The sequence below is a fragment of the Canis lupus genome, chromosome 8 (genome assembly GCF_003254725.2).
Source record: "Canis lupus dingo isolate Sandy chromosome 8, ASM325472v2, whole genome shotgun sequence".
Lineage (NCBI taxonomy): Eukaryota > Metazoa > Chordata > Mammalia > Carnivora > Canidae > Canis > Canis lupus.
In genome coordinates, this window is record NC_064250.1 from 29,690,508 (window position 1) to 29,834,686 (window position 144,179).

The following is a 144,179-nucleotide window of genomic DNA, read 5'->3' on the forward strand; positions in this document are numbered from 1 at the left end:
AGGGGGGTGCTCTCAGAAAATTCCTGGGGAGACTTGTTGACCTAATACTCATAAATACATTTGAGAAACTGCGTTTCATCAGCCACACTCTGAGCACCCGGGGACAAACTATGGATAGATGTTGTGCAAATGTTTGGCAGAACTATGGACTTTCCTTACTTTTAGGCGTATCTGTGGCTTTTTGATGCTGTAAACAACTGACACAGCCACGGAGGAGTAGTGTATCTGAAATTGTTTATACAAAAGAATTCCATCTGTCAGTCTGTTTACAGTTTACATGTGAATGGGCAAAACCTTCATAATGAGGGACCCAGCAAAAAAACAAAACAAAACAAAACACAAAAAACCCCCCAAAAACCCAAATCTGGGATATGCTGCAAATGTTTCAATAGAGTATATTGAAAGTTTTCCTCCTCCACTAAGAGTCATTTGCTTAGAAATTATGCTCCTTGATGATTCTGTGGTAATTCAATGTTCCTGAAAGTCAAAGATGGGACAATCTGGGCTTGCCTTTCGTGTCTTCTATGTCAAGGTTGTGCAGAGCTCCCCAAAGCTGGGCAAGAGAATTGGACCAGAAAAGTGTTTCCTGAGAGGCAAGGTCAGATGCTGACCCCGGCACCCAGAGGATGCCCTTTTTCAGAACATCAAAATATCTTCACCATGAAAGATACTATGAATCTCTCTGTAAGGGAGTCCTGCTTAACTTGTTCTTTTCTCCTTCTTATTCCTGTTTGAGTAACATTTGGCTAAAATTTGCAGGCCTTACCATCTGCCATCTAAGCACTTCATTTGGTAGACAGCGCCAAGGACATAGACGCAGAAGAAAACACTAACAGAATAGCAGGAGTGCTTGTGCCCTGACTTAGCAACGTTGTCCAAGTTTTCCTTTTGAAGAACACATCCTTTTAAGCTGTTTTATAGTTGCTAAATGTGGACTATCATGATCTCAAACTTCATTTGGTAGTGATTTTTTTTTTTTTAAATTAAGGCTTTCGGTGAATGATATTTACAGGCTTTCAATTTTTCAAATTTGTTTAATCTCATAGTTCCTAATCGTAATCATTTGAGCTCAGGAAAAAAAGGTCATCAAAGAAGTAATCTTTCCTGAGAAATGAAACTCAGGGGCCAGCCCGCCTTTAAGTCACCTCTAGAATGATTTATCTCTACATATCATATCATATCATATCATATCATATCATATCATCATCATATAATATCATATGTATCTGTTTCTTTTTTTTTCTTTTGGCCTTTCTGTAGATCCTTTACATATAGTTGAAAACCTTCCTTAGTGATATTTTCCAGCATGTTAATGTCTCTACCAGCAGGGCATCTTTCCTAGTACCTAATCTAATACCCATGTATTGCATATTCAGTCTATATTCTTTTACTTCTTTTTTAACAATATGAAACTTTTTAAAGGTAATTTAATTCACATTATTTCAGATCTTCCTTTTTCATCAAATCACAGTCTTATGATCTACCGATCATTAGTCCTTAACTTCACAGCATCACTGACGTAGGAGATTTAGGCAGATAAATCTTATTCATGTCAATGAGTATTTTTTTCCCCAGAAATATTCCTTGAACTGATTGGGCTGTTAGATAAAATATTTTTATCTTCCTCTACTCCCCCTTTCTGTCTTCTCTCTTCTTTCCCTTACCTTCTCTTTCTTCTCCTTTTATTTCCTTTCTCTCCACGACTTCTTCCCACTCTTCTTTCATTTCTCCCCTTTTCAATTATATATTGAGTCTCTATCATGTGCTTGTTGTCCATGAGAAATTCAGAGACAAACCCAACCAAGGCTACAGTCAAGAGATTCCCTGTCTGACAAATTAGACGTTCAAGAACATCAATGATTAGAACAGCGTAAGTGCATCCATAAGTTCTATCCATGGAAGGGGCACTTAATTCAACCAAGGTTAGGTGAGACTTCTAAGAGGTGGTGACCTTTCAAGGGATAGTTGTAGGAAGAATAGAAATTGGCCAGGCAGATGAGGTTGGGAACAGAGTCCTTTTCAAAAAGCACAGCACAAACACACACACACACACACACACACACACACACACACACACACAAAAACCAAAAAGCACAGCACTTTCCAAAACCCTAAAGCAAGAAACATAATTTTCCTCTTTCTTCTGATTGCCATTAAGGCAGTGTTTACTGAGAACAATCTTTAGCCTTTATATTATATAAAATATACCTTACTTCTATCCACAATCTAGAGCCTTTCAAGGTATATTCTGAGTTATTGTAGGTCACTAGCCTCAGAATAAAGGAAAAGAGGCGAAGTGGGGAGAAGAAAGGAAAGGAGAGCAAGGAAAAGGAAACACATGCTTAACAAGGAATTTTTAAAAATCTGGCATCCTTGATTGGTTAAAACTGAGCTCATTAAATTCTCTCCTAATGGAGAGATCTGATCTCTTGCTACTTAAGTGGGTGGCATCATCATCCCTATTGGGCCAACTAGTAATTGGGAGCCATCTATGACTTCTTTCTCACTGACGAGTTCTACCCTATTGCTCCATCACAAATCCTACCAATTTTGCCTCCTATATTTATTTCAAATCTCTCTTCTCAGGCCAATCCTGTTACCACTTCTTCACCCCCTCACATGGATTCCTCTGAGAACCTCCCGACTGTTCTTTTTGTTTCAATCTTTGCTCTCTTTTAGACCATCCTTCCGTCCTTTGCATAAAACCCCTCATTGCTTACAGCAGGGTTTCCTAATCCTTTCTGATTTATTTCTCCTTTTAAAACTATAGAAGCTCTTGATCTTCCTTGGATTTTATTATTATGATTTTGTACTGTGTGCAGTATATAATGAAAGCTATTTTATGTAGATCAAAATTATTTTAGATTATTTTCTTATTAATTTTATTTTGAATCCAGTGTCAATAAGACTCGTTAACAGATAGACCCATTTTGCCTGTTCCTCATTTCACAAGTGATGCATATTTCATTTTCTTTCAATAAATTATGTAGTAAAAGGATGATATAAGATAAATACACTGAAAATATCATTGTATTTGGGTATGAGGACACATGCAGGAAAATGTATGTTGACATTTATTTAATGGCATAAAAATAGACAAAAATTCTTTTACTATCTGATGTTTGTAATTCTTGCCTTTGGTGCTTTAAGAGCTTAACTGCTTTTATTTTATGTATTTCCTGTTTTCTTTCTAAATCGAAGTCCAGGAGGCTGCTATATGCAACTTGCTTCGGCACAAATAATACATTTCAAATATGGATGGTCTTTATTGCTAATAAATGAAAGCTAAATCAGTTAATAATTTTTTAAAAGACTTTATTTATTTATTCATTCATGAGAGACAAAGAGAGAGAGGTAGAGACACAGACAGAGGGAGAAGCAGGCTCCCCACAGGGAGCCTGATGCGGGACTCAATCCTGGGACTCCAGGATCACACCCTGAGCCAAAGGCATCAACCGCTGAGCCACCCAGGCATCCCTAAATCAGTTAATAATTGTCACTATTTTTTTTTTTGTACTCTTGGTTGTTGAAGTACCAGGGATTTCTTCATATATACCATAAAGATCATGATGAAATGAATGGACTTTGTGATTAAGATAATATTGAGATGAATTTTCAAAGTTATTATTTTTATGCTCCTTATTACTATTATACTTCCAACATCAGCATTCCTTATGCTTTTGAACTTTAACTAGAGATCAATTATGAGCATATGGATTATCCATATAAAGTACAAATATATGATTTTTAAAAATTAGAAATTCTAAGAGGCTAAGATTCATGCTGCCCCTCATCCTTGCAGTGTCAGAGCTATAAGAATAATAATGGCTAACATTTTTTAGTGCTTTCATGGATTAGTTCAATTATTGCTCATAGTTACCTCAAAAAGAAGTATAATGGTTATTGGCATTTTGCAAACAAAAAAGAGAGATTCAGAGAAGTTATCTGAAATTACACAGCTAGTAAGCTGTGTTAGATAGTAGCTGTGTTCACACAGCTGTGTGATAGAGCTGTGTTCCTAGTTTGATTCTAGAGCTCCCACTCTTAACCATTTTATTTTATTGCCACCTGCTGAGTAAATTTTAAGCAGGTTTACTTGATATATACTTGGATTCTCTATTTTTAAAAAAGATTTTCTTTATTTTTTTGAGAGAGGGAAAACATTCGTGCATGTGGGAGGGAGAGGGAGAGAGAATCTCAAGCATACTCCATGCTTGAGCATGGAGCTGACACTGGGCTCGATCTCATGACCCTGAGATCATGACCTGAGTGGAAACCGAGTCAGTCCCTTAACCGACTGAGTCACTCAGGTGCCCCAGTATACTTGGCATCTCTTGATGAGCTCTGCTTAAAAGAAAAAAAAGAATCAGTTTATTTTCTGATTCAAAATAAAAAGCTGGAGGAGAAAATTGCCACCATTAACATTAACTCTTTCTTTTTACATCTTTGCTTAGCTCCCCCCTCTGGTTTTGCTCATACTATACTTTCTGCCTGGCATGCCCTTGTTTCCTGCCTTGGCTTGGCTGGCTCATTCTTTAAGATCCAACCTTTCAGCCTCCTTCCTCATCCACTCTCACCTGGGTTAGGTGGCCTTTCTCCCATAGCACCCTTTCCCTGCTTGTGGTAGATTTTCTCTAGTCAACTGGGCACCACCACCACCACCACTACCACCGCCACTCTTGTCTAAGGCTGGGAATTATATTTACTAGAACCACTTCCCCATATAGCTCTAGATTTACTTTTGCCACTGAGAGGATGTTCTGTGAGATTTAGGAGTGGAAGTGAAGTGGAGATCACTGTTCTCAGTGGGTGTGGGTCAGGCATGGCAGTTTCCTAGACCTCTCCTTGAGCTCATACTTTATGGCTGCATGGGCTTCACATGCTTTCCTGTAAGCTCCCCCTCTGCAGACTTCCAGAGAGCTCTGGTTTCTCCATCACATTCCTGTGCCCAGCTTGGTCTTCACCACCAATCTTTGACCTTTAGGAGCAGCTTTCCTGGTGTCTGCTCTCCCAGCTCTTCCAGCCGGCCTGTGGTTCCCTGATTTTACATGACATCTTTTATATAGAGAGAGTGGCTTCTGTTTCCCGTCCAAACTTTGGCTGATGAGCCATTCTTGCCATTTTTCCTCTCCCATTGAATTTAATAACCTTTAATCACATGTGACTGTCTCCCCAGCCAGACCTAGGTGCTCTAAAGGTTGGATCATATTTCAGTACCAAATACCTGGCATGGTATATAGTAGACCCTCAATAAATATTTGACTGATAAAAAGACTTAGCTTTGGGAGACCTCAGTTACTTTAAGGAGCAGAAGGTACATATTTGGGGGTCACCAATGGAGTAAGTATTCCCAATGGGTGACATATGCAGACATAAGGGACAGAAGGAGAGAAAGAAAATAAGGCAAAGGGAACAGAGAAAGCTCAGGAGAGTGACGTCAGAGCAAGGGAGTGAGGGCAGTGAAGAGAGAGGGAACAGAATAGGAAGAGGAAAGGCATGGGTGGCCAGGTATACTGTTATTGGCTCTGGGCTGGGCACTTGGTCACCCTGGAATTGAAGTATCTCACCTGGAGTGGCTGCCGTTTCCTTCACAATCCGGTCCTGGAGAAGAATTTGACTTTTCATCTTTCAGATTCTGCCAAGGGCAAGAGCCAAGCTGTATGGAAGCATCCAAATATCGAAGCTAGCCAAACCCTGGGGTACCACAGTGATCTTTCTGTTCTTGGGAATAGTCAGAGGCAGAGCCCTGCAGGGCAAGCCATCAGCTTAGAAGATACACATTCAGGTGTCCCCAAAGGGGTAGGAGGAGGCAAGATCCTAAGGCAAAACTTTATAAAGAATAGGTTCCATTTCTAAATTTTCTTTAATCTTAGACCAATAAGTTCAAGTAAGTTTTTTTTTTCTTCAGTTGTTTAGTAATAAGGAACATTTTAATACTGGGAGCTGGTGAGATTAGAATGTTTTCAGCCAAAAATACTACAGGATTTTTTTCAAGGGACATTTTGTTAAGCTATTTATTCATTATCAAGATTTAGGTTTCCATAACCTGAGTTCTCACTACTGAAAAAAAATAGATCAACTGTGTTCTTTTACAATTTTAATCATTTGTGCAGACTTCTTGATGCCTCACTAACACGAGCTCCCCTCATGATAAAAGAGAACCAGAAAATGGGTTTTTCTTTGCTTGTTTTGCACAATATACATAGCTAATGTCTTCCTTTCCCCATTCTTTGCTCCATTTTCTAAGGGGAATATAAAAAAATCAACTATCAAACAGATAGCAAGTTGAAATTTTTAAATAGATCAGGATACATTTAAATTTAAATAAATGGTTTGCAGCAATGTAGTTTACTTAATTTTTTTAAATTTAGATTCAATTTGCCAATATATAGTATAGCACTCAGTGTTCATCTCATCGTGCACCCTCCTTAATGCCCGTCACTCAGTTACTTCTATCCCCCTTAATTATCTTTACAGTCAAGAATTGTGTGTCCCTCAATCCCCTAGGAATATGTCATCTGCAGTAATGGTTTCTCACTAACGTTGCTTTTACATGAAAGACAATAAAATTACTTTAAAACTAACTTTGTTTATAATTTTTATGAGGTATCCTGGAGAGTTTAAGAGATTGGATGCAAAATGTTTATGTGTACATGTCACTGCTATGTTAAAAAACACTGTGTATTTAATTTTAGAAATGAAAATAATTCTCAAATAGCACGGAAGAGTGAAAACCAATAGGAAAAGTAAAGGTGTTAGATAGTGAATAGGGAGTAAGAAGAATGGGGTAGGAGGACATGGCTGGGGTGGGATGCTGGTGGGGGAGTTGAATAAATGGAATGCTTATATTTCTATTTTATTAAAATTTGCTCTGGGTCCTGGTCTTCCTAACATGTCCACAAATGCTAATTCAACATTAAAAGTAAATCAATTCGTTTCTAAAACGTCCTTCCGGGGCAAGACAGCAGGTTTGCTCACTCGGAAGCCCAGAAGAAGATCCTGTGTGCGTCCAGCCCTGGGGTTGCTGCTCCTTCCTTCGGGGGAGAAGCTGGGCTCTGGGAGCCTGCAGACACCCTTAGGCTGGACACTTGCAGTCAGTGCTGCGCAGGAAGGGAGGTGCGGCTGCAGGAACCAGAGCTCTCTGGTGTGAGTTATGAGCTTTCAGGGATGGATGGATGGTCTTGGGGGGAGGGGGGCAGGGTGTAGTCGCTGGGAGCAAAGAGGAGGAGGGACAAGGTAAACTTTCCTATACTCAGCATGAGCTGAGAATCTTCCACTGCAAACATCTGTGCTCTTGGGCCTCCTCTCTCCCTGCCATTCCAGGAGTGCTGGGCCACAGCTTTGCCTCCTCCTGGCCACGACCCTCCAAAGCACACTCATCAGAAAAACACAGCCGGGGTGCATTACATCAGCACAGGGTGGGGCCCGGAGAACAAAACAGCCCCTCACTGCTTCGAGTGGGAATGATTCAATTCCATTCAGGAATGGGTCAAGGGGGAAAATCCACAGTTCAAACCTAATAATTTTTGCCTCTTGTTTACGAAAGAGTTTGAAATGTGAGTGAGGTAGAGAGCCAGAGCTGTTACAGTCTTCTGCTTTAAAGGTGCCTTTTCTGAGGATCCCTTTGATATTCCTTTGGACTGCTTTTGCTTTTCTATATTCATCTTAAAAAAAAAAAAACCAACAAAAAACTGCTTTAGTTTTTAATAGTCCTTGTCATGATGCAAAGGGCCAGACTCCAGCTGTTCTTCCCAAACCTCTGGGAGAGGCCTGGTTACATCTCGTTCTCGTAAATCTTGAATCCAGTTCTAGCAAGTCTTTAAGCCTGACCCTGACATGCCCAGGCAATGGATGATTAGAAACAGGAGAGGCGGAAAAGTCCAGTGCCAAGTTGTGTCCACTTAAAAAACACATCATCTGGCAACGACCATGTCAGCATGTGGAGGGAAGTGGCACATGTCTGTACGAAGCACAGCAAGGTGATACATTTACAGTTTTACTTTTATATTTTTATACGACTTTACCAAGAAGACCAGAGTCAGGACAAGGCTGCTGATTTGCTGACAATATCTGGGCCCACTGAGAGAGGCTTTTGTTATTGATAAAAGTATATTTACCTATGTTTTGTGACAGAGGTAGAATTTAATAGATATGAAAGAAATTACTTATCAATATTTATTTCTCTATCTACATCAATATATATCATCTATTAATATCAATTGTTATAATTTATTAATATAAAATGTCCATTGATATTAGTTATTCAGTATTTAGTGAAGTTAAAATTTAATTAATAATTGAATGGTCACCCAAATCCTTGGGTGGAGCTACATGACTCATTCTGGTCAATGCACTTTGAGTGAAATGATGTATGTCAGTTCCTGGCTGAGGGAGTTACAAGTTCTTACTTAACCCTTGCACTCCCTTTTATTCCCTTACTTCAGCCAAGGAGACTGCATGTGGATCTAGTGGAGCTGCCTGATAGAAGCAGGTGACCCTGAACCACCATGGGAAGAAAATTTCCTATGGAACATCATCAAAACCTAAATGGACTGTATGAGCAAGAAATACATTTTCATATGTAAGCCGTTAAGATTTTTAGTTTTGTTTGTTACTGCAGCATAACCTAGTCTATTCTAGCAAATACATCCTTCACCAGCATCTCTCTGATGCAGGAGAAAAGCTGTGCCAAGTGGGGAAATTAAGTAAAATACACAGTTATATAGGTCACATCTTCAGATCATCAAATATCTGATGGGGTAGTTAGTAAAGGGACACTGGGGAAAAGCCCATGAGAAGAAGATGGCACCAGCCCAATAGGTCTGATGTAGTGGAAAAGTGGAATATTAAGACATTTTGCTATGCAGTGTTTAAAGGATCAGTCATAAATTGTCAAGAGGTAAATTGATACAACATTTTCAGAAGGTACATTGACAACATATATGAACAATTAAATTGTGCAGATACTTGGGCTCATGAATTTCATTCATTCTAGAGAATGAATCTTCAGAAATAGAGAAGTGTGAAAATGTATGTGTTCAAGGATGTTTATTGTAAAACTGGTGGGAAATTATAAACTTCCTAAATATCCAACAATAGGGAATTGTTCAAATAGCCAATTGTTTCATTTCTGCCTTAGAATATTATGTAGGTGTAACAACAAAGAGATAGAGTTTTACATATCGACATGGAGTAGTCACTCACAGCAGTAAGCAGCTTTTGAGATGATCCCCAGTGATCCCTGCCTCCTGGTATTTATGCCTTGGTTTAATCCTTTTCCTTTGGGTGTGGGTTGGGTCTAGTGATTTGCCTCTCATGAATAGATATGACAAAAGTAATGGGGTGACACTTTTGAGATTAGGTTAAAAAGAGAGTAGCTTCTGCCTTATTGTCTTTTGCTCTCTTGCTTGCATGCTCTTAGGGAAGTCAGCTGCCATTTTTGCAAGCTGACTTCTTGTAATATTGTGATTTAGAATAAGAAATATATGTTTGGGCTTCATCCCCATTCTTCACACAGAGCTCTTAAAACCATTGGAATTTCCTAAATGATTAGAGTGACAAAGGTGTCCTAGGTAACACAAGGATGGGGCCTGGTTGTCAGGGGACCAAACTATATGATTAGAGGCTTGGGACTTCCAGGGAGGGAAAAGGGGCTGGAAGTTGACTCAATTGTCAATGGCCAATGATTTAATCAATCGCAACTATGTAATGAAGCCTCCATGAAACCCCAAAAGGATGGGTTTGGAGAGCTTCCAGATTGGCAAACATGTGGAAATTCAGGGAGTATGGTCCTCACCCTTTCCCACATATCTTGCCCTGTGCATCTCTTCCATCTGGCTATTCCTGAATTCTATCTTTTTATAATAAACCAGTAATCTAGTAAGTAAAGTGTTTCTCTGAATTCTGTGAGTGGCTCTAGCAAATTAATTAAACCCAAAGAGGGGGTTATTTGAACCTACAACCTAGGGACACCTGAGTGGCTCAGTGGTTAAGCACTTACCTTTGGTTCAGGGTGTGATCCTGGAGTCCCGGAATCGAGTCCCACATCAGGCTCCCTGCATGGAGCCTGCTTCTCCCCCTGCCTGTGTCTCTGCCTCTCCCTTTCTGTATCTCTCATGAATAAGTAAATAAAATCTTAAAAAAAAAAAGAACCTACAATCTATGGCCAGTGGGTCAGGGAAACAGGTGACAAACCTGGACTTGTGATTGGCATCTGAAGTGGGAGCCTTCCTTGGGACTGAGCCCTTAACCTATGCACTCTGATGCTATCTCTGGGTAGATAGTGTCAGAATTGAGTTAAATTGGATTTGGTTTCAGTGCAAGATAGTGACCTATGAAGACACCAAACTCAAACTCCTCCATGGAACACATCAAATTATACCTACTGATAGAACAATTCCTTTTGAAGAATTAAGCTGAATGGTAGGACACACTCAGCTGGTGTCAGAGAATTGCTTGGTGTTGGGGGATAACCTCACTTACTGGAACTGGATGTACAGTCTTACCTGAAGATATCTACACATGTATCTCCATGTTTGGCACATAATAGACCTTCAAAAGATACATGTTGAATGTTTGTATTTACGTATTCATCAAATATTTACCAAACACTTATAAGCCAGCTAGCATTTTGCTGGCTCTGTGGGTACAGTGTTGAGCTGTTGAACACTCATAAAGGACACAGTCTAGGGCGGAAGGCCAACATCGAGACAACAAAGAGAGCAACCTGTGGGGAATTCTGAGGTAGAGATAGTCTTGGAGTATTTGGGGAAATGAATAATGGTGGCTGAAGCCAAGTGAGGGAGAAGAAGATGGTGAGAGGTGAGGCTGCAGCAATGGGCAGAGGCCACACGAGGATTCTCAATTTTATCCTAAGGGCCATGTGATGCACAGGAAGGATTTCGAGTAGGTATGAGCTACTTTATTTTGAAAAGATTATTGTGACTGCTTTGTGGAGAATAGGTTGGCATTGGGTAAGAATTGAAGCCGGAAGTCTAGTTATGAGGTGATGGTGTTGGTCCATGTGAGAGAGCTGGCCATGGAAAGGGGGCGGGGGATGTGGCAGGTTTGGTATACATCATGGAGACAATTGTATTGACAAGGTTGGTGATGGACTGAGTATAAAAGTTGAGGGATAGAAAGTGTCAGAATAACCCTTATATTCTGGTTGTTATAGTGCCATTTACTGAGCTGGGGGAACATTGTAGAGGTACTGCTATATGAGGAGAGATGAAAAGTTCATGTTGAGATGCCTGAGAAATATTCAAGAAGAGTTACCAACTAGGCAGTTAGAGAGTGGGTCTTGAATGTAAATAGAAGTCTAGGCTAGAGATAGCAACTTGGGAATGATTAGCTCACAGATGTTTTCTAAGTCCATTGGGGAAATGAGGAGGGAGAAGAATGTGAGAAGTCAGGGCTTAGGACTTGAGGTAACACATAGGAATATGCTCAGTGCTATGTTTGGTACAGAGGAAGCACTCAACACATATAAGTTATTGTTATAATTTATAACAGCTTTTGCTGTTGCTGTTTCTGCTGTTGTCACTAGCAGGGACACAGATAAAAAGCAGGAGAGTGTAGGAGAGTGTGATGTCACAGAAACTGAAAGGAAGGCATGTAGAGGAGGAGGTGGCCAAATGCTGCAAGAAACAAGAGCTAGACACATTGCACTGGAAACATTTAACTATTCATAGAGTGATGTACCTATACCTATGGGGTTCCAATTTGGGACCTGGCTTCAAAAAGCACAACAGTATTCCCGATTCCCTTCCTGTCATTGAGCCATCAATAGTTCTTTGCCACTTAAACTGGGTTTAGGAGACCCTCAGGACCCTCCAACCATATTGGCCTATTTTCATCTTTAACTAAAACAACAGTGATGAATCTAAGTGGCACTGAGGTAGGTTTGTTCCCATTTTGTTCTGAATTGGGTAGGATCAAGACATAGGTGGATTAAGACTACTTATATGATGATATCAGAGAGAATTCTCATCTTGTCCCCAATTCTCCCCTGATTGGGGGAGGGAGGGAAGGAGGAAGAATGATGTCCACGAGCATCTGGAAAATGGTGTGGTGATGCTGAACTTCTTCAGGGAGGCCTTGTTGTGGAAGACTATGATAACTAGAGAGTATACCCCCAAGACACAGAAAATTGTATGAGTATGTAGAGCGTGTGTGTCCAGCTAATGTGTGAACAAAGGACAATTATGGCATGGGAAGCTGTTGGATGGAGGAGGAGGAGTAGCTGCTCAATCCTAGACAACTGCTTTTGCAAATTAGATGGCCCAAAGTATCTAAATTTCAGGACTGTCCCAGCTATGAGAAAGGATCATTATCTGACTACAGGGCCTCATCACAGGCTGCTTCCCTGGCATAAGGTGAGATTGAAACTTCTTAGATGCTGTCTATTGCACAGGTGGCCTCATTTTAAATAAATTCAATAAATAAAAATCCAAATTCTTGAAACAATTCCTTGAGTTGGAGTTTGATTGAGGGCAAAGATTATGTCTTGTATTTCTTTCATATCCTTCACCCATTAGGCCCTGCATAAATACACATTATTTCTCTACTAAATAATTCATCTCAGGGCTCTTGGAAATAATGAGCTCCCCCAGTACTAAAAAAGATACATTTCTATTTTCAAAGATTTCCTGGCAACTCTTTAGGGGTATATCTATTCTACAGTCAAAAGTACATCTGTAGACAATTTTAGTTCAAGTGTACATATAACCAAACAGAATCAAATTCATGCATTTATAATGACTTATCATGATATTACTCAGCTTGGCAGTTTTGTTTTAATAGGCAAATATGTACTTTACAATCAATGATGATTATATTCCTAGATACACAGGAGGAAAAAGGAGCATAAGACATACTGTTATAGGAAACTGGGTACTTCGAATTGAAGTTAACTTTTCCAGGAAAATAGTTATAACTTTTTAAGGGTCCTCTTGGCTTTTAGAAGAATAAGTTTCTCAGGGCCCAGATTTGTTTAAAAGAGAAAAATTAATTTCCTGAATTTGAAGAACCTGCACTAATTCCACAGGCCAAATTCCTCTTCATCCTTTTTCTCTGTTATAATAGGGCAGAGGTGACTCATCTGGTGGTCGTGGCCCTCAATATCTGGGTGAAGCTGGGGGCTTACTATGGGCTGTGCTGACTTGCTGTCCTTCAGGCTCAGATTCTGAGGGATACACACCACTGCTACAACCACACATAGTCAATGGGAGCCTTCATTCTCCAAGTCTCAAAAGGATGAGACTTTTTACCTCCAAGGAATTTTTGTTGGTGCAAGGAATCAAAAGTTAAGAGCCTCTTTAAAAAAACAAAACAAAACAAAACAACAACAAAAAAACACCTTTGTAACTTTACTTTTTTATTCTTTCTAAAAGTCCAGATTTTAACTTCTGCTACAGTTGGGCTTATGGTTGGGTTCATAGACACAACCTTCCTTTTGGCATTTCTGTTGAATTCCAAGGAACTAAAATGTTTCGAAGGAGGATGGTAGGGAGGGGAGCAAAAGGATCCTATCTTATAAAGAGCTGGATTTATTTTCTCTTTGTTTTTTTTTTAACTTCTCCTGGTGTGTGTCTCCTTGTACCATTGCTGTAGTACATTATGACCACAAATATTCCTCTCCCTGATGGAGTGCTGTGTAGCATGCTCCCAGAGAGACAAGTTGTTTGAAGTGAATACTTTCACTCCTTGAGCCATGCTAAGAACAGACTTTTATGCACTTATACCTGTGTGGCCACCCAGACCGTAAGCATCTTGGAACTGTGGGGCTCATAATTCAAGGAAACCACTTTTATGCACAAATGAGAAATACATCCCTGGTTCGTGCATCACTGAGGGCTGGGCCATGAGGAAATGGCAGCCACAGCTCACAGAAGGAACAAGAAAACCACAGCTTTGCCTGCAAAATTGGCTGCTTGAAGCAAAGTGTGCTAGCACTTTGGACAGGTTATATGCTCAAATTTGCTAAATCATTTATAAGAATCTCTTTTAAAAACAGAAATGTTTCCTTAAGCATCTGTGTTCTGAATTAGGCACATCTCTATTTAAACTTCTTTAGGCTTTACTATTATGGTGAAGTGCAGGTGCAAGTGTGGAAAAGCAAACATTTGAGAAAAGCTATGGTCTTTATAGAGCAGCAGGGCTCAGTTTTCAATCATCTGATGCTTTCCAACAGGTCAGCAAAGACCCTAAAGATTGTATTCTCTGTAGGATGATGAGATTGTGATATAGTCTATTATTTTGACTTGTTAAGACAAGTAATAGAAAACTATTTCACGAATTCTCTTTAGGCACAAGGGTATCATGGAAATCTTTTCTAACAGGCTATTATTTTGGAGTATGAGTGGGAGCTGGCTACAGCTGGCTGGGAAGAAGGTCTTGAAATCCAGCTAAAAACGAAGACTTAATTGATTCTCCAGGTCTGGGCAGGTAAAGAATCAAGTCCTTTTGTCTAGGCAAAAGGTGCAGGTAGATTACAATAAGTAGGAATAGAGGCATTAGAGTTGAGCACTGATCCTTGGGTACAAGTCAAGTTTTCTTTGCTTGCTTCTGTGCTTCCTGTTGGGTATGGCTAGACCTGAGTTAATAGGTTCTGATTCCTGACTGAAAGAAGATGAGGTCTGTGGGTGATGACAATGATGATGATAGCAAGCATTTACCTCATGATTACTCTGCTTACTATTCTAGACATTTTATATAAGCCATTAATTCTCACAATAACTGCTAGCTCATAGATGCTAACATTATTTCCATCTTATAGATGTAGGAGATGAGATAAGAGTTTACATAACTTGCCTAAGCACAGTAAATGATGGAGCTAGGATTTGAACCCAGGCTGTCTGTCCCCAGAGTTTGAGTACATACTCATAATTCTGCTTCTTAGCTTATATTGTCCAACATAATAGAGCTTGCCAATTAAATGCTTTTTGTGAGTTAACTTGGAAGCATAATACTTTAAAATACCAATGTTCTTTCAGCAAATACCTCTGGCAGCTGGGGAAATATGAAAATAGCCTCTATGATTTGAAGTTTAAATTGGTCCCATTCTTATTTGCCTCAAGAATGTCCCTTAAACACTTCTTTTGCACTGTGGCATGATTAAGAGTGCCACGAGGTAGGAGATCTCTGAGAATCTCTTCAGGCATTTGATTCTAATGTAGTTGGCTCTGAAGAGCCAATGGTGAATGGCCAATAAAGTAACAGTTACCACTTACTAAGCACTGCCTACATTATAGGCACCATTCTGGCGTTTCATGTGCATCACCTCTCTTAATCTTTGATCAGACTTGACAAGGCAGGTATTCTAATCCAAATTTTACAGATGAGAAAACTGAGGCACCGAGAGACAAATAAATTGCTTGCTTAACATCCCAAAACAAGAAAATGGTAAACCTTGGATTTGAACTTGGGTCAAGGATGACTCTCAAGTTCTTGTTCTTAGCTACTGCAGTACTAGGGCTTTAGAAAGTAGTGACATTTGTATGGTTAAGAGTGTAAAAATTGCTATGTCAAGTTCCCAATCATAATCAAGGAATTTGTGATGTTTTTTAGGGTCTCAACTTGGCTAGGCTGAACTACATTTCCAAGAATTAACTTTCTTGTATGTTTCTGGTCACAAAGGAACCACAAGGAAAATTCTTGGGAGATTTGGAGGATGGCCAAGAAGCAGCAGCCATCTTGTAACTCACGTACGTTGTTGCTCATCTGCTGAGTCACTTGATGATTGGTGTTGAACAGCAACGGGGCCTGGCCTGCAACTGCTCTACTTCCCCTGCTTCAGTTTCTCTTACTCCTGGGCCAAGAGTTTGTTTGATTAGCTCTCAGAAGTGTCCAGCTTCTGTCCATCACCAAGATCAGACGCAGGATTTATCTACCCTTGAGGGATTTCAGCATGTGCCTCTGGCTTCTAGCCTGTCCTTGATATCCTATACTTTATAGCCATCTTCTCTTCCTGACTGCCTGTCCTGTGGATGTCAAACTCCACATCACATGTGTAAACAACTGCCTTACAGACACTGTTTATTCAGCTCCTACAATTGTACAAGGTCAATCTCTTAGAACAAATTCCTGCTGGTTCTGCTTCTTAGGGTGAATCCTGACTGATACAGTTCTCTGTAGGTCAGCTCTACAGCATGGTCCATGCCTTAGCATCAACACCATTATTTAGGATCTACATTCTAGAATGCTGTTTTATTTGATTCTTACCTATAAAGTAAACAAGATAGGAACTCTTGTCCCAATTTACAAAAGGGAAGCTAAGGTCCTATGAGGTTTGAAGACTTGCCCACAGATTGCACAGGATTAGAACCCAGACCATTGGACTTTAGTTAAATGTCCTAGTCCTACTCTTAGCTTCAATGTTAGATTTTTTGGTGTTAGATCTTTTGTACAAGATCAGCCTTCTCCATGTATAGTTTGAGCTGAGATTTCTCAGTGGGAGTCAAATTAATGGAGCTTGATTTGGTCTTTCTTTCTTTCTTTCTTTCTTTCTTTCTTTCTTTCTTTCTCTTTCTTTCTTTTGCTCTTTCTTTTTTTTTTTCTTTTTATACCTGTTGTTAAGACTGTTTGTTTTCCCTCCTCCCCAAATTCACATTTCATACCTTAGTCCCCAACATGACAGTATTAGGAAGTGGGCTTTTTTTTTTTTTTTTAAAGATTTTATTTATTTATTCATGAGAGACACAGAGAGAGGGAGGCAGAGACATAGGCAGAGGAAGAAGCAGGCTCCATACAGGGAGCCTGACATGGAACTCCATCCGGGGTCTCCAGGATCAGGCCCTGTGAAGGCAGGTGCTAAACTGCTGAGCTACCCTGGCTGCCCGGAGGTGGGGCTTCTTGAGGTGGGACTTTTTGGAGGTGATTAGATTGAGAGGGAGGAGCTCTCATGAATGAGATTAGTGCCCTTATAAAAAAGACCAGAGAGAAGTCCCAGGAGTCTTTTGTTAAGTGAGGACACAGTGAAAAGACAGTTGTCTATAAACCAGTGTATGGGTCCTCACCAAACACCACATTTGATGGTGCCTTGATATTGTATTTCTCAGCTTCCAGAACACTGAGAAGTAAATTTCTGTTGTTTGTAAGTCACCGAGTCTATGGTATTCTATTATAGCAGCCTGAAGGGACTAAAGAAGTTGCTGAGGAATTTTTTCAAGGCTCACATGCACACTGTTCACATTTTCTTATCTTGCATAGTCAAAGATATTACTGTCTAAGGTGAAGGAGTCTAATACTGCTTTCTCCTGATCAAGCACCTTGTGAAGAAAGCAGAACAATTTGAGGAAATCAATAATATAAAGTCTTCTAGGAGCTTATAAAACAGATGTGATGTATTTATATAGGAATGACATGATCAGGACAAAATTCTAGAAGGCATTAACACACAAGAGATTATCTTGTCTATGGACAGAGAAAACTTTTTGTTTCCTTCATTAAAACTGAATCTTACATGAAACTTCTTTACCATGGTTCTTGGCATATATGAACCACACATAGTGCCCAGCCCACTAGAATGTAAACAACATGAAACTGGAGACTTTCTCTGTCTTGCTTATGATGGTCTCTAACCCCTGGCATGTAAACCAGTATTACTAGTGTAAACCAGTGCTTAGTACATAGCAAGCATTCAAAACACATTGACAAAATAAATGGCTTTTAAGTGAATTGATTGGAGAGAAATATAGGAGGATGAGTATTTCTCTCATAACAAGAGCAAATACTCAGATACGATTTTATGCTTATTTCTTGATTTTGGAAAGTTATAAACTTAATGACAGTGACAACCATGATGACAATGACAGCAAACACTTACATAGCAATTAGCTCATTTCATCTTTATGAAAAACATAAGTAATATTGTCACCTCAAATGCTAAAATTGTGGCACAGTTTAAGTAGCTTACTCAAGGTCACACAGCTGGTTAGTAGTAAAGTGAGGTCCAATTCTAGACTATGGTCTTCACCAGTATAGTATATTACTACTCTGTGATTATTGTTCATAATTGAATTGGATGATTAATCCAGTTTAAGCAATGGATATGTTGATACCCATTGCCAGTTTGTGGTTATTTCAGCCCAACTCTTGTTTAAGAACATATGTGCATAAGACGTGTCTACACATACATACACACAGGCATGTGAATATGCACACAGATGTTTACTCTTATGACAAATCTCTTTCCCAAACACTGCATAATAATCATGTAGGGATTAGCCATAAAAAAGTTGACGATCCTTAAGTGCAGAAGTTTTCCTCTCATGTGACCATACTACCATCTTTATATTGACTAGCATTCTCCACTGTTTTTTGGAATAAAGTGCGAAATGTGAACTAGAAGAGAGTGGGTGGGGCCACCTTGAAGTTTCCTAACCACAGGGTAGAAAGGAAGAGAAGGAAAGGAGGGGTATTTGGAATAGCTTCCAAGCTGAACCGATGCAATAGACACTAAATGGTAACAGTCCTCCTTAAAGGAGGGAGGGAATCTTTTTTTTTTTAAAGATAGATTTATTTATTTATTTATTTATTTATTTATTTATTTATTTATTTATGACAGGCAGAGAGAGAGAGAGAGAGAGAGGCAGAGACACAGGAGGAGGGAGAAGCAGGCTCCATGCCCGGAGCCCGATGCGGGACTCAATCCCGGGACTCCAGGATCATGCCCAGGCCAAAGGCAGGCACTAAACTGCTGAGCTACCCAGGGATCCCCAGAGGGAGGGAATCTTTAAGACACAGGGGTCAGGACCACTCTGGGTGTGATGCATGTAAGCAAAGTCTTCAGGAAAAGCAACTCTCCTCAGTTATCTGTCACACTGAAATGAACTGAAGAACATAGTAAAGCAGTAATTTTGAAAATTTGGGAGCTGGCTAGTCTCTTTATCTCATTGGTTCCAATCCCCCCACTCCCACTGCCTTTCTCCACTGTTTGTCTCAACTACTCTGCTTTCTTGCTCAGCTCTCTCTAGTGATTCAGGTTATGCCACATTACCTTGGTCATCACATACACTGACCATGAGGTAGAGCTCAGCTCATTGAGTCTAGCGGTTCTCATTTGCTAGAAATAACAGGGATTTCTAGTGCTGTTATAAAGCTTATCTGCTCATGTTATTTCTCAGTATCAAATCACAGTAGAAAAACAGAATTCCCCCTGCTTAACACAGGTAGGATTACACTTGGGAGTGTTGATGACTTAAGCAAAGATTTTCCACCTACAGCCAAGTGATTGATGGCTTATCCATCTGCATATAAAACCATTGTTTAAGTCTTGGTTCTATTTAAAAAAAAAAAAAGGAAAGAAGGAAATAATAGGCCCAAAATGGAGTCACTCGTGCTTAGCCCATGTCACCAAACCGAGACTTAATACTTAAACTAATTGCAGTTTCAGCTTTTCCCAGGAATGTAATCTTAACTAGTCAGTCTGGAATTTCCTGGTCAGCAATAGTGAGGTAATCCACCTGATAGACCCCTGCCATCACCTAACGGAAGGTGATTTTGCCTGAAACAATCCACTCTTTGCTAGTAACTTCCTTGTTCCTGCCCTCTTCTGCCTATAAAAGTCTTCCATTTTGTACAGCTCCACGGAGTTCTTTTCTATTTGCTTAGATGGGAAGCTGCCCAACTCACGAATCAGCCAATTAAATCTTTAAATTTACTCAGTAGAATTTTGTTTAACAGTTTGAATGGGTCACATCACCTGCAGTTTCCAAACAACTGCATATTCCCAAAGTAAAATACAAAACAATGAGAACGAAGATTTGCAAGTTAGCTTCTTATTTTTCCCAAATTCGACAAACCTGGAGGAGCCTGTCATTTGTTATGTTAATTGCTCTGTGGCTAGATTTAGTCCGTGGTTTGTTCCCAAGTTGTCTTCTCACAGCTAGAAGAGAAAGTCATCCCAACAGGTGTCATAAACACAATTTAATTACTATTTAGATCTTATTATATGACTAGACACAATGGGTTTTTTACTTTCCCTAGAAAACTGTGAGAGTGTTTTGGAGGGGAATAAAATGAAAAATTTGCATGTTTTTCTGTTTCTGTTGTTGATGTTAAACTCTCCAACAATTTTCTCCCTATTTGGGTATCAGAAATTGCTTTCTATTCAACTTCTGTTCCCAATTTTAAAAATACTATGTGTATACTCCTCAAGGTATTATATATATATATATATGTAAGATATATATATCTTCCTCCAGATATATATATACACACACAGGCACAGTATTAAGCCACTTCTATTTTGAACAGCATTCAGATTGGTGGGATGTCTAAACATCTAAAGAATAGCCAACATGCTATTTGAATTATGCTACTCCTTGAGCCTTCATTAGTTCTCACTGTTCTAGATTCCTAATTAGACCTCCTGGTTTCACCCTTGACTCTTAACTGCTGTTTTCTACACAATAGTCAGCATAATTTTAAATAGTAAATCAGACCATATCACTTCCCTGCTTATAGTTTTCTGGTAGCTTTCCCTTGCAACGGGAGGAGAATCCAAATGTCTTCCCATGGTCTGCATAGTCCTACATCATCTGGATCCTGCTTTTCTCTTTGAGCTGATCTCAAAAGGACACCTGGACTTCACTCTATTTCAGGATATAGATATCTGCCTTAGGAATCCTTCTACTTCCCCTTTCCCCTGCCTAAACCTTTCTTCCTCCAGATCTTAACATGACAGTTCTTTTTTTGAAATTCATTCAGGTCTTAACCTCAAATGACATTTCCAACAGAGGACCTCCCTACTCACCCTGGCTAAAGGGAGCTGGAGGGGCATGCTTCTCTATTACTCTACTTTTATATTCCTTACAGAATTTGTCACTGCCAAAAGTTATCTTACATATTATTTGTAAAGATGTCTATTCTGTGGTACCCCATAAGATTTCAAGTGCCATGAAGGCAGTGCCCTTATCTGCTTTTCCGTTACTTTACTATGGTGTTTAAAATCATACGGGCATATTTTAGGGCTCAAAGAATTATTTGATGAATGGATGAACCAATAAATAATATTGGCAGCTAAATATAATATAAATAATATTGGCAGTTAAATATAAACTAAATAAATACAAATATAAATAAATAATATTGGCAGTTAAATATAAACTTTAAAGGCAGTTTTGTGTAAATTTGTGGATTTGGTGCCAGCTTCTTTACTTGAAAAACTTTAATCATAATTACCAGTGCTGATTGGTAATTAGGGAATATTTTAGTTGGAAATACTGTACAATCATTTTTCCAAGGAGGCATTCCCTTAGCAACATCCCTGTCAAGGGTCATCTAGTTTCTATTAAAATATTTCCAGTGTTGAAAAGCTCACTCCTTATTTATGCAGCATGTTCAGATGTTAGACAACTCATTTTTTCTCTTAAAATAAACTAAATTCTTCTTCCCATTATGCTGAATCTTAGCCCTAATTCTGTCTTGAGGGGTTACATAAGATGTCTTTTTTCTCTTCCACACAGAATCACTATCTCATGTAGTCTTTTCTCAGCTAAGCTTTTTTTATAACCCAACAATTTCTTATATGATACTTTTAACAGGACCTTCATTTTTATAATATTTTTCAAAAAATGTTTGCTTCCTTCTCCTTTATCCTGAATCCATCCTTCATTGTTAACATTCTTGTTAAATTCTGCCACCCAAAGTGGAGTATATAAAGCCATTTGAGTATGGAAAAAAAATCAGGGATCAAAAAAATCATGAAGAGGTTGAGCACCATGAGAGTTCCCTAGTGAAGAAAAGTCATTTTTACCAAAAGACTTCTTTTTTCATTTTATCCTTTTTTTAAACCATATTGGTGTTTCCTTAATTATAGACTTGAGGGAAAGGAATCATGAGAGGTCATTAGATCTCTCCCTTTATACCACCATGCAGATGGATGGACTTTGCAGGGATAACTCTTTCCCCCTTGACCCTCAGTAAGGACAGCATTCTTTCTGGGAGAAAAGGAGCTCTTGACTCCTTGACTTTAAGGTCCTGTTCCATCTTCAGTCCAAAATCTCAATGAATATAGATTATTTTTCCAACACTTAGTATTGCCTAAAGGTAATATTCCTTTATTTCTTTCTTACCCTCTCTCAACTTCAATAACAGCCACAGTACAAAAGCTAGATTCATAGTAGAAACTAAGTGGTGACTCTCTTTCAAACAGAAAAGTGATCAAATGGATAATCTCTCCTCTTTCAACTTCTCTAGAAATACATTGGTCTGTATACTTTGAATGGCATGTGAATTGCATGGCCATGTTGAAGTGGCTTGAATGAATTCCAAGAAACCACTGAAGTCAAAGTAAGAATAAACAAACAAATAAAAGACACTTAAAAATTTTTTTAAAGTGGGCCAAGAAATGTTTATTTTTTTCTGTTCCAGATGACTAACTTTCTTAAAATCTATTTCTGAATAATCATGTACTTTTCTGAAAATCAAAATCCATTTGATTCTATTGTCTTGAGTGGTAGTGATTATTTTCATGAGAAAAAAGAAAACTTCGATTGACAAGTGGTTCTCTATAAACACTGTTGTCCCAATCATGAGGTAATTGATCTTATTCAAGCCTCATGGCTTGGGGACCCCTCTGCTATAAAACTATGGGCAGAGAAAGAGAAGATGGCTTCACAAGCCTAAAAGGGACATCATACTTTTAGACCTATTTTCAGTCATTGAAGTATTCACTGCCAGCATCTTGCTCAAGGCCCAGAGTTGGATGACACTTCCTACGTCCATACCCACCTCTTGGCTGGCTTCTTGGACTTGGACAAGTGACTTCTTTTCCTCTCCAAATCCACCCTTAATCTCTATTTCAACCACATAAAATTTTACAGCAATAGCGATGGCAGATAGAAGCTATGAAATTTACCCTAGTGATGTCTGTGGGCACCTCATTTAACTAGTTTTATGAATAGACCACCTCCAGCTCTCCTAGCCCTTCCTTAAAGATCTGATGGTCAGCTGATGTGGAACCCAGACATCACTAAGCTGGAAATTCCAATTGAATTCAGTTTAAGATTTTTTACCTTCCAGGTGATTCATTTGTGCACATTTGAAGGAAAAGAAAGATTTCAATATCAGGCTTATTATTGATTCTGGATATTTGTGGTTAAGGGTAACAGAAGGGATAGTTTAAATATTTTTAGTTTTCTCTAATGGTCATGGTGGCTTTATGTGAACAAGCGCCATGATCTTTGCTAATGAATTGTCCTTGATGAAATGAAGGAAAAAGGAGAAGGGTGTATGGAAGAGGATAAATGAAATAACAATGATGTTGTAGAGGCTGGAGTGAGAATTCAAGGACATGAGCTAGGAGGATTGGTAGAGTCCAAGGAAATTATTGTAGCATCTGTTTAATAGTACTCCTGGGAGAAGATGCACCAGTTTGCGAAGAGAAGCCAGAGCAGATTTATTTCGTAATGTGTGGCCCATCTTCCACAACAGAGAAAATTAGATCTAAATCCATTAAGTAGAGCTGGAAAATATAGGTTAGAGATCTTTTCTTTGTTACTGGAGTGTCACCATTCTATGTAAAAACCAAAAGTTCCTAAAGACAGTGCAAGAAATCAAAGATACACAAATCTCAAAAATTATACCTCTGAGATAGATGATGATATTTTACAGGAGAGTGTTCTATTGTTATTACTCATGTAGATATTTAACTTAAATGTTCTTGAAGAATCTCTGTAGAATGAGAATAACATTAATAAACAAATGCAAAAATTGTATGGTAATTGGTGTTTTGTGATCAAGATCCTTAAATTGCAGTCTTTATCATAAAATCAGAGCTAGTGTAAACAGAGTCTCTTGTGAGGTAGCCAATGTTTTGTACCCATTTTGGAGGTAGTGCACTAAAAGGAACTTAGAGTAAATTATACCTAAAGACAAATTTTGGTTATCTTCATTGGATAATTTCTTCTTCTAGGATAAATCAAGACCACCAATAATTTGCAAGACAGTGTGTAGGGATGAAAAGATGAAAAGCAGAAGACCTGGTAGCTGTAATTTCCTCTGAATGCAGACAGCTAAAATTACAGAATATAGCACTTGTTCTACTGGATTTGCTCTATTTATTTCTTGTTTAGGAATTCAGACAGGCCTATCACTGGTTTTTTTTTTTTTTTTTTTTTTTTTTTTTTTCCATTAGGGTTTGATCTCTTCTTTGTCTTTACCTGGGGTCTCTGTTCATCTATAGTTGAAGTTGGTTTGGGTTCAAATCCCAGTATTGTGCAGCATTAAAAATGTCATTACCTTAGCCCACTTAGCCTAGAAAACAAAGCCTGAGGCAAAGTTGTTGATGTTGTCACTTTGGTGGGAAGCATCATCTGAGAGAAACACAGTGGTAGAAAAAGGGAGGGAGGCAGCCCAGGACGAAGAACAAATGCAAAGGAGTACATTCTCAAAGTGGCCAGAATTTGTAACCAGAATTGGTGATTGCTCAATCTTTCAGGACAGCTTCAGAGAGTCTGCGTGAGTCATTATATCTCAGAACAGTTCACCTGTGTGAAGAAAAAGAAGGAATTATCCATCATTTTTCATTTCCCTTTGGTCATACTTTGACCCATGATCCCTCTGCACTTTTGGGTTGTACCAGCCGGTACTCCTAACAGCCGCTGTGACAGTAAAGGTCCAAGATGGCAGCTGCCTCTTCCATGTGAGTCACAGTCCAGAGAGCACACTGTAGGTAGCAGCAAGCCAGGGGCCTTCTGGCTAGCCTTTCTCTACACTACATTAAGGGGTGAACTAGTGCCTATACATGAACACCAAAAGGGGCATATGGTGCCTCACACCACAGTGAATAAAACATAGTCTTTGGCAAGAGGCAGAAGGTTCCAGGAGTGAGGTGAAAGAAAAGATGGCTTTCAGTTCTGCCCACAGTAGCATCAGATTCCAGAAACAGCTGTAGCGGCAGTTTCAGCTGGCTTAGCACACAGACCACCATGAAGACAAAGATGAACTTTCCTCTCAGACTGTGCTTGGTCCTAGGAAAGCTTTCTGAAGGGTCATGAGCAATAGGAAATAATTTCTGAGTGAATGTTGGGTGAGGAAGTATATAACCTGGGTCTAGGACATTATCCATCTTTTCTAAACCTTGGTTTCTTTATGGGTAAAGAGTAGTAGCTACTATTATTTCCTCTTTTCCCCCCCTTCCATGTTTCCTTCCATAGCATCCTCTCCCCCTAGTCACATGCCCTGCTCAAATCTAAGTCTGATGGCTTGTGGTCTCTTGCCTTTAGAATCCTTTGCCAGGCTTTCTAAATGGCCTCACTACTAGTTTTCAATGATCCTAACAACCCATTTTCTTGTATGATGCCTTCTCTGACTGAATAGGAGCGCCTCTTGTATATTTCTCAACTTCCAAGCAAAATACATGAGTGTGTTATTTAGGCTTTTTATTTTTTTTATTTTATTTTTTATTTTTTTTTATTTAGGCTTTCCTAATGCTTTGTTTGTGGCCTTAACAATGACTGTATTTGGAGCCTCTCTAAAAATATTGTGGGTATTGATATTTCCCATATTATTCTATGAACACCAGAGACTGTTTAATGTATCTTTTATAAGTAGCAGCAGAGTTCTCTTCTTAGGAGCAAACTTATTGTAGCTTTTGGCTGTTTACAATGAGAAGGTAGGAATGTTCTTTGCTGCAACTGTTTTTTTTTTAATAATTTCACTAATACTCGTGAACATCCCCTTATTTCACTCTGATCCTCTCACCTGAAGAGGGTAATCTTTTTGTGTATTTCCATGGCATGAGATTCCCTAATAAGGTAACAAGCTGCCTTGCAAGAGAACAATGGATGATATGCCCGAACACCACCCCTAACTCCACTGGGATTGGAGTTCGACGGGTCAGGATTGCAGTTTGAGTTCCAGGGACCAGAGCTGGGCAGGGGAAAGAAGAAGTTACCATCTGTGTGTCCAAGAGTGGAACAAGTCAATGGATGATTCTGATTCACTGTCCTTAGGGAGCATGGAGGATTAACACTAGCACACACAAGTGCTGCCATTAAATACAAGGAGCTGCTTTCAGGTTGGCCGATGGGAGGCAAAGTCAAGAGTTAGTTGCTGGGTGGAACCAGAATGATGCAAGATCAGGAGCAATAGAGGAAAGTTTTGGATGGTTGCAAGACAGAAGCTGGAGCACAGCAGCCTGCCTTTCATGGCATTGGCTGGACAGAAATCAGCATGTGAGAATGCTGAAATAGATGAAAAGTACAGCATCAGGGTAGGGCTGATGCTGGGAGTGCCTGCGTGGCAAGGGACATCTTAACAAGGGGCATATCTGCCCTCATATATCTAGTTGCACATAGGCACTGAGCTGTACATTCATGGAAGATTAATATATGTGTAAATAATTCAAATTTGGCCAAGGAAATGATGTAGCAGCAGGTAGAATTTGCCTACTTGCATTGACTTTCCCCTGGCTGGGCGATGAACATATTTCATAATTGGTAAATGCAGAGTGGCATTTGCCACCCCTCCCACACGTACGCCTTGGCTTGTTCTTGTCATAGGTTAAAAAGCCAAAGACCCCTTGTTTCACACTGTTTCAGTGTTTCATGTTCCTTTATGTAGGAAACCTCCCTTTCTTGTTTTTAGTATGGAGACTTCTTAGCTCACAGCCTGAGCAGGGAAGTAATATTTGGTTAATGTCAAATTTACTCTGAACTTCGCTGGCCTCAAAGTTCATGTCTTGGAAACTGTAGCTCTTCCCATGGTTTGGATATTTTACATCTACACATTACATTCAGAAAGCCAGAGTTTAGACTAATGGAAAAAAATAGCTAAATTGATGACTAATTTTACATCAGAAGCTTTTCAACCAGAGAAATAGTGTGCTACAGAGTAAGCAGAGCCACCCCACCCCTGGCCCCCTGCCTTCTGCTTGAAGTGAGATTTTCAAGTGTCTCTTTGAGAGAGGGTGGAGGAACTACAGAGTGGAGGCACAGCTGCACAGACCCACACAGCAGATGGTCCAACTGAAACACAGGCGGCCTGAAGTTACTCTCCACTGGGTACTACTGACCAAGCTATTGAGTCATGCAGCCACTTGTTATGCTGAAGAGGATTGTTTAGGAAGAAAAAGGGGGTGGTTTTCTTTGCTTAATATATCCCTATTGAAGGTCATGACCCATCTTTCTTATTGCCCACTTTTATTTATACACCATAAGGAATAATTTTCAGCTCACCTTCCCCACTCCACTCCTTTGCCAGAACATATAGAAATGTTCATGTTTAAAATGAAAAGCTCTTGTTTTCTTGGCTGAATATCAAGATTTTTCCAGATTGTCAACTCCTTAAGAGGGGAGAAGCATAAAATCCAGCTGTAGAAACCCAAAAGTGACCTAACATAATCCAGGTGTTTCTAGTTTTCTTAGGAAAGAAGGTGAATGTATATACAATGCCTGACTGACCGTACCTAGAGGATACTGCCCGGTAACAACTAGGTTGTTCTGACAGGGGGTTGTGAGCGAGTCCATAGGGTGTGACAATGATATCTGATTTATCAAGACCGGTTTTGTAGTGGTGTTCTGAAAGTTTGTGACCTTGTATATATATCTTCCTCCTTATGATGTAATGCTCATAAAAATGAATTTGAAAGCTGTAAAGTTGTAAAGACAACATGGTCATATAGAAAATGCAAGGAGTGGGAAAAAATGAGTTTTAGCTTCAGTTCTGCCACTTGTCAGCCATATGTCCACGGACAAGTCTTTAATTTCTCTGATCATCATTTTAAAATCCATAAACAAATAAAATAATATTTTCCTTTACTGCTCTACTATAAAATGAAAGTGTTGTGTTGGGACTGATTTATATGAATAACTTTGACAAAGCTATGAATTAATGTGCATTTAGTAGTCTGCAGGCTTATCTGTTTAGTCTGTAGAAACATTCTGACCCACCATTCACTGACCAGATATAGTCTACGATATTTTTTGATTATATTTTTTATTGGTTAAAATGGAATAAGTTGGGCAGAATGAACTAATTCTCCAGAACAAATACCAAGCCACCTGCCAAAATCTTCCTCAATGCCACCTACTTCACAAAGCACTCTGAAGGTGTGTTAACCTGGAAGGACTCCCTCTTAACAACTGTTCCTTCCCAGCATGGGCTATCTCTATGGCAGCTCTTCTGCAATACTGATAGTGGCTAATGATCAACCAGGAAAGTGTCTTCCTCCCAGGATAGGAAACTAGACTTAGTCAGCTTTATATGTATCCACCTTACCATCTGCCATGTGTGTAGGTACACAATGAATACTTTCTGACTTAAATTACTACATTTCTTCAGTAGAATTTGCATGAAATGGCAGCTGCTGAGAAGCCTCCATCTGATATTGGTGGAGGATAGTGTAGGTGAAAAAAATCAGAATAAGAGTCAGGGAACTGGATTGTAGTTCCAGCTTTGCCACTGCATTGTAGTATGTGGCTTTGGATGAGACACCAAACTCTCAACCTTTGTTCCCTTCTCTTTATAATGAGAGAATGGGATGAGTTGGCGTTTAAGCTCTTCACAACATGTCTACATTTCCTGTTCATGCTACCTTCATCTTTAAGCAAATCAGGAGAGGCTTTAAAATGAAATTATCCAATAGGGTGATTCGAAGGCAATAGGAATCTATTTTATTTTGAGTGGTAAGGATTATTTTATATAAATATGAGATTCAGTGTAAGGAGTTGATATCAAGTCTATCTGTGGACAGTTTATTTTTTAAAATTTTATTTATTCATTCATGAGAGACAGAGAGAGAGAGAGACAGGCAGAGACACAGGCAGAGGGAGAAGCAGGCTCCATGCAGGGAGCCTGACGTGGGACTCGATCCCCGGTCTCCAGGACCAGGTCCTGGGCTGAAGGCGGCGCTAAAACGCTGAGCCACCCAGGCTGCCCCTGTGGACAGTTTAATATTAAAAAACTATCATCAGAGGAGTAACCCAAGATTACTACATTTGGACTATTATACATATTGTGAAACACGTCGTACATATTAAAGATAAACATAGATTATAATTTTAATAAAGTCCATGAATGTTGGCAGTATTTATTATTTAAAAAATTTGATCACCCTTTTTTTCTCCATTTTTTCATATTAGAATAACTTGGAGTTACCCTGAAACTTGAAGTATCCTTTACAATAGCATTCTGTGAGATGTATCTTTAGTAGTGGAGAAACATAGAACTCTTTTGCATGTTTTGGGTTAATTTCAATTCCAAACTGTAGAATATTTTCTTGTGGAGTCAAATCAAAGTTGGTGGGTTCTTAATTGTAGTCTTTGAGCAGCATGCTCTATGCCATATTATTTTATTGCTAGGTCCTTTGTAATTTATTGAGACCACTGTAATATGATTTTATTGGATTATATATATTTATATATATGAATATATGAATATTTCACTTCTCTCTGTATCAGTTGTATTGAATCTACAGTATAAATTTGGCAATATAGTCAACTTTGTAGAACTTTTATCAAGTTTGACTTTCTTTCAATCTATCTTCTTGAGGACCAAGAAAGAAACTCAATAAATATCAAGCTTTTTTTTTTTCTTCTTCTTCTTCTTTTAAATGCAGTGGAATCTTCACTAGATGAAGTCAACCTTTAAATGAGTGAACTATTTCCATTGTTCAGTTGTCCAAGTAAATTTAAAGCAGAAGGTGTTTTTGACAGCTTTGTTAATGCAGCTTTTTTTTCTCTCTGGTAATTCAAGCATTATTGACATCTCGTGTTGAACTTTAATTATGTGCTTGAGACTTGAAAAGGAAGCTTGATGAGGCATGTACTGCAGCATAACCTCTCAATTATTCACACATTTATATGACTATACTTACCAAGGCCTCTCATTGTAAATATTATGAGCGCTTTTATAAGACATTGATATGAGCTAATAGATAGTGAATTACAACTCAAATGGTGAAACTACAAATAGTAATCAGAATATGGTCAGGGTCATCAATCATAATTAAAACCATCATTGTTCATTTCTAAAATCTCTGATGCTGTATCAAGTCACATTTGAGTCTTAACTGAGTCATTTCCAATACTTAAACTCAAAAAGTTGGGTGTGTTTGACAATGACTGTAGACCTTAAACATAACACTCACTGGCTTAGCTGAGGACAAGGAAGATGGCCATTTTTGTGTCTTGCTCTTTTAGATTCAAGTAACTTAGCAGATCTCTATCATTCAGCATGATCTAACAGCTGTATTAAATAAAGTGTCTAAATTTGGATTCAGTTAGTAAAATAATATCTAATAAGATGGGAGGGAAAACCTACAAAACATGTTATTAGTGATTCTTACCTCAATCTGTCCCTTTCTCCTTTCCTGCTTACATCAATTAATTAATTTAATCATTCGAGAAATACTAATTGAATCATTGTCTTGGGTCAAATATATACTAGGCACCAGGGGAACAATCCAGGTAGACTTTCTCACTGTCCTTCAAGTGCTTATATTCCAGAGCCATAAAGGAAGATTTGGAGTTTCTTGAATCAGTTTATCCTGGACACATCTCTAAGTCATTAAAAAAAAAAAAAAAGGAATCAGTTGAGATATATTGTTAGAATAAGTCTGGGTAACCCACTTCCTTTTCCTTGCATGGTGGATTGAGAGTGCAATTATAAGTAGAAGATTGCTGGCCATTTTTTGTTTCTTTCCTTGAAACAGTTGGGGAGATGACTGAGAAGATGATAAATTATCAGTTCCTTAAAACATTTTGAAAGAAAAAGCTCCATACTCCTTTGCGGTAGTTTTTCCATTTCTTGAATGCTCTTGGGATGAGCAGCAACAGAAGTATCCATTTCCAGGTTAAATGAACAAGAAAGATGTGTGTTTAAGTTCCACTGTGATTAAAAATCATATACAGCTTATTACATCCAGTTAATGTAAGTGTAATTATGGGTAACAAATGATCATTAAGAACACAAGAAGGTTTAGACATTCTTTCCTAAGTCCCTCCTCTCTAAGGATTGTTGAAAACCCAGACCAAGGTAACTAATAAGAGACATTAATGCGGAGACTCGGGATGCCTGGGTGGCTTAGCAGTTGAGCGCCTGCCTTCAGCTCAGGGCATGATCCTGGTGTCTCAGGATTGAGTCCCACATCAGGCTTCCTGCATGGAGCCTGCTTCTCCCTCTATGTCTCTGCCTTTCTCTTTCTGTCTCTCATGAATAAGTAAATAAATAAAAATCTTTAAAAAAAATACAGAGACTGAAAATAACTACTGACCCTAACAGTAGCAGCATCTTCTTAATTTTATTTCTCCTCTTGGGTCCTCTTGGGTCCCTCTTGGGACCTTCTCTTGGGTCCACAACAGTGGCTGTTGTTCCTCTTCGAATGTCACCCTCACTCTTCTGCAGACTGTTCTGGCATGAGCCTTTTCATGTACCAGAGTCCTGAGAGAATTTGCTCCAAGTTTTTTCCAAGTACAGTTTTGTTCTTGTTATTGTACTTTGGTTTTAACAAATTTTATTTCCAAGAATACCTTGCTCCACCCACCGTCGTAGTCTGAAAAAATGTTTACCTCTCATCACTCAGTAGCAGGGAATGCCTTCCTTATTTCTATGTACTTGTATAGGTTGAGATTTTTTTTTTTAACCAAAATATACAGAGGAGAATACTTATTTTCAAATTGTTCACAGATCAAAATGAAAACAGAGTTCCCCATTCACTGGAAGCAAAGCTGCCATAGCATTCATGATCTGTGTCTTCTCTTAAGTGCCCTCCTTGACAGCAACTGCTCAGTGCTATAGTGTTCTGCTATGTTCATGTCCTCAGTATGGTGAGCTCTGCTTGGGTATCCCTTTACAGTTTCTGCCCTGATGAATCAATGACTCCATGGGATGATTCGACAAGACCAGATTCAATTGTTGGGGCACATACGGTCCAAGAATGACCTCCAGCAGGGTGTCTGGGTAGAAAAGAGAAGACATCTTCTCTTTGCTCTCTTGTTGGAATTTAGAATTGAGGAAATTCAGAACCTGAGCATGTTAGGTTTAGGAAACTGATTTGGAAGCCCACCAGATTGACCTAGGCAGTAATTACAAATTATAAGGATGAGGACCAAAAGAATGGGGACAACACAGCAGAGATGCACTGAGAAGGTGTGGGTGAGGGTGCCTGCAGTCCCTGAAAGAAAGGGAGGAAGACAGATTGACACAGAAGTTTGTATACAGGCACCTAGCAAAAGCTACTTAACTCCTGATTGCTTTTTGTTTCCAATTTAAGGTCCCCCATGCTTTTATTTTGGGACACCTTGACTAAGCCAACTTTGCCTCTTATGACCAGATGAGTCTTGACAACATTAGTAAAATTTGTTGAGTTTTTGTTAAATATTATAACACTGTAACTAATGGTATTATAGCAACCAAGATAAGTTAACCAAAAGATACATAATGTAATTGTTGTCCTCCTGCTACCACTTGTCAACTGCGAATTTTTTTTTCTAAATGCCTTGACATTAGAGAGTAATTGGAAAACTCCTAGAAATTGTCTCTTGCCAATGTTCATTAAAAAATAAAATAGCATCAATATCAGAACTCAGAAGTCCATAGCATATAGTTCTTTATTACTTCATTTTAATGAATATTTTATGAAACTAGTAAGTTGTTATATAGGACATTAAAAAAGGCTACGACAAAGATTTGTGCTGAATATATGATCTGGAAATCACAATACGTTTGTGTTTCATTCTCATGGTGTGATAGTTGACATCAAATTACTCTTAGTAAGGAATGCCATGTTCTTTTTTTTTTTTTTTTGAGATTTTATTTATACATGAGAGACACACAGAGAGAGGCAGAGACATAGGCAGAGGCTCCCCAGGATCATGCCCTGAGCCGAAGGCAGACATGCAACCACTGAACCACCCAGGCGTCCCGGGAATACTATGTTCTGATGGCAGCTGAATGCAGAACTCAATGCTCTTTGGGGTAAAGTGAAAGAAGAGTATTTGGGAGCACTTACATATATAGATATCTTAAATATCTTACTGTTCATTTGTGTGAATATGGCTTGGCAATGGGGTATAATAAAGCTGTTATTTTGGCAGGTGGAGGATATCACTCACTGAGTAGGTCTTTCCAAACGAGTTGTATAGAATTTACAGCATCTGTGCTCACTTACATATTTCTCTTATGCAGTGTGTGTATCTTCTTTTATCAGCTTTCTGTGACTTTGTCATTGTTTTTGCCTTCTGTCAGCCCTCAGCTGTCATGGAAAGAGTAGATGACTTAGAGTGGAGTGGAACATAATGCCATCTGTAAGTGTAAGCAGGTAAATACAGACTTAACTCATTGGTCAAGTGAATAACAGGCATTCATGTGTGTTAATATCTATCTGTTTGATCATCTTTGGTTTATATTCCCTACCCAGCCTTTCTAACTACACACATGCACACACACAGACACACACACACACACAGGAAAAAAAAAAAACAAGAGAACATTAATTGACTTAGAAACTATGTTTTTGCTCAGACAATGAAAAGGAAAATTTTCCTCGGGTAGGATAATTCTAATGGTAATTTCTTTTCCTTTAGAATTTTTAACTACAGAAGGCACACTGAATTCAGTGCTGGAGGCAGCCATCATCCCATGAAGAGATATTATTTGTCTCATTAGCACTGTGGGAGTGCCATGAAAGGGTCCATGACCTAGAGCCCATCTTGCTTTAATAATGGCTTAACACTCATAAAAGATTTTAAATGGCTACATGAGACATATTTAAATATTAAACGCCATTCCTCTTTGTTGATTCACAAACCCCAATGAATAGGACTCCTTTGTCGCTTCCAAGATTGAAGAAATGTGCCTGGCTTCTCACGCCAAGGAGTGAACAAAACAAACCCAGGAATGGAAACACCTCACCTCTGCCCTGCTAACCCACTTGCTAACCTGAAAACCGTGCATCTCCAGGACTCACCAGCTGCCTTGAGTTCTCAGAAACAATTTTCATCTGTTTGATACCCATTTCTAATCCTTTCATAGGAGAATTAGGAAGATGGGCATATATATATGTATGGAGACTTTTTTCCCTAAATGCAACTTTTTGGCTTTCATCATAATGCAATCCATTTGCTATGGTTCCCTAGTGTTGCCTCAGATGAGATGGATCATACTTCTACTTGGTAAAACACTTTTTGTGATATCTAAATTTGAACAGAATGACGTTCATTGATTCTTCCGTGTATTTAAGTTTCAGTAAGGACTCACAAGCCTGGTAACAATGGGACTATTTTTCCAAAGCCTCGGGATGGAGTGTGACATTACATGAGAATCAGTGCTGTTTGTTTAAACAGAATGAGTCCTCCAAAATCAGCACCTGTCATCTAATTCCTAAGTGTGTGACGATCCTGTGAGGATGACAAGACCCAAAAAGGTTGTATTTGCCTTTCTTTCTTGCCTTCTGGTGTGGATGTCAGACCTATACTTTTAGAAATGCTTTTATTTACAGAAGAAAAAATTGAATCACAGACCCCTGTTCTGAGTAGAGCTGCCTGGAGAAAATGAGGTGGAAAGGTATTCTCAAGTACAGAGCAAGGCTATATGGGCCCAGAAACACTTGGGGTTTGGCAAGCTTTGTAGTATTCTTTAAATATTTGGGGTACAGTGGAACCAAACAGGTATTTTGCTCTAAATACCATTTCTCTTTCTTTTTTTCCCCAAACTGTATATGTTCTAGGGAAGGTTAATCTGTATATTTTGGAACCATTTGACCAGCATTCATCAAAATATTGCAAAGTAAATACTAGATCTGGGTTCAGGGCATCTCTTGAGCTCTCCAATAAGCAGTTTTTTCCTTGGAATGCAAAAGTAAAATTTTGCTTCTTAAATTATGTCCCAGCCAGTGTGCAGAGCTTTATATGCATCTTGTATAAAACAGTGATGGGGACAATGCTTTTCCAGGGGCAAGGCCTTCAAAAATGGAACTTGCACATCTACGGGCTTTTCCACTGGAGCCTCCCTGCTTGGCTCTGCTGGCATTAGATCTCTCCTGGTGCAGCCACTGCCCCAAGTTTTTCCCAGCTACTCCTATGCCTGGTGTTTCTGAACCCCAACATTCCATGTTTATTTAAAGTTATATTTTGTTCATCATGGAGTTTGATGCATTAATTTTATTCTTAAGACAGAAATATTATTTACCTTGATGGCTAAGTTTTTTGACGTCTTCTTACATTTTGTGCCTGAGGCATGTACCCTACTTGTTTCACCCTCATCCCCATCTCACCTCCTTCCTGGAGCTTCCTTGTCCCTTTCATTCTGTGGCTCACATCTAACTGCACATGGCATCTGGATAAGTCTTACAGGAAGGGTGGTGTGGAGACCTTGGGAAGAGGTTAGTTAATCTCAAAGTGGGTCTCTGGGCCCATAACCCAGTGGAGGCTCCCCAGGACATTGTGTGAGGTGGGAAACAGTGGTAGAGCTTTGGTACTAGCCCATTCTTGACGTTTGGGTACTGGATGGTCTGTATCCAGTGCCAGTCATGTGCCCCCTTCTCACATTGATTTGAGTTAGTGCTTAGGCCATGGGATTTGTAAATTTCCTCTTGTCGGGAATTATCTGCGAGTGCAGAGTAAGCATGGAATAAATATACTTGCTCCTAGGACATGATCTTCTCCCCTCAATATGATGATTTCATTTTAATCTAATACAGATTGAAAACAAGCAACATTTCATTCCCTCAATTATCATTCCAGTGATACCTACGGGTAGATCCAGAGCCAGAGAAAAGGGAAGAAATTTGAGTTCACAGAGAATGTTGTTGTCAAGATTGGCTTTTAATTCAAGATCTTTCTTTTTTTTTTTTTTTAAAGATTTTATTTATTTATTCATGAAAGACACAGAGAGAGAGAGGCAGAGACACAGGCAGAGGGTGAAGCAGGCTCCATGCAGGAAGCCGGATGTGGGACTCGATCCTGGGACTCCAGAATCACCCCCTGGGCCAAAGGCAGATGCTCCACCACTGAGCCACCCAGGCATCCCAGTTCAAGATCTTTCTATTCATGATGGCTTATTGGAAATGGTTATTGCCAATAATGAGTGAGCAGGGCCAGACCCTGTGTCAAGTATCTTCTTAGGTTCATGTGTCATTTAAACAATACAACAGTCTGGAGGTGGGACTATTATTGTTTCCATTTCACATTAGAGAACTGAGCCTTAGAGAAGTTACCCAGATAGGTAATAGTAGGATCCAGAACTTCCTAACTCAAAGCTTCAGTTCTTATTCTTGTTCCACACACTTCCGCTCCACATAGGAGAAGAGCCGTTTCCCCTCTTTTATGGGCATGCTAATAGCAGTGTCTTTCATATTAAGACACTGAAAGAATAAAATGCTATAATTCTTTTATTACAATTTCTGTTTCAATGTTTTTTTCAGTCTATTTTTTTTTTTTTTTTTTTTTTTTTATTTATTTATGATAGTCACAGAGAGAGAGAGAGAGAGAGGCAGAGACACAGGCAGAGGGAGAAGCAGGCTCCATGCACCGGGAGCCTGACGTGGGATTCGATCCTGGGTCTCCAGGATCGCGCCCTGGGCCAAAGGCAGGCGCTAAACCACTGCGCCACCCAGGGATCCCCAGTCTATTTTTTTAATATTTTATTTATTTATTCATGAGAGACACAGAAAGAGAGAGGCAGAGACACAGGCAGAGGGAGAAGCAGGCTCCATGCAGGAAGCCCGAAGTGGGACTCAATCCCAGAATCTCGGGATCACACCCTAAGCCAAAGGCAGACGCTCAACTGCTGAGCCACCCAGGCGTTCCTTTTTTCAGACTATAATGAAAAAAATTTTCAGTATCTAAATCATAGCAAAGCCAAGTCTTTTTTTTTTTTTTTGCCATGTTATAGCCCTCACGATACTTTTCTTCTAGAGTTCCAGAGCCTAGGTTCATGCAAGCAGGTGCCCTTGATCCAGTTTCTGCAAGCCTAGATGGAATCAGACAGATAGCATTTTACTGTAAGCATTTTGGGGATGAGCTGAGGGATAGGAAACTCTCAAGAATTCACATTCATCTGGCAGCCAAGTATGCCTGTCTGCTAACCTTAAAATCCTGGATCTAGACCTATTATGTATTCTTTACTGGCTCCTACTCTAAGCACACTACAGATTCTGTGAGGAATTCCCAGCAGATTGCTTTGGTCATTCTCTTCTGGGAAGGCTTTGCACCTGGCCTCCAAAACACCATTGAGAGCATCCCCTTGACTATTTCTTCAACCAAATCCCCAGTCTATAGACTTGGCTTATTTCTTGGGCATCTGATTTAAAGAATGTGGTGCCTTGGGTCCCTCCTTCATGTGGGACACTGTCCCCTCACTCCCACCCCTAAACTTGTGAAGTTCAAATGAGGAGGTTTTAAAGGAGGAGCTCTTTAGCTTAACAAGGCAATTTAAGGGTCTGGGATTGAGAGCACAACAGCCTGTGTCCAGGACTGGTTATGTAAGAGAGTCTCCAAGAGAGGACAGACATGGTTTTTTACAAATAAATAAGGCAAAAAAAGCCTACACTCACGAGTGCCACAGCTGGGAAGCAACTATGAGCAATGAATTTCTCATGCTAACAAATCCAAGCTCTTTGGAAAACAGATGTTGAGCCCTGGGACTGGCACTGGATCTCCGCTGGCAATAACTGCAAGGTTCAGAGATGGAAGGGTATCTAGAGACCATTTGTTCATAAACACAGCTGAGGGCCAGTAACCTGCTTTAATGCCCTGTCTGGGCTGCACTGGTGGACTCCTTCCATCCAGCATTTCCACAAGAAGACAGGCATGCAAGGCTTCTGCAGCCCACACTCTAGAGAAATAATTAAACAGTTTTTCTTAACCTCTTGAACTTTTCATTTATTATTGCCATCCATTATGTCTACCTTCTCAAATCGCAGAATCCCGAAACTGAGCTCTGGGGTCAAGGGTTTATTGTTTAATGGAGATAGAACATTTTGTAAATTGCACGAAGTCACAATGTTTATAATAGAAGCTTCTGGTGTACTGAATCTTTTCCATTTAACAAACAGTGAGCTTTGACATGTGTTCTTCTTACATAGCAAGAAATTTGGGGTAAGTGCAGTACTGGCATGAACACGTTACCAAATCTTTCCTGTAAACCAAGTGACATCCACAGTCAAATAAAAACATTCTTTCCACCAAATACCAGGAAATGCTAAAAGTATCACTATTCTTCTAAGGTCATGCTAAAATGAAGTTTTGGCTTTTAGAACACAAAGTAAGGATGAAGAAGGCCAACATTTTTGTCCAATACACATTTGCTGCTACAAGTCCTCAGGGACAACCTTCTGGTTCAAATATGAACATGTGTATGGAGGATTTTTCCTGGGACTTAACCTTCAAATGAAAAGTGTAAATATTTTAAGAAAATGTATGAATGTTAAAAAATATTCCTGTTTTCTTTGTTTTTACTAGAATTTGTACTTTCAAGTCAGAAACGGATTTACTTAAAACAAAGCAAACATCCTCAAAAATGTACCCAGCCAAAATAACCAATGTATAAATTCCTAAGATTAACAAAATATGAATATTCTTCAGTAAAGAATTCAAGAATTGGAAGTTCTTGAGAAGAGACAGAAAAGAATGTCTTCAACCTATAGTTTTAACCCTTTGTGTTGGAGCTCTAATCCTTTCCTTCCTCTTTTGAAGGAAAAAAATGTGCATGTATTTCTTTTGGGAATTTTTAAAGTTAATGCTACATAAAACATTTTGGACCATCAGTGTAGCTGATAAAAACCTATGTAGGGCAACCCGGGTGGCTCAGCGGTTTAGCGCTGCCTTCAGCCCAAGGCGTGATCCTGGAGACCCGGGATGGAGTCCTGTGTCAGGCTCCCTGGATGGTGCCTGCTTCTCCCTCTGCCTGTGTCTCTGCCTCTCTCTCTCTCTCTCTTTGTGTGTGTGTGTGTCTCTCGTGAATAAATAAATAGATAGATAGATAGATAGATAGATAAACAAACCTACGTAAAAAATCACTTTTCAAGAGTAACTAGCACAACAATGTTCTTAACGCTGAATAATTGGTTCTAGGTGCAGGATGTATTTAGGGCTCATTTTCATGAGGTCAAAACATATAAAATCCTTAAAATTTATATTTATAATGGTTCAGGCTGATTTCCCTGCAAAGCTACCCCCTCCCAAGCTGCTCACGGAAAGACAATGCTCACTCAATTTTTTCTCGCTAAGTTTCTAAAATAATATTATAGTACTTAATATTTGTTTCAATAGACTTATTTGTTTATGCCACTGGACTCAGAGGCCTTTGCCGAGACTGTATTGCCATTCCTGCTTGGCCAGCAGGTGTCACTGTGGGTTTGGGTGGTAACCCAATTGACCATAGAAAAGAGTGACTCATGGGGGGTGGGAGGTGGATAATGACAGAAAGGGAAATATAAAAGCAGGTTCTTAGAGGAAGAAGTTAGTAAAATTCCCTTATGTTTCCATAGCCCTTTTTTTAGAAGCTTGGAATTCTTTGTACTACCATCTTAGCTCCTGTAGACTCTGAAATGAATTCACTTGTGTGACATCTAATGATGCTCAATTAGTCACTGAAGATTAACTTCATTGGATAAAGTAGCAATAAAGATGAGCAAAATTGAGAAGTGGATTCTTGTAGTCCTTGTCTAATCTCATGTCTTACCTGTGTGTTTCATGGCTGTACATCTTTTTGAGCCATAGGCCCCTTTTCGTAACCTCAGAAATGTTACAAAGTCTTCCAGCTCTTTGATAGGTCATAGACACATAGCTTAAAATAAGATCTGGGCTATCACTAACCCCAGTGGTAAAATAAATTCAGTTTCATTAGTTGAAGGGGCATCTTGTCTGGAAAGTTGGTTCTTACAGTTCCTCCAAATCTGGATTGCTCATTTTCAAAAAAGCTAGCCTACCCAAGTCATATATCTTTCTGAATACATGGAATTTCTTAATAAATAAAATTTCAATTGGTAAAATTAACACATATTTCTTGAACAACTGTCAACTTTTCAAGAATGGATGACCATAAAACCTCCCTGCACAGAGAGGAATTCACAGCTGGCCTCATTTGAATAACAGGCTGTAAATTGATTTCTTTTTTGGCTTGGTACTTGGAAAGGACATCCATGTGCTGGTGCAGAAAGAAGACAGTTTGTTAAGAAAAGATACATGGTTTGACTTCTCCAAATAAGACTTAACGCATGTGTGAAACATCCCAATTTTAGTTGAGGTCTGAGGAAAACAATGCAGAAAAGGGTTTTGAAGGAAAATAGAATTCTTTTCTACATTCGGAAGAGCTTCTTGATTATGTTAACTCTAATATCTACTCTGAACTCTACCCATCTCAGATGATACGCCATTATCTCATGATGGAGTTGTAGTACCTCATTGGTTGAGGTTCTAAAACCCCGGGGTGGGGTGGGGGGCGTTGAAAACAAAAGCAATGTGCACTCTGTTATGAAGGTCCTGTGGTTTCTATCTGGTTTTGATTTCCTCACCTTTATGTGCAAGTCAAGTTCTTAATCATATAATACAGTCTTCTAGTGTTGGTTCTAATTAATAATTAAAATAATAAAGCTCAGGAAAAAAATTGATTAAATATGCCAGTTCAGAAATACTCGGAAAACTTAACTACAAAGTATGAATAATTGGTTTCCATCTAGCTTAGTCATCCATTCACAAAGATAAGTCACTCTGAAGTAAGATGATTTGTGTTCAGGAAAGAAAAATACAAAGGATAGCTTATAAGTAACTCCAAGTAAAATTTCCTCAGAATATCCATGCATATATATATGTCCCTTTCCTGACTCTGAGAAGGCTGTTTCCTTTGTACAGAACAATGTGTCATTAACGTAACATCATTTTCTCTGGTGCTCAGAGATTAAGAATCACTTTTGCTTAAGGATTTCTGGCAGGATACATAGGAATCATAGCAACAGCCACTATAAGCACAAGCAGCTGATGGGTGTGGGGTGGGGAGAAGAGAGAGAAAAAAGAGGGATGTTAAGGTATAAAAATATTTATCCAGGGTAACAGAGCATCAACAGAATTTTCTTTTCAATGGCATGTATACATCTATGAAGAATGGAGTCCTTGACATTGGTTTATCCTTTGGAAAAATGCCCACTATTTCCATGACAACTTTTGAGACTGTTAGAAATAATGATGATCCTTATTTCCTCTGAACCACCATGCCCATTGTGTATTGTAACTGCTATTGAACCCTTAATCCCATATGGCTGGGTATTTTGTGTATGTGTAAGCATGTGTGTACACATACTTGTGTGCTTTCCCCAATAGGAGTCTAGTTTCTAGGACAGGAATTGCATGTTATGTATCTCATGTCCCTTAAAACTTGTGCCTTGATACAAAGCACGTGGTAGGACTTAAAATGAATCTTTGTGGAGCGAATGAAAATTATAAAGGATACTTTTGTTTGGCAAGCATTAGTATTGCTAGATTACTTTTATGTAGTCCATATAAATAATTCACTTCTTGTGGCTCCATATCCTGATTTGAAAATTATGCATTTACTGTGTTTTCATAGATATTAATGGGAGCTATTAAAATGAGAAGTTGTTTCTAGGTTGGTGGTCTTAGGCCTGGTATTGAATGAAAAAGATGAGGTAGATTTTAATTGTGGAGGGACGCCTGGGTGGCTCAGTGGTTGAGTGTCTGCCTTCACTCAGGGCGTGATCCCGGAGTCTGGGATCGAGTCCGGCATCGGGCTCCTTGCATGGAGCCTGCTTCTCCTTCTGCCTGTGTTTCTGCCTCTCTCTCTGTGTCTCTCACGAGTAAATAAATAAAATCTTTAAAACAATTTTTTTATTGCAGAAAAAATAAAACTCCACTCATTGCTTTGCTAAAGTTTGACAGTGTGCACGATTTTTCCTGTTTATTTCAGAAAGAACAACAGTAAGACATCAATTTTCTTTAACTTCAGCATGTAATGTAAAAAGGAAAGAGAATGGAAAAAAGCGGGTAGAAGTAACCAATCTGACATTGTGATATTTCTTGTCCTTAATGTCAAATATTTTGTTTAAAAAGCATAGTTTAAAAGTAAAACTATAAATATAATAACCTAATTGAAAATCTAAAGAAAAATGATTATATTTATGCTTTGGTACATGAGGTTTAGCTATTATGAACCAGATGGTATTATGTTTCTGTTGGAAAAATATTTTTAGAAGTTATTTAAAGAATTATAAAATGAAACAAATCAAATCATTACTTATACTTTTTTTGGGTGGAGAGGACAGTGTGAGGAAAATGTGCAGAAAAGACTAATGTTTGTATCTAATGATTTCATTATCATGTTTCTACTTTCTTTGTCATCCAGGGTAAACTCTAAGGATATGTCATGAATTCCTGAGCCACAATAAATCTGTGAATGTCAGACTCTGTGTGTGGGTAAAATGGATAATTTTCTGACCTTTAGTAAGCTTTCACTAAAGCAAAGGAAGTCCCTCCACATAATGTTTCCCCACTACAAAATACTGGCAAGAAGCCAAAGTATGCCCTTTGGCAAATCTCCAGTCTGGATGGCTTTCCTGGAGCTAGAAGACATTCATGAATCTACCCAGCCCTGCACTTTTTTTTTTTTTCTTTTTTCAGAAAGGCCTTGGAAAGACCTTTCCAATGTGTAACCTGCTGAGGGAGATGTGAGAACACATTAATCATGGATTTCTTCAAAAGAAACTTGGGGCTGTACTGCTCTAATGCAACAGGTCCACCTTCCTGCCCAGTGTGAGCCGCAAGGCTATCGCAAAAATACTGCAGATAATCTAGAATGGATCCAGCTGAAAACTAAGGGTATGATAAAAATGAATTAGAACTTATTGACTCTTGGAGCTGAGGTTCAGCCACGGTTGGCTTTACTTCTGAAGGACAAAACTGATAGTAAGTAAAATATTTTAGTAAAGATATTGTTTATTCTTGTTATTCCTAAGTTTTATTCCAAATCTCAAATCATTCCCATCAAACAACAAACAACAAAATGGGTTGTTTATAATTCAACCCATTTTCATTTTTAGTCATCACAAGTTAGAATACTACAGTTTTTTTCTCTTAAGACTCAGGTGTCTGGTATTTAAAACTTGCTTGGACATTTCCAGAGCCTGACTAAGGTGAACCTATATTCCAGTGTTATCTCTTGCCATTCCACAAATTTACACCATCATCCAGCTAATTCACATGACTTTCTCTTCCTCTGTCCATGACTTTATTTCAGCTTGGAACATCTCACAAGCTTCATTTAAGCCCAACTCATCTTCTATAGCCCAGGTAAAGTGTACTGCCTCCCCAAAGCATTCCACCCCACCCCTTATCTAATAGAGACTCAAGCCTCCCAATTCTTGGGGTATTTGAGGTGATTCTACATTAGTGACACAACCTGAATTGCATCAGAATTATTTGTTTGTGTGACCTACAACTAGAAGGCAAATTTCTTGACACTAAGTGTGATTTTTCATTTGCATACCTATAATGTTTAGTATAAACTACCTCTTCAACATTTGTTGAAAGATTAAAATGTGAAAAATGTGAAACTATCTTAAATATTGGCAATGAAATGTTCAAATTCCTTCTTTAAACATAAATGGTTCTGTAGAGAATATGAATTATAGACTTGTTTCATTTCCTTTAATCATGAATTACTCACTTTTTAATTCATGCTTTCGATAAGGCTTTGATTGGCTTTTAAGGACAATACATACTTACGGACCAAGAGGGCTTGACAATAAATGGAAAAGATTGTAGTTAAAATTTAGGTGATAAAACATACTTTAAACAATGTGAATATTGCTGATATATATTAGCACCAAGGTAACAGGTATCTTGAGCTACCATGCTCTGAATATTAAGGCCTTACTCTTTCACCTCAATTCAAAACAAGTCTTAAGGGTCATCCTATCTTCAGAACACCCTGCAGGCTTCTTACAGCTTCCATTAGGACTGCACTGTAGCTCAAATTCTCCCTCTACCTAGTCCTGCTTCCTTTCTGTCTCTTCTCTTCTTCTCTATTGATGTTGTCCTCCAGAACCCAATAAGCTCCATCCTATCTCTGTCTCAGAGTCCACATCCTCAGGCCACCCAGCTTGTCTCTCTGCCCCACCCCACCACTACTCCGATTTTACTGTCACTCCAAATATAAATAGATTTCCTGCCAGATTCAGTCCTGTTAAGCCCCCTACCAGCTAGGCAAGATGTAACCCTCTCCCAAACTACAGATGATGGGGATGGCCAGGTGTTCTAGGTTAGGAAGGAAAGGAATGAACAACTGAACAGGAATCAAGAATTCAGACTAAAAACAGGTAGAGAAAGTACCAAGTGATATCAATTATAAAGGGGCCATGTTGGAGAAGCCATGAATAGACATTTTTCCAAAGGAGATTTACAGATGGCTAACAGACACATGGATCAACATTATTCATCATCAGGGAAATACAAATCAAAACTAAAATGAGATATCACCTCACACCTGTCAGAATGGCTAAAATTAATAACTCAGGAAACAACAGATGTTGGCAAAGATTTGGAGTAAGGGAAACCCCCTTACACTGTTGGTGGAAATGCAACCTGGTGCAGCCACTCTGGAAAACAGTATGGAGGTTCCTCAAAAAGTTAAAAATAGTACTACCCTATGATCCAGCAATTGCATTACTAGGTATTTATCCAAAAGATAAAATAATACTGATTCGAAGGGGCACGTGTGCCTTGATTTTTATAGCAGCATTATCAAAAATAGACAGATTATGGAAAGAGTCCAAATGTCCCCCGACTGATGAATGGATAAAGAAGTTGTGGTATTTACATACAATGGGATATTGCCCAACCATAAAAAAGAATCAAGTCTTGTCATTTGCAACAATGTGGATGGAGCTAGAATGTATTATGCTAAATGAAGTAAGTCAGTCAGATAAAGACAATACTATCTGATTTCACTCATATGTGGCATTTAAGAAACAAAACAGGTGAACATAGGGGAAAAAAAAGGGAGAGAGGCAAGCCATAAATCAGACTCCTTCAATAATAGAGAAGAAACTGAATGTTCCTGGAGAAGAAGTGGTTTGGGGATGTGCTAAATGGGTGATGGGTATTAAGGAGTTCACTTGTGATGAGCACTAGGTGTTATATGTAAGTGATGAATTACTAAATTCTACTCTGGAAACTAATATTATACTATATGTTAACTAGAATTTAAATAAAAACTTGAATAAATAAATAAATGAGCAATTTTGGGATCAAGTAGGTAAAGAAGTTAGGAGAAGTAGGTAGTGAGCTAGGCTGTCACTGACAACCTATGAAGGATAATATGGCCCCAGGATTGGTTAGCCATGTGGATTTAAAGGTGTAAGGGATCTAAGTGATTCTAAGGTGGTTGTATCTCTTTGCCATGATGAAACAAAGTTTATAATATTACCCAGAGTTAATTCATGATAGAGGAAATGAGGGCAGGAAGAGTGAGGATCTGTGGAAGGAAGAGGTAAAACTAGAAACCTCATGATTTGATTAGAAACCAGCAACAGGGTTTACCTCAGAACATAGAACTTTTTATGATAAACATTACCTGTATATGACATTTAGGTATTAGGCTGAACCATGTGCAATTGTCAATATTTCATGTATTTGACCTACAAAAATGACCTACAATTTCATGTAGTTCAGTCTCAAAATTTTATTTCTTGACTGTCTTCCCATGCTGGAATGAAAATATTAGTTTGTTCAATACTGTATCACAGTACCCAGCACAGTGTCTAACACAAAGTAGGTACTCAATGCAAATCTTGGATGAATTAATTAAGAAATGAATTACTTAGCTCCAAATTTTTTAAACCACAATTTACTATATTACTTAACCCTTCCTCCATTATAAATAACAGAATTCCAATTTACATTAGATAAGCAAAGAAGAGAATTTATTGGTTCACACAATTAGGAGTTCTACGGAGATCAGGTTACTAGTTTCAGGTACAGTTAGATCCAGAGGCTTTAATAATGTTATAAATATTTGATCTCTTGCTGGCATTCACCTCTGGGTTTTTTTGTTTTTGTTTTTGTTTTCCATTTTGGCTTAATCCTCAGGCAAGACCTTTCAATTTGATGATTCCTAGTGGCTCCAGGCTTATTATCTATCATTAGCTTAGCAAATGCCGGTGAAAACAAAATGCCTCTTCAAATCAAAAGGCCCTGACCTTGACTCTCAAAGAAATTACTCTGGCAATATCTGAGAAGCTAAAGTAGGGAATCAGTCCACCTCAGTTAACTGGACTAAGAATGAAATGGTGGTTCCCTGAAGGAAAATCATGGTGCTGTTACCAAAATAATAATAGCCAACAAACTGAACCCTTATCTCCCAGGCACCAATCCCCTCAACAGCCCTGTGAGGAAAGCACTATTATTATCTCTACTATATACATGAGTAAATCAAAGTGTAGAGAAGTTGAGTAACTTGTTCAATATTGTAGCTGGGGAAATAACCCAGGATTAAAACATCAATAGTCCAATCTATGGCCCATTCCTTTAACCACCTCACTCTGCCATCTGAAAAATGTTTAGGGATAAGGGAAAACATGACCGTCTACTTAGCTTATTAATTTATAGAGCCAATGATTTGGAAGCATCTAATTCACAGTGGTAAATGGAGAGTTACTGGTTCACTTGTCAAAATGTTGCTGAGGAGATAAGGCCATCCCAGAAGTTTTCTGGTTGCTAAGAAAGTAATTCCCTACAACTACAGGTCTTTCATTTTTTATTTCCTCCTACACCCTTCTCCACAGCTTGAATAATTTCCACCAAGTCAATTGATTCTGTTCAAAAATAATATTTGGAGCATCTTCCATGTGGAAGAACACTATTTGGTTGTTAAAAACATATTATTAAATATATGAGTTATATTATGTTTAGGTCCCTTTTAGCTTGGACATTCCAGTAGGTTCCGGATTTTTTTTTTAAGATTTTATTCCTAAGCAATCTCTACACCCAATATGGGGGCTCACACCTATAGCCCCAAGATCAAGAGGTACATGCTTCACTGACTGAGCCTGCCAGGCACTCCTGTTCAGGATGTATTTGAATCATCCATACTCTGGTTGACTCTTTAGAAGCTGGCGTTGCTCCCTGTAAAGATCATATGCAGCTCTCTTTTGTCTCTCTTTTCCCTAACCATTTCCTTGAGACTAACTTATCAAAGCTTACTTCTAACAAGTGGGGCATAGTGGAGGCTCAGATGTTCCATTTTCCCTCAAACATGGTGGATGGTGCCTGGTTGGAGGGAGTTCTGGAGAAATGAAGAGAACAGAGTCCTGAAAGTCAGTCCCCTTGCCTGAGATTGATGCATCTTGTCTTTGAAGTAGAATATCTAATTGGCCTTATTTCTTATAGAGTGGCAGTTAGGTGAAGGAGTTCTTCCCAATAAGGTTCCTTCCCAGCTGATTCATGTACTCACAGCTGAGTGGTAATCTGTACTCCTTCCTGCAAATCAGAAACCTCTGCAATTTTTTAATTTCTGCCCTCTCATGACATCAGGTCTGTCTTGCCCAGGTGCTAATTCTGGCACTCACTGTGTCTAATTGGCTCCAACTCAGTTCAAGGTCATAAGTTTCCTGCTGGTTTAATCCAAATTATCAGTGAGTTTGATGTTAGATCAATGAATTTCTCTCATCCTATAAAATGTGGCCAGGGACCAGGATCATGTGGTATTAACATGGCCTTAGGACCACTCCTTCAGGATGGACCATGGTTGGAGAGCAATTTCCAGAGGAGTGTGCAGGAGTGGGGGTGGGATGACATGGAAATCATAAATATGTCCGCTGAATCTTCCAAAATTGTTTCCTATTGTAAAACAAAGTGATTTCTTTGCTGATATATCTTCAGTGAGGGCTAATTTTCATGATGATAGTCTATAGATAATACTTAATCCTGAAGTGACTTCTGAATTCCTATGAGAACTAACTATGCTCACAAAGGTTTTTTTTTTTTCTTTTATTCTTTTTAACAATTACAGGTTGTTCACTTTCTTTGGAAATGGTAACCTGGGTATGCCCTACAGATAGCTCTCCATTAATCAGGACATTGGGTTATTCCCAATACCCATTTAAGCTGCACATGAAATTTTCCTGTATTTGGTCATTAAGTATAATTTCATGAAATAGAAAATACAGCATAAAATAATGATTTAAATTACCATATCAAAAGTCTTATAATTAATGAAGAGGGAAGACTGGCTGGCAATAATTAGAAAGTCATGCAATACCAGATGCTAATAGGGATGGGAGAATTCTATATTACAGGTAGGACAGACATTCTGGAGATTAGCACGCAAATACGAAGTGAAAATAAATATACATCTTTCCCATGACCCAGTAGTCTTACTCAGATATATCCCGCAAAAGAAATGCTTTCATTGTCTGAAGAGGTACAAAGGAGAATATTCAAAGCAGTATTACTATGGTATCTGGGACTGGTGGCAGCCTAAGTATCCATTCCTGGAAATAGTGGATAAGAAAAGTGTTGGGATGCATTCTATGTGAGAATATACAGCAGTTTGAAGTAATAAACCAGAGCTACATACAGGAGCATTGATGGGTCTTAATAAAAGAACTTTGAGTGAAAAAGTGACAGAAGGAGAGCTTCATGCAATATTACTTATGTAAATTAAAACAGGTACTGCACAAAACAATGCTAAATTATCCAAGGACATGTGGATATCCAAGGACATAGAGTAAACACCCTAGAAGGACTGCCTATGGGACGAAGGACAATGGAGTGGGGAATGAAAGATAAAGAGGGAAGATAACAAAACTTAAAAAGAGAGAGAGGGCTTTACATAAACAGATGCTAGTGAGCCACAAACTGAGGAATATGATAATTCTCAATATTATATACCCAAGTCCAAAGAAGAAAATAAGACAAGTCGAAGGGTGCAACATTTAGCTAGCCTAGGAGGGAAACCCACTTATAAGTGGGGAGAAAGCTCGAAGCCAGTGCCTCCTGGCTCTAGTTTCCTGCCTTCTTCTGGTCCCCAGCACTAACTGGAGCTGAGGTTATCTAGTCCTTGCTGCCCCAGAAGGTAGGAGAGGTTGGAGGCCACTGGTGAGGTTGAGTGCCCACTGGAACACTGACTATGAGATATGGGGGAAATGCAGGTAAGTCCTGAGCTGCAACCAGGGATCTCGATGAATACCAGCAGGAAGTGGCACCACTGCCACCTATGACTCTTTCAGACCTTGGTTTCTTCCCTGAAAAAGTGAAATGGTCTTATCTCAGACCTTTGTCCCAAAGTCCCGATGGTTTATGATTCTCCCTCACACAAGCTCATCACTGATGAAAACATGTGGACAAACGATGCCCAGAAAGTACAAGCCCTCTCTTCTCTGTGGCCCAACTAAGGAAACAGCCTGCTGCCCTCCACTTCCCAATGGCCAAGTGCACACGGGATCTCGTCCCAGTTGCCTTCCTTTTAGATAGAGGAGTCAGGCAAACACGTTTGCTCTGATCCTTTAAAAAATTCTTCCTTGGAATTCTTCTAAGGAAATGTGATATGCAGAGATAACTGATAAAACTGGCACATTTAAAGTTGCCATTTTAGGGGCTGTTTTATATTAATTATCCCTTTGGGTGATAAATTATCCAGGATCATCTGAAGAATAGGAAATAAGGTAGCATTACACTTTGTATAGAAACCATGTGAAAGTAAGCTCTTTTTTTAAAAAAAGCTGAAACTACAAATAGCGAGGACATTCTAAAATAAAGTGCTCTTTTCATCAAAGACTTCTTTTATTAGGAAAATACTGAAACTTCCCTGCTTCTTTATTTCTTCTGAGTATTTTCATTTTCTCCCTAAGACTTTAACATCTCTTGCCTCAATAGAAATGGACATTTATTCTGTAAGACAAAGCTCCAAGATTATTAAAATGAATATGAACACACAGCACCTCTTTTTCTGATAGTCAGCTCTCAGCTGCTCTCTAAAGATGTCAGTGTCCACCTTACCATTCAGAGTGATGAGCTTCATTAGAGGAAAGCTGCCAAGGGGTTATGCTCACTATGTAGCATGATCATGTTGCCTGAGCAGGGAAAAAAGTGTCTTTTAAGTGCCAGTGTTGAGTTGCACATTTACATTTCTCCTGATGAAGAAAGGCCCCTGCCAGATTTTCTGGTTTGGGAATACGTTCCACAGATTGACAGAGATGTTCTCCCCTGTAGAATCTGCACATTGCGGCACATTGTTGGGTCGGTGGTCAGATGGGCTGCTCTTTCCCCAAGGAAGATCCACCTCTCTATTGGTGATTACTGCAAAGGACCAGATGTTTTTCTTTAACCTCCTATTGGTTCTAATCTCCCTCAATCTTTGATCCCAGCCTCACTTGAAAGTAACCCCTCATTTAGCTCCTCTTGGGTGGTCCTCGTGGAGATTTAGTTAATTCTAACTTCTTGTACAGTCTTCCCCCATGTGCTTCCATGGTAAAATTCTACCTTTCTAATTGCTAAGAGGAAAATTGTTAATCCTTTTGATTCAGGGAGCAGTGTAATAGCCTGAAAATTGGCAACTTAATTGAAAAACTCAGAAATTGCTGACTCCTCGTGGTAGCCCTGTAATAGCATTTCCTTCCCCATTCTTTGTTTTTTTTTTCTCCCAAAGTAAAATAAAATAAAATATGAAATGAAATGTTATTTTATACGTACTTATAAAAGATTCTCCTCTTATTATCTCTCTATTCCAAGATTCTGTTTGGATTTCTATGCATGCTCTCAGGTATTTTATAGGTCGTTATAGATCAGCTTAATGGGTTATTACAGAAAATACTCACCAGAATACAGAAAGGACATGTGACGCTGACAAATGGGAAATATAAATTCTTCCCCTCCCTCCTTTTCCATTATGTAAGAATAAACAACTTAAATTGCTACTCTTCAATTCCCAGGGTTGTCTAGGCTACATATGTCAAATGTCAGTGTGTGTTTTGGAGATTAGGTTATTCTGCAAAGCGACTGGTATATATTAGTATTCTCTTGACTTCATTATCAAAAGTGAACTAAGCAAGCTAGTTTTTTGAAAGAGATTTCCAATTTTGCTTTGGGTTCATAAAAGTAAATTCTCTAAAAATTCTGGGAATAAAAAGGTTTCTGGGTTCTTGGCATAGACCATTGATCTAACTTATGAATAGAGAAAAGGTCAAGGATTTTGCTTATTTGTTTTCCATAGGCACTTTAAATTTTAAAAGATTTGGAGACTTTTAAGGGACTTTTAAGAGACACTTAATTTGTTACAGATGCATTAACATATTGAATTTATGTGAAAGAGTGAAGGCCAGGCAAAGGATATTGGGTTCATTATTTATTAGTGGAGCTAGTGAAAACTTCCCTGTTTTAACCAAGTGGTGGTTTGGCCCCTATTCAAGAAGCCATCTCTTAATATTGCTGTCCCCAGCAATTATTGTACACTAAGAGGGTGGTTGTGCCTTTACTATACCCAACCATATTGGATTCTAGACTCTGCAAGTCTATCTTGCCTCTGTCTGGACTGGATATGATGCTTCTGGGTAATCATTTCAAAGTATGAAATGCTACTCTTGCTTTCTGCTCAAAATGAAACTCATGAATGAGGCCTACAATTGTGCAGAGTTGGAGTTCTCCCCATCATATCTCATTTCCTGTCATATCCCCCATACTTTCTCCATGCCCGATACACTGGCTTTTTCTCAGTGTCTCTTACCATGCTCTCTCCTCCTGAATGGAAAACTATTCTCTGATAGTCACACAGTTTATTCCTGTTCAGTGTCTGTCTCCTCATGAAAGTCATCCCTTCTTGACTGTGTCATGTTGATTATGGCTAGCTCTCATATTATCATGTTCTTCACATCACAGTTTTAATTTTGCATTTGTGTCTTATTTAATTGTCTTTCTACTCCACTATTTTGAGAGTTCCACAAGGGCAGAGGCAGGGTTAAGTATTCTTCGCTCTTCTGTCTCTAGTGCTTAGGAAGCTGTAGTAAGTATTTGCTAAATGTCTGTGGAATGAAAGAAAGAATAAGTGAATTAATAAGGAATGATTGAATGTATAACATTAAGATTCCCTTGAGCTATATCTGACAATTTCATGTATGAATTTCAACATATTTTTTTTTTCTGAAGTCTTTACGTTTGGATGTATCTGCATCTCCTCTCTTATATTATTAAATTTCTAGAGGGTAAAGACTGGCTTTCAGTCTTCTGAGATGTTTCTCTTGTCCAGTTCTTGGTGCAGTCTCAGACAGTGGTAGGGGCCAGGACCACTCCTATGAGGTTATAGAAGAAACAACACAATAACATGCACTCTGCTTTTTCCTGCACAGAGAATTGCATTAAAATTTAAAAAGAGGAGAAGAAGTAGAGACAACAAAAACGACAAAGGCAGCCTGAAAGGTATGTGGGGAGGTATGTGGGTATGTGGACCTTGGTTAATGCCTCATCAGAATTTCAAGGCTGATTTAGTGTGTAAAAAGTCTGGAGTTTCTCTGAGCACCAGCCTGCAGTGGCCACTTTTGTATTTTACCCCTCCTGGGGAAATATGCCTTGACTCCACTGGAATCATAACTGTCAAAGTCAGGGCACCTGGATGGCTCAGTCGGTTAAGGATCTGCCTTCAGCTCAGGTCATGATCTCAGGGTCCTGGGATTGAGTCCTGCATTAGGCTCCCTGCTGAGCAGGGAGCCTGATTCTCCTTCTCTCTGCCCCTCCCCCTGCTCATGCTCTCTCTCTTTCTCTCAAATAAATAAAAATCTTAAAAAAAAGTAACTGCCAACGTCATATGGCATTAGCTATGCAAATTGCTAACCATAAACAATTCTGTCCTGTAATAATATAACTCAAAATGGAAAAATACAATTGACCATGCTGTGTTCCAGTTGCCTATCATTCTCTTTATCCTCTCATTTAGTCTTATGAAGCTTCTCTCCCTTTACAACTTTTTTCAGTTACAACAGAGTTCGAAGACCCTCAGTGTGACCCCTCAGGGACCCTGACCACACTGGTTGATAACTGAAGGACAGCTATCAACAAGTGACTTCCGGGATCCCTGGGTGGCGCAGCGGTTTGGCGCCTGCCTTTGGCCCAGGGCGCGATCCTGGAGACCCGGGATCGAATCCCACGTCGGGCTCCTGGTGCGTGGAGCCTGCTTCTCCCTCTGCCTGTGTCTCTGCCTCTCTCTCTTTCTCTCTGTGTGACTATCATAAATAAATAAAAATTAAAAAAAAAAAAAAAAAAAAAAAAAAAACAAGTGACTTCCCTTAAATAATTGCTCATAACTGTAAAGTTTTATCAGATTATCTCAAGCAGAATCCAAAGTTTCTCTTACAAATTAGCCTTCACTGTAGGAACAGAAGCTAGAATCCAGTATTAAAATCAGTTTTATGAAGTTTTCCTACTTACTTTTGCTATTATTTCACATTTTAATTAATATTTTTCTTTAAAATTATATTATTGGGGAGCCTGGGTGGCTCAGTTTGTTAAGCGTCTGACTCTTCGTTTGAGCTCACGTCTTGATCTCAGGGTTATGAGATCAAGCCCCATGTCAGGCTCTGTGCTCAGGACAGAGCCTGCTTGGGATTTTCTTTCTCCCCCTCTATCCCATCACCACCAGCCTGCAGTGGCCACTTTTGTATTTTATCCCTCCTGGGGAAATAAGTAGTATTAAAATAAATAAGTAAATCTTTTTAAAAAGCTTAAAAAATTAAATTGTGTTCTTGAGAGATTTAAAGCAAGAATCCATTTTTTTCCTCCTACCCACATTTGTCTATGTAGAATTTATACTGTTGCATTGAATGAGACAAACTTTACCTTTTTTTTAATAAGAAAAGTTTATCTTTCTTTTGGTTACTACCAAAGGGACAACATAATTTTATCAAGTTATTTCTTCTCTACTCTATCCAGTACTTGTCAAATTTAGAAACAAAAATTAGAAAATCTCACACTTCCCAAACAAGTCCCTGTGGTAAATAGAACCTTAGACCTATCTTACCACACTGCTTATGATAGTGCTTCTAAAAAAGCATTTAAACATAGGTAACCATGTGTCCTAAGAACTGGAACTATTGATTTATAAAGTTAAGTGTGAATAAAATCTAAAGATAAATAGCGTATCATTAAAAAGTGAAATAATATTATTTTGATTCATACTTGACAATTTTTGAAAGAATGTTAAGCTCTTACATAAATACATGGCTTCCCCAGCTGTTCAAATAGTATGATTAATTAAATGGATTCTGTCTGAAAACCAACACTGGCTCTTGTTCTCAAGTTGCAAATATGTCCAATGTAAAGGGAAATGAAAAAGTATTTCTGTAGTATCTACTGCATTTGAGGTAAAGAATTAGTATTGTTAAAATACCAAATACCAAAGTTCCTTAGTATGTGTTTGTGGGGTGTGTGTGTGCGTGTGATACTTTTTTTAATGGCAGGTAATTTTACCTATAATGAGCTTAGCGATTTGACAATCTCATCAATCTAGAATAAAACCAAGAATCTGTTAAAAGCCAACAAAGAAGACTGCTTAGAAGCCCAGATAGAGGTGATCAAAGTCCACTCACTACATTTCTTGCATTTAAATATAGAAAGAAAAAAGTCATAGATCTTCAATTAGAAAACTATTTTTATTTTATTGTGATTTAAATAATTTGCCTAGAGAGTACAAAGCATGAAGAAGTTGCTGAAGCAGATTGCAGTGGTTAACTGGGTTTGGAGAGGAGAGCAGACAGGCTTAATCCAGAATACACTGGGGAGTCAATAAAAGCTTTGAGTAGGAGAGAGACATTATCAGACATGTTCTTTGGGAAAATTAATCTAAGTGCAAGAACATATTGCACAGGCTAGAAATCAAATGCAGTTATCAGACTATTTCATTAGTCCAGAGACTATGGCATTAATCCAGATGAGTAGTAACAAGATTCCAAACAAGGGTACAGGGAAGAAAGTAAAGTCTTAAGAAATTTCATGAAAAATGGGCAGCCTGGGTAGCTCATGGTTAAGCGCTGCCTTCAGCCCAGTGCGTGATCCTGGACACCTGGGATCGAATCCCACGTCGAACTCCCCGCATGGAGCCTGCTTCTCCTTCTGCCTGTGTCTGTCTGTCTGTCTCTCTGTCTTTCTCTCTCTCTGTCTCTAATAAATAAATAAAATCTAAAAAAAAAAAAGAAAAGACATTTCATGAAATAGAATAGAAAGGACTTGGAATTGTTCAGGTTGGGAGACAAAGAAAAGAGAAAAATCAAAGGTATCTTTAAAAATTCAAGTCTATGATAGTGAAATGGTGCTCCAGGCAGAATTTAAAAACACAGGAAGAAGAATGAGTTTGGTGGGAGATAGAGGACAATGGTGAACTCAAGTGCAATTTGAGGCACCAGCAGAATATCCAGGAAGGGATGTCTAACAGCAGCTACAAATGCAGCATCATACCATCTCTAGGACCAGCCAGAACAAAAGCTGTATGAGCTAATGTTTCCTGAGCACTTCCTAGGTGTGCAGTCCTCTCCTACAGATATTTCATGTATTTAATATTCATAGCTCTCCCATGACATAAGTACTATTTTAAAATTCATTTACAATTTTTATTTTTGATTAATTTTTAACATGTAAAAATAATTGCATAACCATTGCAAAAATTCAAACCATAGATAAGCATGAAAAGTCAGAAGAAAGAATTAGAGGTGTTAAGTGAATCACAGGTGTCCTAAAGAGACACTTCCTTCAAGAGGAAATTAAAAGCTGCATAGAAAAGGAGAAAACATCAAAACTACAATAAGTAGAAAAAAATAAGTCAAACATATGAATACACCACCCCCACTAATAAAACAGAAAAACTACTGCAATCTTGGCCTCTTTAGGAGAGAAATGGTCTTTCCCCCCTTATTAAGATCTCGAGTTCTCACTCTACAATAGCCCAGTGGATAACTGATGTTAAAATGATACCAAGAAAAAAGTTAAATGATATTTAAGTAATCCTTTAGAAAGGCAGGAAAATTAAGTTCCAATAATAGATAAAATAAAAGATCTTTTGCACAATGGATTAAATTGTAATGTAATCAACAAAGTCAGCACCACATGAATTATTCCATGATGGTTCCACACTGTTGAGTTTCATGTTATGTTCCGAACAAGCGAGGTGTCAGACCTTTCTTCCCAGGCAAGCAGGGACTGGGTCCAGGTTGAAATTCTACTAGCAGGGACTGGTATTGGAGTGGGTGTGGTTTTTCTGCACTTTGAGGGCTCTAATTAAAGGGGAATTAGAATCAAAGTCTAAGATGAGCGCTGGGGTGGGCCCAGGATGTAAGGGAAGTTCCAAACATCTAGTCCAAAGGTAATGAATGAAAAAACAAAAACTAGATTTAAAGCAATGAATCACATCAGAGAACTGCAGACAAAATGGAGTTTAACAGGGTTTGGGAGTAGGGACCAGAAGGATTTCCCAGAAAGAATGGCATAGAAGGTATAAGACTTTTTCTAGGGTAGCCAGGGTCAAGCATAAGGATGAGGAACTTGTGAGGGGGCCTTAATTCTTTAAGCAAAGAAGTGAAAGTCTCATGAATATAAGAAAATGAAAGAATTCAAAGAATTTGTAAAGAATGTGGAGAAACATCTGGAAGGCAGGAAGCAGAATGATAAATATTTAACTAGCTAGCTCACATATATATCTCATATATGTATATGAGTTTATATATGAGAGTATATCACTAATGATCAAACAGGAGAGAAAGGAACTTAACTTCAAGTGAGAAAAATTTTGTTAGTTTTTAAGTTGCCTTTTAAATTGCTTACCAAGGGGCACCTGGGTGGCTCAGTTGGTTAAGCATCTGACTTTGACTCAGGTCATGATCTTGGGGTCCTGGTATAGAGCAGCGTGTCAGGCTCCCAGCTTAGGGGAGAACCTGCTTCTCTCCTTCTGCCTGTCACACCCTCTGATTGTGCTCTCTATCTCCATCAAAATAAATAAATAAATAAATAAATAAATAAATAAATAAATAAATAAATAAATAAAATGTATTCTGCCCTTTGCATACAAAGAATGTAAAGAATTCACAAAACTCACAAGAAAGCAAACAATTCAATAAAAGTGTAGGCAAATGGTTTCAGCTAATTTGCAGATACACAGATGGCACATAAGTGCATGAAAGATGCTCAACATTATTAGTCATTAGGGAAATGCAAATTAAAACAACAATGAGCTAAACTATTAGAATGACCAAAATAAAAATACTGAAAATAGCAAGTGCTGGCAAGGAATTTGAGCAACTGAAAGTCTTATATATTGCTGGTGGGAATACAAAATGATGTAATCACTCTGGTGGTTTCTTACAAGTTAAAACATACATTTAGCATATGACCCAGAAATCCCACTTCTAGCTATTTATCCCAAAGACATTAAAATTTGTTTTCAAACAGAAACTTCCACCTGAGTGCCTAAAATAGTGTTACTCAAAATCACCCCAAACTGGAAACAATCCCAAAATACTTCAGTGGGTGCTAAATTCACACAGTGGGATACTACTCAGCAACAATAAGTAACATACTACTGATACAACATGAATGAATCTTAAATGTGTTATGCTAATTGAAAGAAACCAGTATTAAAATATCGAATTCTATATGACTTCATTTATGTGACAGTCTGATAAAAGCAAAACGATAGGTTTAGAGAACAGATCAGTAATCCTTAGGGCTTGGGGGGAATGGAATTATGACTACTGAGGGACAGTACTAGGAAATACTTTGGGATGTTAGAATTATGCTGAGTTCATTTGTATGCTGGTTTCAAAAATCTATGCATGTGTTAAAGTCCACAGAACTTTTTTTTTTTAGGATTTTATTTATTCATGAGAGACAGAGAGAGAGAGAGAGAGGCAGAGACATAGGCAGAGGGAGAAGCAGGCTCCATGCAGGGAGCCCAATGTGGGACGTGATCCCAGGACTCTGGGATCACGTACTAAGCTGAAGGCAGACGCTCAACCATTGAGCCACCCAGGCATCTCAAAGTCCATAGAACTTTAAACAAAGAAACAAAAAAAGAATTTTACTGTGTATAAAACTTTTTAAATAAAATAAATTTAAAATGGCAATAACCTTTCAATGCTTCCAATTTTGTGAGTCAGGAATTTGGCAGGATCATACTTTTGCTCCATATGGTACCAACCATGGGGCTGAAGAGCCCAAAATAGTCTGAGTCTTGTTGCCATCTATCAACTAAGATACCTCGGTTTTTCTTTACATGGTGTCTCTTTCTACATATTCTTCAGGAGAATCTCTCTCTTCATGTGCCTTCTCTCTTCAGCAGGATAGCTTGAACTTTATATAGCAACATGAGTCTAAAAACAAAAATGGAAGCTATAAGGCCACTTAAGACCTGGTTTCAGAAGTTCCAGAACGCTATGTCCATTGCATTGTATTAGTCAGAAGTCGAGCCCAGATTAAAAGGAGAGAAAATGGCTTCCACCACTTGATGGGAGGAGCAGCAAAGTCTGATTGCAGAAGGGCATGGACACAAGAAGGTATGATTTGTGGGAGAGGGAAGGGGGGGGGGAGTGCAATGAATATTCTAAGCAGAGGGAGCAGCATATCAAAGGCTCTGAAAAAGCCGAAGTCAGAGGAAACTAAAAGAAGGTCACTGGCTGATGATGAATGAAAAGAAGTTTCAAGAGGGATGAGGTTAGAGGAAAAAGTAGAACAAGATCATTCAGGGCCTGAAGGCTACTGTTAAGAGTTTGATTTTATTCTAAGTACAATGGGAAGCCAATGAATAATTTCAAGTAGGAAAGATCTGATATGATTTTTCTTTTCAAATGACTGTTGGCTCCTGTGTGAATTCCAATGTTCATTAATTAGCCACCAGAAGAGAAACACTATTCTAAGGTACTTCGAATATGGAATATGGATCTAAAAACACATTGCATTACAATTTAATGTGAAAATTTCAAATCACATGTCTTATTTACATTTATTTAATGCACATTTTAGGGACCAATGTATGTCGGCCACTTTGGTTTAAAAGGCAAATGAACATAGTAATTGCTAGATGTAATCTTTTGGAAACCAGTGAAACCAAGGGAAAAAATTAAATGTCCTGAGGTAATGTGAGCCTTTCCCCTGCCCAAAAGTCAAGTTTCCAAACCAATTACAACACTACTGATTGCTTTGAAAACTGGAATCAGAACAAGTCTACCTTTGGAGACAGGGTAGTGATAAGCCATAAAAGGTATGCTGCGTGAAGCTGTACTTTTACCTTTAAGAATACATAGGGAAGAGATTGAAGAAGGATGACAGGCTAAATACAGACACACTGGGTTCTCAGCAGGTTGGTTCTGTGTGAATGGCCATGTGTAACCTGTGTGGGGGCAAAACTAGTACTAAATATATGAGAGGGAAGTATGTAATTAATCAGAATCATGCTTGAGAATGTGTTAGACAAATCCTCTTTAAGAATTCAAAATCTACATAATTTACTAAGCATTTATTGTGTGCTGGGCATTGTTATAAACTCTGAGGCATAGAAAATAAATATTAGTATAATACGATATAGGAGAAATATAGGGTGGGGAGTCAGGAGATGGGATTTTGGTCCCATCTCTGTTGTTAACTTGGTATGGAAAGTTGAGCAAGTTATTTGTCCTCAGTGGCTGTCTGCTTTCTATTCTATAGATTGCTTCCAGCTATGATATTCCATAACCCTTTCATTCCTAAGACATACTTTCTACCATTGAGTTTACAACTTGCAATTGCTGAGAAGCAAGACTAAGACCAATGAAAACAAGGAAACAAGTTTTCAATTCAACTCAATTCTACTAATGTTTATTGTAAGAAAGTGGATTAAAATATTTAGAGGCTTACTTTCAATCTTTCTCTTATTGACTGAACTAGGAGGATGGTTGTACTTTTCATTAGAAATTAAAATGGCAAATTCCATTTCTAAAAGATCTTTTTTGGAGGGGGGTTGTGGCTAGGGAAAAGGATCTTTGTGTGGCCATTACAATAGAATTCCACCTGCAAATTCCATTACCACATATTTTAGGGGAAAATAAGCTTGAAATAGTTTGCTTATTTAGAAGATGATTGCTTTCTAAAAGTGACTAATGTTGAGTAAAGAAGAAAATCAATTAACATCTCTCTTCCCCTACAAGCACCATCAGCAACTTTAGGATAAAAAAAATAGAGAAATTCTCTTATTTTTGTGCTTCTTGTCTCACATTTTCCCAGGCTTCTCTTATATAGTCACAATAGAATATGAAGTGGTGTATGTTTCAAATCTACTTTGAATGGTTTTTCAATGACTGGTGGATTCTCTTGGTTATCCTATTGTGCAATTGTACCTGCTCCTACTGCAGAGGAGCTGGTGCTAACTTCATGTCTGCTAATGTTCTTTCCATACTTGTGAATAAAGACATGGAGATGGAATTCACCTACCAACCAATATTTAAGTATATTAACTACATCTCTGTACCAGTGTAAGGAATTAGCTAAGTGTAATGAATAAGACAGACCTTATCTTTGCCCTTACAGATCTTACAGTCTAATGAGGAAGACAAAGAAAAAGTAATTATGAGTATGATGAGTGTAATAAAAACAAAAGCTAAGTGCGTTCAACAGAAGGAACTGACCTAGAATTAACTGATCACGGTCTGAGGACAATGAGAAAACCAGTCATATAGGAGTAGAGGCCTGTCATCCAATACAAAATTTGGCTGGACTTTCATCCCTGGAAGGTAATCTCTAAATCCTTGGAATTTCCTGAGGGATGAGTGTCTTTGTTACTCATGGTGGAATCCAACTCTATGCCTGAGCTTATGCTAAGGAGATGACTCAGGATGGGGCTAGCTAATCTGGAAGAACCAACCATGTGATTCCAGAGCCTTGGGGCTTAACACACATGACTTTCAGGGAGGAGAGGAGTGCTGGAAATTGAATCCAATGTTACTTATACAATTAAACCCCAACAAAAGCCATGGACACCCTTGGCTCAAGTAAGCTTCCTAGTTGGTGATACACATTGATGTGCTAGGAGGGTGACAGATCCTGAGGAAATGGAAGCTTTGTATTTGGAATCCTCTTAGACCTCAGCTATGGGTCTTTTAATTGTTGGTACTAATTTGCATCTTATAGGTGAAACTGTAATGATAAGTATAGTTCTTTCCTGAGTCCTGTGAGTCATATTAGTGAGTTATTGAACCTGAGATGGTAGTGGGAACCTCCAAGCTTGTAGTCAGTTGGTCAAAAGTGCAGGTGGTCTGAGAACTTCAGAGTTCATGACTGGAGTCTAAAGTGGGAGGAGTCTTATGGAGGACTGTGTCCTTGACCTGTGAAATTTGACCTAACTCTGATAGTTAGTATCAGAATTGCATGCAGGAGTGTCAGGAGTGTCAGAACTGCATGCTGCAGTTAGTGCAGAAGGCCAATAATGGGAAATGCAATTGGATTGACAAAACTGAGGGAGGTTATGGAAGATTTGTATATGAGGCATAGATATTAGATTTGGAAAGGGAAGATGATATGATAAAATAACAAAAGCTTAAATTATTAAGTGTTTGTAATGCATCATGAACACATGTAAGCATTTTTAGGTTTCTTCTCATTACCTTTTACCTCCTTCTATCCTATGGTGTGGGAAGCATCTTTATTTCAAAGATGAGTACTAAAAAACAAAACAGAACCATGAAAATAACAAAAAACACTGGACTCTGCTAATCTGAGAGTTGCCATGCATGTGCTGTTGACCTTGGAAAAACCATAGCATTATATGACCTCAGTATGTTCATCAGCCCTTGCATCTCTAGAATTTGAATATTCCAGATGGTGCTGTCTGAAAAGTCACAGGTTATTTAAGTAGTCTGTAGGAAAAATGTAATTTTGGACATTCATTTGTATTTTCAGTAAGTGCTTACTGAACATTGCCATGTGCCATATGCTGGGCTCTGCGTAGGAAATGCAGAGATAAGCACAATGGATATGGTTCCTTCCCTCTAAGAGCTAATAGATATTCCCTCAATATCTATAGTATTGTGTAAATTCCCCTTTTATTTCAAATGAGATTACTTTTAAACAGTCAGTATGAAGGAAAGCTGGTGTATTAAAAGAAAAGCAGCCTATTGCATGGGGGTGCAAGAGATTGGGAAAGAGCTTTGCCTTGCTATTAGGAAAATGGAAGTTTGAATGGAAATGGAACATTATGGACAGACTGTGAGCATGTGAGAGGTCACCTTTAACATTAGATAGTGATCTTGGGGAGCAAACCCCAACAGTAGTGTGTGTGTGTGTCCATTTTGTTATGAGTGACAAAGAAGGCAAGGCATTACTCTCTCTACATATTTACTCTCACCTTACTATACGAGGAACAATACACTAGTTTCACAGCCTAGATTAAGAAGAGACTTTCAGACTTGGAGTAGAGAATTCAAGCAGAGGAATACATGAGACTGGATGAGCAGAGTGACATTAAACATGCATAAAGACTTTACCCATATTTCAAAGCCTCCAGAACCATTTGGAGGCACTTTGTGAACACACAGATTCTACTGCGGATTTTTAAAATCAGAATTTTTAGTGGAGGAGATTTAGGAATAAGGCTTTTGAGATGATTCTGATGCTTGTTAGATTTGAGAACCACTGGTTTATTTGACTAGCACACAACGATGGCTCTCAAAGACTCAAAGAGCCCTGTCATCAATAATGACCACTTTGTTTTGCTCTCCTGACATTATTCTTCTGAATGGGCCAGTTTGGTTTCTAAAGCTATTGATTTATGGATACTGCTTTCTCCCTTCTTCCATCTGTAGATTTTTATTCTCAGTTTCTTTTGTTGGCATCTAAAGTTAAGGAGATGTTTTTTGCATTTTTTTGTGATGGAGTCATTTCTGCCTTGTATAGTAGACACAGATTGGGTACTTTTGGTGAGAATCTCAAGGATGGGGCAGAAGGTAGATCTAAGCCATCAAAATCATTTGAACTAACCAAATCAACAATAAATCACAAACTCCAGATTTTTGTTTAAAGGGGAGGAGACCAAGGCAGTGGATGTGCAAATTAGCCAGGCCACGACTTGCTGGCTCTGGTTCATTTTGTAAACAAAAGCAGGCCTGAATTCAATCAAACATTACTTGTTAAAGTAAACTAGCAAAAAGCTGGTGAAAATTAAAGTAGAACAGAAGATGGTTTCAATAATTTCATTCTCCGGCTTTTAGCTTAAAAAAATCTACCCACCATTCCATTCTATGCGGCTTGTCCTTTCTTTCAAGATACTTTCATGAAAATTAAAGAGCATTTTAGTTATGCATATACTGAGAAATGCTACCTGTAGTATTGCGTAAATTGCCTTGGGAACACATGTCTGAATACTATCATTTGTTGTTTTGACGGTATTTTTGTAGGCTTTTAGAGATTTTTTAAGTGACAGAAATGGGACCCAATAGGTTGGCTAGCTGAGAGACTAAATTGTTTGATAAATACCATGTGTCTGGTATGCTATACTTGTTTGAAGTGACACTGAGAGATTAGTTGTTTCTAGACATTTTTTGGTTAAATCTTTAATGTATACATTTTTTGGTTACATCTTTGAGTTTCTCCTCAGAACTGAATAAGCCTAAGGGGTTTTGCTCAGTGGGCCATGGTTTTTGCCTGAGGTTAAGTTTGTCACTGAGGTGACGTGTTTTACTCAAAGAGGGACAGTCAGAATGCCATCAGAATCCCTGCATGAAGAAGTTCTAATTATTAAGCCTGAACTTACAAGTTTTGGTAGGAATTTTCTTTGCATGGAGAACTGTCATTTGGGGGGTTGTGTTGGGGCAGGGATCCAGAAGATCATTTCTAAGAGTTTTGGGACTAGTTGTAGCTGTCTAGCTGTCCACCTAGGCCAAAAGTAATCCCGAGTCATTGCCTGAAATTCTCTCCACCTGTGAGCTTGTGCTATGTTCCAGCAACTGAAAGAGGTGTTGATTCATTTCAGGCCTAGTTTGTCTATGATGAAGTTCAACCCACCACAGAAGGACTCAGGGGAACTGCACTGTGGGCTCTAGGTCTGTGATTTATGTTTTCCCTGTGCCTTTCTCTGTTACTCTGCATTGCTGACAGTGAGGCAGACATCATATGTGTTTAGCCCAAAAGATAATGCTCAGTACCTTATAAGAATGTAGAACAGAGGTAGGTAAGAATATCTGATAGGCGCAAATCAACCGTTGGTGATAAAACAACCACCAAGGTCAAACAGTAACAATACTCCCCTGCTCTGGAATCAGATCCAGGAGGCAAACATTGGTGATGGCCTCCCCCAGGGCTACTTGCTATCATCAAAACATGGTGAAGAACTTGGACTTCCTCCTACTCAGGTCTATCAGTTGAGTGTAGAATATTCAACTTGGGGTGGATACAGAAAAATATGCTCCCTGCCCTGCCCACTCAGAGCTCTTAAGTATTAGAAGAGGATTCATTTAATACTTAATGATGATTTGGATCTAAAATAATTACCAATTAATCTTCTTTAAATGCTTTTATTGCAGGTCCTCTTAGAGACAGTACACTGGATGAAATGACCTCTTACAATTCCTTCTTATTCTTTGGTCTCATGATGATTTGTTTCAATGACATCACAGGGTGGAAACCGCTTTCTCCTGAAAACTTTAAATATCAGCTATGGGAGGAGCTTTTTCTATTTCAGGGTTATGTCATTGCTCTGGTAGTTGACGGTTCTATTTTGAGAAATACCAAATTCTTATCTTCCATCCTGGTACCTATCTATGGCATTGGCCCAACAACTAGTTACAAGAGCAGTTGAGCTTGCAGAAGGTCCTTGGGAGAAAAGTCCCTGGCTCATATTCTAATAGTCCAAGGAAATAAGAACCAATTTCCTGACACCCCTACGTCGGTGCCTGCCCTCCTGGAGTGATTGAGAATGATGTTTGTACTCTCTTGTATCTCAGCTTTTACTCCTTTGTGTTTATTCCATTGCTGAAAGACTCAGAACATCACTTTTCTAGTACACATTGTTTGTCTGAAAATACACCTGGAGACTTGCCCAATTTGGAAATGACTTAAATTACAAAAAAAGCACAGCTGTCTTTAACAGCTCTAGGAGTTCATGCAACGAGCCTACAATTTATTGAGTAGGATTAGATGCTTATTGCCTATGACACTTTAAATACCATTACATTGAAGTTTATACAAGAAAGTCCAAGTTTAAAACTGGAATCTTAGCAATAACAGCTGGGCCATTTGTTTATGTGATAGGCAGGAAAGAATGACTTCTGTAATCTTCGTATTTGGCTTCAGGATTCTGCTCAGGAGAAAAAAAAGATGGGGAGGGGGGAGAGAGAGAAGCTAATTTCAGATTGTCAAGCTGAGCTGAACACTGCTGGCTAATTTGTCCCTCATGTTAAGACCTCTGCCAAGGTTCCTCTTGTATCCTCTTGCTCTCTCACACCTGACAAACCAGCGCTTGAAATACTGTAGCCCACCTCTCTGACAGCAAGGGGTATGTCGCTAGCTCGCTTGCAGCTCTCTCCCCCAGGCGGCTCACATTCCGCATTTTGTTTCTAGCATGAAAGACTTTGTTTTAAATCATAATAGCAACCAGGCTGTAATCACATTAGAGCGCACATGGAGAACTTGCAAACAGTCATGTGTTTTGGATTTGACATTCTGATTTATGGTTGTGTGCTCCAGTTACACAGCTGCAATCTCATTTTCCGACAAAGATGTTTTCTATTTTTCTATTACTTTGCTTCACCCTGTCTTTATGTTGGGGAAAATGAAAGCCACCAGGTGAAGTCATAACATAAGTACAAATGTTTTCGTGTTTGGGTTGGAGAGCGTAATAAATGGTGTATACCAGCATTTCAAACACAGCTTGTTATTTTTGAATAAAAGTGTAAAGGGAATTGCTTACTTAAGGTAATCGCAAATTAAAGAGGTACGTGGAAATTTGTTTGTAAAACCCAGAATTGTCCTACAAACTTTCTATGTCTATCACCTGATATCAATTTCCTAGGAGGGAAATGGATGGTAATGTTCCATTTTAGATATTTGGGTAAACTGAGCTCCCTACTTAGGTATATTCATTTCACAAAATTCTAATAAATTCATGATAGGGAACTTCTAAAGATAATCTGTACATAAGCTGTACATTGTGCAACCCAGAGACATAAAGTAGTTTGCCCAAGGTCACAGAGCTGGATAGTGATTGATAGAGCTTAGTCTAGAACTCAATTTTTATCCGTCCTATTCCAACACATTTGCCACCTCTCCATTTAAATGCAGGGTGAACAGCACTTCCTGTGGTAAACTGACCACCACCACAAAGAATATTCCACATCAGTCTTTTGTGAACATATGAAAAAGGAAATTCCTTTCACTTTTTTGGGTTTTATTCACATTTAAACATTTTATGTTGTTGCTGTTAAGTCTGATGAAAATTCAAGTCCATACCTGGTTCACCAGTGCAGGACACAATATTCTATCTTGGTCTCATATTTGGGGTACAATGTTGGCAATAAATGTAACAATCTTAAACTCAGATGTGTTAACACTGAACACATTTCAATTCTTCACAATGAGCAATTACAAATGTGTTTCTGGCAATTCAATAAATCTCAATAAAAGGGTAAAAAATATCTGTATAAGAAAATTCAAAAGATATATACTATGAAGGTGTGCATGGGTGTAAGCAGTCAGATTGACTTGGAAATCTCTATAAAGAATAGAAAGAACATTAAGATCTATTATCTGGATCATTATTTTGGGGCCCATTTCCTCTTGCATAAATTATCTTTGCTTTGTGAGAAGATTTTAACTTCAATGGTCATTAGGTCACCATGGTTTTCTCATAGAGAAGAAAATCCATATACCTAGTAATTAAATATAGCATTTCTTAGTAGGATTTTCTAAATCGCAAATAATGATAAAAAAAATTTTTCCTCTTGTTCAGGAACTGGAAGGAGAATGAGGGACTAACAATTTTGTTTATGATTTTTACCTGAATGCACATGAACAGATGCTATGTTAGAATTTTAGGTTCTCTTATCTAGCTAGGAATAACACTTAGCAGGTAGAGTAGACATGTTTTTGATATCTATACTGGTCTCTCCCGCCTCCATTCTTCCCTTTTCTTGACCACAGCACCAAAATTTTCCTTGTGAGGAAGTTATTTCCACTTCATTTTCATCCATGAGAATTATCATCCTACCCTGAGACCAAAGGGTAAACTGATTCCTTAAGCCAGTTACCTTATCTTATCTGCTCCTTTGTGACAGTGATAGTATGTGGTTTGGGCACATGACAATGAGAGTCAAAGAGATGAGTCCAAGAACTTCTGAGAATGTTATTAATCAATGTGCCTGATGAGAATGTGAGAGTCGTAGAATTTAGCAGCTTTCCTTTTTCTCTTCTTCCATTTTTTAATCTCAAGGGGAAAGCCTGGAGCTTTCTAGAGCAGCTAAACACTGAGGAAGGCAGAATGGAAGAACAGGGAAAAACACATGTTACACGTCAGATCAAGCTTCCACTGAAGGTGGTCCTGGAGGGCAACCCGATCAGGTGTAGGCTGGTGGCCTGGGTGGTGAAGGGATTTATCCAAGGCAGAACCAAAGAGATGGAAGTTTACTGAATACATCTCAAGGAAGCATCAGGCAGGACAGCAAAGCAGACACTGTGTGTCAAAAGGTGGTGGGGGAATGGGAGGTGAGGAGCATATGGAGTTCTCCGTTTTTGGTACCTGTGCCCAATTGAAAATAGCCCATTGGTCAACTATGGCTTATGGATATTTTGAGGTGGGTCACCTAATGGGCCTGTTTGTATTCAGCCCAGTGGTCACTGTGGACCCTTCTAGCTCACTCAGGTTACCATTGTTCAGGTTGGCTGCCTAAAAGGGCCTCTACAGGTCCTATCAGGATTTTTAGTGACAGATGAAAAAAAAATTCCACTTTCGTGTTTCCTGGCACTTGTTACTGGAAGACTCCTAACTGATATACCAGGGAAGTGTAAAGACAGTGAATGTCTGCTCTGAGCATAGTTCTCAAAACAGTCTTTAAGGAACATGTGCCTTTGTGCAATCTCATCTATCTCACAGTAAGGAAGGAGCATATGCATGTAGTGCTCAGCAGAGTGACTGATCAGAGAGGGGCTCCTAGGAATTGTAGCAGACATTATGGTAATGATGATGGTGGTGACTCTGATTGCTAGAGTTTAAGTCAGAGAAATTATTTGCCAAATACACAGAGAAGATGCCGGGAAATGCGTCTTTGCCTGACCTAATAAGATAGAATAAGATTATTGTTAATTTAAAATGTCTTACTTTACCAGAATATTTATGTAAAGACCAACTTTACAATCTGCCTAAATTCCCCCATTTAATATTAAAAATAAATTCTAATAAGGTTTTCTCAAATTCTCATTGCCTCTATCATGGGTCTTCAGTGACTGTGAGTATTCCCACCCCATTATGTTAGGATAGGCCTATGATTGGCTTGAGATCCACATTGTTCCAAGACACTACCCTTAACTACAAGCAGCTTTCCATAAGCGAAATCCGAAGTACTATTTCTATTGTCCGTACATTTTTCAAGGGAATGTCAGTGTGTGATCTCCAAAAGCATGAGGCACTGAAAATAGTGTAAACTCCAATAATCACAGTGTTACTACAAGGGAAACAATTTTCTTTTGCTACAGGTATTCTAACAGTTGTAAAGTTTGTTAACTAAAACGTGTAAAATTTGTATTGATAAACTCTTACAAATAATAGAACTCCTCTTTTGTTTTAATCAGTGTTGTCATAAAACGGGATCTATCTGTATTCATTAAATTTGTGGATCCTTAGAAGGCACTGCATGTTTCACTGTTTTTTCTTTTAGTATTAAGATGGATTTAGTTTACTTTAACCATGACCTATAGGATGTACCTTTTTATCTTAGGGCAATTTAAGGCATAATATGTGTTCATATACCCCATTCTTAGGTAGTTACTTTTTTTTTTTTTTTTTAGTTCTTAGGTAGTTACTTAAGTCACCATCATCCTAAGTAGTTAATGTTTACTAAATTACACAAAGTGCCCTGTGAGTCACCTGACAGTGGATGTGAAATGATTAAACAGCCCCAGGTGCACATTTACTGATATGATACCTCAAGCAAATGGGATTTATCAAGAGCATAATGAAGCTTGAGTTTTAGGACTGTACACTTAACATGTCTCTTCTAAGGATCTCAGTCAGGGGGGACCCTAGCAATTCTTACCTGTAACCTCTAATTTGTTTTCCTAAGGAGGGCTTTCTAAAATAATAGAAACAGTAGACTCACAAAAATAAGGAATAACTTGATTTCTTTGTTTCTTTCAAGGGGTAGGAACAAAGGGAGAACAAAATCCGTTTTTGGCTTGAACCCCCATTCATAGTGGCCTTTATAGGAACAAGGAGTTAAAGATATTCCTCTCTTCTGGCATGCAGAGAACATACCATTCAGAAGCTGTGGCTTCTGCTCATGTTAGTGAGAAGTATAGTTCTGTGCAGCCATTCCTGGCTAATATACAAAGCAATGGGCAACACTGGGTTGTGATGGTTAACTTTAGGTGTCAGCTTGACTAGGTAAGGGATACCCATACAGCTGACCAAACATTATTTCTCTATAAGGGTGTTTCTGGATGAGATTGATTAGCATTTCATCTGTACACTGAGTAAAGAAGTGCACCAGTGCAGATGGGCATCATCCAATACACTGAAGCCGTGAGTAGAATGAAATGGTGGGAGAAGGGAGAGTTAGTTCTCTGCTTGAGCTGAGGCATACCTCTTCCTCTGCCCTCAGACCTTGCTGCTCCTGGTTCTTGGACCTTTAGACTCAGACTAGGACTTAATATCCTTGGTTCCTTTTGTTCTCAGGCCTTTGGGTTTGGACTGAAACTATACCACTGGCTTTCCTGGACTTCCAGCAGAATCATGGACCTCACAGCCTTCTGAATCATGTAAGCCAATCACTCATAATAAGTTTCTTTCTATATATCTATATCTAGGTTTTTGGTTTATTTCTCTGGAGAACCTGCTTAATATTTATGTAGATGTAGAGAGTAAGGACTTCTGTAATTTCTCCTCAGTCCTGGGATAGGATAATGATAAGACAGGGCAAGTGTAACATACAGGCACCTGGACATTGAGAAGAGAACCCATGGAAACAGGAAGAAACTGAGCGTTACCATAGCGAACAGATTTCTGTTTTCGACAGGCTACTTAATGTCTGTGTCAGTCTTTCGTGAAAGGGAATCAGACATCTCTGCACATCCTTTGGTAACTACAGCTTGAAGCTAACCTTATAATATAGTATACTATACATATAGTATATGTATAATATGCATATACAAAATATGTAGTAGGATGTAGTCATTTTGCAGCACAAGTCATTTATGTAAAATGCTTCTACAATGACAGTAATACATGAATAGGAGCTCATTTAAAATATATTAAGACAATACAAATAAAAGAGAAGTCTCCTATTGGCTGCCCCCCACCTCTCCGTCCCCCTACGTTTACTGTGCCAATTTCAATCATTGCCTTAGGAGGGAGAGCCCATGTTACCAGTTTGCAATATGTTCCTCTGTGCCTTTTTACACATAAATTTACATTTGCAACTGCACTTAAATGGAGATAGTATCTTACTGACTTTCAGGATCAGCTTTCAAAAAAGAATGAGAGAATATGCTACAATACAGGTGCAGCAACTTTCCTTTGAAGCTCAAGAATATACATTAAAGATCCTTCATGTCAGCCTATATAGATGTATCTCATAATTAACTGCTGTATGAATACCCTGTAGCATGACCATATCCATATTCGTTTATATCTTCTCCTTACTGATAGGTCTTTTGCTATGGCACTTGATGATACAATGAATATTTTTGTGTATTTTTCGGTATATTTGTATGTGAATCTCTCTGAGAAGGATACGAAACAGTAGAGTGACTGGGTCAGTGAATTCTTACACTTTACATTTTAATCTATCACCTTCCTCCAAAACTTGTTCCAGTTTATGCTCCCATCATATCCGGGGGTGCTCATCTCAAGTAACATATAATGTTACTCCTTTTAATTTTTTGCTAATTTTTAAAAATTATTTATTTATTTATTGATAGTCACAGAGAGAGAGAGAGGCAGAGACATAGGCAGAGGGAGAAGCAGGCTCCATGCACGGGGAGCCCGATGTGGGATTCGATCCCGGGTCTCCAGGATCGCGCCCTGGGCCAAAGGCAGGCGCTAAACCATTGCGCCACCCAGGGATCCCAATTTTTTGCTAATTTGATGAACATAAAGTTTTCTAATTATTGGATCATTTAATCTTTTAAAAAGATTTTATTTATTGATTCATTCATTCATTCATTTAGAGAGTGCAAGTGGGTGGAGTGGCAGAGGGAGAGAAAGAATCTCAAACAGACTCTGTGCACTGAGTAGGGAGCCAGATGCAGGGCTTGATCCCGGGACCCTGAGCGCATGGCCTCAGCTGGAACAAAGTCAGATGCTTAACTGACTGAGCCATCCAGGTACCCCAAGGATCATTTAATTTTTAAGTAAATATTTTGGTATCTTTCTAAGTTCCTCATTAATGAATAATCCTAAATATTTTTATACTTGGATACTTATATTTACAGCTTGTGTAATATGGGTAAGATTCTGGAACTCAAAGTTAGCAAAACAAGATAAGCAGCCTTTCAAAATGCAGACACGGCAGCTTAAAATTTTGGCTAGCTGGGTTGTGTATTATATCTACCTCAGAGATGATTTCTGCCTCAATAATCCAAGGGAAGACAGCAAAAATATTAACAAACTAACCTTAAATACATCTAAGAGACCTAGCTAAAGTAAGTTTAATTTCACAAACATTTACTCTGCAGCTATTTTGTTCATAGCTCTCTGCTAGGACTAAAAAGATAAGTGACATCTGATACTTATCAAGTATTTTACAGTTTAATAATGAACGCTGGTAGGCTAAAAAATAAATGTAAACGCAAGGAATATTTTATTAAGGGTCACATGACATAAAAACTGGGTGCTCCAGAAATTTTAAGAGAGGAATTCTAGTTTGAGATATTAGGACTGGCTTCAGAGCTAGGTAAGACCTCAAAAACAGATTTCACATGGTGGGAGGATAGAGAAGGACATTCAAAGCTGAGAGAACAGGAGGAGCACACAGGTGAGGCTGTGTGTCATCTTTTGGGGCCTAATGTCTGTGTGTGCGTGCATGTATGTACACACACACACTAAGGCTGGGATTTGGGAGTTAATGTAGAGATAAGCCTGAAAAGTTATTTGGGTCCAGAATGGACATTATTCTACAGGACAGTATTTTTCAAAAGGCAGATCAACTACACCTGCATGGGTTAGCTTGCATATTTAAAATGCACATCCCAGCCTCACCCTAACTGGATTAACAATATTTGGGATTTGGGGCCCAGGAGTCTTCATTTTTAACAATATCCCATAAAGGTTTGGTTTTTATGTTTTTTTAAGTGCATTAAATTTGAAAATCACTCTTTCAGACTAGAGTGAGCCTTTGAAAAACTTGGACTCTTCTGGAAGGGGTCTAAGGAAATCTAAGGGGACATCCTGCAGGTGGTTCAGGGAAAAGAAAGAGAAATGACCCTGGGGGTGGGGGGAAAGTCCTACTGACTAGTGCCCTTGGGACATACTGTCTTTGGGATTGCTCTAATATCAGGATGTATGTTGCTCAGAGCAGCCCAGGTCAAAAGCAGAGATGCATTTAGGACCATTTAAAACCAATATTAGCTTTAATGCTCTTTGAAAGAGGCATAATTAGGAATGTAAAAGTCAGGTTACCTCTGATTAGTGAGAAACAGAGTGAAGGGTGAATCTATTAGGAGCTACTTGTAAGACATTCACACTTTAAGAACATTGCTTTGATGATTTTGAAGGAACTACATTGGGGGAGAAAGGCAGCTGAACCAGTTCCTACTTCAAAGACCTATTACACTGTTTATCTTTTTAGGGCAATACCCTTAATTGTTTTGAATGACACTAAAAGACTCTTAATTTGAATATGAATGACTTGGCCATTTGCAGGTAAATTTTGGTTAACTCCATACTATGAATCAACCAATAATTTTTAAAGATTGTTTGCATTTACCTGTATGTATTTATATGTGTATGTGCATAATTCCATGCGCCTTTATGCACTTTCAAATCATATTAAAGACGCTGATCCTTGCTACTGTGAGCTATTTGGGAGAAGGATCTTCACTTATTTGCAAATAAGACAAAGATTACATGTTTTCCTTCATTCAGTACTAGAAACCAGGTTTTCCAAAGTCTCAACAGGATTCTTCTAAAAGCCTTGAAGACAATTAAAATGTGATGGCGATGGCCTGTGGCAGGTAAGGAAATTGTTTGCCATTCCCTGCAGATAGAAACACTGGGGAAATTCTGCAGTCTGAAAAATGGGAGGGGAGGCACACACAAAGGATTTTGAGAGGCTTAACTGTGAGGATGTAGATATAAACAGAAAGAGGCAAGTTGCTGGACAACCTTAAAATTCTTTCTGTAGGTAGGTATTTCAGTTGGATTTTCGGTTGCCATAGTAAACCCCTGAAGCAGAAGATGCTCTACCAAAATACCCTTCAACAGGGATATCATCTTATGTCACAGTGACAATAGAAAAGAAAAACTGCATAAAATGGGCTTATGGTTTTTTACTGCACCAGGTCCACGTTGCAATAAAAGGAATCAGGAATTTAATGACATACATTGTGTACCTACCAAAGTAGGGTGCTATGCTATTTATACATTTAGGAATTGGAAAGACAGATAGGATCCAATAAATGTAAACTTCCAAACATTACCAAAACTTCAAAGTTTTCTTATTGATGGAGCTGCCAGTTTCCATTAGTACATAGCACAACAGCTTTCTAAAAAGGAAAGGAATGTGGGATGTAAGAACCATGGTGACAGTCTCTAGAAAAGGTATATGTGGTCAGAGCAATCTACAAGGATCATGCTGTGTTTTCAACACTCCAGCCCTAGAAGCCTAGTATTTTCCTTTATTGCCTTCAGCACCTTGATGCTTAAAAAATATTCTTGTGTCTTCCTTTAAACCCTTCTCTGAATATGCATATAGACATCTCTTTGGGCTATGAGCTCATACGTGAAATAGGATCCTTGCCTTGATGAAACTGCATGGGAGACATCCAAGAAATATCTGCTCTAGGAAATGATTTGATGATTCAACAAGTTGGCACTCTTTCTTCTGAATCAAGACTGTGCCAGCCTTCGTGTCAGGGGCCACTGTTGGAAGGCTTGGCTTTCAACTGAACTGTAACATAGAGTCCTTAACTGCCCTGGTCAGTAAATGTCCAGCCGCTTTTTCTATCCATTTAGAGATCTTAACTTCAATCATCTGGCCAAAACGCAATCTGGGTAATCTATAAACCCAGAATTCCCCAATAATTTCACTTGGATGAGACATTGCATTTTCTGTCCTCTTTGCCCCCCAAACTTGCATCACATTACATGCTATTAAACATGTTCCACTACCAAGCTGGCTGAGGCAGCAGGTAGCACAAAAACTGTGCTTTGTACTCACTGACTCCCTTCAGAAGCCAAGTCTATAAACTGCTTGTTTATTTGGCAAGAATGCAAAAGGAGTGTCTTTCATTTCTTCCTTCCTCGTTTTCTACCTTTGAATTGCATTTGTCCAAAAGAATTCCACAGGTAATAAATAGATTTATATGAAAGGGGGTTCACAATGACATCTTGATTTTTTTCAATTAAAAGTATTTTTTATTAGGGGCACCTGGGTGGCTCAGTCAGTTAAGTGTCTGTCTTCAGCTCAGGTCATGATCCTGGGGTCCTGGGATTGATGAAGTTTTGGAATATAGGTGAGGTCCGGAGCTGATGACCAAGAAAGAATTCTTGAGACATCTTTGGTGCAAAATAGTAGTTTTATTAAAGCACGGGACAGGACCCGTGGGCAGGAAGAGCTGCTGCCCCGGGGCCTGTGAGGGGTAGCTGATTATATACCTGGGAATTGGGAGGGTATTGGGAGGGAATTGAGGATAGCTGTACTCTCTAAGGAATTTTGGAAGCATGGTTTCCAGGACCTTGAGGGGGCTAGCTACTGTTGGGAAAAGGTCACTTATTACCGTCCAATAAAACCTGAGTCATGAGACCCTTCAGATGTGTATCGGTGGACCATGTGCTTGGGGGATGATTGCCAACATGTATCTTAGGAGTTTAGAGATAAAGGAAATTTCTAAAGGAATTTTTATAGGTTAAAGTAGACTTACAGGCTCCTGGGAGTTGGGCAAAGATTGCCTTCTGCCCTTAGCAAAGTATGAACATCGAGGCAGTTGAGTCTGAAGAGGAATGTCCCTTTGCCTGTTTCAAGGACTTGTCAATGTGCTGCCCCAGGCTCGTGCCTTGTCCTCAGCTAGCCCTGTGTTCCCCCTTCAGGATCAAGCCCCATGTTGGGAATCCTTGCTCAGTGGGGAGTCTGCTTTTTCCTCCTCTTCTACCTCTCCTCCTGTTTATGCTCTCTATTAGTCTTGGAGTGCCTGAGTGGCTCAATCAGTCAAGTGTCCGACTATTGATTTTGGCTCAGGTCATGATCTCTGGGTAGTGAGATGGAGCCCTAGGTCAGGCTCTGTGCTCAGTGGGGGAATCTGCTTCTCCTCGTCTCCCTTTGACCTTCTCCCCACTTGCACTTGCGTGCACACATGCACATTCTCTTTCTCTCAAATAAACCTTAAAAATTTAAAATTTAGTCTCTATGTTGCTGTGTCAGAGAAATTAAGACTGGAACATACGGTTGTGTAGATGAGCTATAGTTTGCCTTTTAGAGATCTATGTCTAGAGAACAAGCCTTGAAAATCAATAATATTGATCTCTAAAGTACTCCCCCTGGAGAGTTCGGTGCTTATATAAATACATTTGACTTGTTTGCTTTCTTTATGGTCAGCATCCTTAATCCATAGCACCATCTTGGGTATTTTTGAAGACAAGTAAAAGAAGTTTTAGGAATGTCTTATGCTTGCCCCTAACACGACTAGAAAGCAACTGTACTATCACCGAGGAGACTAAACACACATAAAATGCCCACAAAACAGAACATGCTAAAATGCGGTAGAGAAAGCCGGTATAGAAGTCGTACTAACTGTATTTGAATCCTTACTCTACCACTTATTAGGTGTGTGATTCTGGGCAAGTTATGTAACTGCTCTATGCCTCATTGTTCCCACCTATAAAATGGGAATAATAACAGTTAACACATCTAAGGGTCTCAGGACAGGATATCAATATTAGGGATATTTATAAAATATTAAGTAAAAGATGCATGCAAACAAAATGTGAATTTTTGAAGGGAGAGTTTTCTTTGAGTTAGAATATTTAAGGGAGTTTCCATGGAAAGCTCAATGGATCAGGTTGAATTTGAGCTCTGAATTTCAAAATTAGAAATGTATTTTTCAAAATACATTGTATTTCAAATACAATGTATTTCAAAATACATTTCAAAATACATTTTCAAAAAATGTATTTTTTGCACTTACTGACTTCCTTCTGAAACCAAGTTTATATCCCATTGATCTGACAAGGATGTGTCAATAGTGCATCTCTATTTTCATGATTCCAAAATCAGAATTTTTTTAAAGAATGTTTATTATAAAACATATAGAACATACAGAAGTACAGAGAAGAAAATATAGTATTCCTTTATGCTCTGTTGATATATTCTTTTTGTTGTTGTTGTTGATATATTCTTTATTTCCTTCCTGTCTTTTTTCTATGCATGCATTTTAACCAAAATGTGGTCATGGTGCATATATAGTTTTGTGTCCCACTTTTTCATTAAGTCCATGGGTAGCATTTTTTATTGTCATCACTTACTTTTAGAAACATTTTTTTAAATGATAACATCATATACCATCCTGTGAAATCTCTTGGTTATTTATTGCTATAATTTAGATTATTTACAATCTTCCACTATTATATGAAAACTGCGTGTATTTTGCTACATAAGTTTTGGTGAGTTTCTTTGACTTTTTTTTTTTTAAGAACAGAACCTTATAAATGAATATACTGACTTAAAAAGACTGTGTTTTAAAAATTCTTTTAGAGTTTATAGTTAGAATTATTTCAGAAGGGGCAGCCTGGGTGGCTCAGCGGTTTAGCACCGCCTTCGGCCCAGGTTGTGATCCTGGAGTCGCAGGATCAAGTCCCACGTCGGGCTCCCTGCATGGAGCCTGCTTCTCCCTCTGCCTGTGTTTCTGCCTCTCTCTCTCTCTCATGAATAAATACATAAAATCTTAAAAAAAAAAAGAATTATTTCAGAAAAGTTAAACTAATTTACACTCTGCCTAGAAATGTTGAAGAGTTTATATCTCACTGCAAATTCACTATAATGAATATTATCATTCTTAAACATTTGTCGGCTTACTAGATAAAGCATAGCATTTTTCCTTAATTTATAATTATTTGCTTACTAGTGCAGTTGATTTTTTTCCATGTTTCTTTATTTTGGATTTCTCCATCTGTGAGAGTCTGTATCCCTTGTTCAGTTTTGAAGGGATGATTTTGATGTTCTTATGTACTTATGTACATGCATGAGCTTTTGCACAATAGTGAAAGTAACTCTTGGTCACATTTGAGCCAACTTATTTCTATTTGTTTTTCATGTATAGAAATTTACATTCTTATAAAGTTAGTTTAAGAATTTTTGACTTGTGATTTCTTTTAGGTTGTTAAATTTAGGTTGTTAAATTTGGTTTGTCTTAATAAAATCTAATTAAGAAATTAAATTTTTACTAAGGAGAGGTGGAAGAGATATTTCTTTCTCATTCTGATTTCTTTTCTCCTCTTCTCTCTCCTCCTTCTTCTAAAGAGTCTGTCAATCAAAGATGACTCATAGTTAATTTTGAAAAAATACATTTTTGTACCTTTTAAGTCTTTAACTCTTGGTTCACACCAGTATCTTACAGAGGCTGTAGTAGTCAAATAGTTAAGTAGAAAATATTTTCCTATGAGCTGGAAATAAATTATGGGCATTGCGTGACAAAGATTCAAACTTTAGAATAGCAATTAAAAAAAACCACACACATTTTGTTCTTGCTTGGTAGAATCCAGTCCTCTTTATTGAATTTGCTCTTGTGGCTGTTGGTTAGGCTCTGTTCAGTGGATAAATCTAAAATGCACATTGTCCTATCATTTGTTTTTCTAGGGGACATTGACTTCTATCCTCTACATTGCTTCCCAGCAGGTCTGCCATAAGTGGGGAAGAGTTGGGGGAAGTTTGTACAATCATATCTCACAGGAAGTTTGATGTAAAAGAGATTAAACCTTAGCATTGTTTCCCAAATTATTTTAAATGTCAGTTTAAGAGGCTTTTAAGGTTTTGGTTTTGTGTGTGTGTGTGTGTGTGTGTGTGTGTGTGTGTGTGTGTGTTTTGAATGGAAGTATTAACTAGAACTGCCAGGGGCAGTTAGTTTGAGAAAAGCAATACTGTGCATCTTAAATTGGGTAGAAATTTTTATGACTCAAATTCTTCATTTATTATACCCAGATGGTGGAACAGGCTGCTGTCTCTGATGCCCTGGTGGAAATAAACCATCAAGGGATACTTTTCTAAGACGGAAGCCTCACTAAGAAGTTTGAACATGGTGCCTTGGTTGCCTTTTCTTTGGCATTTTGACTGGTGCTTCATACTGCAGCATCTTTAACTTAAATGTGATTCATTGAATTCCCTGAGATTTAAAGCTCTTCCTGAAAATTGCAGTTGCCTATATGTACATTGGCTAAGGAATTAACTGAAGGTGTTGCTTTCCCAAGTAATTACCCACCTGAAACCTGAAAAAAGTGAAGCAATCATTTGTTCAGTTAACAAATTATTTGTTCCTTACCCATAAAGTACAAGATATCCTAATGCAGCCAGGAAAAGAAGTTGCCGGAAAAAAGTCAAGTATGAAAACTGAACAAACTATTTAAAAGTACTATTTATAAATCATATCTTAATGGGAAATTCTTTTGTTTTGAGAAAACCTTTACTTAAAAATTAAATATACTAACAAGCTATAAAAAACAAGGATAGAGAACAGACTGAGGGTTGCTGTAGAGGAAGTGGTGGGGGGATGGGCTAAATGAATGATGGGCATTAACGGGGACACTTGTGATGAGCACTGGGTGTTCTATGTACGTGATGAATCACCAAATTCTGCTCCTGAAACCAATACTACATTATCTGTTAATTAACTTGAATTTAAATAAAACTTGGAAAAAAATACTGATACAATGTGGCATTCTTATTAGTTTAATATGTATAGCACCTCATAATTATAAAGTGTGTTTACATATGATATCTCATTTAATTTATACAACATTTTAGTGGTAGATAGGGAAGACATTACCATCTTATTTTTACCCATCAATGAGTTGATAGCTAAAGCTACCTGCTAGTAAGAGATGGAGCAAAGAATCAAAAGTAGATCTTCTGAGACTTAGGCTGGCTCATTTCTTCTCTATTATAATGCTGAAGGAAAAGATAATGAATATAGCTACATTTGCATGTGTGACATCTTAGAGTTTAGGTGAATATTTTAGTGATAGTCGCTGTTACAGTTTTTCCTTTTAAAAATGAATGTAGGGGCACTGGGTGGCTCAGCGGTTGAGCATTTGGCTTTGGCTCAGGTCATGATCCTGGGGTCTTGGGATCGAGTCCTGCATCAGGCTACCTGAAGAGAGCCTGCTTCTCCCTCTGCCTGTGTCTCTGCCTCTCCCTCTGTGTCTCTCATAAACAAATAAAATCTTTTAAAAAAAGTTAATGTAAATTAAGGCATTGCTAGGATTTTATCTCTTAGTATAAATGGGTAAGTAGCTATGGTTTAACTATGATAAAATAGCAGAAAAATATGTCATAATATTTTAAGTTTAAACATAGAATATTTATTATTGCAGATTTTTTTTTTTAGGAAGGAAACCCCCAGGTTTGGTTTTATCTAAGCATTGTATCAGGATTTCCTTTGTTGTTTTTTCCTATTTCATTTTCTAGTACAGTTTATTGGGAGTTGCAAAGCTGAATTGGCAAATAATTATAGCCACAATTATCTAATTTTGCTGCTTCCTAGGTAAAAGGATTTCCTCTCTGAGGGTAATGTGGGTAGACAATGATAGGCTGGGTTGTATGCTGCTGAAACCACTATTGTATGTCATAAGAATGAGCAACAGATAGAGAGTTTTGGTTGTTTGAGTTAGTACGGATTTCTGCTAAACCCAAAGCTTGAGAAAAATTCTACTCATGGTCCCCTTTCTCAGTAGAAAACAGATGGGAAGAGTACTGCCATCATTTATACTTGGAATACTGTGCAACATGGATGAAGACCTGGAAAATAATTGCCTGATGGTCAGAAAATCAAGGAACTAGAACATAATTCAATTCAACAAATGTTTATCAAGTGCCTCTTCTGGGGCAGGCACAGTTCTGTGACCTAGGACTACGGCAGAAAGCAAGTGATATACAGCCTCTGCAGTCATGGAACTACAGGCTAGGGGAATTAGTGATACTAAACATTCCTCATTACAAGGATGAGGAATTATATAAATAAAAAAGGATAGGGGACTATAGGAATGAAAAGTAAGGGGATTTAATCTAGTTTGTGGATGGAAGGAAGACTTAAATCTTTTAAACTTTAAAAAATTCTTAGGAAAAAAAGCAGAAGAATTTAGAAAAGCCTGGGACACCTGGGTGGCTCAGCAGTTGAGCCTCTGCCTTCAGCTCAGGGCATGATCCTGGAGTCCCAGGATCCAGTCCCACATCGGGCTCCCTGCATGAAGCCTGTTTCTCTCTCTACCTATGTCTCTGCCTCTCTCTCTCTCTCTCTCTCTCTCTGTGTGTGTATGTGTCTCATGAATAAATAAATAAAATCTTGTGTGTGTCTGTGAGGATGTTTCTAGAGGGGCATCTGAGTGGTTCAGTCTGTTGACCATTTACTTTTGCCTTGGGTCTTAATCTCAGTGTCCTGGAATGGAGCCTTACATTGGGCTCCCTGCTCAGCAGGGAGTCTGCTGCTCCCTCTCTCTCTGCTACTTCCCCTCCATTCATGTTCTGTCTCTCATTTTCTCTCACTCTCAAATAAATACATAAAACCTTAAAAAATATTTCTAGATAAGATTCACAGAAGACTGAATAAAAGAGATTGCCTTCCCTAATGTAGATGACCTTCATCCAACCAGTTGGGTCATAACTTAGAATTAACATGATTTATCAGAAGCATAATGTTACTTAAAGCTACTTAACATTAAGCTAATAATTATTAAAATTTTAAAACACTTACTGAATTTTAACAATATTGATTTCATGTTACCACTCAGCTGATAGAGGAATCTATCAACCATAAATATATTTTTATGTAACTACACAACTATCTATATGAATCTATCTACTATATATTGCCATAGTTAAATCAAGAATGGGATATTGTAGAAAGGATGAATCATGAAAATAAATACAATTGTCTAGGAAAAGCATGAGTTATCAGCCAGCCAGTAAACATTAGTAAATATGATTTATAGTATTAGGAGCGGCAAATGTGTGGTGAAAGCAAAAGAAATAGAAAGTGTGGTGCTTTTCCACACAGAGCTTACAATCTCATCCTTAACCAGATCAAATACCTTGACTATACCACTAAAGGACTTTGGGACTAGTAGAAATTTCATCTGTGCAAACCAAAACTTACATGGGAAGGGACATGGGGCAGGAGTGCACAGAGGTAGGTTGGATTAATTAATTGAAGACATTTTTATTAAGAGCAAACCAGACTGAGGCATTCCTGCTAACAAAGGGGATTCAGCAGTGAGCAAGAGATACAGTCCCTCTTGGAGTTTAGGTATATGACGTAACTAGGAGCTAGTAAACAAATAGTCTTCCCTAAATTTTTCAGTGATGCTTGTGCTAAGTGTCTAAAGGAGTTTAGGTGCTGTGAAGGTGTAGGAGGAAAGTTAGGAAAGGCTTTTCAGAAGAAGTGAGTTTTCAGCTTTGACAAGAAGGAAGAACAGGAATTAACCCAATTAAGGGAGAAGAGGAGAGCCTCATTATTAACAGAGGGAAGACCTCCATGAGTAAAGGAGATCAACTCCTCTGAAAAATGGAAAGAGTAGTATGTGTGGTGCATGGTGAGATAGAGAGAATGTAACAGGATATGCTAGATTATGTGGACCTTGTAGGACCCTAAAAACATTAGAAGACCACTGCAAGTCTTCAGTAAAAGGGTGATATGATCAGATGTTCATTTTAAGAAGACAGTTCTATCATGTGGCAGATGGACCATAGGAGATGAAGAGTGAAAACATGAAAAACATTACAGGTGGCACAGGCCTCAGGGAATAGTGGATCAGCCCAGAGTGTTAGTGATGCATGTGGAGAGAAGAAGATGGATAAATACATTTGTTGTCGAAGTAGAATCAATAGAGCAATTAGATGCAGGGGACTATGATAAAGGAGAAACCAAAGTGACTCCAGACTTTGGGTGTGAGTGTCTGGAAGGTGGTAGAGTCATTTATTAATCTGTGGAGGAAGATAGAGGGATGAGTTTTGAAGAGAGAATAAGATTTAAACCAAGAATATTTCTTGCAGGAGATGAGAAGTGAGAAAGTACTCCACCAATACCAGAAGAAAATGCTATAGAGAGGCATGAAGGCAGAAAGAAGGCCATTGATAAATGTGTCTGTTTACAGAAGAGTGAAGAGAAAGGAGGAATCTATTGTAATGAAGAAAAGGGGAAGACACCCTTAAAGGAAAGGCAGATATATTTGAAGTCAACCTTCGTTGAGCCTATGAAGAGATGGTCCTGAAGATCATAGCTTAAAGGTTAGGGTAGAGATGATCCCAATGTCAGGGATGCCTGGCTGGCTCAGTGTGGAGAGCACTCAACTCTTGATCTCAGGGTTGTGGGTTCGAGCTCCACACTGAGTATAGAGATTAGTTTAAAAAAAGATTATCCCAATTCTTTGCTCATGTGGCAGACAGGAAGGCACTTTTATTCAATTTGACACCCTGAAGAGATCCAATGGTGACAAAAAATAAATAGAGCCAAATACTTTTCTTGGATATTCAGTTCTATACAAATACTAGTAGTATGGCAAAAGGGGTTGTAAATAGTAGAGAGAAGGACTCCAGTTATCAGAAACCTTATAGGAGCTGGTTTAAAAACAAGAACAAGAGCAACAGTAATAGCGAGGAATACAACTGCTATTCATGGTGCTTCTAATATGTGCTCACCAAGCACTTACCATACTTGACCTCATTTAATTTGTGCCATCACTTTATAAGTATATATTTAAATCTCCATTTGCAATTAGAAAATAGAGCTCAGTGATACAGTTAACTTCCCAAGAATTAAGCAACTAAGAAGTGGTAGAGGCAAGATACAGGTCCAGATTTGATTAACTCTAAAATCCTTGTGCTTTCCCACTAATCACTCCACAACACTTCTGGCCTCAGGAGGAAACATCAGGAAACTCATGGTTTATATTTGCTCCAGGAGGAACCTGGAAATGGCTCTGAGTGCCCGACCTATACCAGGCTTCTAGACCCATCTGGGGTCCTGCTGTAGTGGAAGTAGCTGCTTAAGGATGAAGGGTACTTGAGAGGGACGAACATAAGAATAGGGAAGGAACAGAAGTCTCTCCATTTCTTCACTCCCCAATACAGTCAACTATCTGGATTTAGACTTTATACATTGATCACTAACTATTCTGGTTTCATTTTCTGAATTTCTAGGGTAAGAAAGAGTTTTTGTCCAGACAGCACTCACCTCCCATCCTACATGCCTTTCAGGAAGTGATTGTACTGGAATTTGAATCCAAGTCTAGTAGAATTCCAAAATGCATGAGCTTTGTCACACCCCACACAGACCTTTGTGAGACCGGAGAAGGTCAAAAGGACAAAGACAATGACTGCAGAGGAACCTTTTAGTTTGAACAGCCAAGACGCAACGGCTTCCATGGAGGTTTGTGACTAGAGGGAGCTAGAAAGTCTAGAATTTAAACCGTACTCCACTGGCCACAGATAGACAATGACCTCAGCTCCTTCCTACTTTATGGAAATCCAGCTTGTGGTATATATCACAGGAATGTCAAGAATGAGGTTTGTGGCCTCAGCAATTTCATTGTTAAAAGCCATGAGCCGAAGTATAGGATAGTAATTATAGTAGAGAAAATGGATTTTACCAAGTTTAACTCAATTTAACACTGTATCTTAACAAATCTTGAGTTCCAAACCAATCCCCCACTCATTGGGGATTCAAGTTCACATGTCTTTGCAACACACAGCTTCCTGCCACTAAGGAAAAAGGGCTTTAGAAGACTTACAAGGCTTCATAGACGTCAAATAAGTCTTATGAAACAACATGTTCACGTGTTAAGTGTAAATGAGTCAGAAACATAAGGATTAAATTTCCTTAAAATACACAGGGGTTTGAAAATGAAGGGAAAAATGCTGAGGGCAAAACGTGTTTTGGATTTTGGCAAACCCAAAACATTTGAAAAAAAAATGGTTTGATGTTTGATGAAACCTAAATACAGCAGAGTTTGCTCATCTCTTATTATGATGAAGGCCAATAAACCATTTTTGTGTGAAAACAGAATCCCATTGGAACTGCATGTGGACCCTCACTACTGTAGAATTTGACTGATTTTTTTCATTTCATTAGTTCACAAACTTCCTTACTCACACAGTGGTTGGTGGTCTCCCCCGCATGAGTTCTCAGCAAAGACATAATAAGAGAATACTGGAGAAGATGTCTGGGATTACTAAAACTTCATTTGTCTTATAAAATGTACTTCAGGGCATAACCACTATACAATAAAACATTAACATAAATCATCAAAATAGAATCATGCCTTGTCAAGATAAATAAGAGGAATGTGTTTCATGTGGCATGTCCTCATTTCTTTAAATTGGTTTGTTCACATGCTAATCTGCAAAACTGAACAATCAGACATTCTGGGGTATGAATTATGGCAGTGAGATTTCTCCATTCATAGATTTCGTGTCACTACTCCTGATTTTCACTAAAGTTTCTAAAGTAGTCATAAAGATGGGAATAGGGTCTGGTGGATCCTCTAGGAGCCATGGCAGTAGTAGGAGGTGAAAACAGATGGCAATACTCTTTTTCTTCTTGAAGTGCTTTCTTAGGGTCTATGTGAGATCAGAATAGGAAACATCATTTTTATTCCTCCAGTCTTAGATTTCTCATGCAAATAGAGGCTCCCTCGTGAAAAGTATTCTGTCCGGATTATTTGGGTTGGCCTTTAATTTGAACTGAAATTACTTTATCCTTGTGATGCTCTAGTAGTCAGATTTGTGTGACAAGCGACTCACTTTTTAAAAGACTTTCACAATGTGTATCAAGAAATGTTTCAAAGACAGATATAAAAATAACAAGAGGGACCATGGATTGAGCGAGTGCTATGTGCCAGCCCTTATGCTAAGCTCATTGCATACACCACACTTTTGAAAGTTCTCTGAGAGAGGGATCCCTGGGTGGCGCAGCGGTTTGGCGCCTGCCTTTGGCCCAGGGCGCGATCCTGGAGACCCGGGATCGAATCCCACATCAGGCTCCCGGTGCATGGAGCCTGCTTCTCCCTCTGCCTGTGTCTCTGCCTCTCTCTCTCTCTCTCTGTGACTATCATAAATAAAAAAAAAAAAAAAAAAAAAAGAAGAAAGTTCTCTGAGAGAAACAAAATCATCTCCATTCTGCAGATGGGGAAACAGAGAAACAGACGTTCACTGAACTATATCATGGTGGTAGAGTTAGTATTTCAACTATTCATTTATTTGAATGGTTACAAAACAATTGATTTGCGTCAGGCATTATGCCAAGTGTTGGAATAAGACATATCTCCTGCCCTCACAGACTTTACATTCTAGATGGGAGAAGACCTTTCTGATCCGAGAACCTCATTGACCACTGTACACATTTGTCATGGTTTTTAAGTATAATGAGACAGTAGTAAAGACTTCATATTGATTTATCTTGGACTTGGTTCATAGGAAAGTGTTACGGGGAAAAGGCCATTGGGGAGATTATCATTGTGGAGACAGAGGAGAGTTGCCAAAGCAGAAAAGAAAACCCCTTATGTAGGAAATCACCCTTCTGCATTTTACGAATTAGATTACTCTGAATTTAAAACCATTTCTAAATACACAATATTGACTTGGACCTTAAATTTTTAAGAATTGTAGGTCTGGAAGATGTCCCTCCTGCTCTATATGTTCAGCTGAAAAGAGCTTTGTTTTATAGTGCTGTTAGCAAATACTTACTGCCATCCTTGTGATTTTCCTGACTTATTTGAGGTTTTATTGATTTGAGGGTAAATTATCAGTGAAAAAAGCTTTCAACCCAGAAAGCTTTGGATTGAAAACTTGAGCTGCTTGTTTTTAATCCTCCAGGGTATAAGAATTTTGGCATGAAAAAGGATCTACACTAAACTTCTCACTTTTATGAAACCGAGAAACTAAGGTTAGAGATTTGAAATACATAACAGTCCTCATGAGAGCAGGCCTGGTCTAACTCTCATGTAAAAGAAGCAATAATGATCTTCTTTGGACCAAGTTGTACTGACCACTCACATGTTGGAGTCACTCTTGCCCTTAAGATTTACATGGTATTGGGATCCCTGGGTGGCGCAGCGGTTTGGCGCCTGCCTTTGGCCCAGGGCGCGATCCTGGAGACCCGGGATCGAATCCCACATCGGGCTCCCGGTGCATGGAGCCTGCTTCTCCCTCTGCCTGTGTCTCTGCCTCTCTCTCTCTCTCTGTAACTATCATAAATAAAAAAAAAAAAAAAAAGATTTACATGGTATTATTTAAAAATTCCATTCCGTGGTCATAGGAAGTCAAGCATGTTCCTAAAGTTTTCTGCAAATTTTTGCAAATTTCTAAGGGCTCACATTCCCATGCCCACCTCTGGCTCCACACTGCAGCTGCTCCCATATTAGCTCTGATTATAGATGGATCACCTGTCACATTATATTCCTATTCCATGATGTGTTGACCTACACTTAGAACTCAGAACTTTTACTTGATTTCACACTCTTACATACACAGAGGAAGACCCAAGCAAACAAACATTTATACGAAATCTTTATGTATTTATGAGACTTCACTGAGGTTTTGGTAAGATAGAAAGTATATTCACAAAGTCGTGCAACAATCATCACTGCCTAATTTTAAAAGATTTTCATAACCCCAGATGAAGACCCATACTCTTTAGCAATTCTCATTCCTCTGTCTCCATTCCCCGCCCTGGCAATGGTTAATCTACTTTCTGTCCTTATGTGTTGCCTATTCCGAGCATTTCATATAAATGGAATCATGTAACATATATATAATCTTTTGGGTCTAGCTTCTTCCACTTAGCACAATGTTTTCAAGCATCATCCATGCTGTTGTATGCTTCGGTACTTCTTTCTTTTTTATGATGGAATAATATTCCATTGTATGGATAGGCCTGTGTACCCTTCACCAGCTGATGAGTATTAGGTTTGTTTTCAATGCTTAACTATTGTGGATAATGCCCCTATGAATATTTGTGCAAAAATTTTTGTATGAACATATATTTTCAATTCTTTTGGGTATATCCCTAGAAGTGGAATTGCTGTGTTAAATGGCAAGTCTATGTTTAACTTTTTGAGAAGTTGCTAAACTATTTTTCAAAGTGGCTGTACCATTTTACATTCCCACTGACAAGGGATGAGAGTTTCAACTTTTCCACATTATTGTCACACATTCTTTTTCTACACATTATTTTTACTATTGCAGTCATCCTAGTACATGTGAAGTGGTATCTCATTATGGTTTTGATTTCCATTTCCCTAATGATTAGTGATGTAGAGTACATTTTCAGGTGCTTAGTGGCTTTTCTATGTCTTCTTTGAAGAATGTCTATTTGAATCTTTTGCCCACTTAAAAAAATGTATTGTCTTTTTATTGTCAAGTTGTAATAGTACTTCTGCTAGACCTTTATCAGAAATATAATTTACAAATATTTTCTTCTGTTTTATTGGTTGTTATTTCCCTTTTTTGATAGTGTCCTTTGAAGCCCAAAAGTTTAAAATTTTGTTAAAGCCCAATATGTTTAGTTTTCCTTTGGTTGCTTTGCTTTTGGTATTATTCCTAAGAAACCATTCCCTAATCTAAGCTTATGAAGGTTTACACCTACATTTTCTTCTAAGAATTTTATAGTTTTAGCTCTCTTATTTAAGTCTTTGATCCATTTTCAGTTAACTTCTATATATAGTGTGAGATAAGGGTCTAACTATTCTTTTGCATGTGGATATTCAGTTGTCCCAGCACCATTTGTTGGGAAAACTATGCTTTCCATATTGAATTGTCTTGGCATGTTTGTCAGAAAACCTCCTGACTATTAATTGTATGGGTTTACCTCTATGTTCTTACACAGCAATTCTGCAATCTCCAGCCCTCCCCTGCAAATTTAGCTCTGGATGTTCCTTTGCATGTTCAGGGAGCTTACTAAAGTATGAATATACTTCTCCCAGGTGTGCCTCTGATTAAGGTATTAGACAAGAATTAATCTCTAACATAGTGAGAATGGGGAGTGAAGGGGAAGGATGGCTTCCTTGTCCTTCTGGTCACACAAGAATTGACAATATTGTATTGTAGCCAAGTGGTTGATCAGAAAGTCGCACTAGTTGTGTGATTTGGAACAATAATTTAACTGCTTTGAGCCTCAATTTTACTTTCTGTAGTGTATATCTTATAGTAGTATTTCTGTGTGGCAATTCCTTCCCAGAATTTCCCAGGGAATGTATGCTTTCTTGAATCTTAGAACCTGTGAGAAATCAGTTGAGAAATTGGGAAAATAGCACAAACTATTATAATTCTCTTATGAGAATTAAAACTTAATAATAAACAAAGAAATATTATAGGCTTTAAGATAATCACTGATGTCGCATTGAAAGCAAGAGCAGGAACTGCTATCAGAATGAAAGTCAAGATAGACATTTCCAGAACTGTGCCAGGACCGTGTAGGAGAAAAACAGCCATAATTGAATTCTGCTCAGCCCAATATAGCATGTGTCTATTGATTACTTGAACTGAGACTAGTCTGCACTCAGAATTGCTATAAATGTAAAATACAATTTAAAGACTTAGTGGGGGAAAATAATGTGAAATATCTCTATAATTCTTATTGATGACATACTGAAATGATAATATTTTGAATATTTTGAGTTAAACATATTACTAACATAAATTAGGCCTGATTTCTTTTCTATTTTTAATCTGGCTCCTAGAAAATTCAAATGACATAGGTGGCCAGCATATGTAGCTTGTGGCTATTGTCATATGTAGTAGGAAAATTATTATATAGTCCCGAGTTACCAGATCTCTGGTATATCCACACTTTCTCCCAGTAATTCAATCAAACACTAATCTAACTGTTATTGTGATGCGATTTCGGAGATGTAAGTAAGGCCTTAAATGTGTTGGCTTTAAGATGGGGGAATTATCCACATGGATCTTACCTAGTCACAGGAGTGTTTTAAAAGCAGAGAGTTTTCTCTGGCTAGTCACAGAAGAAGAAAACGGAGAGAGCACTCCAGCTGGACTGGAAGAAAGAAAAACATCCAGGTTGTGAATTGCCTCTGGGGCCACAGGCAATGAACTGTGGGTGGTCTCTAGTAGCTAAGAGTGGTCCCTGGCTGACAGCTAGCAGGAAAATGGGGACCTCAGTCCTAAAACCACAAGGAAATAAATTCTTTCAACAACCAGTGAGCTTCGAGAGGACCCTGAACCCTTTGATGAGAACTGTGGCTTTTGATTTCAGCCCCAGGGACCTAACTTACAGAAACTATGAGATAAATTTGTGTTATTTTAAGCTGTCAAATTTGTGGTGATTTGTTACACAGCAATAGAAATCTAATGAAGCATGTTACAAGAGCTTGTTTGTGGCTCTCTCTGTGACTAATAATGAGTCATTCTTGTGAATAAAATAAGTATCAATAAATTTGTATATATGCTATACTTCATACAAATCCTATGTATTTTAAGAGAGAATGCGTATGGAAGCAAAGTAAGTCCTTAAGTTAGCTGTTTTGACATATGATTCTGTGTAGTGCTGTTAATCTTGCTAGAATATCTGAATGTTAGGTTTTTCCAGCATTATTCAATAATTTTTGCTGGCTTTTTCCAGTTTCTGAATATTCACTATAGGGCATAATTCTTTATAAGTTTGTCTAAAATATGTTCTTTATAGTTTGTCTAAAATACTAAGACAAAACAAAATAAAACAGCAACCACTACTAAAAGCTTTTCCTTGGTAAATATCACTAACATACAGAATAATTTATGATTTCAGGAACTCACAAACATTTCTGGGATTTCTGATTTTTTGTTTCCTAAAGATTAGTATCTATTGGGAATTTGGAAAAACTGTTTAGTGTTGCTATAAGGATTAAATGAATTAATGAATGTAAAGTACTTAGGCCTGGTCCTGGACAGTGTTAAGTGCCCAACACATGGTATTTATTATTAGTCTCTAGCCTCAGACACATAAATAATGGGAACATAAAGTTGACTATGAACATTTATGTATGTAACTGATGAGATAATAAGAAAGTAAATGATCATTTTCCCCTGCAAACCCATGTCTATCTTCTTACCATTATAAAAGAGTGTGAATTGAGTTTGGAGAGTTTGATATGATTTTATTTGCTTGTTGCTAATAACAATAATAAAAATGCTTTGCAGGATCTGACAATAATCAAACAATTAGTTTGATTCTGCTTTTTGTTTATTTTTTTAAGATTTTATTTACTTATTTGAGAGTGAGAGAGCATGAGCTGGGGGAGAGGCTGAGGGAGAGGGAGAAGCAGGCTCCCTGTTGAGCCTGGAGCCCAATGCAGGTATCAATTCCAGGACTCTGGGATCATGACCTGAGCCGAAGGTAGATGCTTAACCAACTGAGCCACCCAGGCACCCCAGTTTGTTTATTTTTTAAATTCCATTTATGAGTGGAATTTTGTGGTATTTGTCTTTCTCAGTCTGACTTATTTCACTTAGTATAACACCCTCTAGGTCCATCCATCTCTCAAATGGCACGATCTAGTCCTTTTTTTGACTGTGTAATATTCTATTGTGTTTATGTAGCACATTTTCTTTATTCACTCGTCTATTGATGGACAGTTAAGTTTTTTCCATGTCTTAGTTATTGTAAATGATGCTGCAGTAAGCATAGGGGTGCATATATCTTTTTAAATCCGTGTTTTTGTTTTCCCTGAGTGGGAATTTCCAATGGTAGACTTATTGGATCATACGGTATTACTGTTTTTAATTTTTCCAGTAACCTACATACTGTTTTCCACAGTGGCTGTGTCAATTTACATTCCTACCAACTGTGCATGAAGGTTCCTTTTTCTCCATGTCTTCACCAACACTTTTTGTTTCTTCTTGATTTGGGTCATTCTAACAGTCATCTATCTTATGGTTTTGATCTGCATTTCCCTGATGATTAGTGATGTTGAGTATCTCTTCATGTTTCTGTTGGCCAGCTGCATGCATGCTTTGGAAAAATGTCTATTTAGGTCCTCTGTCCATTTTTTTTAATCTCTTTTTTTAATATTTTATTTTTTTTATTTATTCATAGAGACAGAGAGGGAGAGAGAGGCAGAGACACAGGCAGAGGGAGAAGCAGGCTCCATGCAGGGAGCCCGACGTGGGACTCAATTCTGGGTCTCCAGGGTCACACCCCAGGCTGCAGGCGGCGCTAAACTGCTGTGCCACAGGAGCTGCCCTCTGTCCATTTTTGAATCAGATTTTTTTTGGTGTTGATTTGTATAAATTCTTTATATATTTTTGACATTAACTCCTATTGGGTATATCATTTGCAAGTATCTTCTCCTATTCAGTAGGTTGTCTTTTTCCTTTGTTGATGGTTTCCTTATTGTGCAAAAGCTGTGTGTGTGTGTGTGTGTGTGTGTGTGAGAGAGAGAGAGAGAGAGAGAGCTCTATACCCAATGTAGTGCTTGAACTCATGATCCCAAGATCAAGAGTTGCATGCTGTACAAACTGAGCAAGCCAGGCATTCCTGTGCAAAAGCTTCTTATTTTGATGTAGTCAATCCCAATAATTTCCTTTTGCTTTTGTTTCCCTTGCCTTAGAAGATGTATCTAGGTAAATGTTGCTATGACGTCAGAGAAATAACTGCCTGTGCTTTTTTCTAGAGTTTTTCTGGTTTGGGGTCTCACATTTAGGTCTTTAATCCTTTTTGAGATTATTTTTGTGTATGGTGTTGTAAAGTAGTCCAGTTTCATTCTTTTACACGTAGCTCTCTAGTTTTCCCAACATCATTTATTGAGAAGACTGTCTTTTCCCCATTGTATAGTCTTGCCTCCTTTGTCATAGATTAATTGACCATATACATATGGATTTACTTCTGAGGTCTCTATCCTTTCTCTTGATCTATGGGTCTATTTTTGTGCCAGTACCACACTCTTTTGATTATCATAACTTTGTAGTATATCTTGAAATCTGGAATTCTGACACCTCCAGCTTTGTTCTTTTTCATTACTGCCTTGGCTATTCAGGGTTCCATACAAACTTTAGGATTATTTGTTCTAGTTTTGTGAAAAATGCTGTTGGTATTTTGGTAAGAATTGCATTGAATCTGTAGATTGCTGTGGGTAACATAGACATTTTGACAGTATTAATCCTTCCAATTCATGAACATGAAATATCTTTCCATTTGTATCATCTTCAATTTCATTCATCAGTGTATTATAGTTTCAGAGTACGGGTCTTTTGCCTCTTGGTTATTCCCAGGTATTTTATTCTTTTTGGTACATTTGTAAATAGTGTTGTTTTTAAAATTTCTCTTTATGTGACTTCATTGTTAGTGCATAGAATGCTACTGATTTCTGGGCATTAATTTTTGTATCCTGCCATTTTACTGAATTCATGTATTACTTCTACGAGCTTTCTGTAGAATCTTTACAACTTTTTACAATATATCCATGATATATTCAAAGTGCTGAAACGAAAAAACCTACTACTGGCAAGATTATCATTCAGATTTGAAGAGCTTCCCTGACAAACAAAAGATAAAGGAATTTTCATCACTAAACCTGCCTTGAGAGAAAAGTTAAAGGGACTTCTTTAAGTGGAAAAGAAATGGAAATCAGTCATAATTAGACAGAGGGAAAATATGAATAAAAAGATGTAAAATATGACAATATATACATAAAATGAGAAGGGAGTAATAAGGGAAGAGAAGGAGAAAAAATAAAACAGTAACAATTTAAAAAAGAAAAAAAAAACTTGTTTGTTTTCTGTTCCTTAGCACCACTGTGTGGCTGGTGGGGGCTTGCAGACTTTGCATTTGCTGAGGTCCTAAGCTCACCATGAGCTGGTCTGCTCTGGTCTGGGCCCTTGAGGTGGAAGGAGAGAGAGAATTCCCACATTTCCACAGCCCCTCTAAACACAGCTTCTCTTCTGTGTCCCACTGTATCTGGGGCTGGTGTGGACCTGTGGATCCTGGGCTTGCTGAAGTCATAAGCCCATCCAGACAAAAGGACTGGCCCACAGTCCTGTCCATGCTTCCAAGTGTGTGAGAATAGAAACCTTGTTGTTCTCCAATCCTTCTGATCTGGAGAACTTTTCCACAGCTCCTCTGCTGCTTGGCAGTGTTTTAGTATTGTCTCTTTTATATGTTAGTTACTCTTTTAAATTGCAGCATTTTTTTTCTGTGCCCAGGGATGAAGAGATCTGTTCCTGGCCCCTCAGTCCTATCCCTCCCTACTGCTGTTCCCAGTTGGGGGGTGCAGTTTCCCTTTGTTACTATGTCTCTGTCTCTCTTACTGTTCTCTTACCATTCTTTCTGTCTTTGATTGTCCAGTAGCTTTTCAATCAGCCCTCAGTTGTTCTTCAGGAGAAATAATTCTATTAATAGGTGTAATTTGGTGTGTTTCATGGAGGAGGTGGGTTCAGTCTTCCTATATCACCATCTTGAACTGGAACCTACCCTTCAGTCCTTATAACTTAACCATAGAAGTGATATCTACTCTTCCTTTACTTGTTAGGAGGAGAGGAATAGGTTGCAAGTTAAGGTAGAAGGAAAAGAATAATGAAATAGATTGTGCTTCAGGGTCTTCACTTCCACTGAAATATCTTCCTTTCTCCTATCCATCCAGCCATGTTATCCTCTCAAATCTACCCAAAACCTCAAGTTTCCTTGGAAAAGGTATCCCTGACTTACCTTGTTTGTTCTTATTGATTTCTACTTGCCTTCAGGGCCTTTGTTCCTCTGTTTTTTGTTTTCATTTGGAATGGTCATCTCTGAGATCTTGTGTGTTGTTAGGTCTGTGTGAGCTATTTCTTTCCATTAGATTATGAGGTCCTGTGACAGACTAAGCAGTCAAGTTTTTTGTTTGTTTCTTTGTCTTTAATCCCTAGTATTTTACACACAATTATCACTTCATCAGATGGTATCTAGTAACTATATCTCAAATAAGAGTTAATGGTACATGGTGAGATATTAATTTAACAAGTAGAGAACTGTCTTTTTCTACTAAGTCTAGATTCTTACAAAGATTCTTACAATATGAAGATTCCATTTTTTTGGTGCAGTTTTAAGTAATATGTTTTTCCTCTGCAGTCATTAAATTTTTGCTATTCTCAGACTTTCAAGATCTCCCATCACCATTTTACTCCTAATACAAATGAGAGCTGGAGGAGCACATAAATTAATAGACTGGAGATATTCCAACATTATTTCAACCTTTGTTTTTAGAAATAACATAGTTGTTATATTTCATTGAACAAGTGATGGTATTAGAATCCCAAAAAGCTCTCTTTTATAACTAAGTTTCCTACTTTCTACTGAAACTGAGTGAATATGATGGCATTTCACCACTTTAGGAGTTTTGGGTTCCAGAGTTCATTATTCCACCTCTGCCACTCCTATGTCCTCAATGTGGGACACACAGTATATATATTAGCAGGTGTCGGCAAATCTCACATATGTGGTTTCTTCCCTCTACCCTTTACCCAAACAAAAAATATTTCCATTCATATTAATTCAATCTTGAATTTATTTTAGAATCAACTGGAAAAGCCTCATTTATCTTTGTCATTGTGCAACTGGCTAAGAATTAAGGAAATCATGTGGTTAGATGATTGCTGAAAAGACCCAGCTCGTTAGAGACGGGCAAACCTTGGAAGGGTTGACTAGGTTTTGAGAGGACCCCTGAAGTGTGGCTACTTCTCTGAAAGGCAATCAAATTAATAACCTGTGCATAGTAGTAACACTTAGGAGTTCCCAGAAAGTTACTGCCTGGTGAGGTTATCATCCTTTCGCATGTAATTGTCTTTCCCAGCGAGGGCTCTGGCTCCGTCATGGGAGAACTCAGGCTAATAGCATTATGCTGTGACTTCAGGCAGTCTCCACCCCGCCCTTCCTTTCTCAGAAATGGTGGGCCCTTTGTCCTAGTGACAGCAGAAAATTCAGAACAAGAAAAAGCCCACAGGGTCAGATCTTTACTACTATATTGTAGGGATGGTCCTATGCTGGGCTGGTACAAATAAAATATGCTGCTATTGTTGCTGCTGCTTGCTGCTGAGTATGTCTCTGGAGAAAACCATCTAGGTGCCTTTTAGAACAAAGAATTAGACATGGTCTCCAGTGAGTGGATTTTCTAGGCCTATGGCTGGTGGTAACTTCAAAGTGAGGTCTGTGCACAGAGGGAGGCATTGAGAATATTGGAGACCAAAGTGTTATATGACCTCAGATGTTTCCCTCGCTTGCTTGCTTTCTCTTTTAAGTCTGATAAATAGTTTCTGGAAAGCCAGTTCCATTAAGGAAGTTCAAGAACCAATGAGCTTTTCTCTCACTAAAGCACTATTTTTCAATGTTATTTGCAGCCCTTTGTTTCACTAGAGTAAAGTGAGTCCAGGGTGAGAAGATGCCAGGATGGGAGATAAGAGAGAGCCCACCAAGTAAGCCTGCTGGTCTTGTCCTTCCTTGTCTAGGTGTCTCTGTGCTATCATCATGTAAAACTGGAGATATTTCCATACTCTCATAAATGCCAGTGCCAGAAATCAAAGATACTTTCTTTTAGATGTAATTGTCTTCTAGTTTGCCGGTAGGCTTCATTTAAAGAGTCTTTGGATGTGTCACCATTTGGGGTTATGAAAATTCATATCTAATTATTTTGAAATTTGGTACCCTTTTATACAAAAGATATTAAAACAACAACAATGAAAACATTGTCCAATTCTATGTACAATAAAAATATCCTTCAGTAATTTGATTTGCAGGAAATGAAAAGTATTATCAACAGAATATGCTTTTCAAAAATTTATAATCCTTTAAACGGGCAAATCCTTTCCCTGGGATTAGTAGCATGGTTTGTGTCCTAGGAGCCAAATCCTATTCTCTGATTCAATCCTCAAATCCTTTCTAACAGTGCCTATATTGATTTCAGACCCAGTTTTGCTTAAGAATCTGAGGACAGTATTTGGTGCTGTGTTTAGAGGTCCTTAAATAAGGGTTGTTTTTTTTTTTTTTTGAATAAGGATTTTTTAAAACAGAGTTTATCTAAAACAGCCTCTAGTTCCCAAAGTTAAATTCTTATGTCTCAATGAGCGTAACAGATGTGGTTAATTTCCAGGCTGTCCTTTATTTTCCCCATACCTAGCTGAGTTTATACTTCTCTGATCTGGAGGACCAACCTAGAAAGTTAGTGCTTAACTCCAAAGGTTTTTGGTGATTCCAGGTGTTTCTTTAATCGCAAATATTGACCCTGAATGTGCATATAGTTTTTCTCCCTGTCATATTTTTAATGTTCTTGGAACTTGGTCTTTTTGAATACAATGTACATGTAAATGTTTATTATACATATTTATATTCACAGAGGTCAGATGTTCTGTTACAAGGAGAGTAGCTGGTGTTCTGCTCATCTACAGGAGATGAAAATAAATGCTGATAATGATGATATGTAGATAATGAAGACAGTAAAAATTCTGTTTTTAAATCACTAAATTTACATTATGAGGAGGGCAGTTTTAGTAAATGTGTTATATTATTACATGCTAATTATTCAGAAAATTATTATCCACATGTGGTATATATAATAGCTCTCTGTAAAGCAGACTATTTGTTTTATCAGGACACAGTATTCTCTACCTAGAGTAGATAACAGAATTTGTTGTACTGTCTCACAAAGTCTTGTCTGAGAAAAAGAACTAGTATATACAAAAGTGCTTTGAAATAGGCTACATTAATTCAAGAAACCAAGAGCAGAGAGTAGTAAGAGGATCACCAAAACATGGCTATATCATGAATACCTACATAGAAGAGAAGTTTACAAAGAAACTTGGGGCAGCCCGGTGGCTCAGTGGTTTAGCACCATTTTCAGCCTGGGGCGTGATCCTGGGGACCTGAGATCGAGTCCCACGTTGGGCTCCCTGCATGGAGCCTGCTTCCTGCTTCTCCCTCTGCCTGTGTCCCTGCCTCTCTCTCTTTATGTCTCCCATGAATACATAAATAAAATCTTAAGAAAAAAAAAAGAAACTTGGCAGATTACAGTAAAGTCAACTATGCAATTTGTATAATAGAACATTTTTGAATGTATACTGTGAGCCAAGTACTGAGCAAAACTATTTATAGGATTGCGTTTGATTCTCAGAACAACCTATAAAGTAGGCATTGTTATTGTTATCATTTTCCATAGAAGGAAAATATAGCTAGTTAACATGGAAAAACTTGTCTAAGATCACACAACTAAGTGACACAGCCTGGATTTGAACTCATTTGTGCCAAACTCCAATCCCCATGATCCTAACCCCACCTTCTGTGCCTCCTTTTCTTCTCCCCAGTCCTTTATCCCAGCAACGTGCTCTGCACATTGTACCTGTCTACTAGACCATCTCTTAATGCACAAATCCAATGATGACTCCTTGACCTTAGGCTTTCTTGAGTTCTATGTTAATTGCCCTGAAATGTAATAGAGATCATTCATGTGCATGATGGTACATTTGCAAAGTAATTGTAATAATACAGAAACTGCTTCGGACATCATGTTTGTTATTAAAGTAGAAAGCCGTGGTCAGGGTTAGGAGCTCATGTGGTGTGACCTTGGATAAGTTATTTTGCACAGCTATGTCTCATTTTCCTCAGTTGTAAAGTGTCAGTGATAATAATACTTGCCACTTTAGGTTGCTGAGAAAATTTAGTAGGACAATGCCTGTGAAACTGTTAGCACTGTGCTTGGCTCATAACTAGCATTTAATAATCATTAGTATATTACATAGCATAATCATTAGAGTTATTATGTATAAATATACTGTGTAAATTCTTTCTACCTGAAATTCCCTCTCTTCTTGATCTCCATAACATGGTCATGTTCTGTTTTTTACCTCTCTCATGGTTCTCTCTTCTTTGCTTGCTTCCCTTCTTCCTGCCCCTTTGCACATTTTTTTAGGCTTGATTCTTGGCTCTCCTCTCTTCGCCACCTCCAGGATCTTATAATCTTTGAACACTCTTCTGATTAATAATGCCCTTTCTACCTCATGCCCACAAAGCCATTCTGTCTTCACTAGACCCTCCAATTCCAAAACGTGTACTTGTTTCCCACTTCTGTCTTACTCCGTTATTTCTAGCCTGGGGCAACCAGGCAAGATCGTTCCATGTGAAAATCTGTCCACTATGGACTTGATTCTCCCAAGCCTGTGATCTCCACATGCCCTCTCACCATTCTGTAAAATGGGTCATTACTGGAGGTTGTGTTTGGATTCCCCACAGATCCCTGTTATGGCATCTCAGTTGGGTGTTCAGGCTTAACTGGATAACTATTTATGTCCAGTTGATGCCATATAATATTCCTCATAGTGGTAGTTCTAAAGTTTTCCATTTTTCTTATGTCCCCAGAGAGATTGCTATATCCTCTCTCCATCTATTTCTTTATCAGGGAAACCAAGGACATTTGACCTGAACTTCCTCACATTCACTTTTCCACCTAACAATTGTCTGTCAATATTCTTCATCTCATTGCCCTTCAGCCTCCACTGGAAACTTCTTCATCAGTTATACTCTATTTTCTATACATTTTCAAGCCTCCTTCTCTGGTGATTCTTTTTTAATCATGTGGCTTTCCCATATGATAAAGATTTTTTTTTTAACCCTGCTAACATCTCCAGGTGTCATACTCCATATTTTCTACTTTTATCTTGATTTTCCCCAGAGAACACTCTCCTTAACTTCTGGTAATCTGACTTACCTGAAACTTCTACTAAAACTGAAGGCCACCTGGGTCTCCTAATCCGTTGAACCATTGTCCCTTTCTTAGCCTGTGTCTGTCTTAACTTTCCTGAAATACATGACACTGTCATATGTCCTTTTTCTAGACTACTTTTTTTTCCCATTAGCATTGATGGCACTGCATGGTTCCATCTTCTGAACTGGTTCCTCTTCTATTCAATCTAATTTAATTCAATCAACATGTATTCACCATTCACTTATTTCAACTGAGGCTGATGAAGAAGTAAAATATTTTTGGATAATCTGGCTATTAGCAGCATTACCACCAAATAATTAAGCTTTCCTTTCTCTAAAACAAATTACAGGCATAACAAATTATGTCCTCTTCAGCTCCTGGACTTGAAAATTTGGTTGATGGTAATGATGTAATTTATTTGAAATAATCTCAAAAAGGATGCTTTATTTACTATCCATGCTTATACCTGGTACATCTCATTTTAATTCAGCAAGTACTACATCATGTGTGTTATCTACTAGGTGCTATTTCCAATGCTTTACAAATACTAACTCACTGAACACTCAAGACATGTGGGTTATATTATCTACAGACAATGAATGGAGTGTGCCCTTAATAAAACACAATTGTTTATTGTCGTTTTACTGATCAAATCTGTTTGTAGTTGGATAATCTTCACTACAAAGTATTTTATTTCTCTTCTACTTAATGGAAAGCTTCATTCTTGTATATATTCTTTAAACAAAATTCAAAAAGCAAAAAAAAAAAAAAAGAGTGAGTTTATGATTAATCCCATTATATAAAAGAGAAACTGAGGAATATTTAAATACCTAACTCAAAGTCATATAGCCAGCAAGTGACTCAGCTGGGATTTAAACCCATGTAGTATGGTTCTAGATTTGGTGCTGCAAAGGTACTTAATAAATGATGATTGAATGAAAAAATACTTGAAGAACAAATTTTCAAAAGCTAATTTAAGATTTTTCATTTTCATTTAAATTGTTTATTTCTGGTATTTTGCATGTTCTTACTGCTTCCTCTCATCATTTGAGGAAAAAAAAATTGTCTTTAAAATTTAGAACTCGAATATCCTGGATTTCTATTTTCATTTTCAGTGTGTAATGATGGGGAATCTTTGGAAAAGATATGCTGAAGAATTATTACCTTCTCCAGATTCCTCTGTATCTGCTACTTCTTTGGTAGGCTTCAGAACACAGACTCCTTCCTTGTAGTTGACCTTGGTGGTGGTAGGTCCTGCTATGTTGACACTGCTATCTATAAAGGATTAATACTTTGTCAAGAGGCTTTTTAAGGGGGCAGCCCAGGTGGCTCAGTGGTTTAGTATTGCCTTCAGCCCAGGGCATGATCCTGGAGACCCAGGATCAAGTCCCACGTTGGGCTCCCAGCATGGAGCCTGCTTCTCCCTCTATCTGTGTCTCTGCCTCTCTCTCTCTCTCTCTCTCTCTCTGTGCCTCATGAATAAATAAAATCTTAAAAATAAAAAGAGGCTTTTTAAAAACATACATTAGTGGAGGAGGAATCCAAGATGACAGAGGAGTAAGAGACCTTAGTTTTATCTGGTACCAGGAATTCAGCTAGATAGCTATCAGATCATTCCAAATCACTCCAAATGAACTCAACTGGAGATCTATGAAAAGAATAGCTGCAACTCTACAGATAGAAAAGCAATCACTTTCTGCAAGGTAGGAGATGTGGAGAAGTGAATTCCAGGTAATATATAGGAAGAGAGGCCGCGGTGGAGAGGGAGCCTCCAGCAGCCAGCACTGGAAAGTGATATAGCAAGAGAATGCAAAATCAGAACTTTTAGAAGTCTGCTTCAGTGAGAGATGTCCCAGCTTGAAAGGCATTCATGTGGCGAAGTGGGGGTGCAGAATCCTAGGTGGGACAGTGTGGTCTCAGAATCCTCAAGATCACAGGAAGGCCAGGGGTGCTGATTATATTTTCTTTTTCTTTTTAATTTTTTTTTTGGTCTCTTCCTGTTTGTTTAGTATATATTTCTCTGGGGTTGTTGTTGCCATTTTAGTATTTTGTTCTCTCGTTCATCTATTATTCTTGGATGACAAGACAGAAGAACTTGCCTCAAAAAAAGAGAACAAGAAGACTGCCAAAGACCTAATCAGTATGTATGTAAGTAAGATGTTGGAACTAGAGTTCAGAATAACAATTATAACGATATATTAGCTGGACTTGAAAAAGCATAAAAGACCCTAGAGAATCCCTTTCTGGAGAAATAAGAGAACTAAAACCTCTTATTCAAGTCAAAGTCCAAAAGGCTATTAATGAGATACAATAAAAAGTAGAGGCTCTAACTGCTAGGCTAAATGAGGCAGAAGAGAGAATTAGTGATATAGAAGACAAAATGATGGAGAATAAAGAAGCTGAGAAAAAGAGAGATAAACAATTACTGGATCACGAGGGGAGAATTCAAGACAAAAGTGATACCATAATGCAAAACAATATTAGAATAATGGGGATCCAAGAAGAAGAGGAAAGAGGAGTGGGGCAGAAGGTATGTTAGACTAAATTATAGTGGAAGATTTCCTTAATCAGGGGAAAGAAACAGGCACCCAAATCTAGGAGGCACAGAGAACCCCCCTCAAAATCAATAGAGTATAGGTCAATATCCCACCATATAATATTGAAACTTGCAAATCTCAGAGACAAAGAAGAAATCTTGAAAGCAGCTCTGGACAAGAGGTCCATAACCTACAAGGGTAGAGACATTAGACTGGCAGCAGACTTATCCACAGAGACCTGAGAGGCAAGAAAAGACTGGCATGATGTATTCAGAGTGTTAAATGAGAAAAATATATGCAGCCAAGAATACTTTATCCAGCTACGATGTCATTCAAAAGAGAAGGAGAGACCAAAAGCTTCCAGGACAAACAGAAACTAAAGGAATTTGTGATCACCAAACCAGCTCTGCAAGAAATATTAAAAGAATCCCTTTAAGTGAAGAGAGAGCCCCAAAGTAATAGACCAGAAAGGAACAGAGACAACATACAGAAATAATGATTTTATAGGTAATACAATGGGACTAAAATCACACCTTTCACTAATTACTCTGAATGTAAATGGGCTAAATGCCCCCAATCAAAACACACAGGGTATCATATTGGATAAAAAAGCAAGACCTATTGATATGCTGTTTGTAAGAGACTTATTTTAGGTCCAAAGACACCTCTAGATTTAAAGTGAGGATGTGGAAAACTATTTATCATGCTAATGGACATCAAAAGAAAGGTGGAGTGGCAATCCTTATATCAAACAAATAAGATTTTAAACCAAAGACTATAATAAGAGATGAAGAAGGACACTATATAATTAAAGAGTCTATCCAACAAGATTTAATAACTGTATATACTTATGCCCCTAACATGGGAGCAGCCAATTATATAAACCAATTAATAACAAAATTAAAGAAACCCATTGATAATAATATAATAAAAAAAATGGGACCTTAACACCCTACTCACTGCAATGGACAGATTATCTAAGCAGAAGATCAACAAGGAAACAAGAACTTTGAGTGACACACTGGACCAGATGGACTTCACAGATGTATCTAGAGCATTCTGTCCTAAAGCAAGAGAATACACATTCTTCTTGAGTGCACTGGAACATTCTCCAGAATAGATCATGTTCTAGGTCACAAATCAGGTCTCGAGTGATAACAAAAGATTGGGATCATTCCTTGCATATTTTTAGACCACAATGCTTTGAAACTGGAACTCAATCACAAGAGAAAATTTGGAAAGAATCAAATACATGGAGGCTAAAGAGCATCCTACTAAAGAATGAATGGGTCAGCCAGGAAATTAAGGAATCATTTTTTTAAAAAAATTCATGGAAACAAATGAAAATGAAAACACAACTGTTCAAAACTTGGCATGCAGTAAAGGCAGCCCTAAGAGGGAAGTATATAGCAATACAAGCTTTTCTCAAGAAACAAGAAAGGTCTCAAATACACAACCTAACCTTACACCTAAAGAAGCTGGAGAAGGAACAGCAAATAAAACCTAAATCCAGAAGAAGATACTTAATAAAGATTAGAGCAGAAATCAATGAAAGAGAAACCAAAAGAACAGTAGAACAAACAAAACTAGGAGCTGGTTCTTTGAAAGAATTAAGATCGATAAACCACTGGCCAGATTTATCAAAAAGAAAAGAGAAAGGACTCAACTAAATAAAATCATCAATGAAAGGGGAGAAATTACAATCAACACCAAAGAAATCCAAACAATTATAAGAACATATTATGAGGAGGTATGTGCTAACAAATCAGGCAATCTGGAAGAAATAGATGCACTCCTAGAGATGTATAAACTACTAAAATGGAAACAGGAAGAAATAGAAAACCTGAACAGACCCATAACCAGCAAGGAAATTGAAGCAGTCATCAAAAATCTCCCAACAAAGTCCAGGGCCAGATGGCTTTCCAGGGGATTTCTACCAAATATTTAAAGAAGAATTAATACCTATTCTTCTGAAGCTGTTTCAAAAAATATAAATGGAAGAAAAACTTCCAAACTCTTTCCATGAGGCCAGCATTACCTTGATCCCAAAACGAGACAAAGACTCTACCAAAAAGGAGAATTACCATTATCCCTAATGAACATGGATGCAAAAATTCTCAGCAAGATACTATAGGATCCAACAGTACATTATACGGATTATTCATCATGACTAAGTGGGATTTATTCCTGGACTGCAAAGATGATTCAATAATAGGTGATAATGAACTATTGGGACTTCATCAAGATAACAAGCTTTTGCATAGCAAAGGGAACAGTCGACAAAACCAAAAGACAACAGACAGAATGGGAGAAGACATTTGCAAATGTATTATCAGATAAAGGGCTGGTATCCAAAATCTAGAGAGAATTTATCAAACTCAACACTCAAAGAATAATCCAATCAAGAAATGGACAGAAGACATGAACAGATATTTCTCCAAAGAAGATAGACAAATGGCCAACAGACACATGAAAATATGCTCAACATCACTGGTATCAGGAAAATAAGATCAAAACCACAATGAGATACCAACTTACACCAGTCAGAATGGCTAAAATTACAAGTCAGGAAATGACAGATGTTGGTGAAGATGCAGAGAAAGGGAAATCCTCTTACACTATTGGTGGGAATGTAAGCCACCCTGGAAAATAGTATAGAGATTCCTCAAAAAGTTGAAAATAGAGCTGCCCTATGATCCAGCAACTTTTTTTTAGGGATTTACCCCAAAGATACAAATGTAGTGATCTGAGGAGGCATTTGCACCCCAATATTTATAGTAACAATGTCCACAATAGCCAAACTATGGAAAGAGCCCAGATATCCATCAAAAGATGAATGGATAAAGAAGATGTGGTAGATATATACAGTGGAATACTACTCAGCCATCAAAAAAATAAAACCTTGCCATTTGCAACAACATGGATGGACTAGAGAGTATTATACTAAGTGCAATAAATCAATCAGATTTAATTATCAGAAAGATAATTATCATATTATCTCACTCATGTGGAATTTAAGAAACAAAACAGAGGATCATAGGGGAAGGGAGGAAAAAAAAAACAAGATGTAATCAGAGAGGAAGACAAACCATAAGAGACTCTTAATCATAGGAAACAAATTGAGGGTTGCTGGGAAGGAGGGCCGGTGATCTAATGAGCACTTGGTATTATATAAGACTGATGAGTCACTGACCCCTATCTCTGGAACTAACAATACATTATATGTTAATGAATTGATTTTAAATTAAATTTAAAAAAACCAAAATATGCATTCGCTGTTTGTTCCATCTTGTTTATATCCTTGCATAAGTACCATACAGTTCTCAAATCTCTTTTGAATCAAGGGGTTTGTCTGTGGCTAAAGAGAATTGATCACAGTGGCTCACCATCTTTTGCTGGTCACTAGTTAATCTGTAACATTATTCTGTGCTAGAATTACTTCCTAAGCATACATACAAATAGTGTAAATCATTCATGGCATCTTTCTATTTTTTCCTTGAAAATGATAATTACATGATGTCTTTCTTTCCTGATTTTTCCATTCTATAAACATTTCTTCAGTGAGTTCACTGTGATCACTGTTTGAGATTCAGAAATCCTTCAGGAAGCCAGTAAAGCAGAAACCTAGTTGAATTCATCATTCATCCTAAATGCTGTCAAATTAAAAAATAAGATTTCTATTCCTTTTTGCTGATCTGGATATCTGCTATATGAGATACAAAGGAAGCAAATATAATAACATTACTAACTTTTTGTGAAGAGCAGAATATAATTTAAGAAAAACTTTCTTCGGCAGGGGTGTAAACAACTACATAAAGAAGAGAATTACAATAAACCATTATTTTGTCTTGTATTATCACTTAAATTTTTATAAACATGTGCATTTGAAAAAGATGATTCTTCCTAGTTTATCTAGTAAATGTATTTTCTTTCAACATTTGTGTTAGCTGTGAAACTATTATTTTATAGTTACCTATTAGAAAGTTATTAATTTTAAAAATAAATTAGTAGTTATTATAATCATGATTAGTCAGTAAAACATTTTACTTCTATAATGATAAATATATTTTGTATTTCAATTGACTGATACTATATTAGCACATAAAGCAAATAAGGTAATTTGTTACTCTAATGATAATTTTGAATATAGACCCACACTTGAAAGTTAATATCGAGATATTAAAATTGTCTGATTTTGTCTTATTTACTTTTTTGGTGTGACAACATCCTTTTATGAAATGATAGTGTTGCTTTTCCTAATGTACTTACTTAGCAAAATAAAAAGTTGGTAACTCTATCAAAAAAATTAATCCAAAATGTTGTTTCAGCTATCATCCTAGTGTTGTTATACTCATTAGATAAAATTGTAAACTGTAAAATCACAAGATTACTGATCATTTACAAGTTCTGGGATACTAAAACATGATATTGAAGTAGACATTCAGCTATTTGGCCTTCTAGAAGCCAAGGCTGTAGCTCATGCCAAGTATTAGTCTGATTCTGAAGTTCAGTGCATATTTAACATTTATCTTTTCCTTCTCAATCCATTACTTCTTATTCTAGGTCTTGATTCCCTTGGTGTCTACATTTCTAGGTGACCTATGTCTTTTCTGAACTCTTAGATCTTAGGAGATCTTAAGATCTACTCATTTGACATTTAATCATTGTATTCCTTTGTAGCATTTCTGGGTCCAATGTCTTGCATGGCCATTTAGTTTTTGTGTGCATATTTCTATTATTCCCAGCTCAATAATAAACTAACTTGAAGTTAGGCATGGACATTATTTTCTTTAGATCCCTTGCAGCTCTTAGCTCTGTGTGCCTGAGAGAACATGTGCTTTGTGAATGAATAAATGAATGACATAATTCAATCTTTATTAGGCATTCAGATGAGAAGGTTTGTTGGGTTTGTCTTGTAGAGGGGACGTTCTAGTGCTAGAAAGATTTGGCCAAGCTTACTCTATGACTAGTCCCACAGACTAGAGTCATATGAGCAAGCTGGCCTGGAGCTCAGTTACCTGTGACATATGCAAGTTATTAGATCTTATGACATGGGAAGTCAACAAACACTGGATCACAAATACAATGTAGTGAGTGCTGGGTCTGTGCCCATGTAAAAAGTCTGTTTCAGAGCTCTCTTGATAAAGAAACTGTATATAGGTTTATATACCTCAATTAAATGATATAAAGAAGTGTGACAGAATCAGGATTTGAACTTAAGCAGTCCAGCTCCAAAATTCCAGTTTTTAGTTGCTCTACTACACTGCAGCTTCATGATGCAATGCTATGTAAAATTAGGGCAATCAACATTTAACTCTCATGGGCCCTCATGGTAGAAAGATCAGCCTAAACTCAGGCAGTGCCACAGGGCCTCTGCCATAGGCCAGATGCTCATTTTCTAGACCACAAAGGCTAGTCCCAGAGAGAGAACAACCTGTAGCAAGTTAAGGTGCCCTCAGGTGGTTCAGAGTCAGTCTGAGAGGCTAGCAGAGAGTCAGCCTGCCCTATCAGTAGGGTGACCATATAATTTACCATCCAAACCAAAATACTGTTGAGAGCAAAAGGAACCTCTGTAATAATTATGTGGGAATGACAAATGTAAACTGACTATTCCAGGCAGTCTTCACTGGCTAAGTCTATCCAAACCTCCCAGGAAAGGGAGAGAAACATGTAAGTAAACTTGGTAAATGTGGGAAGCCAATTATCTGAAAGAGGAGGATAAAGTTGGGATGAGGGCATTAAACCTAGGGATTGAAGTTGGGTGCAGTCAAGAATGTTTAAAAAAGAATTGGGTAGATACATATAATAAAAAGAAGCAAAAAAGGTATCTGGATTCGCAGGACAATGTGGTCGTTTGTGCGTGTGACAAGTCGGGAATAAAAGACACTGAGAGTAGATTTCCAATGATGATTTGGGAGTGAGACTGATCAAATATGGTGTGGATACATTATGGTAGGGACTCTGAAACAACTCCTGGTCATCAAAGGTTCATCAAACCCTGGGTGGCTCAGCGGTTTAGCGCCTGCCTTTGGCCCAGGGCAGGATCCTAGAGTTCCGGGATCGAGTCCCACATCGGGCTCCTGGCATGGAGCCTGCTCCTCCCTCCTCCTGTGTATGTGTGTGTGTGTCTCTCTCTGTCTGTGTCTATCATGAATATATAAATAAATAAATCTTTAAAAAAGAAAAGGTTCAGTGTGAACTTGAGAGGGAGTCCAGGCTTGCCATATCAGTATCTTCTTGGGACCAGGATTGTTCCTTATCTTTTCCAGGTGATGTGTAGCCCTCTCTTCTCAGCTGGTTGACTTTTCTGAGAACTCCCATGACAGAATAATAAAAGTAAATAAACTCAGGAAAAGTGAAAGGCCAACTGTCTGAAAGAGGATAAGGTTGGGACCTCTCTGTGCACCTAGGAACAAAAACTGTAGGGAGGCAATGCTGTTAAGGAAAGGATTGGGTGAGTATATATGACAAGAAGAAACCTGAGATCCAGCTGCAAGCTGAATGTAATTCAACAGTATATTTTCAGATTGAAAATGACAGAAATTCTACATCACCAATCAGAAAGAACCTTTCCTTGCTCCAAGACTTGCCAAGGACCTTACAAGAACAGTATGTGCAGTTCTGACTTTTTAAAAATGATGCAAAGAATTGAAGTCCAGGAAAGGATTACCAGATAGATTATAGTGGTAGGAGCACGGCCTTTCATGAAATTTAGTAGAGAGAGAGCGAGAGAGAGAGAGAGAGAGAGGAGAGAGAGAGAGAGAAAGCTAAGGGTTGATTTCACTGTTTTCAGAAATCATGAAGAATTTGGATACTCATTATTTTGCTTCCCCACAGTAGGTTGAAACAAAGAAATGAGCTGACATTGCAGCAAGAGATATGTTAGTAATGCTTAAGGAAGAACTTCTTGACCAAATGCTGGCGCACAGAAGTGCTGAAATGTCTGACCCTGTAATCTTTATATGATAGGATAGAAAATCACTAGTCCAGAGTTGTCATTATACATGGTATTTGATGTAGGAGGTCCTGAGGAGTAAGTGGAGGAATCTGAGTGCAAGGGTGTCTCTTAACAGACCTGGAAGTTCTGAAACTGATTGGAGAGAAGAAAGAGAAGTCAAAATCAATTAACCATAAAAACAATCATGAGGACTCTACCCAGGTCATGAGTGTGTTGAGATGATTCTTCATACACGGCCCAGTCCCTATTTCTGAAATCCAGATAGTGACACTCTGACATTGCCCTGTGACTTCACCAGTGTTATTCCTCTTCATTCTACTTTAGTCCCAGGTGATTCACCTGGGTGGGGACCCTGCCTTCAGCTGTGAGTTAAGCATCACTTCTCCATTTTGAGTGGGAAGGAGCAGCTTCTACAGCTGTCCCTTCCAGAAACTCTATGGCTTCCTTAAACCTCAGAGGATTTTCTCTGTCAGGTGAGAGACCTAAAAAAGAATGTTTACTACATCTGCCTTGGTAACGTGGTCCTTCCATTAGGAGAGGAGACATACTCTTGCACAGGGCAGCAGCCAGCATCAAATCAGCTTCAGTTGAGACACCACTTCGGGCTCAGCATCTAGGCTAAGTCCCACTGGCCACTAGCCTTGACCTCCCTCCCCAGATCCTGAAGCCCCAAATCTGTAGAGCTGCTCATCTGTCCTCAGCAGTGAGGAATCATTCTCCTTAGGTGGATATGCTATTTCCTGCTTGTGGGGCTGGTAATAGAATAGCACAGGATGTGCCTGAAGATTCATGTCTCTGAGAAATAGAAGGTCGGTAGGAGAAAAAGGATGTGGATCTGCACATAGTCAGACCTTTGCTCTGAAATCACTGAGTTGAGTAAGAAAGTATAGCACTAAGGGATTCTTCTGCTCCTCTATGTGACTTTTAGGAATCCTATGGCTCTAAGTCTTGGGCTCCATTTTGCCTCTACTGCAAGCACTAGACTTGCTGGGCTGTGTGGCTATTGTGCTCTTATGTAGGCAATGGAGACCTAATGACAAATAAGACAGATAATGCCTCAATCTCACAAGAGTTTATTCCTCATGAGAGGAGACAGACTATAAACAAAGAAGCAAATAAATAAACAAGAAAATATCAGATGGTGACAGGTGATAGTAAATCAGAGTGATTGATGGAAAGTTAGTGCTGGGTGTAGGAATAGTTTAGGAGGAGATGTTGGGGACAGGCTCACTGAAGAGGTTAATCAGTAACTTGAATGACAAAAAAAGAGTCAAGCAGACGATGCAGGGAAAGAGCTTGCCAGAGCAGGAACTGCTAGTGGAAAGGCCCTAAGCTGGAAAGGAGCTCAGTGTTTTTGGAACAAAGAAAAGAGGCCCATGGGCCTGGAGCTAAGTGAGTCTGGGATACAAGATGGAAAAATTTGGAAAGTTTGTCAGGCACCAGATCATGAGGAGTCATGGGGCCAGGATGAGAATGAATTCAAAATGGTCCTAGAATTGGATTAGATCCTGGAGGTCATCTAGCTTGTCTTCTTACTTCAAAAATGAGGAAGCAGAGCCTAAGGAGGTGTCATTTTATAACTGCATCTCTGCCAGCCAAACTTGGTCATGCTATGGTATGGAAGTAAGATCTTCTGACATATGGTCCTTGCCACTTTCCATCAAATTCTTCCTGAATGCTAAGTGGGACTCCTGAATGTCCCACTTTCTTTTCTTTTCTTTTTTTTTTTAAGATTTTAATCTATCTATTTATTTATTTGAGAGAGAGAGAGAGCATGAGCGAGCGCTTGAACCAGGTGGAGGGCAGAGTGGAGGAATAAGCAGATTCCCTGCTGAGCAGGGAGCCTGACAACTGAGAGCCCCACCCCAGGACCCTGGGATCAAGACCTGAGCCAAAGGCAGATACTTAACTGACTGAGCCACCCAGGCCTCCCTGAATATCTCACTTTAATAGGGAATTAAATAAAAAAAAATCTGTAAAAACATTTAGAATAATATTTGTTTCATTATATTTGTTATATAATAAACACTATATAAATGTTTCAAAGATAAAAAAAAGACCAAAACATGGAATTACCCTTCACTTATCCTGTAAAAAAGGGGTGCTTATAAACATCTATGTAGACTAGTTATGCTTTATCCCAATAGCAAGCACTTAGTTTGACTATTTAATGCCACAAACCAAATGCAACCCATTTACTCTACGATTGGGACACATTCCCACTATAGGGACATATGGTGTAGCTTCTATATCCAGGAGGAGTTAACATTCCACTGTACACACAAACATTCAGAATCAGAAAATTATACTGTAAGTTATGTACACACAAGACACATGTGTGTATATACATCTTGGTTTTTCAAATAGCAATGACATTGCCTAAGGGAGCAATAGCTTTCACATCCTCCTCTGTGTTGAAAAGAAGGCTTTATTGAAGAGGACATATGGATGGAAATTCATTTTGGAATAGTCAAGATCTTCAGTTCTAAAAGGATTTGAGGCTGGCTTGATTAAGCACAAACCCACAGCAAGAGATGTGCTGGTGGAATAGAAGCTTATTATTACTGCCCTGGCCCTCATTCAGGATTTATAGCCCAAAGATCTGCCACCAGCCAGGTGCGATGGCAAAATACATTCTCATTCTCTGGCCTGAATTGCCATTCAGCCTACTGCCTTCTAGACTACCTCCTGATTCGCTCCCACTAACTGTGACAGACTTTCTATTTTCTCTCTCTTTATTCCTCTTCTATCTCTGTCTTTGAGAGATAATGTAATAGAGAAAAGTCTCCCTCTTTTCTCCAGATCTTACAGAGACAGGAAGAGCATCTTCCCTGACTTTGTCTAGGGTGGATGGAAGTATAAATGAGGCAATGGATTTGAATCAAAGATGGTAGGGCAGGAAGAAACCTCAGAGTCGATGGGAACATCTCTTTACTCTTTGGTTTTATGGCACATGTGGAAGGAGTTGATGTTTGTACAGTGCACTAAGGTAAATGGAGGAGCTTGCTTATAGCTGAGGTATCCAGGCTGGGCACTCCAGCTGCCCTAGATTCTCCAGCTACCCTGAGATGGAGGACAACCCAAGCTTGAGAGAGGCTCTGTGAACTTCAAGGTCAACCCTGGGTATCTGCATCCAGCTGAAGACAAGGGAAAAGAGAGCATGGAGGATCATCTATGAGGATTATGATCCAGGTCTGTTTGCACACTTTGGTGCACATTCCATTGGCTGGAGCCTGTCATATGGACACATCTGGCTATGAGGAAAGCTGGAACCTGGGGTTAGCTGTGTGTCAAGAGGAATGGAACAAGGTTTGGTGAATGGGTAGCCAATCTCTGCCATTGGGAAGTATGTGACCGGTGATACTCTAGAGACAGCGGCAGAGATGAAACTAAGACACAGGTTACTTAACCCATAGCACAGTTCTCTCCTTACCAAATCACTCTGCCATATCTTTCATTTGTCCCCTACCTTTAAAAAAACACTACCCACAAAAGTTGGTTAAAGGAAACCAAGAAGAAAGTGATTTGTCTCTTTTCTAAGGCAGATTGGTATGATGTGAAAACATGTATCAAGACAGGAAGCACAGAACAATGCTCGTCTTGAGACCTCAAGGAACCCTCCGCCCCAAGGGTCATAAAGTGAGGCCTGTTGCTCTGCAGAATGATGAAGTTGCATTAGAAAATCCAGACTGGGACATCTGGGTGGCTCAACGGTTGAGTGTCTGCCTTTGGCTCAGGGCATGATCCCAGGATCTGGGATCGAGTCCCACATTGGGCTCCCTGTGGGGAGCCTGCTTCTCCCTCTGCCTGTGTCTCTGCCTCTCTCTCTATGTCTCTCATGAATAAATAAATAAAATATTTTTAAAAAAGGAAAATCCAAACTAACCACTAAGGATATTCAGGGCAAAACCAACTGCCCAACTTCTATGCCCTGGATCTTGCCCATGAAAAATGTGCTCCATAGTCAAGAATATGGCAGACCATGAGTGAAGCTTATGTCAATATCAAGAGTACCAGGAGTTACATGCTTCATTTGTTCTGTGTTGGTTTTACTAAAAAAAAAAAAAAAAAAGCAATTACCAGATTTGGAAGACCTCTCACATTCAGCACCTACAGGTCCACCAAATCAGGAAGATGGTAGAAATCATGACCCAAAAGGCACAGATAAATGGTTCTAAAGATGTTGTCAATAAAGTGATTCTAGTCAGAAATGGGAAAGAATTTCCAATCTATTTATCCTCTCTGATGGGTTCATTATAAAAGTAAAAATGCTGAAGAAGCCCAAGTTTGAAATGGGAGAACTTATGTTGCTTCACGGTGAAGGCAATAGTTCTGGAAAAGCTCCTGGGATGAGACAGGTGATACAGTTAAATGAGCTGATGGATATGAGCCACTAGTCTGAGAATCTGGTTAAATTCAGACTTTTAATGGTGACAAATAAAAAGTCTTATTTGCGGAGAGAAAAAAAAAGACAAGTGTGACCCAGTAAATGCAATTCCGGCATACCTTCAGTCAAATTCTACTCACAGGAAAAGCCCCAGTGCAACTTGTGGGAATCTCACAAAAAAGGGTCAAACTTACCTCCTGATAATAGAGAGGATTTCCACTGCACCATGAACCCTTTGTGAGGAAATCGGCATCCGAATCCTAAGTCTTGCTTTTTCTTACTTCTTTAGGCCCTTGCCCACTTGGTTGCTTCCTGAGGACCTGCGGAGGGAGGCAGGATGGGGGTTATTGCGCGGTTCACTGCAAACACCTGTCTCGTGGTATTACCTCAACCTTTGATTCCGATGTTTTCACTTCCTCCCCTTTTTACATTTGGCCCTTTGGTCTCTGTCCCCTGAGCTGACTTTCATCATCCAATTAGAAATAACACCCTCTTCTCACCACCAGCTTTTCTGGGAACCATAGGGAGGAAACCCCAAGCCTCCCTCACAGTCCGTGGGGCCAGCACTGCTTCAAAGGAGTGTGGTGGCGACACCACCTCACGGCTGGGCTTCTTTTCTGTTTAAACAGCTTCTATTGCTCACTGCTGATCAGTAACTCAATGATTCATTAAACACACAAACAATGAGTGAATCTGTTCCATTAGCCAGGCCACCTGTTGATCTCAGACATCCTCAGCTGAACTCAGCGGACGTGAACAACAGAATGGCTGCATCGGTGGAGGGCCCCATCCGCATTTGATGGCATGTTACAGCAGGAAAAGTAGAGTTCCAGCCTTGCTGGGGCTTTTATGCTTTTCCTTTCATCTGGTGGCAGGGCTGTAAGAATATACAGTGGAATACAATGCCTTCTCTATAATCAACTGGAAGATTCTAAGAGCTTGGTCATTATTGCTTCCTTAGGCTTGTGGAATTAGACAAAGAGGAGATGGGAATATACTGCACCCTTTTGCCTGCAGGTGCCAGGGCAACAGAATTAGCAGAGTGCTAAGCAAAAGCCAAAAAACAAAACAAAACAAACTATCTGTAAAAGCCATCTTACTTATTGTAATGATACCTTCTCCCCCCTTGAAATGAGACGGTCTCTTTGGTACTTAGCCCCTTGCTCCCAGAGCTGCTCCAGGCCTTTAGGAACTGGTCCACTAGTGTTCATCAGTTTATCATATATCAAGACTAGTAAAAATCCTATAAAGCTGACTGAGTGAAGCTTTGGATGCAGGCATAACAGTCAACAAAGTTGACATTTTGTTATTTAAAAAAGTAGTGCTTTCTCTTCTGTTAAACAAAGCCCTCTAATCATTGTAATAAAAAGAAGAGCTTTCATGAAGTCAGGAATGTTTGTTTAGAGCCTAAAAACTGTATCATATCAGGAATAGGGAGATGTATAATCTTTACTCTATTGAATTTGAAAGTGCCTCTTTAGGGGGAATTTCATTTTTGAATGGCACACTCATTAGGATTTGCACTACGCACTTCATAATAGCAATGTTGAAATTTCCCTATAGTGACACTTTGATTGAAAATCTTTGATTACACAGTCTAGTGTTTATGCTGTTGATGGATTTATTCTAGACTATCATGAAATGCTTTGTTGTTCGTTGGCTCTTTTAAGAACATAGATGAAGTAGAGGGAAACAACTCTCCAATGAAAATTCCTGTTTCTATTGGTTTTAATCAGGTAAATTTTTTAAAAATCACCCTTTTAAAAATTCCCTGACAGTTTTCAGAGATTGCCATAGCTAGTGGATGTTTTACTTTCATTTTTGTAGCCCTGGAAATGGTATGATGCCAGGTGAGGAATTCAGGTTATTCTTCTTTCCTGAATATTGTTTTGCTTTTAGAAGGTAGGCTTTGAGCTGCAAGCATTCAGAATGAACATCATGAACAGATGGAGGCAGGCCGACTCCACTGCTTGGGCTCTCCAGGCAGGTGTGAGCAGATCTCCCTCATCCAGCACATAAAAGGACCACGTGCACTTTCAAAGGGATTTCTGCAATCCTGGTCTTTTGACAACCACGACTATGATTTGATTGCCAAATGCAGGTGGTTGTGCAGAGGCCCAGTTGTGCAATCAAAAGAATCCTCAGTCTTCTGTATAAAATGGAAAAGCACAAGGAGAGATTTTAAAAAAAAAAAAAAGACTAACTAGGAGATAGCCACATAAGAATTAAAACTTAGGTGAAAGACTCATAGCTATTTTCTCACGTGGTTAAGCTAGCACCATTCAGTAGAATTTCTACAATGCTGAGGGTGTTCTGTGCCAGAGCCATCTAATAGGGTAGACACACGTGGCTACTGAGCACTTGAAATGTGGCTAATGTGACTGGGAAGCTAAATTCCAACTTTAGTTAACTCAAATTTAAATAGGCGCAGGTATTTTGTGGTTGCTGTGTTGGACAGAAAAGGATTATTCTATAACTCCATGAGGGACACAGACCAGGTTGGTCTTCACTGCAATGCTCCCAGTACTGATGTAGATTTTCTACCTTCATTGTAAGTCCTCAATAAATATTTAATGTGTGAAAATATAAATCTGATCATGGTCCATTCTTCCTTAACACTCCTAGCTGCTTCTCCTGGCCTAAGAGCTCCAACTCCTCCTGGCAGGCTCACTTTCTGTTCCAGCATGTCCAATTTTTATTTTTATTTTTTAAAAATTTTATTTATTTACTCATGAGAGAGATAGACGCAGAAGCATAGTCACAGAAAGAAGCATGCTCCCCACAGGAAGCCTGATGCAGGACTCAATCCCAGGACCCCAGGATCATCACCTGAGCTAAAGTGACCACTGAGCTCTACTGAGTCACCCAGCTGCCCCCAGCATGTCCAATTTTTAAGTCTACACTTTGACTTGCCCTCATCCTCCTGCTCTGTGGTTTTTGTGTGTGCAATTTTCTCTGCCTGGAATGCTCTTCTTCCCACTTACCACGTAGATAGGCCTCTGCTTATCTTTCATAACTGGAAAGTCTTCACCAACTGGCGCAAATGGAGTTAAGCACTGTCTTCCCTTCATTTCCATGGTAGTGCAGGGTAAATGTCAGAACACAGATGTCTTAGGGAGGACTCTCAGACCTGTGTGTAAATGTTTGTAAGGAAATTCCCAAGGGAAACTAGGAAAAGTGTGGGTGGGGGGCAGAGGGCAGGGAAAGGAGGAAGTGGGGGAATCGTGCAGTCATGAAGTCCCACCAAGGGTCGAATTTGCCCTATCTTCAGGTAAACTCGGGAACTCTATAAATCGAGTCTTCCTGAACAAGGTAAAGGAGCTGGTGTTTTCACACTCTGACTTCCAGCAGTTACTGGTGAAGGACCACCCAAGGAATGTGCACTCCCAGATGCTCTCCTCCGTCTGTGCCGGTGAGGAGACCCCACAAATAGCTCCCCAAGAAAGGGGGCAGGTTCTGATTGTGGGAAGAGAACTCCCAGGGAGTAGGATGCGATGGGGAAGGCAGCAAAGAAGTAGGATCTGGGCAGAACACAAACATTAGACATTGGATGTTATCCTGTATGAGGGATGTTAGAATGGTGTCTGTGTGGGTGGCAAACCAGATCACTCTTAATCTAGAAAAGTGACTTATTTTCGATTCCCTCTGTAAAATTCAGAAAATAATTCTTCTCACTTAGGTGACATTTAAAGATTTTAGATTTTAAAATTGTTTATTTATTCATGAGAGACACAGAGAGAGAGAGAGAGAGGTAGAGACACAGACAGAGGGAAAAGCAGGCTCCATGCAGGGAGCCCAAAGTGGGACCCGATCCTGGGTCTCCAGGATCACGCCCTGGACTGAAGGAGGTGCTAAACCGCTGAGCCACCCAGGCTGCCTTTATTTTTAAAAAGTTAGGAAGTTGACTTTTTTCTATTTATTTATTTATTTATTTATTTATTTATTCATTCATTCATTCATTCATTCATTCATTCATTCATGGGAGACACACACAGGGAGAGAGAGAGAGAGAGAGAGAGAGGCAGAGACACAGGCAGAAGGGGAAGCAGGCTCCATGCCAAAAGCCCGTCACAGGACTCGATCCCGGGACTCCAGGATCGTGCCCTGGGCCAAAGGCAGGCGCTAAACCGCTGAGCCGCTGAGCCACCCAGGGATCCCCTTAGGTGACATTTAAATATGATAGCATGTATAAGTTGTGTAGTTGGGGTTAATGAGTAAAAAGTAAAAAAAAAAAAAGGCAGCTATTATTAAAACACAGCAGTTTGTTGTGATGTATGACAATAAGTGCTCTCTGGCAATAATGCGATACTGCATACCTGATTTCCACTGGCTTTGATATTGTTCTAGCTGCATTATGCCTCATTGGTCTTTAAGTCACAGCATTTAAGCTAATGCCTGATCCTGAGTAGATGTCAGATCAATATTTCTTGAGTAAATGAGAGATACTCAACTTTAAGCCCAATCTCTCTTATCATCTCCAATGTTACACTGAAAAGCTCTATTCGTGTGTCTATTTTGCCCATTAGACCGTAAGGGTAGGGCTTCTTCTCTTTTTTGATTCCCCTAAACATAGCACAACCCAGCACATGGCAGCTGCTAGATAATTGTTTGTTGAACTTAGGTTTGTTGAGTAAGAGTCCTGAAATTTCCATGGGTAACAGTATTATAATCCAAAGTGTTGTTTTCTTCACTTCTGAGTTTGCAGACTGTGATCTTAGATCACTTATGGTTCAATACAGAAAAACGAAAACCCCTTTAGGTTTTTCAAGAAGAATGTGATTTAATAGAGGGATTTTGGTGCTACAGTAGGTAGCATTCTAAAATTCTACCCCCAAAGATGTTCCACTTTTATCCCAGAAGCTATGAATATGCTGGTGATCACTCCTGTGATTATGTTATGTTATATGGAAATACTCCCAGTACCAAAGTGGATTTTCTACCTTCATTGTAAGTTCTCAATAAACATTTGTTGTGTGAAAATACAAATCTGATCATGGTCCATCCTTCCTTAGCACTCTTGGGTGCTTATCCTGGTCCATAAAGAGATTACCACAGTGGGCCTGATCTAATCACACAAGCCCTTAAAGTCAGGGAGCTTTCTCTGGCTGAGAAGAGAAAAGAGAGTGAGAGTCCAAGCATGAGGGGATTGGGTGTGATGGGTCCTACTCTGGCTGCCATGTTGGGAGAAGGACTCGATGTACCATCGCTGGAATGACGATGGAGGAGGCCACATGGGGAGGGATGTGGTCCTAAGGAGTTGAGAGAAGCTTCTGTCTGACAGCCAGCAAGGAATTGAGGACCTAAGTCCTAAAACTACAAGGAGATGAATTCTGCCAATATCCTGAACGAGCTTAGGAGTATATACTTCCCAGAGCTTCCAGATAAGATCCCTGTCAACAGCTGACACCTTGATTTCAGTATGGAGAGACTTTAACCTGGAACCCTATTGATCCCACCTGACCTCTGACCTGTAGAGTGGTGAAGTAATAGATAGGTGTTATTCCAAGCTGCTAAATTTGTGGTAATTTGCTACATGGCAGTAGAAAACTAATATAAGTGCTTATTAGATTATGGGAAAGCCGGAATCAAGAAAGTTAGGTGGGCTACTCCCAGCTTTCAGGTTACATCACCACAGGCAGCCAGGGAGCTGTGGGAAATTAGAACTGGTCCATAACCCTGAAGCTGCCACTTAGCAGTGAGAGACACCAGCCAGCTGCCACACTGGTCACATCTGCTGAAGCTTACACTTTCATCCCCACCAGTGCTGAGAGAAGGAGGGGGCCTTTTGCTCTCTTCTGCCTTACAAACATCGCATGAATGAGTTTTAGTATGAAACATGTCATACTCAGAACATTGGTGGAAGTTCTAGGACATGTGGTTCCCAGGCATCTAGCCCCCGAGATAAAGGGGAACCACTACAAGGGGTGATGAGGATAATGCTGATTGACAATGAGTAGTATCCAATATGGCTCTTCAAACCTTCAAGACCCCTTTAGGTCAGCCTTCTGGTAGGAATTATTTTCATTTTACAGATGAGAAAACTGAGGTTCAACTGGGTTAAATACCTTGTCTAAAATCTCATAAATAGGAAGTAGCAAAATCAAGATTAGAATCCAGATCTGTTTCTCCCCAAGTCCACATGTGTTCTGCCTCTGTCACTGATGCGGAGCATGAGGTGGAACTTGTATAACTGGCTGACAGATGGACCACCATGGAGGCTCAGCTGAGGTGGCAGTGGAAGTGGTAGCAACTTCATTCTATTAAAAAAAAAAAAAGTTTTCCTCAGGTTTCTGGTGAGGCCTGGCTTCATCTTTTGTTGGAGCCCTCTCTATCTCTGTCTCCTCCTCCCCTTCTCTCAACCAGGCTTCCTCCTTGGCCCATAATCCCTGAGTTTGGACACAGAGCCTGCAATGTGTGCTCTACTTTCTGGGTTTATTTTGGTGAAGGTCCTGCCTCCTTTTACAGGGCAGTCCCCGTTTTATGGGTGCACATGATCGGCCCTTCTCTTCTGTGGTCTGGGGGTCTCTCTGCCTCTCCCACACTAGGGGCTGGCACTGGACTGAGGATTGGCATCAGGAGAAATATCCCCTCCAGAAGGGGGCCGTGGAGCATTTCCCCCAGACAGCTCTATCTTTGCTGCATACCAATCCAATTACAAACAAATTGGCCCACGGGTTCAAGCATGAGAGCGATTTGGCCTTCTTTCCTCTCTTGCTGACAATTTTAAACCTCTTTTCTTTAAAAACCCAACTGTGGGAAGAAAAGTTTAGCACCCAAGCTCAAGAGAGGTGGGATGCAAATTATCCTAGAGATCAGGGTGTTATGAGGCTCAGAGAAGGAACTCTGAATTATAGTTTTCAGGAAAAAAAAAAAGTAAGAAAAAGAGACAGATTCTCTGGGACTAACCCGTGACTGCAGGTTGAAGACTGGGAGGTTGGTCTTTTCCACATTTGACTTGACCAGCTCTCTGGGTTCACTTTTTTTTCCCTGAGTGGCTACTCTCTTCTCTCCTAGACTCTTCCTCAATGGTGAAGAATTCATTCCTAGGTTTCTGGAGGGGGAGAAGGAATGTTTCAGTTGTCTTTACTCTGCCTTAAATGATATGTTTTGTTTTGTTTTGTTTTGTTTTGTTTTGTTTTGAAATATGCTCATACTTTGATACAGCTGAATGCAAATAAAAGTAGGGAATCTGTGTCAAAGAGAAGTGGACAGCCCACCTATTTAGAAAGTTTAGGATCAGCCAGGCTTTCTTCACTCAGGGATTCCACTGGAACACTGTCAGGAGGAGACGTGAAAGAATGTGCTCCTTCTGCCTTTTTGTAAGTCTTTTTAAGCACACCTTAAATTGAAAGCCCGACTTTACTAGAAAGAAAAGCAGATATAAAGTAAGGTTGTACATGGTGTTGGTTTTTTTTTTGTTTTTGTTGTTGTTGTTGTTGTTTGTTTGTTTGTTTGTTTTTTGACCAAAAGTTTCCTCAGTCCAGGTTTTCCTGAAGTGGAATTATCTGGGGCTGCATAATGACATCAGTCAAATAAAGGATGATCCCTTCCTTTTGTTCCCTTGTCTTTTTGAGAGAGATCACCTGTCATTTCCTATCAGCACACCAGTCACACTTCTCCTGTGAGGATCTGTGTGGAGTTTCTGGGGGAAATCGAATTCACTTGCACTGAGACACTTAGCTGGCAGGGAGCCCGAGACCACCCCCTCATCTCAGATCCCATCAGAAAGCCTCTTCAGCCACCACTCTTCTTTTCAGAAGGATGTCTCAGAGGATTTCCAGGGTGATTCAGAACATCCTACTGAGATGCTCAGAGATACAAGTCCGAGGATATATCTAGATATGGGCATGAGGGGCATACACCGGAGACTTGGGTAGGCACATGTTCTGTTCCCATAGCATCTAGAGACCAGCAGAGGGGGAAACAAACAAGTATAGTATGATTGGCAAGTGAGAAAAGCACTGTGATGGGAACAAGGAGGTCGTGAGGACACAAAGAAAGGTTATGTAACCTGGACCTGGCGGCAAGACCTTCCAGAAGAAATGGCAATGGTGCATAAGACTGTTAATGACATTGCCACAGTCTCTGTGATGAGATCTCAGAAACTGGCCTGAATAAAGAACAGGGAGGTGTATGTCACTGAGGGGAAATGTGTTGGGGGAGTACTTCCCGTAGATCTACTTGGATGGACTGCAGTGGTACTGTGGCCATGCCGATCGATTCTGCAGCTGCACTTTGATGGCCTTCAGCTTTCCATCACTAAGTCATTCGAGAAGCCAGAGCTCCTCCTCCTTTATTTCCTGCTTTTCTTAAACAACAGCTGTGTAATTCAGTGCCTCTTAAAGGGGAAATGCTGAAGAGTAGATAGGAATTCCAGGAGGGATGTGTGGTGAGAAGATGGAAGTTGAAGCTGACTCATTCTTCAGCTTCGTTATGGCACCTGCCTCACCTCATCTGAGCATCCAGCCCTCGGGTCACAATGAAAAAGAAGATGCAGGGATCATCCTGTCAAACTGTCAAATTTGTGGGTGAATGAAATATCCACAAGGGATCTCCAAGAAGCCAGAAAACTCATATTTACTTTCGACCAGGGAGAATTTGAACCTATTTCTACAGATTTAAAAGTCTAGGATATTAATTCATTGTGACATCTGGTCCTTCTCTTTGATATTTTAAAAATAGGCCAGAAGTGGAATTGTGAATCCATGCTCCAAAGCAGTACTCTCTGATTCTGGGAAAGAATGCAACTCTGAGTTTATCTTGTTTATCCAACTAGTCTCTGGTCATTTGTGTAACATGATATTTCTTCCATTGGATGCTGTAAGCCAATTTCTAGCACAAGGTTTCCATTTTGTTTTAATCATCCATGAAAGAAAAGAATGTGGGAATGTCTCTTTTGCCATTTTCAAGGACTGTGGTGGCACCAGTAGCTGGCTGCTGGCTTCTAGTCTTTGCCACTGCCACTTGAGAATGTGAGATTCTCTACAAATCCTAGAATTTTGGAACTAGAAAGAAAAGTTAGCAGTTTGTAGTAAGAACCGTAAAGATGCTCCTACTCTTTGTTCCAGCCAATCCACTCTAATGAATTTTAAGGAAATGTCAATCACCAGAACCACCAATATACATTCTCAAAGATATTCACTCTATTTTTTTCTTTTTTTTAGTAAGAAAAGGAGAAACTGCCAAGATGTTCAACATTATGGACCTTGTTTTGAAAGGCAGGATACATTAACTTGAGGGAATATTATGTAGTCCTAAAATAATTATGAAAGCTGCATACATTCACAAATGTTTTTTGAAGGCCTACTATGTACCAGTGCTCTGATATTATATCTGCATATGAAATATGCAGATTTCAAATCTATGTTGCCTATGACCTTAGAGACTTGAAAGACACATACCTACTACAACTACAGAAGAAAATTTGCAGAAATGTTATTAGTTGGCAAAGTAATAAATACTTTATAAGTGTCTTTGCAGAAAGAAAATTTGTTACAGTGAAGAAAAATTTGTTACTTTGTTTTGCATCAATTAATATATGTAAAAATTATGATAGGAGAACAGAAGGTGCTGCTAGCTTTGGGTAAGAGAGTATAAGAGTGGACATTCATTTATTCTTGGTTCATGTATTTATTGAATAACTACTATATAATTATTCAAATACAGCAGTGGTTAAGACAGAGACATAATCCTCACAATTATTAATCAGGCCTGTGTTTTACTTTATTTAATATTTATTTAATGAATAATTGGATCTAAAAATTAGATAATTTAGAATACTCTATGCTAATTTCTTTCATCTCGTTCCTCCAAAAACACTTGTTGTAGAGGGAAAATTTAAGTTAACAGAGACGATGATTTGCCTGAGGTCTCACAGCTTTTTGTAACAAGTCTGCTATTAGATTCTGATTCTTGGTTTACCTGCCACCTTACCCCCACATTCCTCTTATAATCCTCACCCCTCTCTTAGAAATACATTGTTGGAACAATGGAAAATCAGCAAAAGTCTTTAGAACCATGACTTAAGGATATTGGACAGAAAATGAGGATGATCAAGCTTTATAGTATGTGGGAATTACCCAAGAGTCTTATCTAAATGCAGATTTTGATTCTGTAGTCTGGAATGGGACTTGAGATTCTGCATTTCTCATAAGGCCTCAGGTGACGCTAATAGTTTCTATTCTTGAGTAGCAGGAACCTGAAGGATAGAAACTGTTCAAGTACGGGAGAAACTCAAGTTTAATCCGTAGCCAGTGATCTAACTAGCTTTGTTGTCAGGGAAATATAGATGTCAGTTTTTTGCCAAGTGTTAGTTTTCTTTTTTTTTTTTTTAATTTTATATATTTATGAGAGAGAGAGAGAGGGAGAGAGAGAGAGAGAGAGAGAGAGAGAGAAAGGGAGAAAGAGGCAGAGGCAGAGGGAGAAGCAGGCTCCATGCAGGGAGCCCATGTGAGACTCAATCCCAGGACCTCGAATCATGCCCTGAGCTGAAGGCAGATGCTCCACTGCTGAGCCACCCAGGCATCCCTCGTCTAAATTTTCCATCACTAACTGCTGACATAGCTTCCTTTTCCTTCTCAGCACTTGCTCTACATCTAAATCTGTCTTGTTCAATATGCCCATGAAAGGCAAGAAGAATATTCTAGAACCATGCCACTATGAGATAATGGAATAGGAATTTGCACTAAAATCATCTGACTCCCAAGCCTCTTCTCTTAACTGCTATGATATGTAGCCCCTGCCGTGTCCCCCCTCACCTAGTGGTCACAGTCCAGGTCCTTGGAGTCAAGACCAAACCTGGATCTGAAGCCTAACTAAGCACTTAGTACTAAGGTTCAGTTACCTCATGTGTTGGTGTTTCTATTTCTTCGTGTATAAATATAGATAGTAAATAGCACCAATCTCATTAGACACTTACGTAGATTAAATGAGATAATGTACAGAAATCACTAACTCAGTGTCTGGCATGGAGTGAGTGCATTATAAAAGTAGCTGTTATTGTGGTTAGCTGAGAATCTTATTCTGACTTCTTCTAGAGGAGCTCACACAAACCTAGTGCTTGAGGCAGACAGGATATCAAATAATTATATTTATTTAAAATTTAATATGTAATTGAACATAGTTTAAATACAAATAATATAAATATCTGAATAAAATGCTAAGTAAATCATAAAGATAGAAATAAAGAATGAATATATACCTATGTAAACATTTAGATATATTTAGGTAGTATCTAATGTGTTTAAAGTATTTACACAAAAATATATAAATATGTGGACAAAATATAAATTAAGAAATAATATATAAGGATATAAAGTTTAAACAAAATGAAGATATCATAAAAATGTAGTGTAATTTAAATAATTTAAATTTAAGTAATAGAGTAAGTATATATTATTTTATATATGTTATATATGTGTGTGTGTGTATATATATATATATATATATATATATATATATACACACAACAGTTGCTAATGCACAAGTGCTTTTGAATACTATGGGAACACAGAAGATGGTAACTAGCTTTCTGGGATGATGGGAGAAATAACTTCTGAGCTCAGTTCAGAAGGATTAGTTTGAGGTTGGGAGAAAGCATTTTGGGCTGAGGGTTTGGGGTAAAGAGGGCAGCAGGCAATAATGCTGCTATAAAGTTTGGTGCTAGTTTGTAAAGAGCCGCTAAATCATAGCTTTTATCTGTGGATGGTGGGGGGCCATGGGAAGGTGGTTTTGAGCAGACCAGGCATGTGATTAGATGTGTCTTTAAGTCTGTGGGGTGTACAACTTGGTTAGAAATCCTTTGGCCTGCTCTCTGATTTTTTCAGGAGTTTAGACTGCTTCCCAAGCTTCATCAAACACTGCAATGGTCTTTCAAAACTCTCCTAGCCATGAAAAAGGTAAGGGGGAGTCAGTCATTGTGTAACTGGGTATTTTCTAATCCCTGGACTAAAATTTCACATTAAAAAAAAATAAAGGTGAATACAAAGCAATGCCTTACTCCTGTTTCTATTGTTAACTTCTAATTTCTTATCCTTGGAGATACTTCCCCTTAACTTGACCTTAAAAAGAATGAACTCTGAATGTCACAGGAGTCCTTGTAAAGGACTTTACCCAGGTAAAGATCAAGGGTAGAGTGCTATGATTGGGGAGGAGAATTTTAATTCTCTTCCTTCATCACTAGCTAACTTACGTGGTTGGAGAAGGAAAGGAAATGTTTCCTTAAAGAGGAAACATGCCAGAATTAAAATCTGATGCAACCTCTCATCATTCCCAAAGAGAATCACTTTATAGGCTATTTTTTGGCAATCAGATGCATAGATCTGCATATCTTTATTGGCCTTTGCAACAGAAATAGCATCTCAAAGTCTTGTCCCGTGATACATCATGTTGAAAATAAATGATAACTCTATTTGACAGTTCCTTTCATCTCAGGATCTTAATCTCCCAAACATTCTTTAATAAAGATTCACAACACCCTGTGAGGTAGGTAAATATTAGTGTGCTATTTTATGAATGAGGAAGATGATTGATAAGGAGATTAAGCAATTTGCCTGTAATAAGGTAAGTTTGTAGATATGGGAGTCAAATTTCCACCCTCTGAGAAAAACACAATAATTGCTAAACCAAGATAAAAGCCTTTACTCATCCTTTTAAAATGATTGAACAAAATTGAATCATGGCTTTTTCACTCCCAAGTTATTAGAGTTCATCCAAAATTTAAAAAAAAAAAGTTGTAATACATTTTCAAAAAGAGAGAGGCTCGTATTTACACGTATGAATTCATTTCTTCATTGGTTTACAGAACCTCATGACTATAGTGATTGTTCCTAAACAATTTGTAACTGAATTCCAGTCTTTTCAAAGAAGGCATGGCATTTGTTATTATGTAGGATAATCTTTGCCTTCTAAATCTATCCTGCATTTAGATTTATGTCTTCTTGTAGGATGTTCCTAACATAGTACTTTGCTGCCTTAGATGAGATAATTTCATACCACTTATTAGGATGTAAAGTTCTAGTGTATTTTTTCTACTAATACTAACCTAATTTTTCTACTAATACTAAACAGATACACTTTATTGAGCACTTACTCTTTGCTAAAGGCTCAACGTAGTTCACATTTATTCCTTAAACACATTTATTCCCTAAAATGGGAGGTACCATCCCATTTGACATATGAGAAATCCGAAGCTTCAAAGAGCCTTGCTCAGTCAGGAGAACACAGCCAGGAGGTGGTAAAGTGTGGAATCTCCCAAAATTGTCTGATCCTGAGACCCAACTCTTCTAAACATTGGATCATAAGCAATACCACCAGCTCACTAGAATTCTTTTGGAAGGAATAATAGAAGTTTAATGTATGTCTTTTTCTTTGCTTTAGGTTCCATTAAAATGAGGTTAAAAATGTGACATATTGGGATCCCTGGGTGGTGCAGCGGTTTAGCGCCTGCCTTTGGCCCAGGGCGGGATCCTGGAGACCCGAGATCGAATCCCACATCGGGCTCCTGGTGCATGGAGCCTGCTTCTCCCTCTGCCTCTGTCTCTGCCTCTCTCTCTCTCTCTCTGTGTGCCTATCATAAATAAATAAAAAATTAAAAAAAAAATGTGACATATTTTGTTTACCTGCAGGAGAAATTTGTAAAGTGGTTCCTGCTATAAACTCAGATACAGAATTTGTAGGAGAGCCAAAAATGACTAAAGCAAAACATTCATCTTTAGATTGTTTCCCTGATCCCCGGAGTTCTCATTTTTCTTCACAGAATGGGTTAAGTAGTCTACTGTTTACAGGTATCTTCTGTCTTCTCAATCACACCCAGTATCTCCTCCAGGATGTATACTTGGGGTGCTTGACAAAAGCTCATTTTGTTGTTTCAAAGCCTTTTTCTGTCTGATATTCAATTTTAGTTCCCTTTCCTCCTTGTCTCCTCTATGAAAAGTTGGCGATATCCGAAGCTCTCTTCTCTCCTGATCTTAATGACATTCCAACTCCATAACTCTCTACCTCTTTGGTTCTGAGGGAGACTTTTCTAAAACTTGTTTGTTTTGCTGAAGGACTGGTAAATGATGTGTTTTAGAAGTGACATTTTGACTTGCAGGGGCCAATCTGGACATGGACAGACTTTCTATAAATCCCACATGTTTTTCTGTATTTCAATGCTGTCATCTTAAATGCAGCATCTGTAGCATAAAACTGCCAAAGAGGGTCATATTTTTATTTTTTACCAATAATTCTAGGTGACCTGCTTTTACCCAGATCCAACAACTTGGATTATTTACTGACTCTTCTATTAAATCGAGCCATTCTTTCTAAACACTAAAGATTTGACATAGTATAAAATATCTCTTTGGCACTGCCACTTAAAAATGTATACATATACTACTTCCAGAAAATGGTCTTCTTGAAGAACAAGATGAAAATTTAATGGCAGCTTTAATTTTAACTTAAGACACTTATAATATTACACTAGCAAAAAAGAATTCACCAACAGCTGTGTGTCTGAGAGACCAAGGGACTGATTAAATCCGTCACATGGACAACACTCTTTGAGTGGTAGGTGTGCACTAGAGCTTGCAGTAAGTCTATTACCAGATGAGCCAACTTCAAAGATAGTGGTGGGCTGTGCAGAGGATAGTAGGAGGTGGGGAAGTGCCAAAGCTTCAAAGAAAATTGAGGTTGTTTTTTTTTTTAATCATTTAAATTCATTGAACACAAAAATATTTTGAGGTATGTTGAAAATGACCTAACATTTATTTTCAGTACTGTGACATTAGTATACAAAGACAGATTAAATAAATAATGCAAATTAATTGCATTTATATTTTAAACAGAAGAGTACTTCAAATGCAAATAGGAGACATCCTGTCTACAAGGATATTTAGCCAATTGCTTGATGCATGTGGTTACAAAGAGGATTGAGTATTGTCCAAGAGGCACAGATGGGATGATTTAGGCACAAACAACTTTTATTTTGTTACTTCTGTGCAAACTCTTGGACATACCTGCCTTTATAAAGATTATATTCTTGGTATACATATGAAAAGCCTTAAATATACATCAAGAAATTATATGGAGAGCAGTTTCTTGGCTAATAACTGGGGTTATTAAACTTTAATATATTACAGATCCATATTCTTTATAGATTTGTTATAATTTAGGAGTTAAATGTTGACAGTTCCTAGTTACAGAACTTTTATTTAAGATTTCTATTAGAATAACATTTCCCACCTGATTTGAAGGAACAATTTCTAGGATTGTTTCTTTTTTTTATGCATATGCATTTATAAATGCACTAGATGATACAGTCAGCTGAAAGTATTTTTAATAATAGAAAACTCTTATACTTGGGATGTTTTTAAAACTTCTTCCTGAGCCCTGCAAGTGCCTATTGAAGTATTTGTTTCCCTCTTCTGGTTGGATACTAGGAAGATTACAGCCATGTTTGTCCACTTCTAGTAACAGTAAAATTTCAGGACAGGCATACTTGAATACTAGTCTCATGTCGGTTTGAGGTTATTTTCCTATTCCTGTGTTCTTTTTAAAGGTTCTTTAAAAAAATGTTAATATTAAAATTTTCAACTTTAAATAACATTCTTTTAAATCTTACTTAATCTTATCACAGTATGTGAGCCACCTAAACAATCCTCAAACTATATACTGAAACACTGAACGAAACAAAGATACTGATGTTTCAGCCCCTATAGTTCACTCGTGATATAAATGTGGAAACTTTAACTCTGCCTTTTCGCATGGATGACACAGGGCTGCCTAGATTTCCAAGGGTAAAGTGGAATTAGAAATATATTACTATAAATGATTAACTCATCTAGGTCATAATGAGGATAATTATTTTTGTGTATCTTTATCCCTCTAGGATATGAAATAATTGTATCAATCCTCTGCCAAGTACATTTAAATATTGTTATTGGTTAAAACAAAATGCAAATCTTGTGGGCCTCATCCAATGTGTTCAAATGCAAAGAAAGATACCAAGAAGGTAACACCCAGATTCACATTTACTAAGGGATTCCAAATAATGCCCTAAATGACTATTTTGGAGCTCAGTTACATGCAGGTGCTAGGAGGATTTATGCTGTGAATGCCTGAAATACTTTCTCCACCGAGGGGAGATTATTAAGTACTAGCGAGCCTGAGTGTTTGGTGCCAATACTAACCATTAACTTTTGGCTCCGAGCCATGACTGTCTACTCGGCAGTGGACTCTGCCACCAAGGGGAAGGTCATTAAAGGCTGTTCTTTATTCTCGTTAGTATGTTCCAACATAATTAACAGAAGTTGTTCACCAGATGGTTTCCTTCCTGTCAGCAAGTACCTCCAGCTTAATGGGCTATGCAGGATTCTTTACTTTAAGTGGGTGAGGCGGGAAGCAAATTTAAAATATATCATCTTTGATCCTCCCACTTCTAATTAGTTCTAAAGGTTTTAGATAATAATGTAAAGGGGGCAGGGAAATGAAATCATTCTAAAAGTCAAAGAATCTCAGAAGGCCGACAAGAGTTTTATACATACCAGGGGATATTTCTTCCTTCATGCCAGGTCTCTGCCCCGCACCAAGAAAAGTGCAGAAGCTGTTCAGCCTACTGCTAAAACATGTTCACAGAGCCTTAGAGACGCAATGGATTTGAAATCTGATAACAGAATTCAGTAAATGTTTATGTAGTTCCCATTGGGTCTCAGAAATTGTAAGAGATGCTGGGGATGTATAGCCAAACTCTTGCTCCTCTCGACCCGGAGGTTAGAGAGTAATGGGTTCAGACCTGTAAACAGGCAATTTATAATGGAGTTCGGTAAGTATTGTAGCAAATGCTGTTGGCTTCCAACCTCAGTGCCACACCCCCTTCTTGCGAAATAAACCTTGATCTTGTTTATGGATGCCGTCTCTTGCACAAGGTACTGGGTGCAAGGTGGGTCTGCTCTAAGCCAATCTTAGTTGTTTTATTCCCCTTCCTAGTTTTTGGTTTACAAATTGTGGACATATGAGCCACCTCTGGCCAATGCATCATGAAGGGAGGTTTGATTGGGAGCTTCTGGGAAAGGCTTTCTGGCTCCTAAGAATGCACTAGAAAATCTGGCCCCTTTCACTTCAATTGTTGATATCGTCATAGGAATCATCTAGCTACATGGCATAAGGCATCATGAACTATGTTCTAGTAGCTCAAGCTAAATGGTTTCTCTCTAAACTAGTTACATTTAGGAGATGATTTTATTATAAGGAATATAATAAAAATATTCCATTCTCTCTCATTATCTCAAATGATTATTATAACAATCTTGTAAATCACATGAGACAGAAACTGTTCCTTTTGTAACAGATGGAGAAACTGCATCTCAGACAAACTATGGTGATGGGCCTGGACAAAGCTGCTGGCTTCTGAAAGTAAGGATGCTTCCTGCCACACTATGCTGTTTCTATCTTAAATAGAGTAAAAAAGCTCAGTTGTACAGGCCAGGGATGTGATATAATTGTAAAACATTTCCCTCTCTTTCCCTCTTGTTTTTTTTGCCTGAAAAATATACTAACTCTGCCTTCCTTTGAACTTTTATTCTGGCATTTTAAATTCAGTTGAAACCTAATTGTTACATGAGGAATTTTTGAGAGGATGGTGGGAGACAGAGAGAGAGAGTAAGGGAGTGAGGCGGGGGGTGGAGAGAGAGAGAGAGGTAGGGGAGAGACAGAATCTTAAGCAGGCTCCACACCCAGCCCAGAGCCTGACCCAGGGCTTGATCCCACAACCCAGAGATCATGACCTGAGCAGAAATTAAGAGATAGTCACTTAACTGACTGAGCCAACCAGGTGCTTACATGAAGAAATATTTGGTTTTTGTTGTTTTAGTTTTTATATACTTATTTATTATTTCAGAGAGAGAGTGAGAGCATGGGGAGGAACAGAGGGAGGAGGAGAGAGAAAGGGAAAGAATCCCAAGCAGATTATTAAGTACTGATAACAAAATTCAGTAAATGTCCCCATGAGAACAGAGCTTGACATAGGCCTTGATCCCACGACCTTGAGACCATGACCTGAGCTGAAATCAAGAGTGCTCAAACAACTGAGTCACCCAGACACTCCAGCATGAAGAAATATTTTAAGTAAGGGGAAAGGGGCTTTCTAATAGGGTAAAATATCATTAAAAATCAGTTTAGTTTTCTAATGACTAGAAAGGTCTCAAAAGACTTTGAAGGAAATAGGAAGAAATGGTCTTCTAGTTTCATACACTGCATACCATCACGCCACCTAGGAAGGATTGCAGCAGTGATGAATGGGCCAGAAGGCTGTGCTATAAAAATCTGGGCTAGAGTGGTTACAGGCTTAGTAATCATGTGCTATAGCTCACTTGTGAGGACAATTTTACTCATTCACAATAGTTGTTAGGACTCCTCTATTTGTGAGTAACAGAAAGCCCAACTCAATTGGTTAAAGCAAAACAAGTAATATATTGGCTCCCATAACTAAATAATGTTCAACAGGTGGCTCTGACTTCTGGTGCAGCTTGATTGGAGGCTCAGCTCTTGTCAAGAGGCTCCACCTATGGGCTCTCCTTTCTCTAGGTGGCTCAATTCTGGCTCTGAGTGGTAGTCCCAAACTTAAGGCTCATTTAATCATAGCACGCAATCCACTGGAAATAAAGTTTGCCTCTTGAAGGACTCAGATGAAAGTCTAAGAAGTAAAGTTCAGTGGTCTTGACTACATTGTTGTGGTCAGTTGAGTTATTTCTTGGTCATAATTCTTCACTGTCTTATAGCAATATTATATATATAACTTTTTGCCAACACCTCAAAGTAGGCAAAGTATAGACCTCTTCTTCCCTTGGCCATGGCCTTGGTCATGATCTGTTCTGTGACTGTGATGCTAACAAAAAGATAGGGTGTACTCACTCAGCTGGGCTTGCCTTCTTGCTACAGTTCTGTCTTTTGCTATGAGAAGAGCATTCCTTGTATGTAAAATTTGTGCAAGGAAGATGAAAAATGCATGGAGAAACCCTGGACTCGTGGACTAGATCTATTAGCTATTGCTGTAATAAAACCATGTAATAAATTATCCAAAATTCAGTGGCTTATACATTTGTTTCTCATTTACATTTCTGCAGGTGGCTGAGATTTGACTGATAAAGATGAGGCTTGAATGATGTTGCCTCCAACTGAGTGATTATGTCCAGGGTTTCTCCATATGTCTTTTGCCTTCCTTGCACAAACAAATCTTACATTGAAGGTATGGCAAAAGAGAGAAGTGTGGTAAGGGAGAAAGGCCAACTGTGTAAGTATGCTCAAGCTTCTTTTGGTCTCATACAGTCATCCACTTGCAGCCAACACCATCCAAGCCGAGGCTTTATTAGCCAGATCTCAGCTACCTGCAGAAATGCAGGCAAGAACACAAATGCCTGTATTTATAAGCTACTGAGTTTTGGAATAATTTGTTACATGGCATTATCAGAGCAGTAGCTGACTGATATGGTTCACCGTGTCCATCACGATGTCATTCCCTAAGGCAAGGAGTTGGAATGTGATTGGGAAAGCCTAGGTGATGAGTTCTGCTGCTAGAACCCACTGACGGCATCTGACTCATCTTTATTAGCATAAAGGAGGAAAGGGCAAAGAAATATGGACACTGTTGCCAGAAGGAGGTGCTGACAAGCAAGAACAACATTTTACAGCCCCCACTATCAGCAAAACTGGCATTTAGAGTTAGCAACCAATTGCATCACACTGCCACACTCTACATGCAGACCTGCTGTAGATACCTGACACCTGGACATGCATGTGATATGCTACTGATCATGAAGAACTTATGGAGATGGATCAAAAGAATGACTTTCAGAAGCTACACGTTGTCCTGAAGCCTTGTGCCTAGAACAGAGTAAGTAGGAGGCTTGCTGTAGTCTTGACTGGTTGGGACATACCTAAAATGTTGGGTTTGATCCCAAATATCACATTTTTAAAGGCCCATTACTAAATTGAAACCTGTTGGAAGTGAACGATCCAGAAATTTTGAAACAAAAAAGCTGGGCTTTACTGGCATGGCTGATGTAGGGGGGATGGAATATGAAATAAGGTCAGCAGGGGAAGAAATCATCATTTGCCAATATCATAAGAGATGACATATGGAAGAGTGATTGTACTTAGTCCACATGGTACAGATCAGATACAGGTTATTGTGGAAAGACTATGGGCTTTGGGGTCATGGAGATGGAACTCAACCATTTATGAGCCATGTGTCTTTGGCAGGTAACATTCTCTCAGTGTTTGCTGTCTCATTTGTAAAATGGGGGTGCTTCCTTATACATACAAGTGTTGGGGAGCTTAAAAAGTAATACACATAAGGCTGGCCCTTGTAGGTGCTCAGTAAATGTTAGCTGTTTTAATATTGGTGATGTCCTTATTAGAACTGTATTAGAACCAACATGTGGAGTATATGGGAAAGCCCCTTTCACCTAAGGATAATAAAGAACACTTAGCACTGTCCAAAACCAGAATGGGCTTCTGACCGTCAAAGTAATTCTTTTGTCCCTGGGAATTGTTTCCGCAGAGGCTGGACTTGAGGAATGGAATGTGGAGGACTTTCTAGTAGTGGCAGGAGGCTATATTATATGGTTTTTCTAGGCTACCCCCTATTTCTGAGATCCTAAGGCCAATGAACTGTGAGCCAGCTTCATTAACACTCATCCCCAACTGGGCTAGCACTGAGAGGTATTATAAATAGGGAGTCCAAACATCTGGATGTACTTGGAACAATCTTGGTTTAGACCTGTTGTCCTGGTGTAATTATGAAAGAATCTCCTTTCTCTCTCAACACTGTCCCAGTTTAGATGGTAAAATTATATAGTCGCCCTAATTATAACTAATTCAGTGAATAGAAGCCAAGCGTATTCTTGTTATTTTCAACAGAAGTAACCCCCCTTAGTGCCAGAATTACCACTCTTCCTGGGTTTCCTTTCCTGGTGTAATGGTATTATCATCCTCCCATTAACTCAACCTCACACCTTTGGAAGTTGCTTGAGCATTTCTCCCTCCCTCTCCTTGCACCTTCAATCAGTTGCCAAACCCTTTTGATCCTATCTCCAAAACGCCGCCAGTATCTGCCCCTTCTTTTAAGTCTCAATGCTTTAATTCAGGTCTTGTTCCCTCTTGCCTGGAGCATTGTAAAATCCTCCTAACAGCCCTGACCCATTCTATTATCCATAAACCTCACTGCCACTGGAGTGTGCCTTTTAAAGCATGCCACCAATCCCGCTGGTGCTTTCTATTCACCTAGATAGATAAAATTAAGTTTCTCTTGTTAGAGCCTTATTGCATCATGTAAAAACAGATGGAAAGGTTTTCATCAAATGTGGAGGACACGTTTGGGATGGGATGATTTAAGATGTAGAGGTATGTGGCCTGCACAGAACTCCCCAGGAGGCACTCAGGAGGGGATCTCAATGATATAGGTTGTTCACCTTCAGAGCAAGTGGAATCTACTGCTGAAACCAGCCTGTGTGACTCCTGCTTGGAAGAGGCAAAGCTAACAAAATAAGCCAGGGACAACGAAAACAAAAAATGGCTCCCAACCTGAGCCCAAGTTGAATGTCTAGGGGCAGGTTCTCAGAATTGCAGATGCTGGCTTGCAATAGGTATTGATTTTCCATGGAGTTGCTTCTTCATGGGCAATTTGATACAGCATATTCTGGGTTTATACAGCATTGTGGTTTACACACAATGCTGGTGAGTGATTCCTTTGAGCAATCCCAGAGCACCCAGCTAGAATGGGAAAAACTACGAGCCTCTTGGGTAAATATTCATATTCACCTGGTATCTCAGTCTACTAAAGCTGTGTCCCATGGACACTGTGCAGACCATGCTCTGTCTCTCACCTGTGTCTACATTCCTCTTCTTCCTGAATGGGGACTCAGGTGTCCTCTTCATGTGAAACACTCTCCCATCACCTCTAATTGTGTCAGTGCTTCCCATCTAGTTCAGCTCGAACACCACTTCCTCCATAAGACTTTGCAAGATTCTCCTGGGGTCTTTAATTTCCTCCTTGACCAATTTTCACTGTATGTTTCTATCTCTATCTCTATCTAAATATCTCTTTCCTTCTATATCTATCTATCTATCTATCTATCTATCTATCTATCTATCTATCATCTATCTATCATCTATTTATATTTGCCTATAATATGTCTCTTAAGCTGTAAGCCTGAGAGATGATACATAATATCTTTCCATTTTAGTGTCATCTTTAGTGCTCTACATATACAGATTGTCAATAAATATTTATTGAACTAAATGATATTTTAAAGAAATATCTTAATTGGGTTAAGCAACCATGTGGAATTAAAGTTATCTCCTAGAAAGGGGACCATAAAGGCAATATTATACCTTTATTTGACCGGGACAGGAGAGCACCCCTTCTGGTGAAGAAACCTATCTGCTTGCAGTTAACAAAATGAGAAAAGGACTATATCCAACATTTAAAAATGAGGATTCAGAAACTTTTAAAAAGCTATGGAATGCCAGAAAATACTGAGTATAAAACTAATCCGAACACTTAATTCTTGGTTATCCTAATACTTAAATTCCTTAGTTATCTTAATACTTAAATTCTTAAATTTGGCCTGTAATGTGTGGAACTGGTAGAGCAACTTGTTACTCTACTCACCTATTTTGGGCAATGATCTCTAGAGAGTATCAAATCTTCAGCAAAGTTGTTGGCCTCAATCTAAGCAATTTTGAATTACCTTATGGGTTCCAGTCAGTGGGATATCAGATTGCTTCCTGTGTAGTATGCAAGTTTAAACCAACAACCACAAGGGCCTATCTTTGAAGCATAAAACACTTGGACATTAAAACTTCTTTTTGGCATCATGCCTGAGGTCAGAAATCTGCATTTTCAGAACACATCACCTGGGATTTCTCAGCACACATGGCCTGAGATCCACATTTTCACTCAACTTCCAAGCATGCAGTTCTGTTGGAAAGAGAAAGCCCGGTTTTGGAGTCTGTTATAAAAGCAAAACATGGTTACCTCAAGCTGGGCAACCAGTAAGAAAGACATCTTCTTGAAAAGAGATATTATGGAGACCATGACAAGGTTATCAAGAAATCATTTGAACTATGTAAGGTGAAACTGAGAAAGGCATCTGCATTCAGATGAGCCCAAACAGAAAAGCAGTTTCCATGAAGACAATGAAGATCAGACCTTGGGAGAAAGTCACTGGGAGTGAGTTGAAAGGGCAGTCACATAGAATCCTGTAGCAAAAAGTCCTAAAGCAATAAGTGATTCCTAATTTGGAACTGATAAAATGAAAGGGAAGAAATAATTAGTAAAAGAGCCCTTAAAGAATTGTTTAAACATGGGCTCAAACATGATGCTTGGTTAATTTAAAAGGGGTAGTCAAGGCACTACCATGTGTCTCCTTGATGGAGTGTGGGTTATGAGGGTAGAAGACAGTGCAGGGTATTGTGTGGCCACAGGCAGAGGGCTGAGAACCTGCAGGGAGTACTCACAGGGGCCAGCAGAGGGGCTGTGGGAGGACATAAACATATCCTCCTATGGGCCTTGCCTGCTATGGTCAATTCCTCCTCCTAAAACTCTGAGACCCAGAAGGGACCTCAGAGGTTATTTAGTCCAACATTGTTGTGTACTGAGAAGGAGAGTCCTAGAAGGGATGAGTGCAGTGCTCACTCACCCAGTGATAGAGCTGGGTATTGAATTGAACTGTTAGATTCCTCACGTATGCTTTTTCCCTTGGGACATGTGCTCCCAAATCAGATAGTATCCTGGCTCCAAGCTCCAACTTCCTCCCCTGTGCAGAGCACTCTCCTACTTTCAGATTTCACACAAGGGAAAAGAGAGTAAAGGATCCTGAAAGATGCCATGAAAGGAGGTGTGCACTAGGTACTTTGTCTCTGTTGTCTTCAAAACAACCCGAAGAGGCAGCAATCATTGGCCCCATTGTACAGGAAGCTCAGAGAAGTTAAGGATCTTATCACAGGCAACAAAGCTGATAAATTTGGTATACGACAAGTGAATTCAGTCATGCTAACTTCAAAGTCAATGCTCCCTCATCCCTATGGTGAAGCTATCCAGGATTTTATCCCCTAGCTGATTCCTGAATAGGTTTCTCAAAGTTACCAAGAGTCTGCTCTTTCTTGGCCTTCTGGTCTGGTCCCAGCTCCCAGTTCCCAGACTCTGACTGGAGCTCAGTACAGCACTAGCACCCAGGCTCAGCGAGCAGTTTCAGTTACACTGGATCCTTTGTTGTAGGGTAGGAAGTCTTCTTTCAAAAGCTCAAGTTTGGATACCTATAGCCTCTTTTAGGTTGGTCTTGGAAGACCATCAAGTGAGGGAAACATGTGCATAGGGGAGCTTAGGGAATAGTTCTGTGCATACTAAAGACTGGAGAGATCAAGGAGAGTGAAAATCACTATGTGGGACAGGAAAGTGACAACAGGAAACACAATGCCTTCTTCATCTTTTCCCTTAAGGATAAAATACCAGGAAGAAGTCTTGAAGTACAATAAGAAATATATAGCTGAGGCTAACCTATCTCAACATGACCCTGACCATGGATATGCCCAGGTCAACCTCACATAGAGGATTTTATAAATAAGGATGGATCCCTTCATAAACCTAAGATATTTAGTGGCTGGGACCATGACTATTAAAAATTGTGAGAAGGTGCCTGAGGAGAATGTGGGGTTAGAAATAAAGCTGTGTTCTGGGCTGTTGGACCTGTGAACACCAGGTCCTGGATGAAGGAATGAAGACTACAAAGGAGGCACTGGAACTGGAGAAGTAGGTTCTTCCTGCATGTGAGCATAGTTCGTCTTAGTCCTTTTGCATTAGAAGGTTTTCATCTATAAGCAATAGGAAAACCAACTCAAACTAGCTTATCCAATAAGGTTATTCTTCAGCTTACATATGTGAGGAATATCAGAAGTAGGGGTGGACTTCAGCTTTAGTAGATCCAGAAGTTCAGTGATATCATCAAGGACTTAGGGTTTTTTCATCTTCCACATTGCTGTCTGCAGTGTCAATTTAATCCTAAAGCAGTTTCTCTTGGGGCTGTGGGATGCCTGCCAGTAGCAATCAGCAGGGGAGTGTCTGCTTTCCTGTTGCTCTTTCTTAAGAGTGAGAAAGCACTTACTCAGAAGCATCCAGAAAATCTCTGGTCACATGCCTACTTCTAACCCAGTCACTGTCATGAGGGATAGGATAACCCTTCAGACATATCAAATCTACCCTTCAAGCTACCAGCAATTCCACAGAATGCTTTGATACCATTCATCAGAGGAGGGATGGAATGAATCTTGCCTATCAACCACAATATCCACCATACCCCCCTGACAGTCAATTGCACAGCGAATGCCAACAAATCCTTGTTGACTGAATGGAAGTATAGGTTCTAAGGTCAACTTCTTTTGGGTAGAACTGGGTACCGAAAGCCACCAAAGAAAGGCTAAGTCTAAGACAAGCCATTGGGCTGGAAGGTAGAGATACTGAATTCTACTCTCGACCATTTTCGACATACAATTTCTGTGGAAGCTTCGAATATTCTATATGCAAAATATATTTAACCCTCTCCTTCCCATAAATCCAAGGAGTTGTTTAAGATTAAATAAGATATATGTCAAAGTACTTTAGCTTCTTAGGAAGAAAGAAAATGTGTTATCTATTGTTATTTCATAACATTTTGTAACAAGATGGGAATTTTCCAAGTACATGAAAATCATCTCTTGTTAAGATAAGAATCTCCTGCTTATGACAGGTGACCAGAAGTACTGTTTTTCCAACTGAGCCAAAAAACTAATGGAACTCAAAGCAGCATGGGGGGAACCACCCATGTTTCTGAGTCGATAATTGGCCCATCTTTTCTGGGCTTGGACTTCCCTTTTGATTTAGTGAGGGCTCGATTAGAACTCATTCTTTAGCTTCTCAGTCTGCTCTTGGGGGATTTGAGCTTGTTGGAGCAGCAATATCAGAAAACACAACCCTTAGTTTTATCAAATAGCTGACTCTGTTCTGGGGGCCAGAATGTGCTGGTCTGTTATCATGACTCTGTCCCAGTACTTCTCATAGCAGCTGTTTTCAAACACATTCTTGGGCTCATTCTTAACATATGATGTTAATCCATTTGTTCATTCAACTATCTGTTGATGTGTAATCTTGATCACTATCAAACCCCAACATATTTAGTAGGCCTAGGTCCAGGAATAGCACTGAGCTATGCTTGTTCAGAAGGAATTACTCAGACACGTTGCCTCTGGGTGTGATCCTCAGCGACCCAAGAGAGCTCACTCTGTGTTTCATTCTCTCATTACTACATATGCCACCTGCAACTCTTATTTTTCAAATGCCTTCATTATACCGATGATGATCATGTTAGCACAAATCATCATATTGTACTTCCTCCACCTCCAGGGGTTGCATGAGCCTTTGAGAGAGGCAGTTATAAGCACGATGGGTACTTCACAGGATTGGGAAAACCTAAGACTAACAGTAGGAAAGCCAGTGTTTGGGCCACTGTCTGCTTTCTATCTGCCTCTCCTTCACCATGGCTCCTTAGTCACTGTGTTCAGCAATAAGTCTAACATGTCTGGATCATGTCCTTACTCCTGTACTATTATGATCCTGCCTATATATCCCATAAACTACCACCAATACACTCTTATAACTAATGAGGGGAAAAGAGAGGAAAAGAAAAATTATTTTAAAAAATATGTATATAAATTTTAACATACACATATCATATAACAAGGAAAAAAATACAGGTAGATATTATAATTTCATATCTGCAGCTGGTTAAAGAGCTATAGATCATGTTTATGATTTCCTTATTCTATTACTCATTCCATGTTCTCCTTGCTTGCAGGCAGTTTTTTCTTAGTGGGTTAAATCATACCTTTATACCTGAAAGTTCTGAGGCCTTCATAATCTTGCTTACCTAGGGTTGTGAACCTCCATTAAGTTTTCTAATCTTTGGAGACTGATGATATTTCTCCCCTAAATGTTAGAAGAATTCACTAGGGATGCCATCTGGGCCTGGAATATTCCTTCTGAAAAGTTTCAAATTACAGATTCAATTTCTTGAATACACATAAAACTATCCAGATTATTTTTTATTATTCTTGAGTTTATTTTAGTAACTTTTTTCCCCTAGGAAATTATACATTTATTCAGAATTTTCTGATTACCATGCAGTTGTTCATTTTAGCATTGCTTTATCTTTTTTTTTTTTTTTGAGCTTTATCTTTTTAATGTTTGTGGGATCTATAGCATGACCCCATACAAAGATCACAAGAATCACATTTAGTTGTTATGATACCACAAGTTATGATGTGCTGTATTTCCATTCCCAGTTAGTTCAAATTATTTTCTAATTTCCATCAAGAATTCTTTCATTCACAGTTTATTTGTAAATATACTGCTTAATTTCCAAACATTTGGGTATTTCTAATTCTCCTGTTGTTACTGATTTCTAACTTAATTCCAAGATGGTCAGAGAATATAGTCCATTTGTTTCAATTTTCAAAATGGGTGAAGACTTGTTTTATGGTCCAAATTGGCTACTGTTGGTAAATGTCCCATGTGTGCTTGAAAAGAATGTGTAAAAAAAAAAAAAAAAAAAAGAGAGAAAAGAAAAGAATGTGTACCCTGCATCTGTTGGATGCAGTGTTCTGTATATGTCAGGTCAAATTTGTTCAGATCTTTCATATCTTTATTAATTTTTATTCTCAATTTCTCAGTTACTGAGAGAGATATATTGAAGTATCCCACTCTGATGGTGGATGTGTCTACTTCTCCATTTAGTCTTATGAAATTTGACTTTATGTATTTTGAAGCTACGCTTTTAGGTACAAACAAATTGAGAACTGTTTTATCTTCCTTGTAGATAGACCCTTTTATATAAATCAGTCATGCTTCTTGGCCAAGTTGACTTTAGGTATTGGAACAGCAGCTTTCTTTTGGTTAAAGTTCATATTGTATCCATATTTTCCTCATTCCTTTTCTTCCAATTTTGGTCTTTCTTTATACTTAAGGTATGTATTTAAGTAGCCTATAGTTGGGTTTTATTATTCTCATTCAGTCATAAAATCTTCATATTTTAATTGGATTATTGAGTTATTTACATTTAATCATGTATTTGGGTTTATAACCATGTTACTATTTATTTTCTATTTGTCCTATTTATTCTATAGCCTTTTTTTCATCATGGTTTATGGTTAATGAAGCATTTTTATAATTATTTTATTTTCTCTTCTATTGTTGGTTATGGTTTGCAAGAGTGAATATTCAGTTAGATTCATCAACATAATTACTCTGTTCCTTGATCTTTATTTTTTTTCTACATTTCCACACTTTTTTCCTGGTATTACATTTTTTACTCAAAAGAAATCATTTAATTATTTCTTCGAGTGCAGGTTAGTGGGTAATGAATTCTCATAGGTTTTGTTTCTGGAGCTGCCTTTATTTCACCTTTAATTTTTTTTAATTTAAAATTTAATTAATTCATTTTTATTTTTTTAGGCATATTTTTAGAGTAGCTTTATTATTTTTTTAAATTTTATTTATTTATTCATGAGAGACAGAGAGAAGGCAGAGACATAGGCAGAGGGAAAAACAGGCTCCTCACAGGGAGCCCAATGTGAGGCTCAATCCCAAAACTCTGGGGTCAGGCCCTTAGGCGAAGGCAGAGCTCAACCGCTAAGCCACCCAGGGGTCCTTTAGAGTAGCTTTAGAAGGAAGGATACAGAGATTTCCCATTTATCTCCTGCCCTTACACCAAGATAGTCTCCCCCATTATCAACAAACCAGAGTAGTACCTTTGTTACAATTGGTGAACCTATACTGACACATTATTATCACCCAACGTCCATAGTTTACACTGTGATTAACTCTTGGTGTGTGTTCTATGGATTCAGCAAAATGTGTAATGACATGTCTCCATCATTATGGTAGAGTATAGACTATTTACTACCCTAAAAATCCTACATCCTCTATTTATTTATTCCTTCCTCTCCCCCTAACCCTGGCAACCACTGGTCTTTTCATTGTCTTCATAGTTTTGCCTTTCCCAGAATGTTCTATAGTTGGAATTATAATGTTATGTAACCTTTACAGACTGGCTTCTTGCAGTTTGTATGTGCCTTTAAGGTTCTTCTTCATGGCTTCCTGGCTTGGTAGCTCATTTCTTTTTGATGCTGTATTATCCATTGTCCAGGTGTACCACAATTCATTTGTCCACTCACCTACTGAAGGACTCTTGGTTGCTTTCGGTTTTTGGCAATTATGAATACATTTTCTACAAACATCTGTGTGCAGTTTTTGTGTGAACATATGTTTTCCACTTTTTTTGGATAAATATCAAGGAGTGTGATTGCTGACTTGTATGGTTAGGGTATGTTTGGTATTTTAAGAAGCAGCCCGGGATCCCTGGGTGGCGCAGCGGTTCAGCGCCTACCTTTGGCCCAGGGCGCGATCCTGGAGACCCGGGATCGAATCCCACGTCGGGCTCCCGGTGCATGGAGCCTGCTTCTCCCTCTGCCTGTGTCTCTGCCTCTCTCTCTCTCTCTCACTGTGTGCCTATCATAAATAAAAAAAAAAAAAATTAAAAAAAAAAAAAAAAAGAAGCAGCCAAATTCTCTTTAAGTGTCTGTACCATTTTACATTCCTGCCAGCAATGAATAAGAGTCCCTTTTGCCCCACATCATCAGTGGCATTTGATGTCAATGTTCTGAATTTTGGTCACTCTAATAGGTGTGTAACGGTATCTCATTTTAATTTGCATTTCCCTGATAACATATGATGTGGAGCATCTATTCATATGCTTATTTGCCATCTGGATATCTTCTTTAGTGAGGTATCTATGAAAGTCTTTGCCCATTCACCTTCAATTTTGAAGGATATTTTCATTATATTTAGAATTCTAGGATGGTGGCTATTACTTCAACACTTTAAAAGATGTCATCCCTTTGTTTCTTTGTTTTTTTAAAGATTTTATTTATTTATTCATGAGAGACACACACACAGAGAGAGAGAGAGAGAGGCAGAGACACAGGCAGAGGGAGAAGCAGGCTCCATGCAGGGAGCCTGATGTGGGACTCGATCCCGGGTCTCCAGGATCAGGTCCTGGGCTGAAGGCAGCACTAAACCGCTGAGCCACCTGGGCTGCCCCATCCCTTTGTCTTCTGGTCTCTATATTTTCTATTACTATGGTCCTTAAAAAGTACTACAGTTCCACACACACACACATACACACACACACACACTCATTTCCCCCTCCTTTGGCTGCTTTGTAGATTTTCTTGGGTTCACACAAGATATTCTTGTCTTTGTTTTGTTTTTTAGCAGTTTTACTGTAATTTACCTAGCTATGACTTTCTTTGTGTTTGTCATACTTGTGATTCTTAAGCATTCTTGAGTCTGTGGCTCTTCTCCATTTTGGAAAATTCTCAACACCTATTTATTAAATATTTTTTCTGCTATACTTTCTCTTTTTCCTTCCAAGAGTCCAGTTGCACAAGTGTTAGATCTTTTTGTCATGGCCCATATTTTCCATTTTTTTTTTACCCTATCTTAATCTGGATAATTTTAATAATCTATCCAACAGATCACTACTTCTCTTTTTTTTTTCTGTGTTTAATCAGCTTTTGTACCCCTCTATTGTATTCTTAATTTCTCTTGTAGTATCTCTCAATGTCATTTGATTTTTCTTTGAAACAATTCCCTGATCAAAGTTTGTATTTTGCCCTTTATTTTCTAGCATATGTTAATTTTAGTTCTTTTAACATCTATATCCCATCACTTTATTATCTAAAGCACCTGTGAATCGATTTCTATTTTTTTCCTCCTCAATTTTGCTTCTTGATAGTTTTTATTGAATGTTGGATATTGTATAGAATATGGTATAGATGATCTATATGATGTTATTTTTCTCCAAAGAGGGCTTTCTTTAGTTTTTGGCAGATAGTTACAATAGGAGTAAATCACTTAATCCAATCAGGGACTGATCTGATTTAAGGCTAAGTTTCAGTCATTATAAGGTTTGATGTATTCTAGTGTGTCCTTATCACTAGGGTG

The 144,179-nt window shown here is 38.7% G+C and overlaps 2 long non-coding RNA genes across 6 annotated transcripts; one reads left to right on the forward strand and one right to left on the reverse strand.

The window, feature by feature from the left end:
* Positions 1-22,332: 22,332 nt before the first annotated feature.
* Positions 22,333-113,716, reverse strand: LOC112657567 (uncharacterized). Of its 5 annotated transcripts, none has more exons than XR_007412334.1 (5): positions 113,608-113,716; positions 113,302-113,427; positions 100,390-100,500; positions 89,482-89,564; positions 22,333-24,494 (listed from the first exon to the last, which is right to left on the reverse strand). It is a non-coding gene; the product is annotated as an uncharacterized LOC112657567 (long non-coding RNA). The 5 variants fall into 5 exon arrangements; XR_004818000.2 differs by lacking the exons at positions 22,333-24,494; positions 113,608-113,716 and adding exons at positions 51,373-51,973; positions 58,185-58,297 and having other exon boundaries at positions 113,302-113,506; XR_003135110.3 differs by lacking the exon at positions 113,608-113,716 and having other exon boundaries at positions 113,302-113,506.
* A 10,074-nt stretch (positions 113,717-123,790) lies between these two features.
* Positions 123,791-126,677, forward strand: LOC112657536 (uncharacterized). The gene is made up of 3 exons (XR_003135085.2): positions 123,791-123,940; positions 124,933-125,004; positions 126,485-126,677. It is a non-coding gene; the product is annotated as an uncharacterized LOC112657536 (long non-coding RNA).
* Positions 126,678-144,179: the final 17,502 nt, after the last annotated feature.